This window comes from Oryza brachyantha, chromosome 12 (assembly GCF_000231095.2).
Source record: "Oryza brachyantha chromosome 12, ObraRS2, whole genome shotgun sequence".
Taxonomy (NCBI): domain Eukaryota; kingdom Viridiplantae; phylum Streptophyta; class Magnoliopsida; order Poales; family Poaceae; genus Oryza; species Oryza brachyantha.
In genome coordinates this window covers 11,843,039-11,964,085 of record NC_023174.2, presented here as the reverse complement: position 1 = coordinate 11,964,085, position 121,047 = coordinate 11,843,039, and the positions used below count along the sequence as shown (strand labels likewise).

General features: G+C 39.7%; 9 protein-coding genes across 13 annotated transcripts; 4 read left to right on the top strand and 5 right to left on the bottom strand.

Moving 5' to 3' along the window:
• Positions 1–25,075: 25,075 nt before the first annotated feature.
• On the bottom strand, positions 25,076–28,814 carry LOC102720659 (calcium-dependent protein kinase 27). Its single transcript, XM_006663963.3, has 7 exons — positions 27,720–28,814; positions 27,478–27,621; positions 27,204–27,356; positions 26,988–27,103; positions 26,739–26,906; positions 25,607–25,831; positions 25,076–25,352 (listed from the first exon to the last, which is right to left on the bottom strand). The coding sequence occupies exons 1-7, from the start codon at positions 28,621–28,623 to the stop codon at positions 25,227–25,229; spliced, it is 1,836 nt and encodes a 611-aa protein (XP_006664026.2). The 5' UTR covers positions 28,624–28,814; the 3' UTR covers positions 25,076–25,226.
• Positions 28,815–41,926: 13,112 nt separating this feature from the next.
• On the bottom strand, positions 41,927–45,759 carry LOC102720383 (probable prefoldin subunit 2). Its single transcript, XM_006663962.2, has 2 exons — positions 45,633–45,759; positions 41,927–42,704 (listed from the first exon to the last, which is right to left on the bottom strand). Exon 2 carries the CDS (start codon positions 42,659–42,661, stop codon positions 42,212–42,214), a length of 450 nt encoding a protein of 149 aa, XP_006664025.1. The 5' UTR covers positions 42,662–42,704; positions 45,633–45,759; the 3' UTR covers positions 41,927–42,211.
• A 5,244-nt stretch (positions 45,760–51,003) lies between these two features.
• On the top strand, positions 51,004–55,158 carry LOC102704474 (lysine histidine transporter-like 8). Its single transcript, XM_040529432.1, has 5 exons — positions 51,004–51,446; positions 53,050–53,183; positions 53,723–54,150; positions 54,251–54,382; positions 54,491–55,158. The coding sequence occupies exons 1-5, from the start codon at positions 51,106–51,108 to the stop codon at positions 54,977–54,979; spliced, it is 1,524 nt and encodes a 507-aa protein (XP_040385366.1). The 5' UTR covers positions 51,004–51,105; the 3' UTR covers positions 54,980–55,158.
• A 1,142-nt stretch (positions 55,159–56,300) lies between these two features.
• LOC102704199 (iron-sulfur assembly protein IscA-like 1, mitochondrial) lies at positions 56,301–57,980 on the top strand. 2 transcript variants are annotated; one of them, XM_006664499.3, is made up of 4 exons: positions 56,301–56,405; positions 56,698–56,924; positions 57,555–57,672; positions 57,764–57,980. In XM_006664499.3, exons 2-4 carry the CDS (start codon positions 56,732–56,734, stop codon positions 57,852–57,854), a joined length of 402 nt encoding a protein of 133 aa, XP_006664562.1. In that variant the 5' UTR covers positions 56,301–56,405; positions 56,698–56,731; the 3' UTR covers positions 57,855–57,980. The 2 variants fall into 2 exon arrangements, with proteins under 2 accessions (XP_006664562.1, XP_015698497.1); XM_015843011.2 differs by having other exon boundaries at positions 56,337–56,547.
• Positions 57,981–60,356: 2,376 nt separating this feature from the next.
• Positions 60,357–68,812, bottom strand: LOC102719913 (cyclin-T1-4). Of its 2 annotated transcripts, none has more exons than XM_006663960.3 (7): positions 68,626–68,812; positions 67,426–67,741; positions 66,772–66,853; positions 64,842–64,976; positions 63,927–64,102; positions 63,697–63,848; positions 60,357–61,474 (listed from the first exon to the last, which is right to left on the bottom strand). In XM_006663960.3, exons 2-7 carry the CDS (start codon positions 67,659–67,661, stop codon positions 60,696–60,698), a joined length of 1,560 nt encoding a protein of 519 aa, XP_006664023.1. In that variant the 5' UTR covers positions 67,662–67,741; positions 68,626–68,812; the 3' UTR covers positions 60,357–60,695. The 2 variants fall into 2 exon arrangements, with proteins under 2 accessions (XP_006664023.1, XP_006664024.1); XM_006663961.3 differs by having other exon boundaries at positions 67,426–67,716.
• Positions 68,813–81,890: 13,078 nt separating this feature from the next.
• On the top strand, positions 81,891–85,101 carry LOC107305415 (nucleolin-like). 2 transcript variants are annotated; one of them, XM_015843080.2, is made up of 3 exons: positions 81,891–82,416; positions 82,537–82,957; positions 84,797–85,101. In XM_015843080.2, the coding sequence occupies exons 1-3, from the start codon at positions 81,903–81,905 to the stop codon at positions 84,816–84,818; spliced, it is 957 nt and encodes a 318-aa protein (XP_015698566.2). In that variant the 5' UTR covers positions 81,891–81,902; the 3' UTR covers positions 84,819–85,101. The 2 variants fall into 2 exon arrangements, with proteins under 2 accessions (XP_015698566.2, XP_040385586.1); XM_040529652.1 differs by lacking the exon at positions 84,797–85,101 and having other exon boundaries at positions 82,537–83,295.
• A 12,539-nt stretch (positions 85,102–97,640) lies between these two features.
• Positions 97,641–101,506, bottom strand: LOC102719633 (growth-regulating factor 7-like). Its single transcript, XM_015843093.2, has 5 exons — positions 101,305–101,506; positions 100,458–100,688; positions 99,760–100,090; positions 97,784–98,787; positions 97,641–97,716 (listed from the first exon to the last, which is right to left on the bottom strand). The coding sequence occupies exons 1-4, from the start codon at positions 101,414–101,416 to the stop codon at positions 98,136–98,138; spliced, it is 1,326 nt and encodes a 441-aa protein (XP_015698579.1). The 5' UTR covers positions 101,417–101,506; the 3' UTR covers positions 97,641–97,716; positions 97,784–98,135.
• A 7,239-nt stretch (positions 101,507–108,745) lies between these two features.
• LOC102700847 (protein yippee-like At4g27745) lies at positions 108,746–110,537 on the top strand. 2 transcript variants are annotated; one of them, XM_040529196.1, is made up of 3 exons: positions 108,746–108,903; positions 109,137–109,347; positions 110,060–110,537. In XM_040529196.1, the coding sequence occupies exons 2-3, from the start codon at positions 109,255–109,257 to the stop codon at positions 110,285–110,287; spliced, it is 321 nt and encodes a 106-aa protein (XP_040385130.1). In that variant the 5' UTR covers positions 108,746–108,903; positions 109,137–109,254; the 3' UTR covers positions 110,288–110,537. The 2 variants fall into 2 exon arrangements, with proteins under 2 accessions (XP_040385130.1, XP_015697700.2); XM_015842214.2 differs by lacking the exon at positions 108,746–108,903 and having other exon boundaries at positions 109,048–109,347.
• Positions 110,538–111,351: 814 nt separating this feature from the next.
• Positions 111,352–113,346, bottom strand: LOC102703921. The gene has a single exon (XM_006664498.3). It carries the CDS (start codon positions 113,296–113,298, stop codon positions 111,508–111,510), a length of 1,791 nt encoding a protein of 596 aa, XP_006664561.2. The 5' UTR covers positions 113,299–113,346; the 3' UTR covers positions 111,352–111,507.
• Positions 113,347–121,047: the final 7,701 nt, after the last annotated feature.

Genomic DNA, 121,047 nt, shown 5'->3' with positions numbered 1-121,047 from the left:
TAAACATTTGCTAATCATAGATTAATTAGGCTTAAAAAATTTATCTAATGAAATAGCCTTTATTTGTGCAATTAGTTTGGTTATCCATCTATATTTAATACTCCTAATTAACGTTGAAACATTCGATGTGATAATAAACTTAAAAAATCTCTAGATCCAAACAGCCACTAAGATGTAGATATCTAGTACCAGGTCAGCAATGCCCTGCTCATGCCAGCTAGCGATTCTACCAAAAAAGCAGAGATCGCCGTTGCCGAGCTTGCAGGTTGTTGTCGCCGCCGCCGCCGAGCTTGCAGCTTGTTGTCGCCGCCGCCGCCGCCTCCGCCCACCGAAACCTCCCCATCTGTGTAATGTACTTATGTACCTCGGGTGGGTGAGACTTCTGGATAGGGTATTTTTGTGAAGGTACAAACTTTTTTTTTTGTTTTTTCTAAATGAAACCCTGGCGGTGTATACATAATAGGGGTCAAACGACAACTTTCATTTTGAAAAGCGGGGTCAAATAAGCAAACCTAAAAAACTAGTGTCAGACAAGTAGTAAGGCTTCAAACAAGGGTCAAATGAGCCATTGTCCATTTTTTTTAATAGTAATCCCAACTTGTTCTTAACAATTCATTACACCATGATCGGGTGGATGACGTCTATCTTACCTCTTTCGAGGAAATGGATGGTAAAAGAATTGAGATCATACTAAGTTACTAACCATCATTGGATAACAGTGGCGCAGATGAAAAAGCATTGTCCAACAGCTACTGTAGCAATGAGAGTACTGTAGTGTTTACTGTATCACATCCGGGTGAATAGTACTTTCAGTAAATCTCGATCGTTCAAATATGCATTCCGACGACAGGGATGACTTAGATCGCTAAACTTGCACTAGTCAAACTGCATGGGATCCCTATTCGTGGTAAGATGGGAAAGAAGTAAATTTATGAACCTTCGTAAGAGTCGTTGTTGCCTGTGAAATAATTAAGTACTTAATGCATCCCATTCAAATCGCGGTCATCAATCTCGCCACAAATTTTCTTGGTAAATTTAAATCTTTAGCATTATATGTATGTAGAACTTGAATAAGAGTTTTAAAGTCTATGCTCAAAACGGTATGATTTAAATTTGATACCAGAACATACATACAAGTATATGCGATTAAATACTTAAAAATCACATTTTGAAATACGAAATTTATTTTTATTTTATTTTTTATTACACATTTTAATATTTTCAAAGATGTTTTTTTCCATTCTACGCAATCTCAACTGACTCATTTTGTACATGCACGATCTCCAAAATTCTGATTTCAAGTTTTTTTTCTACTACTTTATCCATCCCAAAATAAGTGGTCCTTTTTGTCAAAAATTATGCTCCAAAATAAGTGACTACTTTGGGACTCACAAGAAAAGAAATCAAAGTAAATAGATGCATGGATAACTATTGCACCTGTTGAGAAGTAATAATAGCACATTTATTCCTCGTCAAAACGGTAAGTAAATAGGGAATGAAGTTCATTCTAGTTGAGCACTAAATTATCTGAAATTAGTAAAAATAGTTATTTAGTTTGGGATGGAAGAAGTAATACTTGATTAATCATGTGCTAATAAACTGCTCCATTTTTTGTGCTTGAAAAGGTTCCCCAACTCAAACAAAAGATTTCCAAAGCACCACTATATAAATTGTGTTGCACGTTCATTGGATGCACAAATAGCAATTACGGGTATTAATGCTTTCCTTATTTCTTTAATTTTTAATGTGTAGGAGAAATTATATTACTTAGGGTTTGTTTAGATGGGGCTAAATGTTACATCGGATGTTTGGACACTAATTAAAAAACTAATTTCATAAATGAGAGCTAATCCACGAGACGAATTTTTTGAGCCTAATTAATCCATAATTAACAAATGTTTACTGTAGCATCTCCTAGACTAATCATAGATTAATTAGACTCATTAAATTCGTCTCGCGAATTAATCCAAGATTATAGATGAGTTTTATTAATAGTCTATGTTTAGTATTTATAATAAGTGTCCAAACATCCGACGTGACTAGGGACTAAACTTTATCCCCTAGAAACAAAAACCCCTTAACCAACAAATTATTTTTTTAAAAAAATCAACAATTTATCGTTGTCGCTTATTTTCATATAGGTAAATGGAACACTCTAAAAGAACTCATTATGCATACATATCCCACCATGCATCCCATTATCTTAAAAAAAGTAAATATCCCACTTTGTGAGTACAATAGAGTTGTTCCTTGAGTAAATACACAACGAACGGATCAACAATTCGTACGATGGGATCTTCATTCATGTGCGCAGCGGAAGTCTCTCAGTTAGCCTCTGATCCCCACGCTGTCCATATAGGAGCCTATCACCAGCTCACTTCTTCCACAGTTCATACACACGCCTAATCAGTTGGGCATATATAGTTTCTAATGTTCTTGCTGTTCTACTTTGGATGAGAACAACAGGTCGATCGATCTCTTCTTGCCCAACCTGGTCGATCCATTTCTTCTCTAGTTGAAACGAGGTGCGAATCGAGTTGGAATAAGCGGCATTGGGAATACATCTATGGCGAGCCTCCATACTCCGTCCAATGGTCTAAATGGTCTAACATAATTGAAGATGCTGGTTAGTTGAGCGACCGTTTAGTGTAGCTCGCCATGAACTGGTAGAGTGATAACTGTAAGGTTATGTAGATGGTATACGTGCTACATATCAGGATACTATTTAGGTCGATGAGATAAGAAAAATAGGTTATATATTTGTAGTCAGCTATAACATAGACTCTGACGAGGTTTGTGAGAACGATAAGTGAGCTATGCTATCTATGTTGTAATATGTATGTATATCCAACTATTATATAAGTTAGCTATTACATTGACAGTAGATAATGTGTTCATGTTTAGAGCTAATAGTTGTCAATACTATTAATCTTGCTTTCACAACTCACGTAGCTTTAGACATTCTTTGGGCCCAATTCATAACTTCGATGTTGAAAGTTAGGGGACTCGGAGATGGGTCAAACTGTTCAAGCTACCAAGTTCATGATGACATTTACATCTAGGACGTTAGCCCTTAGCTCTCCAAAATATACAACACAAAATTGTCATAATATCTATCCAACCCGAGTCTCTATTATACATCCTCTGTATTTCAATGGATAACATCATTGTTTTTTATTACATATTTGACCACCTTCCGTGATTATCATTTACTATGTTATAATTAGATTTATTACTAAGTATATTTTCATTATAACTCATGTTGATGTTTTGGATCGACAATAATATACGAGGTGGCACATGAGACTGAAAGCACGATGGTGTACATAAGATAAGGGGTTATCCAAGTCCAGGCTCTCAAGATGAGATAATACACTACTCCTGCTTGGATGTAGACTAATGGTCTAAAACCCTAGAATATGCTTAGCAATGATCTGTTAGACAATGAAGACCATTCCCCTTAAGGGATCCTTGCCTAATCTTATATACTGGGGAAAGGGTTACAAGAAATAGAGATCTAATATGATAAGACTAAGCCTAAACCAACTCGTATCCAACTAGTTATGAAAACCAGGACATAGAATCCTAATCCTTGCCATATACCTAGTCGGCTACAACCTGGTATTTATCTTTACAACTTCTTTTACAATTCAGAACCCCCTTTCCTATACAAATACATACAGTACATGGGATACCACATATCAAAGTATTCCACAACTAACATTTTTATATATTTGTACAAAATTTTTAAATAAGACAAATGGTCAAAGGCGCGCCATAAAATCAACACATCATCTATTAAAATACATCTGTCAAATACTGAGAGAGTACTAACTTGACCTGACCACTTATGCAGGTAGCTCACCATGCAAGCTAGCAACTAATCTGCATGCACACACGCTAAAATAAACCCATGAATGTACTTTTTAGAACAATCTTAATGCAATATACTAGCCATGATTTCTATACCCTATATTTCAAAAAAGAAACTAGTACTAGCCACAACTCTTATAATGCAAGCACTACTAATTCACATGTGACTTTAGTGTTACTCAACTTTTATCATGTTTTGGGTATTGGGTAGAAACTATGTCTCATGGAAGACATGACTTTCTTCTCTTTCATTATTTAATCACTTGGCACACCATCTTTTATCCAATGTGGCAACTTGTTTAATTCTACGGATACCATTCTAGTCATTGTATTGTGAATGCCTTCATACGAAGATACAACTATAGGATGCAACTACAAACCTAGCTAGCTAATTACACCACTAAGACTTTCATTAGCAAACACTAAATCAATACTAATTTTCAACAACAAATTCCGAGTGAATTTTGTCCTTAGCATGCGGTCACATGGACCAGATGGATCTTGTCCCACCGGCTGTTGGAAATATGGTCATTATTCGATATATTTTAATCCAGAAAAAGAGTATACTAAATATGACATTTAAATATATTGTTGTGATTGTGCTAAACATGAGTATGCTAATTAGAATAGAAGCATAAACATATTTAGCACTGGGATTACAGAAAGACCATACCCTTAAAAAGGTCCCGTAGTGGATGAGGTAGTATTGATGCCTTCGCTGGTGAAGTCATTCTCGGCTCCAGCAATGACCATTCCTCCTCCACTGCCGTCGTTATTGCCGCTGCTGCCTCCATTGCCTCCACCACCACCATTGCCACCGATGGTGGACATGACAATGTGGAGAAGTTGACCACGAAGATCGAAGACTTGAACCAGTTGTGCCAAGACGGAGCAGTCACCCCGAGACGCAGTAGGAGCTATCGCACCGAGATGCTCCCCAAAAACTTGATCGCATGCCTACCCATGCAGGCACACTGGCGGATAGAGTTTCGATGGCGTGCTCATTCCGAACACCCATGCGTGCAGGTGAACAAAACTGAGGAAACAAGAATGGTGACAAGAATAGATTTTTGTGATGATCTCACCATGAATGCTCTGAAGTGTATTTGTACGAGGGAAATAGAGGAACTTCTGAGAGGAATGAATGAGCCATTGACTTGCCAACAGTTACTGCCGTAACAATCGGATACATGCATGATTTGCGTGTACATTAGTTATGCCTCCGAAATCACTAAGGATGGGTTCCGAGTGGTCTAGAACCACTCTAATGGCCTTCGATTGGTTTGGAATCACTTGGCTAGGCCAGCCCTCGTCCTCACTCACACCACACCTACACGCCCCCAGGGCCCCAGGACCTGCCCTGGCCCTGGGCTCGGGACACGCCCTAGCCTCGGAACCCTGGGCACGACCTGATCCCGATCAGCCCTAATCGTAGACAGTGGGATAATACGCCTGATCCCCTGCTCGCCATCATAACTGGGATAATCATCAATTGATGGCAGCCTAATTAATCCCCTGATCCTAGTAGTATTGAAAGAGAGGGCACTCCCAATGTGCCTAGTACTTGATATCTCCGTGGTATGACATTGACGCCCTCTATTCCCACTGCTTTTTTTGGTATTTTTGTATCAAGCCCGATGAAGGCAGTCCTAGCCTCCCATATCTCGATTGCCTCCTATCTTCTGACTCATTGGCTCTCCTAGCATGCACCATATTGATGGGAAACAGATGGGCATCAATCTTCATTGACTTCTTGCCATCGTCAAGTTTGACCCTTCCTTGTTCCACAGCCGATTGGATCTATTGGCGAAAGATTCTACTCATTTGTGTGGTGAGAACTAGAGTATGCCATTTGCAGTACTTTCTTTTGTTTAGTTCGTGGGCTGGTGGAATCACGTGGTTTTGAGGCAACTAGATCGACTTCTCTTGCAATAATAGATCAAAAATGTTATCGGCTTTATTGACATTTAAATTGTGCCTCTCTTCCATTACATTTCAGCAGTTTTTATCCAGGGACAAGGTACAATCTTTTTACTTTTACTCCATTCTGCCAAGCCGATTTTAGTGTCTAACTTACGATCTCAGTTTGATGAGTATTCTTACATGGACAATCCTCTTCTAAATATTTTCCTTACTAGCTTCAAGAAATAGACTTTCATGAGCCAATACCTTTTGTACCAGGTGGGCTAAACTTTCAAACTCCTGGGATGAAAACCTCTATTTGATAGGAGCCGACAACCCTTGAAAATCTAAATCTATCAGTTGCACATCGCTAATGTTCAGGCTAAAACATCAGCTTCGAACGTCCCTAAACCTTTGTATGTATTCAGGTATAGTCTCATCAGTCCTCTATCTAACCGATGTCAGATCGGTCAACCTCATCTCATGTATTCCAGTGAAGAAGTATTTATGGAATTACTTCTCTAAATCGGCCCATGTTCTAATCGAGATTGACGCTAGTGATGCAAGCCACGTGAAGGCTGATCCAGAGAGGGAAAGTGGAAAAAAAAACTAAGACTTAATGCCTCGTCAGCTGATGCCTCACCGCACTGAGACAAGAATCGGCTGACATGCTTGGCATAGATGTGTTGTCCTGCCCGAAAATAGAAAAATCACAGCCTGTGAAACCAGTCAGGGTACGGCCTCTTGTACATGAAAGTTTGCTCCTTCGTTTAAGCCGAATTGTTCTCTCATGATCTCAGTGATAAAGATCAGCACACACGTCTTCCCTTCTATCCTCCATAGGCTAGTTTTGGACATGTTGACGCTCTCTCCATGGTGCATTCCACTCAGGCGCTTCCTTGGCTGATTCCAATTAGGTGCCTCCATGTGATAATTCTGTTCAGGTTGCCCCTCGGGTGGATAATTCTCTGGCTGATGCCCTCCAGGTTGTCCTCTAGGGCGATTCCCTCTGAGCAGGTGTCCCCCGTAATACGCATTGTGATAGAACCCCTGAGGTATGGGAATATCCCTATCTATCCCATAAATAACGTGTAGCTCTTTATTTCTAGGGAAATAGACAGGCCCCACTCTAGTTCATTAGCAATGGTGCCGTCAATGATCTTTTCGATTAGGCTCTACAAGGTGTTGATCAAGACACCAGACTGATTGATTAGTGCATGGTGAACAACCTCATTGATATTCTCTTGTAGCATCCTCTCAGGCCGTAGTAGGCCTCATCTGACTGCCCTGACAGACCTCAATGAAGGACGTCTTTCGCAAATGTGCTTTCTTCGCAAGTCTTTGCCTTGTCATGCTGAACAATTTCATGCACAACTTCTAGTAGTCCTTGACACTCTGCTCGACCATCTACTTCTGTGCATCAGTGAGTTTGTTGAACTCCAATGGAATGATGCTGTCAGTGTCAATGTTCTTTTTCTGTCCCAGACATTGTGGGTTGAAGTTGAAAAAAGTCCTAGTGGGTTTGCCAATAAATGTGCTAATGAAAAATTTTCACTTCACACACTGTAGGCCTAGGAGACTTGCTTAACTCAAGTACGAGTCCTAAATTTTTGGGTTTAAGACGTGCCGGTCGATTTTGAACCTACAACCGACAAGGAGAATATTTAAACTCAACCAGTCGATCAGCCTCCGAGCTGATGGTTGATATGGTAACCAACCGATTTGATCTAAAAAACAGTAATAAATTGATTGGCTTCATGATGATGACGACGATAATAATAATAATAATAATAATAATAATAATAATAATAATAATAATAATAATAATAATAATAATAATAAGTATAAGTATAAACAAATTGGCCAGATATAACTAGTTAGTAATTACTTTTGTCTATTAAATATCCAATCTACTTTATTAGGAAAAATCTTGATATGTCGGACCAATCCGAGACAATATAAAATTATGATTGATAAAGATGAATTAGAACATTAATAAATTAGAATTAATTAATAAAGTCACACCGACAATGATCCATTGTCGCTCCTTATGAACAAATATGTGTCCACCTTAAGAATCAATCATCTTAATTTAGCATAACCTTGAGAGATCAGACTGAACCAAGAGAGTATAAGGTTATGCTTAACTGATATTGATGGAAAGCCTTAGCAAGACTATACTCAACTATCAATCTAACCAGCCGATAACTAAGAGTACGCGGTAACAAGATAGCTCATTGGCTGAAACTCCGATGAAACAGAGAGTAAGATAAATCAGTCCAATAAACATTGTTTGATCAAAATAACCTTATAGATCAGACCTAACCAAGATAGTATAAGTTTTATGATAACAAACAACAATTATCAAGCCAAATTAAGGTATTCAAAGTGATTGACTAGTACAATTCAATAGACAAATATAACTTAAAATCAAACTAGATACATTGATAGGGAAAAATAGGTTTTGATCAAAATATTAGACTCAACCATAACCTATAAGATTACGTACCAGGAAGATCGAGGATATAAGGATCATGTGAATCGAGACTGATCTGATAACCAGTAGTTGTATAGGATTGATCAAAATATTGGACTGAACCAAGAAAGTCTTGATCTCGCCGATACAGACTACCATATATCGAGAACTTACCCGTGTGCTGGAGGTCAAACTGAATCGATGCAACTGTCACGCCCAGAAATTCCTCACACGAATTTCTGAACTTAATTGTGTATTAAAATCCCTGTCCAGGACCAGCCAGGGTACACAAAAAGACAATGTTGATTACATAACCATTGTTCTTAGAAACAACTGAAAATAACACTTAATCTAACGAAAATGCAGCAGAAAGAAAAGTAGACTAGCTCCAGCGGGTACGGCTCCAGTTCACAGGCAAAGCTTCGACGGTAGACCAGCTCACTCCTGAGAGTCTTCTCCACCAGACTCAACTTGTAACTCTGAGGGGGGGGGGAAATTGAGCAAGGCTGAGTACAAACCACCGTACTCAACAAGTAGCACGGAAAAGAGGATAATAAATGATGCATAAGGACCATCAAGGACAGGCTTAGGGTTAGTTGCAATAAAGCAGCAGTTAAGTAAATAACAGAGATTAAAATGAATAAAGGTAATTGAATAAATTAAAGGATAAGTAAATAATTATAAAATACCACAACACTGTCCAACGTTACACCACGTTGCAACAGGCCCAACCACTACTCAACGTTACACCACGTTGCAGTAGTCCTGAGTGAAAACCAGTTTACCCAAGTCATTAAAGGTTCACTAATCACAGTGAAGCTGGGAGTTCGCCCTTAACCATGGGCACGACTATTCGAATAGGTTATACTCTGATCAGAGGTGTACTACTGTACCCACAAGACACGACTCCACTACACTTGAACATGCGCCGACATACCACCATGGCATACCGGAAAGGAGACCGTGATAGGACCCATCACATAACCCTCCCTATTTAATCGCACCGCACTTCAGGTTTCACCCCCTCCTTTACACCAAGTCGGGCAGTCCCCTCTTGTGCCTTGGTAGATCCGGAAGCAGCAGAGGCTTTCGTTACACCACGATTACCCGTTCATACTCCATCACGCCTACCCTTGCCTTGGTACGTCAAAAAGTTCGAAGGCATGCTTCAAATCCCACCTTACCCATTTCGGCATGTGGTTAGCACTAAATTACTTTCAGGGTTTCCAGTGAACCGGTCCTTAATTGCCATGGGTGCGACTCTCGAAACCATGCACCCACAGCCCACCATTAGCAATATTTTAGTTTAGATTAGCCCGAACCGGGTAATGAATCATTATTACAGCTATTCAGAACTAAGCATGATTAAATGTGATCCCATGAGCTACTTGTTCTAAGCACGGCTAAACATTAACCTAGGCCTAACTCTCATCAAGTTACCCTTGGTCTAGCATGAATAAAGTTGGATAATCAACGGCATAATAATAAGGATTACCCAAAAAATAAATACAGTAAATATTTTAATTAAAACAATGCATATTTGAATAAATAAAGCGGGGAATTTGCAATAATGGGTTCAATATGATCAAAGATGAGTGCCACTTGCCTTGTTCCGGCCCCTGGGGTACTTCGGCGACGATCTCGAAGTAAACCAGCTCTTCGGTGGGGTCCGAATCTAAGCGAAAAAGCATAAAAATAAATAAAACAGGCACAAACTCTACTGAAACAGTAAAAGAAAGTATTTTTAATGGATTCTTGACAATTTTATGAATTTAATGAAATTTGAATGGACCTAAACGGATACTAGATGAATTACTTATGAATTTTAGAAGTTTTCTGGGTTTTTAAACTAAACAGAAAAGTCCTAAATCAATTATTGCGCAATTAATGGGGCTGCTGACGTCAGCAAGGTGAGAGGAGGCGCTGACGGCTGACAGGTGGGGGCCACCTGTCGGTGGGAGAGAGGGAGAGAGAGAGGCTGACAAGCGGGCCTGGGGGAGGAGAGAGAGGAGAGAGGGGCGGGTGGCTGCCAAGTGGGCCATGGGGCGAGGGAGAGAGGGTGAGGCCGACGGGTGGGGCCCGTCGGTCAGGGAGAGAGAGGACGGGGTGGCGCCGACTGACGAGTGGGACCCGCTCGTCAGCGGCCCAGAGCAGAGGAGGACGCTCGGCCGACGGCGGCGACCGGCGGGCGGCGACAGCGGCGGCGCGCGGCAACGGTGCAACGACGCTGCGACGACTGGCGACCGACGACGGCGCATGGCTGGCGGCGACGGCCACGGCGGGAGGGAGATGACAGCGACGGCCGGCACAGGGCGACGGGCGGCGACGCATGGTGCCGGGGCGATGGCGACGGCGCACGGGAGGTGAAGGTGGGCGCCGGCAGCGGCAGCACGATGACCGTGCGGCGACGGCGAGGCGAAGGCGAAGGCGATGGCGCCGGGGCGGTGCGTCGGTGACAGCGAACGGCGCGCCTGTGCGCCGGCGACACGCGTGCCGGCGGCGGCGACCAAAGAGGAAAAGGGGAAGGAGAAAGGAAGGGGATGCTCATCGGCGGCGATGGAGATGGCGGCGAGTCGGCGAGGGGGAGGGACGGGTGACGGTGAACGGAGCGGAGGCGACGACGACCGAAGCGCGAACGGCGGCGCGCAGACGACGAGGTCGGGCGCGACGGTGGAGAGGGCGAGAAGGCGACGAGTGCGCTCGAGTGCCCCATCGGTGGCGGTGAAGATGGCAGAAAGTCGGTGAAGCCGAGGCGGAGGTGGTGACGCGGGTAGGCGGCGACGTCCGATGGTCGACGGCGAGATCGGTCGACGGCGAAGACGGCGGCGATGCACGGGTGAGGCATAAAGTGGCGGCGGGGCGGAGAGCTGGGGGTTTTATAGGGTGGCGGCGCCGGCTAGGGCGGGGCGGCGGTTGCGGAGGAGACCGAGTCGGCGACGAGCCGGATTCGGTGGCGGCGGTTGCGGCTGAGGAGTTGGAGTCGGCGGCGGCACGGCGCGGGCCCCGGTCCGGCCGGGCGAGGGAGGCGAGGCGGACTTCGGCGGCGCGCGGGCGCTGGGCCGAGGCGGGGGCGAGTGAGCTGGGCCGGTGGCTGGCGGCCCAGGCGGAGGGAGGAGGGTGCGCGCGGGGGGGGGGGGGGAAAGCCGGCTCGGCTGGGCTGGCCCGGGAAGGGAGAGGGGAGAAGAGAAAGGAAAAAGAAAAAGAGGGAGGAGGAAAATTAGACTTCGGCTCAATTTGAGAAGGAAGGGAAAAAGAAAGAAAAAGGAGGGAAAAAAAAGGGAAAACTCCACTTTTGCCGAATTTTAAATTAATTTGCTTGGCCAAATTTTATACTCTGTAATTTGAATTTAAATCCTGTTAATCGATTTGCGAACCTCGATTTAAATAAATTAAGTCCTTTTAGAGGGATTTTTCCTAAGTTAATTAAGCCAATTATTATTTACGAATTTCTTTACGAATTTAGGCTTGGGACAAAACTCCGGGTGTGACAGCAACCCAGCCAAGAGCTCACTCTGATGAAACTACAAATTAAGGTGGTGATGTGCCGAAATTTTACTAAGATTGACTCTGAATTTATAAGACCTAGGAGAGACATATTTATACCCTTGGGCAAAAACAAGTCCAATTCCGGTTATAGGAAACCGGTTGGAAATCTACGTTAATAAGGAAAAAGATTTAACAAGCCTTCAAAAACTATACAAGTCCGATTAGGAAACCATCAACCTTCCATATCAATATCATGTCACACATGTATTGGCTTCAAAACCTGTGTTTGAGCACTTAGGAAACTATCGGCGGCCATTTAGGGAAACCATGATCCGGAAACATGCAATTGTTCAACGGTCAAACTATCTTATGATTATCAAAATTTTGTTGTTCACTCTTCCTTTAGGCTAGTACTACTCAATGGTCAAAAGATGGGTGATGTATATACATATGGATAGGTGTAATTTTATTATCCTTAAGAAGGTACAACAAAGTACCATATTTTATAGTGTAAAACTCGATACCTCCCCGTACTTGGCATTTGGAAGTAAAATTTTACCCAAAAAAAGGGTATATCCAAGTACTTTTTAAGTACCCTAAAATTTCTTCAAGGATAGGAAATATATCTAATGTTTATTTACAAATTCTTCATAGCACTAATTCAGGATAGATGGAGTAAAATATTTTCAATAGATGAAGAAAAACATGCATATCAGCATACCAAACAAGATTTTAGACACCTCAGCTATATACAAAAACCAGTTGGAAAATATAGGTGTTGAATAGCTCCCTTCGCTTTGGATACCTCAACTACATGGTCTATCTCGTAGGATTATGCTATTAGCCTAAGCATCTGCATTGCTCACGATTGGACTATGTGCGATGCTAGACCATGTATTAGTTAGAGAGATTCTATGATATGATTGATTTTGCATAATATTCTTTTCTTATCTTATCTACCTTCTATTTTGTTACATCGCTCATCATATATACTAAATCTCCTCACTCTCGGATATGCATTCCTCACTAGGTCCAGTTGTTTTGTCGGCACACTCTCCAGTTGTTTTGTTGGCACACTCTCAGGTTGTTTTTCTTGTAAGCTGCACATCTCCAGCCATGGATGGTCTGCTAGCAATAGTATTGTTAGATTGCTCAGATTCATTGTTGCAATCACAGAAAGAAGGAGAATCTCACGTAGCACTTGTTGCGCGGTGAGCCGCTTCTTGGGGTCCCGGACGAGCACCTTTCCGGAGCAGGTCCTTGGCACATTCTGACACATTTGGCCAAGGGTCCGTTTCAAAGTCCAGTGTGGTGTTAAGCACTTTGTGAAATACACCCTGTTGTGTCTCTATGATAATGACAAGAATGATAGCGGTAATGATAAGATTGCGTCGTAGTTCAAGATTCATGCGGAGAACGGTGTAACAAGCATGTCAGTAGTGTATACATACCTGCCCAAAATGGGGGTACACCACAAAGTAGGATGTAGATGATGACACCAGTGCTCCACATGTCGGCCTCATGCCCGTGATTCTTCCTCAACACCTTAGGTGCAATGTAGTATGTGCTCCCAACCACGTCAGTGAACACCTTGTCTGCAACAACCAACATAGTTTGATGATGAAGGTGATGGCCGGGTAACTAATTGATTGGCTTACCTTTGCAAAAGAATGTGGAGAGACCAAAGTCGATAGCTTTAAGTGGCGGGTCCTCATCGTTGCTAACAAAGAGGAAGTTCTCAGGCTTGAGATCCCGATGCATTATGCCGAGGGAATGGCACCACTCAACAACATAGACGATGACACGGGCGAGCTCGGCGCCCTGCCTCTCCGTGTAGTGGCCCTTGCGGACAATGCGGTCAAATAGCTCACCGCCGGTGCAGAGCTCCATGATAATGTGCACCACCATGAGATGATGTTGGGGTGGGCGGCGAGGTGGTGCATGATCTGGATCTCACGGCGGATGAACTTCATGGCCTCGTCGGTGACGGGCTTCTGCTTCACGATCGACTTGCACGTATACTCCTTCCCCGTTGCCTTATCCACACACGACACAAGCATGTTGTCCCATACCTTCCCTGCCCAAGCTTGCAGCCGAGGCTGTACTTGTCCTTCAGGTTCTCCATCTTTGGCTGGCGCACCGGCTCCACCTGCAGCCCAGCACTTGTCTTCTTGGCCGGCGATCGCTGCCTCTGCTGTGGCTGGGTGCTGATTGGTGGCGATGGCTGCTGCTGTGATGAGGCCGAGGATGTGGTGGAGCAGGATTTCCAGATGTTGCAGAGAAGGGCATTTTTGGACAAACTGCAGACCTTGCCGAAGCAAGAGGTTTCCCTTCGGACTAGTTCTTGGGAAGTGTCGGTGGAGGTAATGGTGGCCCTCTTCGGATGTCCTCTTAATCATGGCTGAATCCATCCAGGTGGAGGGGGGCTCATTGCCTTCTTCCTCCTCGAACCTCCCCATACTATTCTCCCTCCCCCTCTTTTTCTGCCCAACCTCTCTCTTATTTTTCATGAGATCCAGTGGTTAGGGAGGACTCAAGCTACATATTGAATCTGCTCCTGCGCGTGCTGCTGTCCTCCAAATTATTTTTTTCTGGTAATGAAACTTTAGGTGGTCATGTGTGATTTCAGACAGCTTGAGAGATATGTTAGCACAGTCACCATTTTCCTAACGTGCCTTGTTTATATCACACTCTAGAGCCAACATAGCTCAGATATGATATTCTTGCATCCTTTATTAATCCCCATCGGAGGTCACTTCATACCTCGAGGAGTTGTTCCCTTGTCTTGTCGTGCCATCCAAATAATCACAAAAATACTTAAATATTTTGTCAAAATACCAGTATATGATATATCACGTAAGAAACATATAAGCTTAAATTTAACTGTAAGTGTTCTTTCAAATGCACATTTATAGACATATTAGTTCTTTGTAATCGACTTGTATAGATCAAATATATTCGTGCCTGTTTATGGAACTATATATCATATATTAATTAGTCTTATGAAATTCTACTATTTGGATGGTATGTAAAAATGGGGGAATATTCTGTCAACCCGGCCTCATTGTATTCCTTAAGTGTCAAGTGTGTTTTTTACACTCTCTACGTCATACTGCTTAAAAGTAATGACAGATGAACTAAAATATTTTTGAACACATGAAGTGTGCATTATTAAACAGCAGAACAAACAAAGATGTGTCACAAGGGAAGGAAAGAACAAGGAGATCTCATTGGAACCATTGTTTTCCACGACACATCAAAACAGAAACTAAATACGGAGTAAAAGTTAAAATTTGCACCAATCTATGCTAACCCCCAAGAAAAGATGATAGATATATACTAGGTAGTGCAAGAGACTTATCAATTATACTACATATTATTATTGTCTAATACATACTGCATGCCAAAGCGTGTAGTATATGTACCCATCTGCTGCATGAGCATGGATGATGAAGCACCAATTGGTCTGGATCGAGTGATCGATGGTCATATGCACACACGCTGGAAGGATGATCATTAATAGTTTGTGAGAGAGAGTTGTAAAGTGGTTGATGACACACAAATTGGGGTGTGCTGACCCTGACAGGACCCTCCCATTCACACAAGTTGCAGACTCTTGATTAGATTCGGATTTGTATTTCTTTTTGACTGACAATTTGAATTTAATACTTTTAACTTGAGTTAAGTTCGAAAAAACTTGCGCATAGAGATTATTTCTTTGTTTCTTGATGTATATATAGGTGTTGCTTGAGGCTAAAGGGGCATTAGTAATGACAGATTGTGATTAAACTTGGCAGAACATGAGGTCCATGTGGTGAAAGAGGCGATGTGGAACACGGGATAAAAAAATACTATTAATTTGCTACTTTCAAAAAAAGTTCTATTTGTAAGTCTGTTGCGTGCCACTAAAATTTTATAAAATTTAAAACATGGCATTGTCGTCCACGGACCTCTAGATGGCACCATGGCAATATGCCATAAAATTTTAGGGGGAGGGGGTCTTCGGGGGGGGGGGGGGGGTCTGGCCTCTAATAGCGGGAGCTCGAGAACCTGCTGCCTCTATATTAAATTTTTCTAATTCAATGGATCATATCTATTTATACTATCACATCAACCATAGAATATTTTTTATTAATAGCAGAATTTTAAATGAATAGTCGAGATTTTTTTAGCGACGATAATATTGGGAGTAGAATATACTACCCATAGATAGCGCTGTAGCCAAGCACCGCAACTATTTACCTTATGCCTCTTCCCTCTTATTCATGTATTGTACTCTTGACTGATAATAAAACTCCCTTGAATCCTCTTTTAGTTTATTATAATTCTCAGCTCTATCTATTTTTTTTCTTTTTGTGGTTTGCTTGAAGAGCAAGAGGGACATTCATTCTCTCGCTCTGTCACCAGCAATGTGCTACTGCTGAATGGCCAAATGATAAGGTAATGTATATGTGAGGATAAAGTATCCATAGTTTTTTTACATTCTCTGCATGGAAAAGAATATATATATATAGCACTAAACAACGTAACAAAAAAGATGTATTATACTACCAGTAGAAAAAGGATGTATTATATAACAATAAGGTGTATATATGCAATGAAAAACGATATGGTGCTCGTAGTATTATACTACCAGTAGAAAAATCTGGACCGTTGGTTTATAAGGATATATCACTACTTTGTAATTAGGGGTAATATTGGTATTTAAGATTTTACCTATTATTCATAAGAGATCTTTATATATTCATTGATCATATCGCTTTCTAGCACATACTTGACGACACATCCTTTCATAGCGAAAATTGTACGATTTTACCCCTTCATCCCATTGTTTTGGACCATTATGTCCCTCGGTGTTTCTATTACCGTGGAGTGAGGTGTTAGTATAAATAAATCTGAACTCTTCATAAAATTAGATCAATCATATCATTCATATTTATTTCTACTACCAATAGAAATCATCGTACTGGAGCTTATGCAATAGATGATCTGTTACTCCGAGAACTTTTGTTCCATGATAAAACACATATAGAGAATGAGCAATTTTACGTTCCTTGAGAAAGTAGTAGGAGATACCAAAATTTTAGTGTAAAATTTGGTACTTTATGGTACCTAAGGTACCAAGAGGTACCAAAATTTACGTAGAACAAAGTGGTACCTCTTGATACCTTCTTAAGGACCGTAAAATTGCTCATAGAGAATACCTCAAGAATATGTATTCCACCTGAACTAGTTTAGACATTGGTGCCAGCCATAGTATTCTAACATAGATGGAAACAGCTGCTGGAAAAGTGTAAAAAAAAATTATGATGAGAATGAAGGCGATTCTTTTCATGTAATATAAATGTTTATTGTTCAAACAAAATATGTTTGTGAAGTGCAACGCCGAAGGGGTCACCATGCCTGAATAAAGGCAACAAATCAGGACCCTCTAGAACTATAAAGTTTCTCTCTCAAAAAGGTGAAACTTATAGTTGCATCTTTCATTGCATCCAGACTTTCTTTCAATTACAAGTCGATTTACCTCCTACTCTATCTCGTGTATATTAGTTCATATGTGCTTCATATACACTCTAAAACTAGAAGACTAGCTTCCAGCTTTTCCAACTTGCTTCAAACATTGGAAAGAAGAGTAGCTAGCTTGCATTTCCGCAACCTCATTCCCTTGTTAGCTGTTACTGCTATAGCCTCCTCTGTCTGTCGAACATAACTAGTTTATCTAGCCATCTTGTACTCGTCAAGCACATCATTACGCTCGGACAAATCTTTGTCGAGACGCAAAAGTTTTTCTCACCGAAGAACAGCCATCGCCAAGCCATCGCCGTTGTAGAACACAACATATGGTAAGCTGCCATAGCCTATCTCACCAGAGAGCCGTCACCGCCATGCCATCAACACCACAGACCACAACCTACACACAGTTGACATGAAAATCGGAGAAATATAAGTTCCCTTTACAAAGCACTGTTGTTATGCATGAAGAAAGTTGAGGTGGATCTCGATATATAGCTTTCTGGGATGCAGGCCATACGACCTTGAATTTCTGCCAGCAAGCTCTTTTGCTTCTCGTCGTGGAAAACCTAAGGGTGCTTAGGCGTGATTTCATAAAATTTGACTATTGTGATAGTATGGCCACCATTTTCCTGATGCCTCTTATTCATATCATGTGTAATTGCTTGAGTCAGAACAAAACGCTATGGAATTCTTGCCTCCTCTATTGTGTGATCCCTGCCAATACTATCAATACTATCAGGTGAATTGTGATGGAAAGTAAGAGCGAAATTCACTCTCCTTTTTACCTCCTACTCTAGCTCATTGGTCAAAAGATGGGTGATGTATACATGCAGAGAAACACTAGTATTGTATATCAGTAAATAGATCTAGACCAGGTTTATATAGGCATATCAGAACTTTACTAACTCGGTGATTATGGGTAATGTTGGCATTTAGGACTTTATCAATTCTTCATAGGAGGTTTTTATCCATTCATTAGATCATATTACTTCCTAAAACATACTCCCTTCGTTCCATGTTATAAGACTTTCTAGATTTGCCTAGATTCATCCATGTAATAAAGTATATGTTTTGTACAACATTTAGATTCATTAGCATACAAATAAATTTAGACAATGCCAGAAAATCATATAATGTGAAATGGAGGGAATACTTGACAACACATTCTTTTGCATGGGAAAATGTATGTTTCGCCCATGTATCCTATATATTTTTTGGGGGCATTTAACTATTTGCCACTCTTAAGATTGGATGATAACAAATTTGCCACTCGCTATCTATGACATGTGAGACCTCGTGCATCTACGATATATGGGTCTAATGGCAAATCTGTTATCACCATCGTAAGAGTGGCAAAAAGTTAATTGTTCCATATTTTTTAGACCATTATGCCCTCTGTAATGCGGTCAATTGAGTTGTTAGTAGAAATAAATCTGAACTTTCTAATAAAATTAGATCGATCAATGGTTCAAATTTATTTCCACTACTACCAGTAGAGAGCATCATAGCACGGCTCATACATGTATGTATGGAAATATGGATTTGAGATTATTATCTTAAGAGGCACCGAAAGGTACCATATTTTCTAAAGTAAATCCTGATACCTCTCGGTAGTAGCCATATATAGAGGTATTATAATTTTTACAATAAAAGTTTGCTATCTCCAGATACTTTGTAAGGCCACAAAATTTCTCTAATGATGGAATATATATGATGTTTATTTACTAACTCTGCATGATATTGCATAGAATGCAGTTTGCAGTAATTCAGGAAGATGGACTAACATATTTTGACAGGTGAAAAATACATGTATATCAGCAGATCAGACAACACTTGTCACAATTAGGAGGAATGAACAAGGAACATCCATTTGGAATTTTGTATTCCACGAGTCACCACAACATAAAAAAAATAAAACTGCACACTATATATAAGAAACTCGATTAACCATGCTTTGCTAATATTTTTGTGATGTGGATGAATGCACCACATGAGCCGCCTACAAAGAGATGTGCGCCACCCACAAAAGCTTTTCTTTGCATGGAGCCCATGGGATGTGCCGCATCAAAAATACTCTTTGTAGACAGCTTTGTGGGGATCAACTCCCTGCGAAAATGTTCTATTTTCATAGGGGATCTATTGCATTCGGCTAAACCTGAACAAGTTTTGCACGTTCCGACACTAAAGCTATATACCAAGCAGTAGACTCTAGACCATTTTTAAGATAATAAAAACTTTATTGAACTCATCTATACTACATTAAAAGAAGATAATGAGGTGGCAGTGAATCTGCCACCCAACCACATATGTTTTTTTACCAATTACTTTATATCCTTTAGTGTTAAAAAATAGTCTTTATACATGTTATTAATATCTTAGTTCATCTCTAGAATATAAGTTTACCCCTCTCAAAAAATCTATGAAACATTTGATGTACCAATGCAAAGCATAGGTACTTTGTTAGTATGTTATGATGATACAACCGTCTTACTAGACTTCTTTTACTTATAAACTTACTCGGATGGAATTCCCCAACGAGTGGATATTTACATGTAAATGCAAACTTGGACTATACAGGCACGAGTCCACATTGTGAGCTTCCACAATTAAATCACTTTTCTGACCAAACACACCAACACCACATGTTAGGTTTTAAATGGTTTCACAAGCTCATTTTCTCCCACTTTTGGTAGCACAACAGTGTAATAAGGTACAGGGATGTCATGGGAGCATAAGGGTGAAATGTTGACAAAAAAGTTATATAATAATATTCAAGGAATATTAAATTCGACGATTATAGGAAGATATTTCAGCTGTGCATGCAAAACCAGGGACATGCCCATTAATGAAATTTTACGGATAAAGCAGTTTAAATCATTGGTGGGACAATGTAAAATAATGATTTTCTTGCTTTTGGTTCTATAATGTTTTTCATGAAATTTGCATCCAACAATTCTTTTAGTGCCATGAACCAAAGGAAAACAAGGAAATCCAAAACAAAACCCAAGAAAAATGCTCTATTAAAGAAAAATGAAAGGTCGAATAGCTATGTCCCGCTTTTATGTATTTTGGAAAGTTGAATATTGTCAAGAAAAGATATGGATATAGTGCTACGAACATTAGAATAGGAAATAAATTATTTAAATTTGGAAGAGAATATTTCTTACAAAGGCCGATAGGTGGGGCCTTACTGCGGTTAGAAGTGATAGCATATGAGCCTATGGCTGATGGTGAATAGAGCGACTGAGGCCGCATTCGTTTTGGATAGTTTTGGGGTAAATTATCCGGTGCGAAAAATGTAATGGTAGATTAGTACATGATTAATTAATTATTAATGATAAAAATTGAAAATAGATTAATATGATATTTTAAAGAACTTTCCTATAGAAAAATTTTCAAAAAACACACTGTTTAGTAGTTTGGGAAGCGTGCGCACAGAAAAAGAGGGAAATTTGGGTTAGTAATGGTAATGTTGAACACGGCCTGAGTAGTATTGAATTTGAGTAGTAAGGTCATCCCAAACCCTCCATGTCATCTAGTTTCCATAGCATTAAATACATTGTCACATAGCAAAAATCTTATGTGGCAATAGAGTTAATGAGGAGAGAGGAAAAAGATGAAGAAACCATTTCTCATGTAAGAAACCATCTCTACACAAAAACCAAGAACAAAACAAGGTGATAGGTGGATAAAAGGAGAGAGAAGAGAGATGATTGGATGAGAATTTAATTTGAAGACACCATCCATTGAATACATAGTTTCTATACATAGTGTCTATATGACATGGTAAGAACATTTTCAATAGAATGGCGAAATTTTGACTCTCCAAACCAAAATTTAGCTATCCGTTTTAGTTTTGGCAACTCGGATTCTAAGAGCATATCCAAGAGACTATTCATCCCCACTCTCTAAATCCTGGCAAGGAGAGGATGACAAGAAGGTCCCACCCACGTGGGACCCACGGATAGAAATTGTGCTAGTGGGAGAATGAGTTGCTATATTTGGCCATTGAGGACTTAAGTTTAGTCATTTAAATGGCATGGCAAGTCAAATAGCTATTCTCTTGGAGGATATTTATTGTGCAAAATTGCTAAATTTAAGTATGGCAAGTGAGATGATCATTCTCTTGGAATGCTCTAAGTATGGAAACTACTTGATATATAGTTTCTAAGTTGGAAATGGCCTAAGGGGGTTCGTACCTTGGAATCCCAAGTGTTTATTTGTAAGCCAAGTTAGGATTGTTTGACACAGCATCAAATTAGAAGTTCGAAGGAATATGCGGAGAAGTACAGTAGGAATTTAGGAGTTTATGAACGCGAATTTAACTTTTAAATTTTGAACTCCTAGATTGCATTCTTGCAAAAATATATGGAATGTGACTTTTCAGTTTTCATGGATGGACTAATTGAGATATTTGACACAACTCGTAGCCCAACACACATGAACAAGGTTTTGTGAATAGATCTTTATTTGTTAGGTTTTTAGAATCCACATCCTCTATAGAGGATCACCTTTAATTTACTGCATTGTTTAGAAAGTACTGTGTCGATTTAACGTAGCACTCAACGGTCCATTTTAGATCTAACAGATAAAAAGGCTAGCAAACATCCATAGGATATCAATCTAGGCTTCAGTGCTAAAACAATGTTGGGGTGTTGCACAATACCCTTCACTTTGGGTACCTCAATTGCATTGTCTATTGGCATTGAGTACACCCGCAGGATTCTGCTCTAGCCTAAGCATGTGCATTGCTCACGATTGGACTATGTATGATGCTAGACCATGTATTAGCTAGAGAGATTCTAGGATATGATTGATTATGAATCATATTCATTTCTTATCTTCTCTATCAATCTACTCTATATAAACCTCATATCATCACATAATACATCATTTATCATATATACTAAATATGTGTTCATCGTCAGGTCTAGTTGTTTTTCGGCACTACGCTGCACATCTCCGACCATGGATGGTGCAATAGAAATAGTAGTGTTAGATTGCTAAAATTCATTGTTGCAACCATATAAATAAGAAGAAGGGAAGAGTTAATCTCATTTAGCAGTTGGTGTGTGGTGAGCGTGGGGTCCCAAATGAGCACCTTTGTTAGCAACTTAGCTCGGCACCCTCTGTCACAATTGGTTGTGGGTCCCCTTCAAAGTCCACTATTCCATGAAGCAATATATTGACCATCCCTTGATTTTTCTCTACAACGACGATGATGACATGCACAATCTAGCTCTTTGATAATGATGTTATATGACAACGGCTAACCGATTAGTTTACCTAGGAGGAAGAACATGAAGAAGCCATAGTCGATGGCTTTGAGTGGTGCATCATCATCGTTGCTAAGTTGCTAACAAAGAGGAAGTTCTCAGGCTTGAGATTCCGGTGGATGATGCCATGGAGTGGCACCACTCGACAATGTTGACAATGACATGGGCAAGCTCAGCATGGCATCCTCATTGATTTCCCGGATGGAGATGATGTTGAGGTGGACGGGAGGTAGTGGATGATTTGGATCTCAGGGCGTATGAAGTTGATGAACTCGTCAGTGCTAGGCTTTTGCTTCGTGATAAACATGCATGCGTACTCCTTCCCCGTTGCCTTATCCATGAACAAGTATGTTGTCCTATAGTAGCCCTGCCTGAGCTTTTGGCCAAGGTTATACTTTGTCCTTGTGGTTCCCCGTCTTTCGCCGGACCACCGACTCCACCTGCAGCATAGCACATGGCTTCTTGGCATGCGATTGCTCACCGTGTTGTGGTTGGGTACTCGACAATGACTCTAGTTGTTGTTTTGATGAGGCCAATGAAGCGGTGCAGGATTGTGACATGCCTAATGTTGTAAACAAGGTCGTTCTTCGACAAGCTGCAAAATTTGCTAAAGCAGAGGTTTTCCATCAAGGTATTGCTCCAATGGTGTCAGCGGCGGTCATGAATCTCCTGTTTGTAGAACCAATGGCCCAAGGGTGGATCCAAGCGGGTGGGGGATGTGGGGCTCATTGTCTTCTTTCTCCTCCAGCGCCCTCTACTCTTCTTCCTCCCCCTCCATTTCTCCCTTACCTCTCTCTTATTTTCGATGAGGATTCAACGAGTAGGAGGGTCTTAAGCCACGTTGGATCTACCCCTGGGCTAGTCACCGTACTCCAAATTATTTGCTTATGGTCAGGAGACTTTAGGTGCCCCTACCTAATTTTAGACAGCTTGACATGTATGCTAGCATAGTTACCATTTTCCTAACGCATATTTTTTATATCACACTCTGCAGACAACGTAACTCTATAAGATTCTTTTTCTTCATTAATTAGTCCCCCTTGAGATCATTTCATCCCTCGAGGAGTTGTTCCTTTGTTTTTTTTTTTTTGCCATCTAAGTAATTATAAACAGACAAATATGTGATATATCAGTAAGCTTCAACTTTACTTCTTAAAAATAAATATAATTATGAATATTGCGTATAGTTTCAAATGCATATTTATAGACATATTTGCTCTTTTTGTTTCAACTTTTACGGATCAAATTTAAATTTTCATTTTTTAGAGTGATATATCATATATTAATCAATCTTATCAAAAATTTCACTATATTTGGATGACATGCAAAAGTGGGAATATCCCTTCGGGTGAAAAGCATCTCCACCCCCCTAGCTTCATTGCTTTTTTCCCCCTTGTCTGGCCTTCCTAGTTTCAATTGTGATAACGAGTAAGAGTGACATTCTGTGTCTTTTTTAACTGTAAAGTGTCCATAGTTTATTTAAACTCTCTGCATCACACTGCTTAAAAGTAAGGACAGATGAGCTAAAATATTTTTGACAGATGAAATGTGCATCATTAAACAGCCGGACAAACAACGATGTGTCACAATGAAGGAAATAACAAGGACATGTCATTGCAGCTTTGTTTTCCACGACACATGAAACAGAAACTTTTTTTTTGTTAACACATAAAACAGAAACTAAAGAAGTATAAAAACTTGTACCAGAAATTAACATTATCGATGGTAACCACAAAGATGAGATAAGATGAAAGATCCTAAGTAGTGCAAGAGACTCATTTATTATACTTCAGTACATATTGCTGTCTGAATACATACAGTGGATCGTGTAGTATATGTACCAATGTGCTGTATGAGCATGGACGATGACGTGCCAATTTATCTTAGAGAACACACACAGAGTTGTGCTCGATTCGGAATCTCAATTACAATATCTTCATGAATTAACGGCTCAATAATCTTAAATGCTACTCCCTCCGCTTCATAATATAAAATGTTTGACTTTTTTACTTATAATATTTGACCATTTATTTTATTTAGAAAATTATGAAAATGTTATTTATTTTGCTACTTACTTTATTATCAAAATAACTTTAAGTACGACTTATCATTTTTTATATTATGCTGTATTTTTAAATAAGACGAATGGTCAAACATTGCAACTAAAAAGATTAAGCATACGTTATGAAACGAAGATAGTACCTACCGAGTTGATGCTGATTGTTAAAATTATTTAATAATTGAACCAAAATCTGACCTCGTAAAGTGCAACATCATAGAGGGCAAAGTGACGAACTCTAAAGTGAATAAGGAAACGGTGCATCCAGTGCAGCAACTTATATAGTTTCTCTCTCAAAAACCGTAAACTTCAAACTTGTAGTTTAAACATTAATTGAAGATAGATTCCGTTTACCCTCTGACTTATTTGCTCATTCACCTCAACTCTGCTTTGCATTTGTTTTTTTTTGTTATGTTGTGTGCATATTTTTGTATTGCCTCTTGTTACCATTATAACAGTTGGGCAGAACATGAGTTTTAAACACGAATCAATAAGATAAGCTTGAAATCTGTTGTTAACAAAGCTCCTATAAATTAATCAGAACACAAAGTTTCCTTTACAGTCACAACACGTATGCACAACAACATTTCTCATAGTTAAGATGGGTATACCAGTGTACAATACAACACTAACAACATTGTCAGCTATGTGACTTCAAGGCATCCCTAAAACCACTGCTAAGATTATACTGATGGCCTTTCTTCCCAAACCCTGCTGTCGATTTCTGCATCATCGCCACAAACTCGTTGTAATCTATGCGCCCATCCTGCATGAAAAAAAAATATATTAGCAAAAGATGAATTAGATTTGGAATGCGATCAGCTTTTCGCTTATTGGAGCAAAAGCAAAATGACATATTTAAAAATAAAAAATAATTTGTGAAGAAAATTTTATATACATGTTCTTAACGATCTAAAAGTCAACTCCAAATTTAAAATTAAAAATTTAAATTTTGGTTTATAAGCATAAGCAGAAACGAAAAGATGAGGATGTAGAATCGATCCTTTCTGACGATCTTACGTTGTCCTGATCTACTTCGCCTATCATGTCTTCGAGTCGAACGTCCTCGATGCCAAACTCGTCGCAGGCTTGCTGGAGCTCATCAGATGTGATGTACCCACTGCCATCTTTGTCAAAGTATTGGAAAGCAGCATACAGATGATCTTCCCTCTCAACCTTGTTGAGGTGCAGAGTGGCAGCTATGAACTCCCCATAGTCTATGGTGCCACTGTTGTCAATATCAGCCTGCAGCATGAGCATGAGCATCACCAAACCTTTTTGTTATTCACTTGACAGTTGCCACAAATATTTGCACATATTCAGATAGATGATTCAATGTGGATATTTGCAAAAATCTTTACAGTTTACCATTATGTAAAATAAATAAATAAACAACAGGTGACTACACAATGTGGATATAGCACTTTATTTGACCCTTTGTTCTCTGATTATGTCATGCTACAAGAGACAATATGTTCTCTGCAACTTATTTTAGTATCCAAAACAATCTAGTCTATGGCTCACTGCATGCTTCATACCACATTATTTCTGAAGATCCATAAAAACAATCTGAAGATCTGAAGAATTCGATTCTGAAATATTTTACTTCTGTGGCATTCCAATCTAGTGTTTAAATGTAACTACTCTATGTGAAACATTATCTGAAGAAGTTTTTTATCATTCTTGAAAAAATATCTCAATATACCAAAATTTTCACTACAAAAGTTTAGTGCTTTGTACCACGAGTACCAGAATTTTACACTAAAATTCTTGATACCTCAGTGCACTTGTCAAGTATGATAAAAAAAACTCGTATCTGAAAGTTAAATTAAACCTATTAATCTGCAAACAAATACTCCATCCGTCCCTAAATGTTTGACACCCTTGACTTTTTTATATACGTTTGACCATTCGTCTTATTAAAAAAAATTTATAAAATATGCAAAGCTATATATATGCATAAAAGTATACTTAACAATAAATGAAATGATAAAAAAATTAATAATTATGTAAATTTTTTGAATAAGACAAATAGTCAAACGTGTATAAAAAAGTCAACGGCGTCAAACATTTAGGACGGAGATAGTATTTTTTACTGATCAAAATCTTGAAACGAATATGATCGGCAGATTGGTCAGGAAAAGCAACTTACAGCCTGCATGAGCTGATATATTTCAGACTCCTTCATGTTGGCGCCCACCCTCTCCAGCCCGGCCTTGAGCTCCTCGTAGTTGATCTGCCCGCTGTTGTCCGTGTCCATCATCTTGAACATCTCCTTCAGCCCGGCGATCTCCTCCTCCGACAAGTTCTCCGCGATCACCTGCACGATCTTGCGATGTCACGCGAAGCACAAATCTATCTGAACTCGGGAAATGGCGAGAGATGGAAGGAAAATGCTCACTCTCAGTGCCATCTTCTTGAGCTTGTTCATCGCCGAGAACTGCCGGAGACGCGACAGCACCGCCGAGTCCAGCGGCTTGTCCGGCGCCGACCCGCTCATCTGCAGCCATGGATGGCCTGGGGGAGAGAGAGAAAAGGAGTGATGGATGTTACAGCCTTGGAGAGGGTCGCTGGGAGTGGCCGGTGCAGTCGAGGAGGAAGAAGAAGAGGGGCTCACATTGGACTTCGTGCGCCGTGAGCCGCTTCTTGGGGTCCCGGACGAGCACCTTGCGGAGCAGGTCCTTGGCACCCTCCGACACGCTCGGCCATGGATCCGACTCGAAGTCCAGCGTACCGTGCAGCACCTGCTCGAATATCCCCTGCTCCGTCTCTGCGAGGAAGACGACGACGATGGCGGCGGCGGCAGGAACGAGAAATTTATTCAGCATTTCGCAGTGGAAATCTTGTGGGTGACAGGAGGTGCGCCCATGGCGCGCACTGCGGCTGCCTACCTGCCCAGAACGGCGGCACGCCGCAGAGGAGGATGTAGATGATGACGCCGGCGCTCCACACGTCGGCCTCCTGCCCGTAGTTCTTCCTCAGCACCTCCGGCGCCACGTAGTACGGGCTCCCCACCACGTCGGCGAACACCTCGCCTGAAAATTAACCAGCAGCACGCTGCAGTTCTTGGCGACGAGCGACCGACGGCGTCGACGGCGACGGAGGCGGTGGTCGATTGGCTGGTTTTATTTACCTGGGCGGAAGAACATGGAGAGGCCGAAGTCGATGGTCTTGAGCGGCGCGTCCTCCTCGTTGCCGACGAAGAGGAAGTTCTCGGGCTTGAGGTCGCGGTGCATGACGCCGAGGGAGTGGCACGACTCGACGACGCCGACGATGACGCGCGCCAGCTCGGCGGCCTGCCGCTCCGTGTAGTGCCCCTTCCGGACGATCCGGTCGAACAGCTCGCCGCCGGCGCAGAGCTCCATGACGACGTGCACCGCCACGGCGTCCTCGTACGCGCCCCGGATGGAGATGATGCTCGGGTGGCCGGCGAGGTGGTGCATGATCTGGATCTCGCGGCGGACGTCCTCGACGTCCTCGTCGGTGAGGAGCTTCCGCTTCGCGATCGACTTGCACGCGTACTCCCTCCCCGACGCCTTGTCGACGCAGAGGTACGTCGTCCCGAACTGGCCCTGCCCGAGCTTCCGGCCGAGGCTGTACTTGTCCTTGAGATTCTCCGTCTTTCGCCGGAGCACCGACTCCACCTGCAGGCCGGCGCTGGAGATGCGCTTGATGTGCGCCGGCTTCTTGGCGCGCGACTGCTGCCGCTGCTGCACCGGCGGCTGGGTGTTCGACGGCGGCGGGGTCGGTAGGCTGGTGGGCTCTTGCTGCGGGGGCTGCGGTTGAGGCGGCGGAGGCTGCCCCGCCGTCGCCGGCTCGGAGATAACGATCGGCACCGGAGGCGCGGTCTCGGTGGGCTGCTGCTGCGGCGGCGGCCTGGCCTCCGGCAGAGAAGGAGAGGAGGGGAGCACGACGGGGATAGAGCGCGAGGTGGTGGCGGGCTGCGACGGGGTGGACGCCGCGGCGGAGCGCGACCGCCAGATGCTCCCGAGGAGCCCGTTCTTGGAGAAGCTGCGGCCGACGCAGACGTTGCCCATCAGGGCGATGCCGCGACGGCGACGCCTCGTTCCGCTCGCCGGTCAGGATTGCCTACGCACCTTCACAGAACCGCTCGCCGTTCTCCTCCTCCTCTGCTCCTGCGGCGGCCAGGGCATGGCACTGCGGCGGAACGCGCACCGTTCCGCCGGCGGCGGTGGTGGCGGGCGGAGGAGGAAGGATGGGTGGTGCGGAGACGATCGGGGAAGAGAGGTGGAAGCTAAAAATGGAGAGGGGAGGGGAAGAGGAAGAGGAAGAGAGGGCAGCGGCCGGCGTGCCAAATTTGGCGGGAAACAGGGGAGGCTGCGGTTGGGAGCTCAACTGTGTGCGCGCGGGAAATTGGTTACTTTAGTCGCGTGGAAGTTGGAACAGCTGGGTTCGATTCAACAAAGTACTCACATTTTATTTCAGTTTAAAATGTTTGATTCCAAAAAAAAAAAAAGTAAAACGTCATAAAATTTTGACTGGAGGGAGAAATTTTGTTGGAAGTAAGCAATAGACCTATGTGTCAGTGTCCTGTTTGATCAAAAATAATTTTACAGTACTTATCAAAATTTTTAATATAAAATTTAGTATTTATTGGTCTAATAATTTGATATCTTTTTGTACCTATTAAAGACTGTAAAAATGCTCTTGATCAAAAAGGTGAGCATGCTCATTCTTCTAAATTCCACACGTTGTTTTTTATTTTTTTCTTTTTGCATGTCTACGTTCTCATATAAAATCGGACGGAGTGAGCGAGCATGACAAGTAAATATATTTGTCAGAACGCTTGGTAGAAGCCGAGCCTGCCGAGATGTACTGTTGGTGAAGGGTGAAAACTCAAACGGTTAAACCAAATCTACAAATAAAATATGTTAATAAGATAAATGGTTTCTAGCAAACTTGTGGCGTTTTTCAAACTAATCACCTAATTTGCTCCATGCCAAAAAGAAAAAACAAGATCTAGCACCAAGTAGTAGGCAAACAACAATATTATCGTGCTTTTCTCGTACCCATCAGTAGACTTGTTCACCAAATACAACATCTACAAGACAAATGTAAATGTAAACAGTGAGGACTCTTCTCGCTATGGAGCTCTCTAAAAATGTTTTAAGACCGGTCAGGTGCTCTTGCACACCCTCAGTTTCGTCCATCAACCAGCTGTCAAGAACTTGTATCTTGTTTCCTGAATACCTCCCATTCTCAAACACTTACCTCGCATTCTCACCGTGTTCTCGGTCGGTTTAGTACACATATGATTCTGGCCTCTTGAAACAAATATAGATGCATGTAGCAATTTAACTTGTGGATACTCTGATGCTAGCTCGATCAACTGCTTGATTGATCATGTTTTCATCCTGGTCGTGTGGTCGCTCTTGCTTCCATTTTATAGACCAGGGTGAATTGTTTTCAGCGTGAAGTTATTGTTCTGTATCTTGTTATGTACTTGGGTCCCATGCTGAATGGATCCCAGTGTATATATTTGCATTTGCACACATCAGGGAAACGGGTGCTCCAATGAGTAGTTTTTTTTTCCCTTTTTTTGGTTCCACAGATGACACTGATGAGCATACACAGGAGACGATTGGTTCAGGATTTGTGCATGCACATCATCTTAAAAGAAAAAAACCATCTGGCCTTCACTGGAAATTTTGGAAATGTGAATGCACTTCTCCATCTTCTGTCTTCACAGGTTCATTTCTTATCGAGTTTCACTTCCATCAATCATAATTGCAAATTCACAATGTATGTAGTGGATACTATCCTTGGTGTGGAACACGCCTATCCATATTCAAGTCGTAAACATAAGAAGGCATGCTCATATTTTGCTAGGGTTTAGGGCTGCGTTCTTTTGTTAGATGATGATGAAAGATTATCTGAATTTCGTGATAGTTATTTTATGATATCAATAATAAAATTAACTACTACAATATTAATTAAAAATCAATCTTAGAAATATAAGATGATTAACTTTTATATAGAAACTTTTTGCAAGAAAATATATCATTAAATAATTTGGAAAACTTCGGTGCAAAACAAAGGAATAATTTGGGTAAAAGAACAAAGCCTTTATCGTAGTAGGCCATACTTGCAAACATAGGACGCTTACTGGTAAAGTATGTTGGAGCTTGAAGACCTTTGGGGGTGATCGTTCTTATTCAGAAAAAAAAAAAAACCAAACATTATATTTGCAAATGGAAATAATTTATAAGTAATATTTTTATATAATGTTTTTAGTGATCTAAAAGCCAAAGCTAAAAAATAAGCTATGGTGAGAAAACCTCAAAATCTACTCTAAATTTAAAGTTAAAAATTTAAATTTTGATTTATAATCATAAACAACAAAAAGCGAAAAGATAAGGTTGCTGGTAGGAAAACAGCCTGCAGCTTCTGAAGATGGTCCTAGTTGCAGGACACTAAACAACAACTTATGCTTACCAAAATTTAAATTTTGAACCTTAAATTTAGAGTTATTTTGATGTTTTCATCAAAGTTTATTTTTAGTATTGTTTTTAGATCACTAAGAATTCAGGTATAAAAGTTTTATTTATAAATATACCGTTTAGCTTTTGTAAAAAAGCTCAAACAATCACCCATTAGGTACTGTGTCTTCAGAGAGGTTCATGCCCTCGCCAAGATGCATGACATGGACAACAGCTCTCCAAGATACAGATCTCATATGATCAGCTGTGTAATTAGTCGAGAATGAATCATCATCAGCTCTTGTGGATTGTATCTCTCTCTACGTGTTAATTATCTGATGGATGTGGTGCAAAACCTCAATGCAACTAACAGCAGCAGTACGTGGCTGATATAGCATACAACCTCAAAAGAAAAAGAAAAAAAGACTCTTACCTCTAAGCTAAAAGATATACAATTAATCAACAAATTAATTCGTTGGCCTGAATATTTGCGAGGATAAAAACTATCCTCCGTTTATAGCTACAACCAAAATTCAGCAAAATTGAAAATCAAAGTCACAGGATAAAGAAAAAGCTCAGATATATCATTTTGAACAAAGCTTAAGAGAAAAACGAATGAATTCAAGGAGATAAAACCTGATCAAAGATAAAACATTGTTTGTTACTTTTATTCAGCTTTAACTATCAGGAAAAACACATAAAAGTGAGCCCATGCCTTGATCTTTTCTAGACGTGCTGGACGACGGCGTAGTGTGTGCATGCGTGAGTCTTATTTCGGAATAATAAACGAAACAAAACAATTATATCGATACCATGTAATCACTTGCCACTGCAATCATTTACTCCATATTACTGTTTAAGTTGACTTGCTCCAAGCGCACGCTATCTTAATTTATTTCGTCAGTTAAGCCTTAATCCAAACACAGTTAGGTTCGCCATTTATTTTCTGTACATGAAAAGCCCACAGAACTGTCTATCAAAACTAATGTACAATTACAAAATCATATTTACTGTCTTATTCCCATCGGTCTCAGTTTGTACCAAAACCATCTTGTATAGCGTGTGCAGGTCCAAAAAACTCACTGTTGCCAAGTGTGACTACAGTGTGACTGTGGGAGGTAGGATGTGTTGTTTATTTTGCTTAATAGTACTTGGTAAATGCTCGTCACGAGACAACACATCTAGGGTCAAAGTCCTTTCACGGGTGACCCATCAAGTGCCTCTCACTTATTTCCTGAATGCATCTCATTCTCACCTGAACACCTCTCTGATGGCAATCTGAAGTTTGATTTTTGATGTGCACAACTCTTTGATTAATCCTATTCTCTCATGTTCAATCTTACTTGTTTCCATTTTATAGACAAGAATGGATTGTCTGGCGGTGGAGAATTTGACTGGTGTGTCTTTATAGTTGTATGAAGTTATTGTTCAGTTATGTTTGTAGTTCTTATGTTGAATGGACTAGATATTTGCATTTATGTACATCATGAAACCAGTGTTGAAGTTAGTAATGTGAAAATGTTGTTATTTTGGTAAAATGTGGCAAAACCTTCAGAAACATCAAAATGGAAAATTTAGGTCACTTTCATGAAATGGTTTGACTTTTTTGGGGGAGCTCAAATGTCTGTGCATGACCACACGAACAGAATTGGTTAATTAGTACTCCCTCCGTCCAACAACATAAGGACGTTTGGGGGTTTCTTTGAAAGGTTAAGGTTGAGATACTAGAGGGTTGTAATTGATGTAGAAATGGAAATGGTGAGAAATTTTAATGACACATGAATGGTTGTGATTGGGTGAAATGAGTAGGTAGATGGAGATGTCTTTATATTGTTGGACAAAATTTAAACTCTATGGTCATCATATTTTTGGATGGAAGGAGTAGCTTGGAAGTTTACAACACCACATATAGCTCAGTGAGTGAGTATCACAAGGGGATCCATCTTCTCAAAATGCTTGAATAGCAACTAAGTCATGCTCTTATGAAAGTTCCATATAGTTAATTCAGTTACACACAAAAAGTCGTTGCAAAAATGACGTGCTTCTTACGAAGTTTGTCATGTTGAAACTTCTGAGACTAAAATGTGCGACAAAAGGACATAAGGGGAAGTCATACGACCACAACTCATGTACCCTGTCCCCATTAGTCTCATACATCTACAACGTTCGCAGTTGAAAGCAACCAATACTACAACTTTCTCTCCAACTGAACTGTTAGCTATGCCTTCTTCAACTTGGAATCATAATTGATCAGTGATGGATTTGGTGCTTCTCAGTTGTTTCCTGAATGACACTCATTCTCATGGCACTCTGATTAATTTTTCCAAAGATAATTACAACACTCTGGTGCTTGCACAACACCATGATGAATCTTGCTCCATCCTCATGGTCTGACCTTTCTTGCTTCCCTTTTATTGACCATGAATAATTATCGGGATGTGGAAAGTTTGATAGGTGTGTGTTTTCAGTGTGAATTTATGGTTTAGTTAATTCTCTGTCTTGTTAGGTCCCAGTTGCATGGACTTATGAATCTTACCATTTATGCACATCAGGAAAAAAGTGCTCAAAACTATTCCTACGTCCGGCGATGCTTGTGAAAATTCCGTTATTTTGAGAAAAAAATGGCATAATCTTACGAAATATCAAAACGGAAAAAATAGGTAACTGACACCAAATGGTTTGACTATTTTTGGGAGGTCAATTTTGTGCTTGACCATGCGCCAGAAATTAGTTAATTAGTTGCATGTGTGTCGCCGTGATTGTAGAGTGCATGTGTGGATGTGTCTGACCTCTACTTGAAAAAAATTAAAGAAATATGTATAACGGCTTTCTCCGATTCATATTGTAAGATGATTTGATCTTATCTAGTTTTATTCATGGATTAATAGATACATTTCATATGAGAAATATTACAATGCTTGGAAGGTATACATGTATCTCTCAACCTTATACACATCCATCATTTATTCTTTGAGGTGTAACATAGTAGAAAAGAATAGCGTAAACATGGGTAGTTTAGTAATTGTTTTAGCCAAACCACCTCTAACTACTCAACTTGATTGAGTTTTGCCACTACCCTCGATCTAAATCCTCTCTGCTCCTCGTAATTCTCATGACTTCTCGTTGCTTTGTCAGTAGCAGAAAAATGCATGGGCTGTTTCTATATGTTCATTCACATGGCTCTTCAATTCTCACAAACTATTCACATTGAACATTTCCGCTCTATTGCTCAGGGCATCAACAAATTCCTATGGATTGCTCTCTGAATGCCTCTCATTCTCACTTGAATACCTCTCACACTCGTGGCACTCTTATGCTTGCACAACTCCTCGATTTACAGCCATGTCCTCATCCAATCATTCTTGTTACCATTTTATACACTTAGGATGAATTATTTGGCAGTGGGAGAGTTTGATGGGGGTGTGTTTAAAGTACTATAAAAGGTACTGGTCAGCTATCTTGTTAGGTCAGATCTCGAATGGACTGAACATGAATCTCTGCATTTAAGTAAATTAGAAAAGGGGTTGTTCAAATGAGCAATGTAACATTTGGCAATGGGTCAAAGCCTATAGGAGAAATAATTACTAAGAAAATATGAAATACACATCTCATGGGAGCCATCCATATAAGCCTTAATCACATTTTATTCTAGGAGAGTAGAACCTACAAGAGATGATGCAATCATAGCTACATCAGCCTTGGTGTGTGACAGAACTAGAGAAACATGTGCGCTTCCTTGTCTGGTCTAGCCCCGGCCCTAGCCTTGGCTTGGCCTAAGGCCAAAGGATACACACACAAGACAAGCATGTAAATGGTCTGCCAAAATTCCTCATACTTGCACACATCTAGCTTTCTTGTGTATTTTTGTTTTGCTGCAAATAACCAAAGTTATCTAGAGGTCGTTTGAACTCTTGGGAATATTTTGTTCGCTGGAGTTTGAATAGGCTACACATGACTTATCCGGTTCAGTTGTGAGTTATAGAGATAATATAAACATGCTAATTATCCATCCTGATGTTTCTATAAATAGTTATCACTTGCATTCAATATACATGAAAAATAACCTATGGTTTGCCAGTGGCGAAGCCAAGGGGGCACAAGGGTGGGCGAGACTTACGAATGCAACGGAACTAAACGAAACTAATTCAGTGACCAACATGCATCCTAGAGCGAATTAAGGACCTTAACCTTTTGAAAGGACATCCTTCGACTCGTAGCCAGCTTACTCAACAAGGTTGAGTACCCTCATCGTACTCAACAAGTCACACCAACAAATGCAATATAAATGTATAGGGAGTACAATGAAATGACTTAGGAATATTTTGCATGAAACAACATTTTCAAAATATTTTATTTAGCAAAGGCAAAACATTTGTAATTATTAATTAAAATTAAACCAATCACTAGTCAACGTTACATCATACTGCACCAGACCCAACCATCCACCAATGACGTGCTAAACCACACAGTACTAACTTCACCCATCTATACTATTAAATTTTGAACCTTATTTATTTATTATAAAAGAGAGATTAATCCAAGGAAGCTTAGTTGGTCGTCCATAATTGTGGGCATGACTATTTAAATAATTTTACTCTAACCAGAGGTGTACAACCTAACCTATATATCCACATGCTAGTATGTCACCACGACATCTTGATGAGAGGCTATGACAAAATCATCTGCCTAACCCACTCCTAACCATTCACACTACGCTGAGATTGTACTTGCTACATAGGCTAATCCTGGTTAGGCAAGCTACCCCTCTTACGTCTCGGTAGATCTGGCAGCGGATCAACCCTTCCTCAGGCCAACTCAACTTCATCCTGCCTACCCTCACTTCAGTGTCTAGTCGTTGCCACGCTAGCTTGCGGTAAGTGCAGTTATTCTCACAAGAATTTCCTATGATCCGATCCTTAATTACCATGGCACAACTTGCAAAATCATACATCAACGGTCCACCATTATGCCATATTTTAGTTGATTTACTAAAACACCATTAAGCCATCAACTATTTTCATTAGGAGTTCACGGCTCAACAGGTTGAATAAGTAGAATAGTGTTCCTACCAAATTAAATGATTAAGCATGGCCTAAGCGCAATATTATTCAGCATATATTTGACCCAAAGTGACAAGGTAAATGGAATACAACAATAGGGCTTAATAGCATAAGAATATGATTAACCCATCATGCATGTAATTGCAATTAATGTGAAAATAATTTTAAAATATGGTACAATATGATCAAAGAAGATAGTACGACTTGCCTTGAGGCTCTGAACTAGCCTGGGGTACGACCTCGTAATAAACAAGAGCATAAGAAACACCAAAATCTAGAACATACAAGTGAAAACACTAAACAGTACTCCCTCCGTTTCATACCGTAAGATGTTTGATTTTTTTTATTTGCAATGTTTGACCATTTGTTTTATTCAAAAAATTGTGAAAATATCATTTATTTTGCTTGTGACTTACTTTATTATCAAAAGAACTTTAACCATAACTTGTCATTTTTTATATTTGTACTAAATTTTTGAATAAGACGAATGATCAAACGTTACAACCAAAAAAGTTAAATATCTTACATATGAAACGGATGTAGCACATTGTAAGGCACAAACAGAAAAAAGAAACCATCCGCCTAATTGTAATGGTATATTTGCGAATAGTGGAATTGATGTGGCATTTTTCTAAACCGATAAATTTGTAATGGAAAATATTCAATTAACCTATTAAAAAACCGTATATCTCCTCAATTGTCCCTTGCTTTTTGTTACTACCTCCGGTCATTTATATATGACATTTAGACATGTAAATTAGCTATGTTTTGACTACAACTCTTTGTCTTAACGATAAATACGACAAATAGTAATGACTCGAGGAAGTATCATTCAGTCCCCTTCGATGTCTGTCTGGATTTTTTTTATTGCTTATGAGTAGGCCTTATGGCTAGTTTTCATTTCCATAAACCGAAACTGGAATCGGAAACCTCAGATACGAAAACAAAATCGGACACTATCGAAAATAAAAACGGAGCGAAGAGCGGAACAAATATGGTATCAAAAATTAACGCATCCAAATGGGTATCAGGATTTTTTAAAAAAAATATGGAATGGGCGGTAGAAGGTGACGACCGGCGAGGAACGAGCTGGAAGGGGCAGCGATTCCGGAGATGGACTGGACGGCGGCGCCGCATCGGTAGACTCGGCGCGGTCGTACGCTGCTGCACGCACGTGGGACACTCAGCCTGCACTGCTGCACGCACAGGGAACACTCAGTGCTAGCTTGGGCCTGCCTGACTGGTTGGGCCATCGGGCCTCCGTGACAGTTCTATATATAATCATACTGTGACAATGCTGAATCTTTAGTCATTAAACGACACTCCCTAATATGTTGTAGTTCTCGCAACTACAGATTCATGATAAAAAAAACAATAATCGTCATGTATGGCAACCAATTTGTGATGTTTTTTAAATACGTCACCCAAAATATGTCATTGATCACCAGGTTTCTTGTAGTGTGTTCAGAATTCTGAAAAAAATTCCAGAAAATTTCTGACCGATTCCACGTTCCTGCGGAAAGTACTCTTATCGTATCCGTTTTCGTTTCCGAAAAAATACTTCGATACCGACACCGTTTCCGAATAATTCTGAAAAAATTCCGACCGATTAATTTTGTTTCTGAAACAGGTCCGGATTTCAGAAAAATTCCAATCCGTTTTCAACCCTACTTATGGCTAGGAGTAACTTTAAGCTTATGAATGATCACTTGTAGTGTAGTGAAACAATGTATAAGCAGGGGTGGAACCAAGCGTGGGGTGGCTTGGGCTTAAGCCCCACACCTGGCTAAAAATTGTATTAGAAATATATTAAATTTTAGCTAAAATTTATCTAAATAATTTATTCTCTATCATTCAAGGCCTAGGTTTAGGGGACTTCTGTTTCTGCCCGCGTGTATAAGCAGATTTTATTAGGTTTAAGACCCCCTTCTATCTTGCCAGCCTGCGTAGCTGTCTCATTAATGGAAAGACGGTAAATATAAATGCAGCAGTAAATAAACATGACGTGATAACGTGAATGGTGACAAAAACTGCAAAGCTCGGCCAGTTAACTTGCCGCTTGCATGTTGGAACAGTAACAGCCATGCATATGCTCAATTTAAATTTTTTTAAACGAGATTTTGAAAAATCATAAAAAATTGAGTTAGCCCAACTTCAAGAACTAAATTTTATAAAATTGAGTAGCCATTATCACGTCTCACCTAGGGCAACCACCTTGATGCTCATTGATGTGCCATGATCTGTGAAATTGGTCTCAGTTTAGATCTTAATAACCATGGCTTAAACCTTAGTAACCATGTCTACATTGTATACGTAGTCAAAATTGACAGATCAACGAGCATGAAAGTGGACCCATCAGCTAGCAAACGAGTTGACTTTGACAAAAACGGTTGAATATATAAGCACATAGCGATTTAATTTATTCAATAAATAAATTATAATGTTAAACCATGTAAATTATGATACTTAGATCGTACGTTTAGATCGTACGTTTGTACTAGGTATATATGCGGTGGCTCGGTATACACGGGCGTAGGTAGGGGTAGTCCGGGTGGGCCCATGACTACCCCTGAATTTGGCCTACAGAGCAACTACCCCTCCCCCCGGTAAGCCCAAGGCCGAAGTCAAGGTAGGGCAAAGCGTGTGTGACACCGTAGTGGGCCGCCGTCCTCATCGCGTGCCACCAATCTCCCCGCTGGTCGTCAACCCTTGCATCGCCCTGCCGGCCATCGACCCTCCCACCGTCCCGTCAACCGTCGCCTGCCCGTCTGCATGAGCTTCCCTTAGTTGGCTTAGGGATGGCCGTGGGTGGACCCAGGATATTAATTTTAGGTCAATTTTAGTTTAACTAAATAAATTAAATTTTATTTTCTGATGAAATTGGTTCATTTTGTTGAATTAGAGTTAGTCCTAAGTTACCCGCGGGTCTACCATGTCCATCCCTAGTTTATCTTTGATCTAAGATACTTAAAAAAAAGGTGGATAGTAATAATTGATGGGATAAGTTGGCAAATCTTGTTCTTGGCATGTCTAGTATGCGTCGGCGTCATTCTTTTTCCCCTCTCTGAAATCCATGTGTCGGCAGCAACTTGGCCTCTATACTTACCACTCGATCCTTGTGATATTTACTTGTGTCGGTGTTGAGACAACATTTTTAAGTTTTTAACACCTACACTCCACTACTTGAGATGTTCAGATAACAGAACGAACGTCGGCTGGACCTCAGCGCCTCGCCGGGTTGCTCGGATGCCCGCCTCCTCGCCTGCGCTTCAGCTGCGGCTGCGCCACTGCCCGGCCGCCTGACCACCTCGGGTCGTTGCAGCCGCATCCTCCTGGTCGCCGCTCTCTAGGCCCCTCTCGGCCTCCTTTCCTGCCGACCTGCCCTCCTGGTCCCCTCTGAATTTGTGAGTAGATCCGTAGAGCACTAATGAAACTACTCATGTTGATGTTAATTACAGCCATCTGCAACAGAAATATAGAATAATCCCTAGTTTTTGTCACTCATTTTAGCATGGTGTCCACACATATTATTCTCTATTTTAATTTTTAGTGCATCTCTATCAAGAATGAAAGTGAATAAATCATTATTATTATAGGACACTACGATTCAAGGATTGGATTATTACTTATTTATGAAGAGGAGTGGGGATATTACATCTCTTCACTTTATGTATCAAATCTTTCGTCTTTGTACTATTTTATGAATCAATGCTGTAAACTTGTAATATTTACACATTTTAAGTTTAGTAGCTAAATTAGTCAAACATTTATCTTACCATTCTATTATTTATTATTTTTATATAATTGCCTCGGTTTTTAACTAAATTTATACCTATATATGGGAATTGTGGTATTAGAAATTCTTTTTATATGTTGTCAAATTATGTCGCAGGACTACTGCCCATCGAAAAATTCCTGGCTACGCCATTGTCAGTATATATAGAGGTATGCACGTCTGGCCAGGCGAGACAAGTATGCGTGTGTTTCTTTTGTTCTCTCCACCACACATATCTTAAGTAGTTAGGACATCATCCTCTTCCTCTTATAAAGATGTTCCCCTCTCCTCTCACATGTCAACCTCATAAGATGCGTTTTTATGGTTTTCCAAAGAATTGATCTTCATATGGGCTAAGGTCCATATATTAATTTAGCAAAAACCACACATATTTAATTCAATTGCATACATAAAGTTGTTGCAAGAGCAAAGTGTTTCTTGCAATGATGTTCAAAATTATGAATACAAGTTGAGCGATAAAAGAACAAGATATTGCCTCTATAACCAAAAAAACCTTATCTGGAGTTCTCTATTCCCAATTCCCCATCTTCCTCATTTTTCACCAAATACAACGTATTCAGATCAAAGAACGGCACTGCTGCTAAAATGGGAGACAGACCATCTCCTCCACACGGATTTATTCGTTGTCGCTCGCCATATTTTTCAAGAATGCGTGACCGGTTGATCTAGGGCATCACACTTGTTTCTTGAATGCCTCTCATTCTGACCAATGTACCTCTAACTCTCACGGATTTTTTATATAACTCTAGTATCTTACGGTCATTTGATATAATTAGTAGTATCTTACACCAACGGTAGATGCACCTAATAATGTGTGGGTATTCTGATATTTGTTTTTGAAGATAATGGATATCAATCCGATCTGTATATCCCATGACCATGAGGATGTACACGGGCACACGGCCAAGGCATTCTAATGCTTGCAAAAGTCCTCGATTGATTTTTTTTTTCCAACCTCATCTTCAAATCTTGCTTCCTTTTATAGAATTTGGACCATATATAAAACTACTCCTATTTACTTTCTAACTATCTTCCACAATAAAAATAATAATTCATGAGGACCACCGAGAAACAAATTATTATATCACTAATACACCACTGGACCACCGTAGTACAATACAACGCTTGTGTTCTTTTAGGTAGACTTTTTCTTGGCTTTTACGCATACGCTTTTCAAATAGTTAAATGGTGTGTTTTGTGTAAAAAGTTTATATGTAAAAGTTGATCATATTATATTTTTCTAAAATAGATTTTTTAACTTTACAATAGTTAATTCAATGATTTATACCATAAAATAGCTATCATAAAAATAAGACGATATTTTATCTCCATCTAACGACAGAATGCAGCTGTTATCCTCACATGGCTAGCCTAAGAGCATTTTTTTGTATTAAGAGTCCGAATATCCTTTGCCCATACTAACCAGTTTAACATGTGAATAGGTTTTTAATTTTTTTATTTTTTAAACATTTTAATAAATAATTTTATTATTAAACCTTCAGAGAAAATATTTGCACCCTATGAATTTTTTGGCCACGCCACTAACATTGGCGTGACGAAACGGCTTCCCACGTCATTACCGGTGGCCGCCATGCCATGCCGACCAGGCTGCGTAGCAGCGTTGTCTTGCCACGCCATCAAGCGTGGCCAAAAGGTTCAATTTTGGAAAAATTTTGCCTAGTGGTTTGGTAATAAAATTACTTGCTAAAAAGGTTTATTTAATAAAAAAATTCAATAATTCTCTGAATCTTTTCCTGGCCATGAGCGTGTCGGACAAGTGCTTCCGTTTTATTTTCTTCCTCTTTCTTTCGTTTTGCTTGCTTCTGTTCTGTCCCCTTCTTTTTATACTTCTCTCTTCTTCCATTTCCCTTTCAGCTTCCCTTCTTCCATTTCCGTTAATAGAGGTTCTTGTTTTCTTCAGCATGGTTAAGAGGTCGCTGCAGCGTCCTTGATAGTTGATACAGCATAAGCACACTGAATTAGCATATTAGGATATGATTTTCAATACCATCTCAGTCGTAAAAGAAAATGTGATCAATCCATAAGCCATAACTGAGTCCGAGATTGCATATTAGGCATAGAACAATTGTATCCACAAACAAGTTGGCATACATCCATCGACAGAACAAACCTGAAAAACTGCAAAGCTAAAAAAAGGGGGTAAACTGGTCAGATGAACAGTACCATTGGATATCAGGCAGTCACATGGAAATTCAACCAGATGTACCAAAGGTAAGAGCAGAACGTGGATTAATCACGTGCCTTACCAACCCGGAATTGAAATGGGAGAAACTTCAGTTTGTAAAAAAGCTGTCTATTTTTATCGCCTCTACTGCCCAGAGGCAGGGCCTACAAGAACACCTTGCGCTTGCGCAGATCCTTCCTTCATGCCGCTTTCTTCCCGGGTGTCACTATCTGCTTTCCGAATTCTGATCTTGTATTTCAACTCGAACTCGGTGATTTCTTTCTTCTTCTTCTCCAGTGCCTCGTTCATGCGAGCAACGACTTCCTCGAGGCCCTCTTTGTTGCGTTGCACTGCAGGCAAGACCTCCTTTATAGTCCTTTCAACCAGCACTCCCCCAATCATTCTGTAGCAGCGCCTTGAGGGATCGAGTGGCTCGATTGCGCCGATCACAAGGGAGTGCTCACTGACTTCCATTTCCAGCTCTGTGATCTTGGAGTAGAGTTGATTCATTTCAGAGCGCATGTTGGCATACATATTTGCAATCATTTGCTCATTGATGACTTCTTTGTCAGTGCCACTTGGTTGACCAGCCATTTCCTTGGAACCCACTAATACGGCAATAGATTACAAAAGAAGCCTGCACAGAAAGAGCAGTTAGCTTGTTTAGGTATCATAAAGTTCTGTGTAAACAAATTACTGAGAATATTTTACATGATGGCTACAAAAGCACGAAGGAAATGAGACATATTTGATAAGAACATAAGAACCCTCAATATTCATGGTTTTCTGGCATCAGCGTCTGCCTGGGTACAACTCATTAACTCAACCCTCCCATAGTCCCATTCTTTCAGTACCATCCATCCCATCTGGCCATCACTATCCTAAAACTCAACTATTTGCCCAAATCCCTTACCTAGAAATAACCTTATTTTAGTATATCACAGCGTCCCTCTTATACATCTTGTGTTCCCCACAAGGCCCATTTAAAAGTTAGTTTGCCTTTTAGGACAGCTTGCCCCTATTCTGGTAGCACAGTGTCCTTGTCCCATTATTCTGGCAGATCAGATAGATCAAAGCCTACAAAGGAAGGTGCCCACATATTGCATAACTGCAGTTATGATGCCAATGTCTCCAAAAGGTAAAAAATGCTCCGTCCATTATAGTTTGCTAGCTGTTTAAGGAAAATTTATATTTGTGAAAATTTGGTCTTAGGGATTCAATATGGATGGTCAAATAATACACATGTAACGCATCTACCAGACTACCACGCAAGGTGGGTTAGTGGAATAACTATATTTTGAACCAGCAAATATGTGTAAAATGGTTGTGTCGAAATTCATTATAAAAAAAATTATGCTAGTCCAGACTCTGGGATCACCTGGAAATGAGAACAAGGAACAAGGGTCAGGCACGAAGAGCTACTGATAGCAAAATTATCTATCTAAACTTCATCTTTTTCAAGAATTTGTCAGAGTATGGTATTTTCCCTTTGATAAGCAATGAGCATGCTCTCGGAAGAAAATTACTCAGATGTGCAAGTGCAATAGCAATAACCAATCAAAATCAGTATAGCATCCTGTATCCCCATTTGAGCTTGTGCTGTGATCTGTCCAAACTTAGCACAAGGTAATTTTGACTTCACTACAGAGATAAACTGTTGGCAACTGTTTGCTATGATTATAAAGACAACGCAAGTTTGGACCAGGCACCAGCTAGAAGGGAAACAAGGTGGACCACACTAAGTTATCTAACAAATCCACCTTAAGAATTCATTCGGTATGCATGAACTTTAAAAGGAAAATTCCATGTGTATGTTATGTGCACTAGCGTCAGCAATCACCAGCAGGTGAAGGGGATCAAAAGAGTATACAGATCGCAGAACTGGACCTTTCTTCCTTAAGACACCTCACTGCATCTCCCCAGACTCCTATTTCTCTCATGCATGCCCACCGCCCTTGCCCATTTGCACCATCTTCCTCTATAATAATCCCAATAATCCTTATAATTTCTCTGTTTAAGTCATATTTATATATTTGAAAACATGGTGTTAGGATGCAACATGGATGGTCAGATAATACACATGAAATACATCTATCACACAAGGTTGGTGATTGAAATAAATTTCAAACTAGCATAGGCCTGTAAAATGATTGTGTGGAAATTCGTTTGCTCATCCTAAGTATTATACTGCATACACTATGCAACAAAAAGAATAACCACTCATGTTTTAAATTTATAAAAGGGAATGCAATCTTTAGACACGAATACAAAACCAAACAGATGTGCAATGCTTAAATAATATCAACGTAGAATCCCAGTTTGAGGTTGTGTCTCTGAACTTAGCACAAGGTATATTTGACTTCACTGCTGAGATAAACTGCAAGCAACCATTTGCAATGATTACAAGACAGGCAACCAGGTATCAGCTAGACAGGAAACAAGCAGACCACAATAAGTTACCTAGCAAATCCACTTAAGACCTAGTTTGGGATGGATGAATTTTAAAAGGAAAAATGCCATGGAGTATATGTTATGCTCGCTAGCAGTGGCAATCACCAGCAGATGAAATGGATCAAAAGAATATAAAAATCGCAAAACTAGACCTTTCTTCCTCAAGATATCTCACTGCATATCATTTCATTCCTGTTTGCTCTCACACCTGCCCACTGTATTATAATCCCTAAAATTCCTTTTAGTTTCTCAGTAACTATTCCCGATTCATCACTCCCTACTGTATCCTCATTCCTCAACGGATCAAGAAAACGTTCAATTCCCATAGAATGGGAAAAATAAACCCATGTTCCCAACAGGATATATGGTTGATCATATACATAATCACCCCCATCTTGTTGCTTATGCTTATGCTTATAAGCCAAAATTTGAATTTTCAACCTTGAATTTGGATTGACTTTGGGGTTTTTTCACCGACGTTTATTTTACAGCCCTAGCTTTTAGATCGCTAAGAATATGTATATTTGCAAATATGTTGTTTGATTTTTCCATAAAACACCCGAACAATTACCCCAAACAATCAACCAGATTTACACCTGCTTCCCCACAGCCACAAGTTGCTTAGAATTAGATTGATCTCAATATACAAAGAAAAATTATAAACAGAGTGAACCAAGCTGAATAAAACGAATGTTGCCTTCTCTGGCGACAGCGAGTGCACAGCAGAGCTAGGGCTAGGGTACGGTGCGTGGGCGGCGGCGAGGTGGCCGAGCGGCAGCCACGGGGCGGGGCAGGGCGGTGGGTGGACAGCAGGGAGGGTGGACGCGGCTGTCAGGGGAGGAGGGCCGCGCGGTGGTGCCGGCGCGGGAGGTGGCGCCGGTGGAGGACCGCGCAGAAAGACGGAGAGGAAGAGGAAAAATAATACACGGCGGCGCGATCTCACCGGATCAAAGGCCGCCGGAAAGGGATCTCCTACGGGGGTGGAGGGGCTCGCCGGAGGGATCCCCTATCTCCGGCTCCTGCGGCGTGCCCCCCTCCCCCTCCGGCGGTGGCTGGAGCTACCGCTGCCACGGCGGCGGATCAAACAAAGGCGGGGAGAGAGAGAGAGAGTTACCGGGGGAGAGAAGACGTGCGGGAAACGGCAGCGGAGAGACTTCTTCCGGCCGCCTCCGGCGAACTCCGGCGGTCAGCAGCTGCCACTCGTCCCCTCGGGCATGGCGGTGGGTGCGGTGAGCGAGCCACGGTCTTGTCGGCGAGAGGAAGAAGACCATGGGCCTATTGGGCCGTTTTTGGATGATTGGGTGATTAGGCCCAGATAACCAGCTGGGACAGTCCTTCCCGATGGGCCCATGGACACCATCATCCACCTGACCTCATCCATAAAGGGCATGCTTGATTGTTGTACTGGACCGCGTTCGTTAGAGCATGTAAAATACCAGGCTATTGGTCAGCTATAAGTATATTTTTAAGAGATAAGAGAAAAGAGAGAAAAGAGGTGTGCTAATAATTTATAGCCAGCTACACACGGACTCCAAGACACAGCGTGTGTATAACATGTAGGACCATATGCTAATGATTTATAGGTAACTATTGTTGAATTAGCTATTAGATTGACTATAAGTGAATTGGAGCTAATAGTTGGCTATATTATTGAACTTGCTCTTAGAGGGATTAAGTCTTAACCTCTCGTTTTTCGCGTGCATGTTTCCCGAACTGTTAAACGGTGTTTTTTAAAAAAAATTCTATATGAAAGTTGTTTTAAAAATTATATTAATCTATTTTATATTTTTTAATAATTAATAATTAATTAATTATGTACTAATCTATTATTGTGTTTTCCGTGCTAGGGATAAGTTAACTTATACCCCATACCAAACACGGCCCTAGGGGTGTTAAATGGGATCAACTTCTTTGTCTACAAAATTTAAAATCTAAGAGCTGGGATTTAAAAATAGGGTGAACTGAAATTGTATAGATTTTTAAACTAAAAGTTTTTTAAGGATTAAGTAGGGTTGGAAAAGAACCTAAGGTCGCTCTGGTGAGCTTATCTAAAATAAATGATTGTTGCCTTGAGCTCACTCTATTTTAAATCTGGAATGAGATCACCACTGTAATTTTCCTGAGCTCTGTTAGGTTGGTTTTATTGTGAGGATTTAATTGTGCCTGAACAATGTCGAAGCTATTGCACTTACATATGTCAAATGGTGCCAAATTAGACATACTCCCTCTGTTCTATATTAGTGCATTTTTAAAATTCAATTTTTTTCTTAAAAAGAGTATTTGTGAACTATTAGTTGTCCCCTCACCTCGTATCTAAATCTCTATATATTTTATCCCTAAATACTTTTCACTTCATACCATATCCTTTTTAAGGAGATAGATTTAAATTATTTTTTCTTGTAACTAATTTGACTTTAGGGTACTAGAAATACACTTGTATTAGATGGAAGGCCGAAAGTATGATTGGTTCATGTCATCCTTATGTGTAAGTATGATCCCCTCTCTCACACACAAGAAAAAAATGTAGACTACTCCAGTAGCACTAGACTAATCTCCGCGGCATGACCAACCAAGAAATTACTGGTCAGATCGACTGAGGCCATTCAAAATGCATGGTACACCTCCGGGTACCATATAGATAAAACCACTCTACATATCACTAGTATCACAGTCTAAGCCAATTAAAATAGGACCCACATCAAGTTTAAATGGGACTCATAACATTTACTTTTTCCCACGCTCCTTTTCCGACGTACGCTATCTCTCCCCTCTTCTCCCCCTCACCGTCGGCCACAGGCGGCAGCGCTCCCTTCCTCGCCGGTCTCCGCCGCTCCTTCCTCTCTCTCCTAGCCGGCCAGGGTGGCAGCGCTCCCTCCCGTCACTTCCTCCTCTCCCTTCTCGCCAGCCAGGGGCGACGGCGCTCCCTCCCATCGCCAGTCTCTCTCTTCCTCCCCGCCGCTCCCTCCTCCCTCCCCACGGTGGGCCCTAGCGACAACGGCGGCGTCGGAGCATGGGCGTCGGAGCTCGGATGCGGTGGTATTGTAGGCGGAGCATGGGGACGGCAACGGAGGTGGCGTGGGCGCCGAGACCATACGCCGGGGCGATGACGCTGCATAGCGCATGCCCCTGACTGCGTCTCCGTCGTTCTCGAGACGAAGTCGCGCGCGCCCTTGCGAGGGCACGACTCCTTCTACAGGGTGAGAAAAGGTAGTCTCAGCATGCTCTCTCCCTCCGACGTGGAGGCTCCGGGCTACTCGCCAGCTGTATGCATTGTGAATGGCCTGGTAAGCCATAGTCAGGCAGGACAGGGACATACAACAAAGCCGAGCTAAGAAAATACTGCTGCCTAGGTTTTAATATATAAATAAATAATTTAGTATAGATTAAAAATATATCAAAAGATTGGTTTTAAGTTCTTTCGTTGTTGATTTTTAAATTTTGTATTAATTAGGTTTTTTCAAAAATATTTGATTGGTTTTGGATAAATGAATCTATGTCTATCACAACCTATGTCCTTATACATCAAAACTAAGGGCTAAGGGCTTGTTTGTTTACCTCTAATTTTTTAGTCCATATCACATCAAATATTTAGACTGTTAGACACTAATTAGAAATATTAAATATTGACAATTAATAAAACTCACCTCATACTCGGGACTATTTCGCGAGACGAATCTATGGGCCTAATTAATCCATGATTAGCGAACGTGATGCTACAATAAACATTTGCTAATCGTGGCTTAATTAGACTTAAAAAATTGTCTAATGAAATATCATTTATTTATACAATTATTTTTGTTACCTGTCTCTATTTTATATTCCTAATTAACGTCCAAACATCTGATGTGATAAATGACTTTAAAAAAAATCTTTGGATTCAAACGGCGACTGCCTACTTCACCACTAACTACTCTGCGGCCACAAAAGACTAAGCGTGTAATGAAAAAGCAATACGAGTGATAAGAATAGAGAAATATCATCGAGATGCATCGGAGGATCTAAAATATGGCACGCAAGGTTTTATTTTAAAGTTCGATTTGGAAAACTCTCCTTGGACTCGATGAACCTGTCCGTGCCCATGTCATGTCCCCAAGACGCCAACCGCTCTTCCCAAGTCTCCACCCAGCAGAGACCAGTGGCACAAAAACAACAGTACGGGAATTTCTCGTACCGAGGCTGCATGTCCACCACTTGTCAACTGTTTAAATTTTACAGTCATTCATCGACAAAACACTGTTGGCTAAATAAATTATTCTCACACTAATAGTAAACTGCTTCTTCCGATTCTTTTATTTAACGCGGTTAATTTTTAAAATTATGTTTAATGGTCTATCTTATAAATTATGTATAATTATAGTTATTTTGGTATAGTTTAATTTATTACTCAATGTACTTTAACCATGACTTGTATTTTTTAATATTTGTATAAAGTTTTTAAACAAGATGATCGGTGAAGCATAGATTAAAAAATTAGTTGAACTAGCAGCATCAAATAAAAGCTGCAGAAAGTACTTACTACTAGTCTATCCAATTTTAAAATATACTTATCAGTAAGTCAGTATGTGTATGCTGTAGAGCGGAGGACGGGTGTTTAGCATTTTAGTTTGCCTTTTGTCTTCTCTAATTTAGGTGGTTGATATTATTGTTTGTAATAAGTAGCTATTTGTTTTGAAATTAAGGCAAAATGTTTTTTTTTCATTGGCTATATTCTTTTAACCTACTTTATTTCTCGGTATTTACATGTACGCTTTTCAAAAATTTAAACAGTATATTTATATAAAAAGTTTGTATATAAAAAATTATTATCTCATATATATATATATATGTAGATTTTTAATTTAAAGTTATCAATTTTATCATTTATATTATTAAAATAAATATAAAAATATATAATATTTTAACTCTCATCCAGTAAAAGATAAGTCATTATCTATAATCCTATAAAGAAGTGGTGACGGCGAATCTGCCACCTACCCAACACAACTTTCTCCTTTTTAAAAAAATAATTAAGACCTATATATCAAACCATTTTTATTAACTCTACTTTAATAACATCCTAACGATATTCTTTAATAAACTTCATTGCAATGCATGGACCACATGCTATCTTTCTCAATGTAGAGCTAATAAACTGGGCACTCCACATAGACGGAACTCATATTGGTGGTATTTTATTGTTTTAATTTATAATATAAAAAATGAACATAAGATAGGACTCACACCTTAACAACTCCAAATCACATCCAATAGTTCTAGCTCTCACTATAGAGAAGAGATAATATATTTTAATTTATATGGGTAGTCCGGTTCATATATCTAAAAGCGGCTTATTCTATTTTGTTTAATAATACCCTTCCATACTAATGAGGTATAATATAAGAGTTATAAAGCCTACTTCTGATTGACGTTCTGAATATCCTAATCCAATTTTAATAATAAAGAAGTATCTTCAATAAAGTTATATGGATTATTTTTTACTCGATGCAAAGGTCGAGAAGACGAAGGGAGTAAACATTTGGGTATATTTGGTTGGGTGAACATTCCTGGATGGAAGATGACCTTTTGGAAGGAAATATTTTCTAAAAATGTTAGATGAGTGTATTCGGTTAAATTGGCTGATGAGCTCGTCCACCTTTACTAACATGTGTTCATTAGTGATGTTTTAGTGATAATTAGCATATTTTATTAATAATTACTAATTATTAAGTTTAAATTAGTGTTAATTAGTGATGATAGATATGTTTCGGTGTTAATTTATACTAATTAAGATATTATATATGTTAATTTATTATTATTATTATTTATTAATAATTAAATATATTCATCTCGTTTATGCCCACGGTATCTAACCAAATAAAATACTAGATCACCTCTCTCTATAGCGTATCCTACAAATATAATATAGATGACCGTATCCCGTATCCGAGAGCAGCAACCAAACGCTCCCAAAGTCTACGGCGCCAACACTCATCAGCCGACACACGTGCGTCGCTCTGACACAAACCCCAATCCCTTCTTTCCCGCTTTCACACGTCGCATCCCGTCGCGTCGCCGCACCGCACATTCACCCCTCGCCTCGCCGCGCCGCGCCGCCCGGCTGCCGTGCCGTCCGGCGAGCCTACTCTGCTCCCTACCTCTAGCTCTAGCTGAAGCCAGCAAGCAAGTGCGAACAGTGACCGAGTCCCGCCCTCTCGCTTTCCTCTCCGGCGGCACGGACGACCAGCCCCACGCAGGAGGGAGTGACCACACGCCACCGCCGCTACAGTCTGTCGAGTCGACGACGACGACGACGCCATCGTCTCGTCCTAGCTAGTACGCGCCATTGCTGTCAGTCCCCTCCCCTCCCTCCACTGTGCTCGATCGATCTCACTCGCTCTCGCCTTCGCCTTCACCTTCTCTCTCCTCCCTCTCCAACACGAAAGCGACTGGGCCCCCTCCTCCTCCTCCGTCGCCCCACGCCTCCTGTCTCTCCCGCCACCTTTTTCTACTTCCCGCCTCCTCCTCCTCCAAGAACGACTCACTCCTGCGCGCGCGAGCTCCAAGAAAGTCCAGACTCCAGAGCAGAGAGTGTGTGTGGGCGCGCGGCGATGGCGGCAATGGCGGTGGAGGGGGCGGCGAGCGAGCCGGAGCTGGTGTCGATCCCGGCGACGCCGAGGGGGCTGTCGACGCCGGAGGGGACGGCGACGCCGCCGGCGGGCGGCGGCGGCAGGAGGGGCGGCGGCGCGACGCCGGCGAGGCGGGTGGTGGAGGGGCTCCGCGGCTACCTCGAGGAGGTCGGCCACCTGACCCGGCTCAACCCGCAGGACGCGTGGCTGCCCATCACCGAGAGCCGCAGCGGCAACGCCCGCTACGCCGCCTTCCACACCCTCAACGCCGGCCTCGGCTTCCAGGCCCTCCTCCTCCCGCTCGCCTTCCCCGCCCTCGGATGGTCAGCCACCTCCATTGCTTCTTCCTCCCTCCTCCTCTGCTCCTTTCCTTGCCTTGCAGATGTGAATTTACTGCAGTTTTATCTCAAACTGTAGTTTTTTTTGTTCTTGTGGTTTTTACTGCTTTGATCTGATGAGCTTATGGTGTTCTTGTTGATTTGATAATTTTAGGCTGTGGTGTGCATTCTATATTCTTGATTTGGACAGGGTAATTGGATTGGATGTGGAATTCACTCAACATTTCATATATTGTTCATCATTGCAGTGCATATTCTCCATGTCCATTCAAAAGATCTACCTCAAACCCCATATCCAAGAGCAGGACATTCTTGCTTTTAATCATGATCTGGATGTGGACTACCTTTTTTGCCACCCTTTTCAACTTTGATGTGCAGGATTTTTCTTTTTTCTTTATTCAGATTCTTTAGATGAAAGCTTAATGTTCAGTTCAAAAAGTTTCAAAGTGGTGATGAATTTCTATTATTTACTAGTACTACTTGTTTTTCGGATTGTGGAAGCTTGGGCGTTCTTACATGGCTGGGAACAAAATGTTTGATGATAAAATATATTTAAGAAAAAGAACACTTTTTAACAAATGCAGAGATATAATTGGAACTGAGAAAAAAAATGCAGATTTTAAAGGAGAAACATCTTGGGTTTTTCAATTTCAAGGATTTATACCTGAATCTTCGGTTTATATGAGTTGCTTTACAAGCACGTGCAACCGCCTCCTCTGAAAAAGCATATATTCAGCACTGAAAGCTAAGGGGACGTTTAGATTGAGAAAAATTTTGGGAGAACCGGATGCCGGAAGGAGTTTTCGGATACGAATGAAAAAACGAATTTCATGGCTAGCCTAGAAACCACGAGACGAATCTTTTGAGCCTAATTAATCCGTCATTAGCATATATTGGTTACTATAGCACTTATGGCTAATTATGGACTAATTAGGCTCAAAAGATTTATCTCAAGATTTCTTCTATAACTGTGCAATTAGTTTTTTGGTTCATCTATATTTAATGTTTTATTTAGGTGTCCAAAAATTTGATGTGTTTTTTGGAAAAAAATTTTGGAAACTAAACTAGGCCTAAACTGTACAATGATTCAAACTGAGGTGGTGTTTAGATTAAGAAAATTTTTTAGAAGAAGTGTCACGTCAAATGTTTGACCAGATGCCGGAAGGGGTTTTTGGACACTAATGAAAAAACGAATTTCACGGCTAGCCTGAAACCGCGAGACGAATCTTTTGAGCCTAATTAATCCGACATTAGCGCATGTTGGTTACTGTAGCACTTATGGCTAATCATGGTCTAATTAGGCTCAAAAGATTCGTCTCAAGATTTCTTTCATAACTGTGCAATTAGTTTTTTGGTTTATCTATGTTTAATGCTTTATTTAGGTGTCCAAAAATTCGATGTGATTTTTTGGAAAAAAAATATGGGAACTAAAAATTCTTTTGTGGGGGGAGGGGGGGGGGGGCATTTTGTGCCTTGCAAGTTGCAAGTGGACACAGTATCAACAAATAGTTTCTCTGGAGTGCATTGTTCCATCTGAACTATTCTACAGTTTTAGTCATATACTAATATATGGTTCTTTACACTGTAGGAGCTGGGGAATAATATCATTGACTATTGCTTATTTCTGGCAACTGTACACACTCTGGATTCTTGTCAAGCTTCATGAAGCTGTACCAGGAAGGAGGTACAATAGATATGTGGAGCTTGCACAAGCTGCCTTTGGTGAGACATGCTCTTTTAGCTACTATTTTGCAAGTCCATTACAATAAATATTTGATTGCTGTGACATGATTTATGCTAATAATAGTACCGAGTATATGAGTAATTGAGTATGCAATGTATATCATGTAATCCTAAAAAGATTTGAGTCAGATAGATAGAGGGAATCTCCAAACAGTATCTTGTGCTCTTCCAATAGGAGACTTTGTTGTTTTTTTGTGGGACAGTGCCAGTTAATTGTACCAGCACTCTCTCATGATTGGGTCACATCTGGATGGCTTGAACTGTCTCCTTTGATGGATCATATATCACCCTCATGTTACAGTAATGTAAAATGTGGAGCCTTTTGCTACCTCCATTACTCTTATCATCATTTTAATCAAACTATTGCAATTGGCAGTTCAGTAATTATTGCCTCTGGTTACACCAAACTGAGAACATGCAATGTTGCTAAGATTCTCTGCCGATCTGATCCATTGACTGCTGAAATCCAAAATCTGCAAGAATGACTTATTGCTAATTATGTTTTTTTTTCAATTCAGGAGAAAAACTGGGAGTGTGGCTATCTCTTTTCCCAACTATTTATCTGTCGGCTGGCAGTGCAACTGCATTGATACTTGTTGGAGGAGAGACCATGAAGCTCTTCTACCAAATAGTTTGCGGCCCTGTCTGTTCACCGAGTCCAATTACAACAGTTGAATGGTACTTGGTGTTCACATCCTTGGCCATAGTCCTTTCCCAGCTTCCAAATCTCAACTCGATCGCCGGTGTTTCGCTCATCGGTGGTGCCACCGCGATAACATACTGTACAATGTCCTGGATTCTCTCTGTCAGCCAACAGCGGCCAACAACAATCTCTTATGAACCAGTAGCATACACTTCTCTTGGTTCATCATTGTTCTCAACCTTGAATGCCCTTGGAATAATAGCATTTGCATTCAGGGGGCACAATCTTGCACTAGAAATACAGGTTTGTCCTCGAGAACCAATTCACAACAGACTTTTAGTACTCTCTAGTTATCATTTGGTGCATCACTGTTTGAATGTGCTGGAATTTGTTAAATTTTTAGGCAACAATGCCATCAACGTTCAAACATCCAGCACATGTGCCAATGTGGCGCGGGGCCAAAGTTGCATATGCCCTGATTGCAATGTGCCTCTTCCCTGTTGCAGTTGGAGGTTACTGGGCCTATGGAAACATGGCAAGTACTTGATCATCAGACTCCTCATTCATCACCCTCATTGTTGCTGCACCTAACACTCTTTAACAATCCTTGGAACATTCTTCCTGTTGTTTTCCATGCCTGCAGATGCCATCAGGAGGGATTCTGACCGCGCTTTACGCCTTCCACAGCCACGACATCCCCCGGGGCCTCCTTGCATCGACATTCCTCCTCGTCGTGTTCAATTGCCTGAGCAGCTTCCAGATATACTCCATGCCGGTTTTCGACAGCTTTGAGGCCTTCTACACAGGCCGAACCAACCGACCTTGCTCGGTCTGGGTCAGATCAGGGTTCAGGGTGTTCTACGGCTTCATCTCGCTGTTCATCAGCGTAGCGCTGCCATTCCTCTCCAGCCTCGCCGGCTTGCTGGGTGGGCTGACATTGCCGGTCACCTTCGCCTACCCGTGCTTCATGTGGATCTGCATCAAGAAGCCTGAGAGGTTCAGCTCAGGATGGTACCTGAACTGGGGCCTTGGGCTGCTTGGCACTGCATTCAGCCTGGCCTTCTGTGTGGGTGGTGTCTGGAGCATCATCAGCAGTGGGATGAAGCTCAAGTTCTTCAAGCCCCCAAGCTAGATTGATCAGCAATTTACCAGTTTCAAACATGCAAAACTAGTACATGTCCGGTGTGTGTTTGTGATATTTTCAGACAATGGAAAAGCATATCCCAGCTGGCCTCTGCATTGTAGGTGTGTTTTAGTGTTTATGAATTATGATATGAATGATATATGATGATGACATATATGGTTTACCTTCAATGTCTTGGCAAGAACAATAGCATTGGTGTTTTCCAGAGGAATCATCTTCCTTCAGTACTGAATTGTATGTACATAATGCTGAACGATGAAATTTTAGCCGACAAACTGTGAATTGTAATATTACTATCATGTAACGATATATCTTATGGTACATGTCTATGGTAAAACATAATCAGTTTTTCATATATTTCGTTCAATAGTACATTTCACAAAACCATGGGTATTTTGGTTTAAGTTGCATAAAATTATAGGTATATAGCACATACCCTTGGTTAATAAATGTTTCAGTTCCAATGTATTGTGCTACGGACAGAATTTGTGTTAACGATCTAAAATTTCAGTAATATTAATAAATTGCTGATAAATGACATTATATCATATAATAAGGTATAAGTAGTTTATTTCCTGCAGTTGTGACTCCCAGCCTCAATTTTTTATACTTTCTATTCTCCCCCTTCCAAAATATGGATTCAAAAATATAGATTTTTTACATGACACCGTTGAATTTTGAATATAAATTTGACCATTTGTTTTATCCAAAAATTTTGTATAATTAATAATTATTTTGTCATTTATTTTATCAGTAAAATATATTAAGGATGACTTATAAGTTTACATATTTAAGAAAAAACAAAAAAAAATCGAACGTAAATCTATAAATCAACAGTGTCAAATAAAAAGATCAAAGATGCACTCGAAATACTAAGCAACATGAACCAAAACTATTATTAGTTTTATCTACAACTTCATTAGATCATACCATTCTTTCAGAGAGCTTCATCTTTTCGCTTATATTTATGCTTGGAAGTCAACATTTAATTTTTTTTATCTCAAATCTGCAATATATTTTTAAAAAATATCAAAATTTATTCTCCTGCCTTGACTATTAGATCCTTAAGTAAACATATATAACATTTTTATTCACAAATTATTTTTTATTTACAAATATACGGTGCAATCATTCATGAAATCAAATCAAATGAAATCATCATCATAGAGGGAAAGCAATGAAAATTCCCAGCGGAAAGCACACTGAAAACAACGATAAATAAATAAATAAAAATAAGCCCCAAAACGGAGAGAACTTTCCCGGAGGCGAGGAGGACAAATTAAGACTCGCTCCCTCCTCCGCTGCCTCTCCTCTCCCTCCCCTCATCCTCCCGCGAGTTCGCCCGCCGCCCCGCGCCGATCCCTCCCTCGCCCTGCCCTGCCGTCTCCGCTCCGCCGCATCCTCGCCGCCACCGGTGAGCATCCATCCAGCCCCGCGTTACGCGGCCACGCCCTCTTTCTCCATCCACGCACCTTTCTTTCTTTTCTTTCTTTCTGGATTCTCTCTTCTGGAATCTGCGTCATGAACCCTAGATAGGTTCTCCTCCGGATCTGCAGGTTTCCCCTCTCGATTTTGATCCTAACCTTGATACTAGTAGCAGTATTCCATGGCTGAAAGTTGTGGCGATGCTTGCAGATTTGCTTATCTGCAGCAATTTCTTGGTAGCTACACGAAAATGGGAGCTCATTTCCGATTATGGTATGCAGATTAGGAGGCGGTGTCGTAGACAAGACAAGCGCCATGGCTTCGTCTTCCGTGTTCAAGGCGATGGCGGAGAGGGCGGGGCCCTCTGTCCGTAAGCAGGCCCTGACGCTGACCGACGCGGCGGCGTCGAGGGTGCGCCAGCTGCTCGGCCTCCGGCAGCGCTCCTATCTTCGTCTTGGTGTCAAGGCCCGTGGTTGCAACGGGTTGTCCTACACGATGAATTATGCCGGTGTGCTGTTCTCCCCCTGCGCGATAACTTGTCGCCTCCGATATATGAATATGCTCTTGGATCACATTTAGTTTTTTTTTTAAAAGACAAGTTTAGATAGGTTGTTCCTGATATTTTTAAGCTTGATGCTAGTTTTTGTCATGGCTTGATCGTGTCCATTACCATTATACAATTTTGCTTTAGCATGTGACAAGATAGGTTAAATGAAGTTTTTGTCACTATCCAGTATCCATATATGAGTTATTAGATTGAGTTCAGTGAGGGAACAAACCTTATGCAATAGTATCTGATCAGGTAGAACTTAAGCATCCAGAAAATGAAATTAGTTGTCAGCTAGATTTCGCTTTCTTTTTTCACATCCTTATTGTCTTTGACTAGATCCAGCTCTCTAGCATCAGCACATATATATTTTTTTTCAATATATTGGCTAAATCCATTGGTCTAACTGCACGTATTTAAGGTCTCAATACTCACTATTTTGTGACTGGACACTGAATACATATGCATGTTTACTTAGAATAACACATTCTTCTTCACCGATTCTGGAAATTGTATTGATCAAGTTAATTTGACTAGTTTATAGACTATCACTAATGATGTAATTTATGGCCCACGATTTATCATTACCAGATGAAAAGGGTAAGTTCGATGAACTTGTGGAAGATAAAGGAGTAAAGATACTAATTGACCCAAAAGCTCTTATGCATGTGATTGGAACCAAAATGGATTTTATTGATGATCCACTTAGGTATGCCTATTTCTAACATGATCTATTACTTGTTTGTACATATTGTCTTCCCCCCTTTTTTAAAAAGGGCATAAGTGATTCTGTTTTGCAGGTCTGAGTTTGTGTTTACGAACCCTAATTCCAAGGGAGAATGTGGTTGTGGTGAGTCCTTTATGACATCAACCAACAAAGGCTCAGCATAGCTCTGCGAGTCTAGTAACAATTTGTTGATTACTTGATGTCTTGATGTATAGCACTATTTTACTATACACCTCAATAGGCAATTTCATTTCAGCTCCATTGAGCTGATTGTTGTTCGGTGCGCAGAATTGATGGTGCTTCTTACCTTTCCAGCTTAGCATAGGCCTTTCCCTAACCATCTTCAATATGATGGCACCCAAGGAGAAGTGCAATTTTCCTCTCTGTTGCAAAACGTGTTTTTACTACACTTTCGGTGCTATGTAGGTACTTCTTGGCACCTTCTGAGTGTAGAGAAGGCTGAGATGCCACAAATTAATACCAGGTATATATCATTTTTAAGGCCTTCTAGGGTGTTAACTTCTTGCAATGTAAAGGTACTGGGACTAAATTACTAAAGTGCCCCCAGTACCTCCTAAAAAGTTGCTCTTTGAAAAAAAAAATGGTACTGTGGTATAATTTGGAGGGGCTTGATTTTCACACCCCCCCCCCATTTTTTTGCTTGAGCCTACACTTGTATGACAAAATTTTAATTTTCAATCTTAAATCTGGAGTTGATTTTGGATTTTTCTTATTGAAGTTTATTTTTCAACATTGACTTTTAAATCGTTAAGAATATGTATATAAAAATTTTATTCACAAATAATTTTTCGTTGTTTGCAAATATGTTGTATCACCCATGTGCACTTCTTAGACCAATTTTGCCCAAACCAATGTACTGTTGTATATTTTGGAGGGGCTTGATATTCAATGGACCCCATTGCCTGGTTTTTGAGTCTTTCAATCTTATTTATACAGGACATAGTTCCTTTAAGCAGTTCGAATAATAGTACTCATTCCAGTCATGCTAATTTAGTTGTAAACACCATCTAAACTTCTATGAACCTAACATAGAATCACAACAGTTTTGATGTCATTCACAACTAAATTAGCAGTATTCTAGTTCTTTTTAGGAGAATCAATTCAGGGACATAGGTGGATGTACTAAGAGCATCCTCAACAGCTCATCCATCCCATCTTCCATCCTAGAAATAGAGTATAAGTAAAAGTTGAGCTCCAGTAGAACATCTATCTTATTATCTATTTTTGGATGACATCCATATTAGGAGAAAGAACCTCTATATTTAGATGTTCTCTCTTCAATCCTCCTAATAGATATAGAGTATGTCATATATAGATGATCTGTTGGAGTACAAAGGGATACGAAGGATGAAAGTATTTTAGATGATCATCCAAATGAAAGATATGGATGACCAAATTTAGATGCCCTAATGAGGAGAATATGGTGGCGCGCGGTAGAACACTACCGTGGGATGGGGAATTGGGGACTCCGTGCATATACATGCAAAATAAGACAAAAAATAATTTATACTTCTTTCTTTTTTTTTCGTGGCCATATTGGCACGAGAGCGGTTATTATTGTCAACAACATTAATATCACTCTCAAATTGTGTGTGTATTGTTAATTAGTTAATCTATTATGAAAAGTCCGTTTTCCGGCTTAGAAGCGTGCTTGTAATTTTTAGTCTCAAATGTGACAACGAAGACAACACAGCTGCAGGATGGTGTCTCCTGAAAAACGAAAAAATAAAAACAAACAATGAAGGATGGTCAAGAATAGTGATAAAGCAGATCAGTTTTCCAGCCTCTTGCTCGAGGATAGGATTAGTTAAAATAGTTCATATTGTTCCATGTTGATAAGGAGGGAGAAATCGGAGTATATATGACACAATTTTGTAGAGTCGTGCTCCCAAATGCACAACATCCGACTAAACATGAAACTATATCCAAGACATTTGCTGATATAAAGGGATTCAAAATGCAACATCTTCTTCATCAAGCCAATTCACTGTAGACAAGTTAAAAAAATCATTAGTTAAATTTTTTGGACAATTTTGTCTAAATTTCACAAACTGCTGAGGTGCGATGGTCGGCAATCGCATTTTTAAAACCACGGATCTAACATCGACCCATGCCAGAATTGACGAAAAGAAATGGCAGCATTCCTATTGCCTACCTGTTGCTAAAGTAATTATGTTTTCTTGTAGTTTCAGTAAACTGGTCTGGTTATATTAACGTAATGTAAGAATATAACATGAACAAATGTACCCAACTTCACCGCCGTCCTGAATACCCTTACCTGATTACTTCCCTTTATTCCACAGGACCCTACAAAGGCTTTTTTTTTCACATATGTAATGATCAGTGTTGGCAACTTGGCACATTTTGGTACAAAATGAGATATAAATCCCATTTCATTTCCTGCCCCTCAAGCACATAAGGCTTGGGCATTAAACGCTATTTTTCATTGCAGATGCCAGATTCAGTGTTGGGGAGAAACTGCTACCTTAACAAGCTAATACTTATGAAGCTAAGAGCAAGTGCCAACTTCTCAAACTAGTCTGAGGACCAGCAGCCCGCGAAAGCATATTTCAGTTCATCTAGTGAACAATGCTGAGCCCTAGCAAATTCACAGCAGCGTCGCTGAAAATTTGCTTAAAAAATAATTCAACGCAAATGGAGCTAGAAGCTTTCTCCAGCGTATTTACTCAATATTTGTTGAAACACTGATTTTATCATCATGGGTTTCCTCCCAAACTGTCCCCAGTACAAATCCAGAACACCCATCGTAATCAGTTGAGGGACAAATACATCTGGTAAAACACATGAGCATCCTTATCTCTGTCTCCACAGCGCATCTTTGATGTCACATCGCAGCAATCTCAGGCAGGAAATGCACGTTCCAGTAACATATGCTGATCTCAATAAGTCCCAGGCCAAGTGCAAATAGTTCACTTTCCAGCAAATTGATAGAAATCACACACGGTCTCCCGGTATCATCAAAACTAGCCTTCAGGACGAGGCCTCTTATAGTCTCTTTCACCTCGCTCATGAGCAGTATCATGAGACTCGTGGTGCTTTGATCCATAGGAATTATACTGTTCTTTCTTAATGTTCATTGGGGCCTCTTGAGAAGTTTCTGGCAAATTCTGCTTGCTGAGGTGTCCGTTGCCTGTTACTTGATCAGCAATTCGGTGATCCTCCTGCTTAATGGTAGTAACATGAGATGAATTCTGCTTCCTCTCCTGCTTTATTTTATCATCCTCAACAGCCAATTCAACACCATGTTCTAGTTGCCTCTCAAGATCATCATCATCATCATCTATTACATCTACCTTCCTAGCAACATCGCCTTTCAGTTTCCTTTGCTTTTCCATTTGTGCTTTCACCTTATCCTTGTCAATTCTATTTACCATCAAGGATGTTACGCTGGAACCATCATTGCCACTGCGATTACCATCTCTTATTTCACTGGAGTTTCCATGCGATGGAAGATTCTGATTTTCTGTCAAGGACTGCTTGTCATGCTGCAAACCATCATTTGCACCGACATCAACTCTACTTCCACTCTGGTTGCTTCTTGTTTTGTTGCTCCTGTGGTCACCATTGTCATTTTGAAGCATTTTCTGGCTCCCAAGTGTTTCCTCAGAGCTGCCTTCAGCCTTTACAGAGACTCGCTGATTATGCACACTGGCAGAGCTCCCTTCAGCTTCATTTCCATGAGATGGTTGTGCCTGTGCTGCACGATTTTGTTCATATAGCTCCAACATTTGGTTGCTAACTTCTGTGAACAAGGAGAAATGCATTATTATCTGATGTAACATGAACCCAGAAAGGAAATGTGTCAAATGATCATGTTATATTATCAAAAGGTTAAATAAACATAACAGCGGTACAAAGAATAAAAGGAATTAGAATATATACATCACGTAGTCAATGCAAATTTGGATTATCCATAGCAACTTAGTGAGCAAAAAATTGGGTTACATAAGAACAAAAGAAACTGGTTTATGCCTTTTCGGACCCTGTCAAATCTCTAATAACTGGCCACAATTTAGGCTTTTTCAGAATTTCTATATGTATCCTAGTCAGCTTTCAACATAATGGTTATCCTTAATATCTTGTTTGGCAGATCCTCACTAAGAAATTTAAGAGTATTCAGCCAAGTTCTGTAAACCATTGCAAATCAGAGGGCCAAAGTATGAAGATAAACCATTGCAGCACACTCAATTAATATATCAACCTTCAGATCCTGAACCCCAACCACATGCTTTGATTAGACACCTTATAATCGAAAGTTTATGGAACGACATGAATTATTTCATGAGACAAGACATGTCCATGGAGATATTCATAGTAGCCTTTGGAAGCAGTGGCGGAGACAGGAGTAGGGCGGCCAGGGCTGCAGCCCTACTCCTATCCTAAATATGCATTGAGATTCCATTTTAAAACTTCAAAAAGTAGAAGATAAAGGCAAAATTATATAAATTCAACTAATTGAAACTAATTGAACCCTATGTTTGAACAAATTCTGGCTCCGCCACTGTTTAGAAGGTACTAGTATAACCACAAGATCCAGGCTCTAGAGTATGCTAGTAATTCATTAAAAAATACTCAATACATAAGCCCCAGACTATGACCCATTTACCGTTGATACATCAGAAAACGGGAGCATGCTGATAAAAGCCACAATTCCATTCCAACAACACCCAGTACGGATTAATCCAGTAGGTAAATCAAAAATTTCATGAGCAACCAATTATCTGTTCAAAGCAGGGCATAGCAGATCAGCAGAAGAGGGGAGGATCTGGACATAGCATCACACAGAGAGCAACCACGAAATGGCCATGCCAGAGGTTGGATGGGGACCAGCACCTCAGTGCCACAGGCCACACTGGAAACCGCTGCATCAGCCTCAACAGGCCTCATGCTTCATCAAGGTAAATCATTCCCGTAGCCATTGAGAAGAGATCAAGAGGACAAGGAAGAAATAAGGGCAAAAGTAATGAAATGGCATACAGTTGGTGGTATTAATTGGTACGTTGGTACCCAAAAAGTCCTGGTACTTTTTGGTAATAGAGAAAATTCCTGTGGAATTATGGAATTTGCTACAATATTTAACACTCCCAATTCTTATTGTCCTTAGCTTTGTTTTACACAGTGTATGACTGTATGTTAGTCTTGGCTCTTCCCCAGGAATGTTGCACAAAGTCCATGTAGAAAACAACGGGTGCAACTTTTAGAAATAAAATAACTGGAAGACTGAAATTCAAATTTGATGTAGGTATGGAAATAGGAAAAATATGCACAAGCTGAATATAAATGTGCACTTTGTCTCTACTACTTAAAAGTGGAGTCATCCATCCTCCCCATCCCACATCACGCAAACATGATCGCTTCAAAAAATCAGATAGAAATCAAGTAGTTTCTTTAAGAAAACCGTTTATTCTCCATGGGCCTGTGCAGTCCATTATGGGTCGTTTTTTTATGGCCTGTGCAGTCCATCATTAGTTATGTAGACTTGTTGCAATTCACAGGTATATTACTAGTTTTATGAACAATGCTAACAATCACCAAACATGGTATCCTATGATCTCAAAATGATTTTTGAATATTTAAGAGTTATATTCCCCTGCACTTCTAATGATTAATTTCTAGTACCTACTGCCTTGTACTACTATGGAGCATACACTACTCTCTTGTAGATGTATATATATTTTGCAGAAAAAATCCAGTAATAGCATCTGTTGATGAATGGTGAAGTTATAAGCTAATGCACTGGAATATATTCTCCCTTGCTTTAACTCATAAAAAAATTAACTAAGCTGCAGTGCGACATTTATTGCTTCAGCAAAGCAAACCTAATCAGCATTTTCAGGAGAAAAGCATGTATTTTATTTTGTTAGAACTCAGGAGACAGTTCCATGATAACAGGAATCAAGTTGAGCCCTTATTTGTATTTAAACAAATGAAATTTTGTTAATGATTTTGCATCGAGGGACCAACCTTCCAGCTGTCTTGGAGTTACGTCAAACTCCTGCCACCAAACCCTCTCGCCATCAGATGGAAGCTTCACTTTGAGAAATTTAGCAGCCAAAAAGATAGCACCTGCTGCAATATGATGAGGCTTGAATTGCAAGCAAAGCGAAGTACGCAGCCTGTACAATATACACTTTTTTTAACGTGTCATGATTTGAGTGATATCACTAAAGATAACAAGGGTATCAATAGCATACCCATCATTCACAAAATTCCATGCAACCTGAGCAAGCGCATTTTGAGCTACTTTAAATTTTCTTATTGCTTCAACCAAAGGCTTGTACGGATGGTGCACATTCAAATCAAACCCAAGTGTTGCAAGTACAACTCGTTCCCCAAGTAAAATAAGCTCTTTTTGTTGATCATATACTTCCTGCAGAGAGAAAGTTATATACCAATTAAAGTATCACAGTAGAAATCACCCTCCGATGCTCGAAGAAAAATAATTCCACACCCCAGACATTCTCCAAAAGCAGGAGATATCATGCAGAGAGAAATGATTTCATTATGCTATGCTATAGTGAGACTGAAAACAATACAGGGCCATTCAATTGCACATAAAATGAACAAAATTGGTGTATTTCAGGACTCAAACCATACAGCCCTATATGGCAGCCAAAGATGGTTTTGAAGAGGAATTAGCTAAGAATGAAAGCATGCAATGGCAGCTATATATCGTCATTTTTTCAGCACCTGAGAGCATCACAAACACATCACGCAGTAAAATCAGGACAGAAGTAAATATGACAGGCATATGCTTTGATGGTACATTTAATCACAACCAACATAATATAATACATGAATAACAACTGCCAGATGTTGAAACATGTTTACATGTAATTTAACATCGCATTCTTCCATCAGCTAAATTCTAGGATTAAAAAATGGCCCAAAATAATCAAAAGAACAATGGGTGATAGTTCTGAGTATAGCAAGTAAACTTTACCAGGAAATGAAAAGCTTAAAATACATAAGTATAAAAAAACTAAATATCAGGCAAAACAGAAAATTCTGCTACCAAATGCAGATCACAGGGAAAACTATTGTAGAGGAAAAAATAATTCATAAAAATACAGTATATAGCAAAAGAAACATCTCGCTTAATATGTTACCCTCTGCTTGATTTTCTGACCAGCAGTTGGATCCTTTTTATGAATAACCTCGTAAGAAACCAGAATGACGTCTTTCAAAGGCCTAGGTGTCTCTTCAACTTTTCCAGCCAAGAACATGCAAACTGTGGCAATTGTCTGTAAGGATAGTCAGTATAAATCATGAGTTATCTCTTTGAAACAGGTAACTGTATATAGGATAACAATTGAACTTCAGAGATTTAAGATAATGCAATAGAAACACGCAAGAACTAGAACCAGGCATAACATGTTTGTGGCCATTTCATGTTTCATAACAATATATAAAAATATAAATCATCATAATAAAAAGGCTAAAAGCTGGAAGGGAAATAGCCATATATAAAAAAACACGCAAGGAGGAACTAGAACCAAGCATAACACGTTTATAGCCATTTCATGTTAAACATGTTTCATATTTGCAAATCTGAGGGTGCGTGTTCGATCTCCAGTGGAGCATGGTTTTGCATCTTTTTTCCCATGTCGTGCATAGCTGCGGACTGAGCATCTTTTTTGCAACTAAATAATTATTAAAATTATCAGATATATCAAGACAATATATTGTAAATTTTAACACCAAAATTTTGTCACTTAACTAAATTCTCAAAATAAATCATTATTATTGTAATTTTTGGGTAGATTATTTCGATTATTGTACAAAGTTGATGAGCAAAAATATTTCCACATAAATATTTTATTTGTCTAAAGTTTACAAACAGAAATATTGAGGTCCAATTAATGACTATTGATTCGCACTAAAATTTCACAGTTTGGTGATCAGTAAATTATTTATAAAGCTGACCTAGATCACACAACATTCAAATAGAGGTGGATTTGTTTGTTAATCAGATACGAGTACATCGTAATTAATATATTATGGTAGACATAATTATGTTAAGAATTCATATTTCTTCTCCACTATTATAAAAATGAGCAACAATTCTGCTAGAAAATTTCTGTCCGTCCTCTAAGAGCGTCGTCCATCATCCACGAGCGCAAGATCAGAGAGTGGGCCATACGCACAGCCCGTGCCGTCCGCATCACCCGTGTGGGCTGTATGCCATCATTTGCCTCGCCTGAGTGGGCCACACGCAAGCTCAGGTCTAGCCTCGCCTGAGTGGACCTACACGCCGTCGTCCGTGAGCGCATGATCAGGTTGATTTTAGAGCTGATTTTGTCTCGCTACACGTTGCCCAAAAACTCAAGGTGATGTATAGCTCACTGAAGTGAGTCGATCTAAGCTCCTACCAAGTTATTAATTCACTCAGTGATATATCTCTCAACTGTGATACTAATACCACATTAATCAATCTATCTTAACATGTACGCATACATGCACGCACGCTTCCCAAAATGCTAAACGGTGTATTTTTTGCAAAAAATTTCTATAGAAAAGTTGTTTTAAAAAATCATATTAATCTATTTTATATTTTTTAATTATTAATAATTAATTAATTATGTAGTAATCTACTACTATGTTTTCCGTGCCAAAGCATAAGTTAACTTATACCCCAGCAACGAACGCGGTCTTAATCATTTGTCTTATTCACAAAATTATGTAATCATTAACTAACTTTTTATGATTTAATTTATAACTGTATAAACTTTAAGTATGACTTATAGTTTTTCATATTTGGATAAAACAAGCGGTAAAACGTAAATCCAAAATTCAACGGCTTCAAATAAAAAACGGAGAGAGTATATTTGGTTGTGATCACTTCCGTAATTCTTTCGACCGATGTTGAAATATGAAATAATTTTAGCTTTCTCCCATTGCAACACACGGGCACTTTTCTAGTTTATATAGAAAAATGCAAATACATCATCATAATATAAAGGCTAAAAGCTGAGAGAGAAATAGTCATATATAGAAAATACATAAGGAGGACTAGAACCAAGCACTGAAAACACTTACTCGTCTATCATTTTTTGCATGGGACTGACGAAGGTAAAAACGGTGACAGAACACAATAGCTGTAGCAATTGTGACCTGAGGCCTGTGACAGAACAAAAGACATAATTATTAATTGAATGATAAAGCCAGCAAACAGAATGATATTATAATTCAAGAATATGAAAAAACTTTTAAAAAAGGATTATTCACATGAGCAGAACAATTTCCATGGCATGCAAAGGGTTAAAATCAATGAGATAAGACACATATTATACCTGCCATATTTTAATAACATACACATTCAATAAGTCATAACAACACAATTACTAGGTCATTATAACAGCCAACCATATAGTTTCAAAGAGATCAAAGAGCATCTTCTGCTTCGATATTGATTATATTCACATAAATGGACCTCACATGAATGCCCACATAAAGGAATAAATAGATTGAAAATAATTATCTGAACAAACAAGACCAAAAAGCAAGCTAAAAGCTTACAAATTATAGCCACAACAAATATACCTCAGTTAAGATTAGCATCCTTTGCAAATAGTGAAGTAGAAAACTAGAAATACATACTTCATGCTAATTTAAGACTACCATGATTAGAAGGGACTGCAAGTTAATATCATCAACAATGAACAAGAAAGTTAAATCAACTACGGATCTTACACTTTAAGCCTCATGCCCAAATCTTGTAGAAAAGTACAGTATGATTTTCGGAGGTAAGACTCTTTCTTTAAATCAATGCCATCCCTCCTGGATGGAGAATTCTCTTCTATTTCCTTTCTGCTGAAATACCATGAAGCACCAAGTTCACCAGTATCTTCATTTCTACCCTGGGTAGTTCTGTAAGGGCTATTTTCTACAATTCCATGATGTGATGAATCACTTGGCATCATAGCCATGTAGACCCGCTCTCAACGATATTCAGAAAGAACTGATGAAGATATTACTTCTGATCTGTTGATAGTGGCCCAAGCAGTCACTGAATGGAGAAGATAAGTAAGTGCTAACAAATTTACTGGGGAGCAAGTCAGACAAATAACATACAAGTAATGATTAATTGTAAAGCACCAATATAATCATTCCATTTGTAAGCTAGAATTAGAACCACCATTTTTTCACTTTCATCTTTAAGATGCAGGCTTCACTCGAGAGCATAAATCACTTTGGATCAATTCCAATGTCTATCACGTATTCCTCCTGATATACAAATCAAGGGTGGCCACCTGATTGGGAACGTGAATCGATCATTGATTTATATTATGTTTGCAAGCTGGTGAGGCCTAGCCCCAGGGATACTCATCAGTCATTACACAAACCCTACTTACACAAAAATGGGATTCAAAGATCTTGCAAACATTCGAGATTGGCAAACAATGTTTGAGCCTGCAGGTAACCCTCCACCCTGTTAGGGATTTAGGGTGCACCCCCATAGCGTGGCTGACGTCCTCCACACGTGTAGCAACCCCCCCCACCCCCCCCCCCCCCTGGATGACGTTCTTTCCCCCCATCCACACAGATCCGCGCTTCGCACCCCTACTCTTCTCCTAAAAAGATGATCTTGAGCCCAATACATCCCGCAAGATCACAGCTTGAACCTCACGTCCCGCATGAAGCCTATGTAGCAATCCAAAATGGCACAGCCGCAACACCTAGGGTTCCGAAATCCGTGGAACCTTACAGCTAGCCCTAAAAAAATGGCAAGACCGCCGCATCTAGGGTTTCAAAATCCCGCATCCTGACCCCGATTCCCCATCAATTTTCCCCCCTCCCGGCTCCCGCTTCGGCAAATGAGCTCATCACGAGAATATCCCACCCCCGGGCGATCGAAAGAAGAGAGGCATCGGCGCGAGGGGGCAGGCCTACCTGGTCTCCCGGCTAGGGTTTCGCGGGACGACGGGGGCGGGCGGATGGCGCCGAGGCGCCGGGGCGCCGCCCGGGCCTCCGGGCGCAACGCAGCTCCCCCCACCCCGCGGACACACCAAGGCTGCCCACCCTCTCGCCGGCGTGCGGCCGCCGCCTTCTCCTCCTCGCGAGGGCTGGAGGGGGGGGGGGGAGACGGAAGGGGGAGCAGAGGAGGAGGAGGCGGCGATGGCGGCGGCGGCTCGGGTTGCTGCTATCGGGATAAAGCCCAGTGTTGTGGCAAAACCCTAGTCTTCCTGTGATTTTTTTTCCCTTTGTTTTAGAATTTTTTTTTTCCATTTCTGGGGTTCATTGAGAATATCATTTTTTAAAGTTTATCGACATGTGTTGCATTGCATTGATAATGTCTAGTTGTGAATGTTTATTATGATATGTCCGATGATCTATTTATCTGTATGACTGTATGTGGATCGTATGGTCCATCTAGTATTCTATCATGTAATATATTTATCGTTAGAGTTACACATTTGACAATTTTGTACTCTCTCCGTTTTTTTACGCTGTTGACTTTTTTATTTACGTTTGACCTTAATCTTATTTAAAATTTTTGTCCAAATATACAAATTATAAATCATACTTAAAGTTACTTTAGTAATAAATCAAATCATAATAAAATAGTCAATAATTATATAAATTTTTTGAAAAGATGAAGAGTCAAACGTGGATAAAAAATTCAACAGCGTCAAAAAAATCAGAGGAAGTATTACACTTATGATGTATTTCTGAACTTAGAAATTTGATTTCTCTAGTACTAAACCAATGAAGCAATGGAAGACCTTGTTTGTTATACGTATTTTATCTCTAGTCAGTCTCCTATATAATCTACTTTATTAAAAAAAATTATTAAAAAAATATAAGAGTACATATTTTCTTTCTGGCAATGTTTTTATTTGATTGCGTAAAGGAAGTCGATAGACATATCATTGTTTTGTTTTGTTTTGCTTTGCTTTCTTTTTTCTCCTTTCTTATATGCACATATCTATCGTAAATACTTTCTTCTTAAAATAAAAATTTACAGTACGAGACTCTTATACTGCTTCCAGTAAAAAAATATGTTTTTATTTGTCTTGTAGAAGTGATTATTTTGTGCAACTAAGTATTTTCATTTGTTACACAATTCCTAAAATTTGTGTTGCACCACATAATCCCATCTGTTGCAATAAGTGTGTTCATTTGCTGCACAGGAAAAGTTACTCTCGCTCATGCTTTAAATAGATAACGTTGTTGACTTTTTATTATACGTTTACCATTCGCCTAATTCAAAAAATTATGCAAATATACGAAAATACAAGTTATAGTTTAAATACATTTATTAATAACTCTAATCACAACAAAATACATAATAACTACATAAGCTTATTGAATAAGACGAATAGTCAAACGTGTGACGGAAAGTTAAAGGCGGTATCTACTAAAATATGAAGGGGTACTTGTTGTTACCATGGATTCAATTTTTAATATGCAAAAGGATTTTAATTTCTTATAGAAGAGGAGTGGTAATACTGTGGTATAGGTATTTCCATGCTGTTGCTTTGTTCCGTTGTGTGGTACGAAGCACGCCGATGGAATTTTTAAAAAGGAAGACGGCTGTGCTCGGCTCCCCCATAATTTTCCTGAACTGCTAAACGGTGTTTTTTTTTTGTAAAATTTCTATAGGAAAGTTGTTTTAAGAAATCATATTAATCTATTTATATTTTTTAATAATTAATACTTAAATAATCATGTACTAATCTATTACTATGTTTTAGCCTCTCAAACGAACACGGCCGACGTCTGATAATGTATCATTCCACGAACGATTTAGTTGATGATTTTACCTCCTCTATGCCCATATTTTCTGGACAATTACATGCCTCCATATTTTTAGTACCATCAAGTGATGTGGTAGTAGAAATAGATATGAACCACTCTATAAAATTATATAAATGTTTTAGATTTATTTATACTACCATTCGTGCGAGTTGAAAACCATCTTTTTTGACCTCCAGACGAAGCCTCATCCCCTCTTCCTATATAACCGTGGAAAAAAAATAGTGTGGGCTCAAGGGGCTCCATAGACCTAGAGCCAACAGTGGAGCTCGAGATTCCCTCATCCCATGCTAGATCCATCACTGACTATTGGTAAACATTCGTAGATCTAGCCCCCGAAATTAGGGGGTATGAACAAGTTAGATAAAATATTAGTTCGCGTTTATATTGATCTATGCTATAATAGCTTTAATAGAGAAAGCGTGGGATCAAGCCTCCGCCGCCTCCACGTTAAATCTGCACCTGTTGGTAAAGAACATCATATTGGGACTGCACCCTACACTGGCACACATATGAAAATGATTGCGCAAAACCCATAACATATTAGGGTTCATATCCACGGCTTACGTATGATAAAGTGAAAATTTTGTAAGGCACATGTATTTGTCTCTCTTCCATGAAAAGAATACACACAGTGGGTTGTTTTTTATGTGTCTGGTCTCTCTCCCATATAAATAAGCAAAAGAATTCCATGTAAATAAGCAAAAGAAATTATAGTGTCCACTGTCATAAAGCTAGTCCAGGGTTTCAAAAACCGATTTGTGTGTCGAAACCACATGCCAAATGGCATGGCGAGAACCTGATAAATCACGGAGAAACTTAACAAATTTGAATTAAAAAATTTGAATTAAAATTTGAATTGGCACCGATAGAGTCACCGGGTCTGGCGCCGGGCTCGCCGAGGCAGGGGAAAAAGAAATGCTTTGGACGGGAGCCATGGACCAGTTCACCGCACCAGCTGTCACGGAGGATATTTTCCTCCCCGTTGGGCCTCATTGGGCTGAAGTGGGCCTTGATGAACAGTTCGCCTGCTCATATTTTTTTCCATTTAAGCGAATACAATTTACTACCCGACCTCAATTCAATGCTACATGCGTTATTTTTGAAAAAAAAAACTTCACCACTAGGTTCAAGAAACTGAGAACTAAACCAAGAATTTTTTTTCGGAATATTTTCCTTTTTTTTTCAATACGCATGCAGCTGCCGTATTTGGATGCAGACAGTGCTCAAGCAAGCAAGACATAGATGGCCATGGCAGCAGCAGCAGCATGCATTTGTTGATCCACGAGGATACTGTTGGCACCCTACTTCAACACAGGCAAGCAGCAACAAGGGGAAACAAGCAACGTTCTTGCAGCCAGTATATCTGAACTGAAGATGCGCTGCCACCTGCATATACGTATGTTGCAGGCAGTTCCCTGAATGGTACCAAGGCCTGTGCCCTCTAGTACTGTATTATCTTCCCGCGAAGAAGTGAGGCTGCAAACCCACACACTGCCGGTTCTGGGGCAAAACGGAGATTTTGCATGTAACTAGGGTAGGTTTCTAAAATTTTGGTGGCCCATGACAAAACTAGAAACGAGGCTTCTAAAATTTTGGTGGCCCATGACAAAACTAGAAACGAGGCTTCTAAAATTTTGGTGGCCCATGACAAAACTAGAAACGAGGCTCTAAATATAACCTATACTCCCTCCATTGCACAATGTAAGATTTTCTAGCGTTGTCTAGATTTATATGAATGATAAAGAATCTAGACAGATATAAATTATATACATTTATCAATTAATGAATCTAGACAAGACTAGAAAGTCTTACAATATGAAACGGATGTAGTAAGCAATAATCTATATATATACATTAATGTTATCGATGAATATTTAAAGTGCATCAAAAATCAATATTTATATAAGAAATCTAGCAATATCAATCTTGTTGTGGCAGAGCCTCTGAAAATTTCTTCTAATATTTCTAAATAAATGCAAAGACATTGATGACGACCAATATCAATCATATCTCAATTTTCTTCCCAGTTACAAAGAATTGTCTATTTTTTGATGACATGATATGAAGAATGAGCTCATAATTTAAAAAGATAATACGGTGTCAAACTCATACATATATATTACAAAACTAAAAAAATGTAAACTAATAAAATAAACAAGGGAATAGGGAATAACAATCGTCATGCACCCATCATTGCTAATCCTAGATGGAGGCTCCAAAATTTTGGGGGCCAAATACAGCCGCCCCTGTGCCCCACCCTCGAGACCGACCCATGTAACATATACTCGTTCCTCCATATTAGGCTGCATAAAGAATTTGTGATGATTATGTTTTTGGATCAACCGATATCCCTTTGGTATTCTTGGGTTATTCAAAATTAGTTAAACAATATAACCTAAATCTCTCATGCCCTCCCTAGTTATTCCACCATTACAACCTTCTCTCCCATATGCGCCGCCTCTTGCCACCGGGTAGCACCACTATCTATATTTGATCTTCTTGCCGATCATCTCATTGACCTCGTTTTTCTCCTTATCTCTTGGTGTGATTCATCTAGACCGACAACCACATTCTCTTCAATTCGCTTGTTAGTTAGCACCCGGGGGCGGATGTAGCAGGGGGCTGGCGGGGCTCCAACCCCCCTACACGCTAGATCTCCTATGGAAAAGAGGGGAAAAAGAAGAGGAGGGGGTGAAGGAGGGAGAAGGTAACCAGCCCCTAACCTTCGGATCCTGGATCTGTCACTGAATAGCACCCATTCTTCTCCATATGTAAGTATTAGTTGGTAAACCAACCCGCTTTACTCCTTTAACTAAGTATAGGGCTCTTAATTTAAAGATGCACTAGTGTAACAATCTCCCTTCCTCCCCAAATTTACTCAAAAGACCTAGCTAACTCGGTCACCTCACCGGAGAAGCAATCGCCACCAACACTCCACACCACCTCCGGCCTCCTTCCATACCCGAACACCAACTTGGACGGAAGAAAAAAAAAGAAAGGTAAATATATTGACACTTCTAAATTCTATTATGCGGCATGGAGAAAATGCAAAGGAAAAAAACTTGGAAACTGTGGAAGAGCATGAATAATTTGGAGCAATTAGTAGTTATACCTAACTTCTCGTGGTATACTAACCAATATGCTTCAAATATAAATACATGTGCTAATCTATTATACTTATAATTAGGACATTATTTTCTTTTTTTTCCTAGGGCTTTATTGATGTTGAAGATGTCCTATTATCTCACAATTCATTCAAAGGGTTCGATGATATGCAGTCCTGTAAAAAATAGAATGTAAGTAAAGCTCATATACTGTTGTAGTTCATCCCCACTTCATCTAAAAGAACTCACTATTGCTCTTCTTTACATGTTGTCAATAGAACTTAGAAGTCATCGTACTGATTTTGGAAGCTCTTGCTAATCAAATTTTGGACCATCAAAACTTTTGTATTTGGGTTACTCTGACAGTAACTTAGCTAGGTGATATTAAAAGTTTTTTCCCCTCGTTGGATGCATTACACCCAGAGAAAAGTTAAACAATCTAGCTCATTCTATCAATTCTATGTGCAAAATATTATGAAGTGAAGTATAATTTTGTTTTGTTTTTAACTATATTTGGTATATCTTAGAATTTATAAAAATAAGATAAACAAGAGAAAAACAATGTACTGGCACTAAACTTTGAACTGAAGCAATTCAGTTCATGGTCAGTCAAATAGCTAAAGGGCGAATAACATAGCTGAATCTGAAGCATCCATTGTTTGTTGAATGGTTGGATGACTGGTTGCTAATAAAGTTGCAGTCGTTATCCAAATCCCAATACAAAACAAGAGAGATTAGAGCAGGTACAATAGCAGGCTAAGTCGGCTATAAGCATATTTTAAGGAGGTAAGAGAGAAGAGAGAAGAGCAGTGGACTATAAATTTATATCCAGCTGCAACATGGACTCTAAGACACAATGTGTATATGACATGTGGGACATATAGTTCTATAGCTAGCTATTATATAAAATGACTATTGTTGTAGCTAGTAATTGACTATACTATTAAACTTGCTCATCCTTCACTATTTCAAATCCTAGTAATTAGCTATAATTGGCTATACTATTATAGCTAGCTATTACGCCTTTTCAAAGTCCAATGCATATGTCCTCACTTTACCAAACTCCAATACATTAATTGTTCAAGAAATGAAGCCTTTGTTAGACAAGCAAATAAGGGAAGCTAGAATATTTTTATGGGACTGGGGTAGTATTTTTGTTAGAATATAACAATAATATCTAACAAATTAAAATATTGTAAAAATACATACAATAAAAAAATACTTATATAATTTTTATCTTTGTTTAAACTAAATATTTTGAGAGGCATCGATCGTCAAAGTTTTACTGACAAATTAAAGAGAATCCAATATATGCCATTGATAAACACAATTTCCAAAAATCTTCGACGGATACAACTTCTAAGAAATGATATCATACGAACTAACTTGTCCAAGAAATGCTATTACCGTCAGTACTCCGTTAAAGTGACACTGTTAAACCATGTGTAAAGACCATTTTACCCTTGGATGTATAATATGCAAACTGATAAATTATCTGAGTTTTCACAGGAAAAGTGCATACGAAAAAACGTCTCAAAAATTCACCAAATGAAGTTCATGACAACATATACTTCCACTCTTCCAGTATTTTTTTTCTCAATTTTTTAGGAGTGTAGCATCCAAAAAAATTCCGCAAACCAGCAGGCTTTTTCTCCAAAATTAAGAAAATTCACCTCTCATCATCCCTTCTTCTTCCGTCTCTAAACAGTGGCCCCAAGAGACCTAGGGCCCAACCTAGACACACCTATAGGCCCAACATGCACAAACCAAACCATTGGTTAGTCATTTTTGGTAATTGCTAAAATGAATTTTGTTTTATTAAAATTAAATACCGAGCTCGGAAAATTCTAGAGAGTATTTTAGGGCACAGAGAGCATAAGAAAATTATTCCAGTCCATGATGTATTAAAGTAAAATTTATTTTCTTTCTTTACGCCACTTGCTATTTTATTTATACATTTAACAAAAATATAGAAATGGTTTATTTAATAATTTTTAAATCCCTAAGAAACAACAGAGTGTGACAAAGACATGGGTTGGTGTTCCTGTGTTGAAGAGGGTAATTTAGTCATTTTGACAAAATTAAGTGTGTCTAACGGAGTTTAAGTGACGGCGATGGCATTTTCGAGATAAATTGACTTGTACGATGACGTTTCTTAGAAGTTGTGTTTGTCGATGGCATTTCTTGGAGTATAACACTTAATGTCATTTCGTGAATTTTCTGTATATTTAAATACAGAAGGGATATTAATTTCTAGCTAGGATGTTGACAGGCTACTTTGCTATTATAAGGGGTGATTGGTTGATTGCTTCACTTTGCCACGCCACACTTCGTCATACAACAGTTTTTTTTAGGCATGTGTTTGTCGATGCCCCAATTATGTTATGTCACACTTTCATACTCTTAGGTCCCACATGTAATACTCCAGATAACTAGAGCTAAAATTATCACATTTATGGCTAACTATTTCTTGGTCATACTTTTGTCACATGGCACAACTTGCCTAAGTTTAGTTATGGCAAGTTTAGACATCAACTGATCAACCAAGAAACCCTAAATCAACAAGTTGCTTGAACAGAAATACAGCAGTACAGTACTCCATATATACGGGTGGCTACAGGCTACTTTACTTAACAACTCTCTTTTACTTTTTGGGACATTGTACTTTTTGATCTGGCACTTAACACAAGGACTCATACAGTGATGCTGAATAAGCCTGATGAAAGACTGAAACTGTAGTTGCAACAGCAAGGACGCATAGTGACGCTGAATATATATGGCTGCCACCACAGCCACTAACTAATTAATCCATCAAAAGCTCGAAGGTTCCGTCCAGTGATAAAATATTTGAAAATTTTAACTCCATCAATTAAATTTAGTCACTGCGTTGGATGATAATTTGAAGGCATACATGTAAGTTAAAAATCACATACACGTCCTCTCCCAGCCCTATACATGGTGCGCGTATTTGACAGAAAAACAAAAAATCCAACGGTTGATCGATAACAAAAGTAAATTTTTTTTAAGAGGAAAAGTGAAGTTTTGAAACCATGAAGGAGCGGAAGCAAGTAACCGGCCGGACGGAAACCATGGCCAGGTTTCATGTTTTCACGGAGACCTCTAAAACCGCCACCAGCGGAGCACAATCATGATGATCTTTTCATAATTTCTAACGAGTTTTCACAACAATAGTCACGATTATCACGATGATCGCTGTTTTTTTTTTGACGTACCAGAGGCGGTTTTGCAGAGCCAATGACCATGGCGCTATGCCTGCCTTTTTCACCCTGGCGAGCGATCGACCGGACGACGACCGACGACGCAACACGACGGGCGGCGTGCAAGTACTGATGCCGGCGTCAATTGCCTCGTCCCATCCATCCATCACCCGGCAGTCTCAAGCAAGAACAGGAAGGCATGTCGACTACAGAGAACACGGAAACAATACGCCTGCAAACCAAACCAAACCTGAGATGGTGTTCGGATTTATAAAATTTTTAGCAAAAGTGTCACGTTAAATGTTTGACCGATGTTGGAAAGGTTTTCGAACATGAATGAAAAAACAAATTTCATGGCTAGCGGACGAATTTTTTGAGCTTAATTAATCCCTCATTAGCACATGTTGGTTACTGTAGCACTTATGGCTAATCATGGACTAATTAGGCTCAAAAGATTCGTCTCAATATTTTTTTTCGTAACTGTGCAATTAGTTTTTTGGTTTATCTATGTTTAATGTTTTATTTAGGTGTCCAAAAATTTGATGTGATGTTTTTGAAAAAAAATTTTAGGAACTAAACAAAGAACTATCTATCTGCCTAACGTTTCATCGTCTCTGCGTGCGTACGTGCATCGACTGGACTCGATCGATGCCGTTTGCATGCAGGCAGCTATCTATCTGGCTCCGGCTTGTAGCAGATGTCTGTGTTCGGCGACAAGCGGGTACAGGGAGGGAGGGGGACGCGCGCTAGCTCTAGCTTCAGAGTGCAGAGAAAAATTTTAGTTACGCTGCTTCAGTGATACCTGCTCTCAAGCCTAAGTAAAATTTAAAATTTTATGAATCTAGATATGTATTTTATTCTCCATATAATAGCTCAAGTTATGTAAAATCATAAGGATTTTGGCATGTTCGATAGTATAACCATATTAATACTATCCGTAACTGTGCTTATGACATCAATTATTTTACATTATAATTTTATCACATCTTACCTTAATCACCCTCCAATCCCCTTATTTAATGAATGGCACCAAAATAATTTCTTTTCGACCTTAATCTTACTAAATAATCACGAAATAATTATATTTTAAAATCTCATGTAAAAAAATGTGCCTTTGATGCTGCTGGTCCAATTAATGTTTTTGTTGTGCCTCTCCATGGCATTGAGAATTCCGGGCTTCTGGTACTATATATATGTTCATCTGCCTAGCCCAATAAATTATGCATAATGACCGAGTCACCTCTAAAATAAAAATGGGTCAATAAAAATAACTGAACATAACACATACCATATTTTATATGATACTAGTTACGTGCCCGTGTTTAGCAATCGAACGATATTTGACAATAAAATAGTGAACTGAAATGTAGAGAATAATACTTATTTTGCTAGTATTAGCCTAAATTAGAACCTTGGTTGACTCACCGATGTTAGCTACTGATTTGCTTCAGCTTTCGGACTTTGATTAGGTAATAATGCAGGGAACGTGCCAGAATTACCTACATATATAAGAAAAATATAATAATAATAAAACCGATCTGAAAATGCATTTTTATTAATTAGCAGGTTCACTATTCAAAACACTACCTTAGTAGTTATAGATAGATTCTTGCTGGGACAAAATATATGCAGAGAACGAGTACTCTATGAAATTATACAGTACGTATTAGCGTGAATTAGAGAGGCTTTACTGAGCTTAATTTGTTGGGTGGTTTTTCAGAGAAGGAGAGCACGGGCTTGCTCATCTTTATACTTGCAGACTGTCGTGGTGACGATGAACGTGTGATCGATGATTTGAGCACATCGTACGTGCAGCCACATGACTGCGTCAACCAGGAAATTGTCCTAAACAACCGCTACCGAGAGAAGAGAACCCCAAGAAAGCAGGGTTCAAGCACAAGAATCCCTAAAAAAGAAGGTCACAACTTTACCCCCCCCCCTCCCAAAAAAGAAAACCACTCTCAAAATTCCAAAATCCAGACACAATAATCGAGTAAACCAAAAAAATTCATTAAGGCATTTGTTACTATGAGAGAAAATGGCTAAATAAGGTAAAGTATGGGGCTGCTTGGCCGGCCGGTGAGTGCGAACGCCAGCGGCTACGGCGTGGATTGAGCGTCAGGGGAAACGTGGTCCCATCATGCCGAGGCACGCGTGCGTCGATGAGGAAGCGGCGACCAGTGGCGGCAGCGGTGGCTAAGAGCAAGTATAATAGTAAGCTGTAAATTGGCTAAAAACTTATATGGAGTAGAGAGGGGAGAAGAGAGTAGAGAAGTGGATTGTAATCTTGTAATCTTGTAGCCAGCTTGCACACGAGAACTAAAAAAACTATATGAGAGAGTGAGGGAGACATGTGGTTCTTACATTAATAATAAAGAGTTGACTATTATATAAGTGAACTAAAAGAAGACTAAAAAAGCCTTATAGCCAGCTTGTTGGCTCTATTATTAGTCTTGCTCTAAGGAACACTAGCTGGCGGCGTGCGTGCGAGTGTGAGATGGAGATAGAGGGTTAAGGTTGCGTGCATGCGACTGATGTTTGACTATTTCATCTTTTCCGTTTATTTTTTTTGGTAAGGATGTGCAATGTGTGACTATTTCTTTTTCGTTAATTTTTTTGTTTACGATGATTTGTGGAACATAAACAGAAGCAAAATAAAATAGAGGTGTTAATCGCTGATGGTGGGTTGGTGCCTAGTGCTAGCTAGGCCATGGCCTAAGGGGTCTGGGGTGTGGGGGCACTGTGGTCCATAGCTAGACCATTGGGCTCACCCTGTTCAATACATGGTGCTCTCGATTTCTCATTATAAAAAAAGAGTATTTTATCATTTTATTTATATCGGTAGAATTGTAATTTTTGATTGAGTAAGCTCAAAAGTATAAGACATAGCTTTTGTCTTCTCTATTAAAGCCTTTCTTTCGGCATAGCCAATTTTGACTTTTATTTAAAGCTTCTTATTTCTGTTTTTGCCGCTAAGAATATATAAAAAAAATCTATCGTACATAACATTTTTATTTCATTATCACAAAGGGTGGTTGTTCCTTAGTCCGATCACGTCCAATCCCAAAGCATATAGAGAGAGAGAAAGCCTGATCTGATCTCTCTCTTTCCAGGGTGAGAGAATCAGAATCGAACTCAAGTCTTTCCAAGCCTCTAGCCAGATGCAACAGCAACCAGAAAGCAAAACCACCTTCTTCTCTCCTTTGTTCTGATGCCATTGGAAAGGATGGATGGCATTGTGTGTGACCGGCAACTAAAAGAGTGCATTTTTCACTGGTTACTGGTTTTATGGAACGTTTGACTGTCTGTTTTATTTCAAAAAATTATAATTAATATTTTTATTGTTATTAAATGATAAAATATGAATATTAATTTATGTGTCACTATTTTTAAAAAAATATAAGATTTTCAAATACAGTTAATTTGGATACAGAAATCCACGAAGCAGTTAATTTGGGATGAAGGTAGTACTTGTGAAAATTTGGTGTACTAAAATAAGCTAGGCTTTATTCACCTGTAAAGAGAATTTGATGTACCAAATTTGGGACTATTTATTTCCTCATGAACTTTTTTAGTCCCTGTCACATCGGATGTTTGGATACTAATTAGATGTATCAAATATAGACTATTAATAAAACCCCCATACTCTGGATTATTTCGCGAGACGAATCTATTGAGCCTAATTAGTCTATGATTAACGAATATGATGCTACAATAAACATTTGCTAATCGTGGCTTAATTAAGCTTAAAAAATTATCTAATGAAATAGCCTTTATTTATACAATTAGTTTTGTTATCAATATATATTTAATACTCCTAATTAACGTCAAACATCCGATATGACAAGGAAAAAAAAGTCCCTGAATTCAAACAGCCAATCAAATGGAGTATAATTTTATGCAGGAGTGATGTGAAATTCCATCTGCAGACAGTCTAAAAGATTTGCAATCAGTACCTTGTACCAATCCAAAGGTGTTATGCCATCTTTCTCTAACCCCACTCTCAGTCACCTATATCTTTGGAAGTATGGCCATATACGTGAAACCGAAGGAAGGGTTGTTCTTTTTTTTTTTTTATCAGAGGAAGGGTGCATCCTTTTCCCGGTACAAAAACACTTTGTTTTGGATATATACTGTAATTAAACTTTTTTGAACATTAATTAACTTCTTTTCGAATACGCACACTTCGTCTGTTCTTAATTTATTGTTTAGAATATCAATATATGGTCTCCAATTAACACATCATTATAATTAGTTTCACTCTGGACTAGAGCTTTCCCATGGTTTTCATTCTGGACGAGGATTTTCTTACATTTGGTTGCGTAACGGTTCATCCCCACTGTCATGTGCCAGCCGTACTGGTGCTCAATAGCTCCAGATTGTAAGGAAGGGAAATATTTATCGGTTCAAAATGAAACATAACTTAAGATGGCTTCAAAATTAAACTTTGGTACCAACCCTTTTGTGCAACTTCCTCTTGGCTTTTTTCTAATAGTATATTTATTAAAATTATTGATTAGTAATCATTCCTTTATTTATTTGATGTCATTAGCTTTTAGATCTAGGTTTAACCATTCATCTTATTTAAAACTTTTGTGCAAATATACAAAACTATAAGTCATGCTTAAAGTGTATTTAGTAATAAATCAAACCATAAAAAACTAATAATTACAAATTTTTCAAATAAGACGACTAGTCGAATGTAAATATAAAAATCAACGATACCAAATATATAAAAAAAATGAGAGAGTATGACAGTAGGAAGCATCTTATATTATTAAATGTCGAACCTTGGCATTTTATTTTCTTTTAAGTTTTGTAGATTTAATTGTGTGTTTTCTAAAACAACATCTATTTACTTATGAACAAAGAAGTAATCTAATTTTTTTTCTCATATTACTAAACTTTATAGTTTATATATAAATAATGTTTGGAAGCCAAAAAAAATACATTTCAAAACTCTACATTTTCATGACAAAAAGGGAGAGTTTGGTAACCAAAATGGACATTTCAGAGCTCTCTCCCACCCACCTTTATAAGCCACTTCCACACCTATCTTTCATCCATCCGGCGCCGTCCACCCACCATGGCGACCTTCCTCTCGCCGTCGCCGTCGCCGTCGTCGGGAGGAAGCAGCAGCAGCAGCGGTGGCCGCCGCCTGTCGGAGATTCTGGAGGAGCAGCAGGAGCCCTTCTCCCTCGACCTCTTCCTCCTCGACAAGGGCTGCTCCCCCGCGCTCCTCGACGCCGCCGGCGCCGCCTGCTGGCCGAGGAGCAGAGCGGCCGCCGCCGTCGCCAGCGCGCTGCGGCCGCGCCGCTCGGCGCCGGGCGGGCTGCTCCGGGTCATCGTCTCCAGGATACTGCGCGCCAAGAAGGTCGGCGGGAAGCGGCCGCGGGCGGCGGCCATCGATTGGAGCGGTCCCAAGAACGCTGCAAGGCCGCCGTCTCCTTCCTCTCGCCGAGTCGGCGGCGCCGTCGAGGCCGACATGGAGGAGGAGGAGGAGGAGGAGGAAGACGACGACGAGTCGTCGAAGCAGCTGAGCCCCGTCTCCGTGCTGGAGCAGAGCCCGTTCGAGCCGGCGTCCCCTGCATACTCCAAGAGTAAGTATTCCAACGCACTGATCAGCTCCCGTCTCTTCCGTCTCCGGCGTGGCGGCCGGCGCCATTGACAACCTCGTCGATCGCTCAGAGCTCACACTTCTCCAATCCAAACCATCGCAGAGGCCATAGTCATCTTCAGGGAGCTCCTGGCTGCGGCCTACACGCCGGCATTGCCCGACCACCCCACCAGCCACAGCAGCAGCACCAGCACCAGCAGCACGCCACCGAACTCTCCGGCGCCGGCGCCGTCGACGAGGACCAGCCCTACCGCGAGCTCCGCCGCCGCTTCGCACTGGGAGGAGACACTCGAAGCAGAGCTCGCCAGGGTGCACGGCCTCATCGCCACCGAGATGGCTGCCGGCGGCTGGAGCGTCCTCTCCTTCAGCGACGCGCGGCGGCACGTCGGCGCCGAGGTCGCCGCCGCTGTGCTGGAGGCGCTGACGGAGGAGGCGGCGGCGGAGCTACTGGCGGCGACGATGCTGACGTGGAACGGACGGCCGCGATGCGATGGTGACGTCGACGCCATTGGCGATGCTGCGAGGTGTGTGGTTGGTGCGAGCTGAACTGCTGATGATGTTGATATGTGTTTACTTTAATTTAACTTAATTAATTTTCTTTTGTTTTTGTGGATGATGATTATGTAGTTGATGTGTATTAATTAGTATATGGTTAATCATGAGATTTTTTTTGTTTGGATTGTAGCAGTAGTTGCTGCTATTAGGACTGCCTAGCTACCACTGTTTCTTGGCATAGTGAGCTATCTCTTTTGCCAAAATTATTAGATTGGGAGAGTTGTATATATCATATATTTAACACAGTTATGAATTAAGAAAGAATGCAAAAAAAAATTGTTGCAATGTTCCTTATGAAAAAACTATGGCATGCATGATTTTGTTGGTGTGAGCGTATGGTGTACGATTTGAAATCAGTCAAATATCTTTCAATTTGAGAGATGTTTCCATAAGCAAGTTATTGGGTTTTTTTTGGTAACTTTTCACTCAACACACATGCAAAAGAAAAATCTAGGTGAGTGAGAACATGTATTATTTCCTCTAAAAATGCATTATTTTCTCTCAAAAAATGCATTATTTCCCCCAACCTGCTAAATAATTTTGGAAAGTGGACCATCTCTCAATTTCATCATTTATTTGAAGGACAAGTTTCAACTATTTGGTCGATCCTCTTTATCATATTAATTATTACTCCTATTGCTTTTTGGTATTATATGATCTGGGCAAAATCTCTGTGCCATGGATATATGCAATTTTCTCAAAAATAATACCACCACAACATTTATCTGCTGTGTCAGTTCCGAAAGAAAAAACAAAATAGAGCCCAAGCAAATCACACTATCACACATGGAGTCTCCCATCGGTCTTATGCTGCCCCGGACGTTACTATTTGACGTTTTAGACCATGCAGACGACTTGCACCCGCTCTTTTCTCAGTTCAAAACGCCTTCTGTTAATATTGAATGGAGGAAATATATTACTCTCTCGTCCTAAGGCCATGTTTAGTTTCAAAAACTTTTGTCAAGAATCTTTAGACATTTAAATGAAACATTAAACATAGATAAAAATAAAAACTGATTACACAGTTATGAGGGAAATCGTGAGACGAATCTTTTAAGCCTAATTAGTGTATGATTAGCTATAAGTGCTACAGTAATCAACATGTGCTAATGCCAGATTTAATTAGGCTCAAAAGATTTGTCTCGCGACTTCCAGTTGAGCTATGAAATTCGTTTTTTTATTCACGTCCAAAAACCCCTTCCGACATTTGGTTAAACGTTCTACGTTACACTTATGTCAAAAAATTTTGGCAACTAAACAAAGCCTAAAACAAACCAATCTTTTACTTTTTTACCTATAATGTTTAACTCTGCGTTTTATTCAAAACTTTTTTACGATTAATAATTTTGTTTTTATTAGATGATAAATCATGAATAGTACTTTATGTGTGACTAGCTTTTTTTATTTTCTTTAAAAATTTAAATAAGACGGATAATTAAACGTCGGACAGAAAACCAAAAAATTGGTTTGTTCTCGGATGGAGGGAGGATATTTGTTCCTTTTCGGATATTCATGTGTAATTAAATTTCAAAAACCATCTCAGCAGGACAACCTACCTTTTTGGTGGTACCAGTACGTGAACCAACGATGCACACGTGTGGCAGGGCAGCGCAGCAAGTACGGATGGGGATGAACTGACGACCCACATTTTTCCTCAAATGCTTACGTTTATAACTTAAAATTTAATTTTTTAACCTAAAAGTTAAAGTGAATTTTAAGTTTTTTATGACAGTTTTTTAATCTTGATTTTTAGATCGTTGAAACTACATAGGTAAAAGCTTTATTTACGAATTATTTTTTATTTACAGCTATACCGACGATCAGCCCTGAGCGAGCGAGTTAGTGAGTACTGTTACTATACTTTGGGCTGAAGCAAAGAGAACACATGTATCTGGCTCATTTGGCCAATCGATCCTCACGGACGCACAGCTAGCCCATCGACAGGGACGTCCGAGCTACTTCGTCTTCTACTTTGCAATTATACTGTATATATAACACACACTGCTGCAAAACGCTTCTGTATGGGTGGTGTCGAAATAGCCATATTTTTACAGATATGTACTCTACAACTAATAAGTAGTCCATTCGTTTATAACGTAAATTTTTCTAGCTTTTATTGTATTTATATTATATAGATACTCATAGAGCCACCTCCCGGATAGATGGAGCGACCGTCCAAGCTCCGTCGCTGGTATTTTAACTGTATTTATGTTATAATACATGTAAAGCTAACACATCTAAATATATACAATAAGCATAGAATTGATTGATGAATCATGAATGAATTTAGAAAAAACTGAAAAACACGACGATATGAAACAATGAAAATATACGCTACTATTGTTACGAAATGCAATGATGTATTTCCGTTTTCAGTTTTTCGCTTTTGCCTTTAACAAAAGAGGCGCCTATATGGGATGCATCATGTCAGTATTTGCTGAGAGATGACGCCATTTTAGTGATCCAACGAGAGAAATGGATAAAGATAACAATGTATATATAGATGGGTATGGGTGTTGGAATTTTTAGGTGGAAAATTAATTTAGGACATTACTTCCAACAGTGGTGGTACCATGAAATGGTTTAATGTTGTTCCCTCGCTAAAGATGAAACGCTGGAAACATGATTTTCATTTGAACAAGTAATACCATTTAAAGATTTTTTAGATTCTGCGTCTGAAGTTGCCTAAAATCGCATATTATGTTTTTTCTAAATTTTCCTGAGTTATAAGTTTACTTCGTTAAATTTTGTACGCTAGAACAATTTATTGTTCAACAATCAGGGAGTGACAAGTTATAGGGAACTGGTGAGAACTATTGGACTGTGAGCATCATAAGCGACTAGCAGCCCCCGCTTTTGCTTATGTGTATAAACCAAAATTTAAATGTTTGATCTTAAATTTGGAATAAATTTAGGGTTTTTTATCGAACTTTATTTTCAGTCTTGGCTTTTAAATTGCTATGAACATATATATAAGTTTTATTTATAAATTATTTTTTATTTATAAATATATCGTTTGACTCTTTCTAAAAAGACAAACAATCACCCCTAGGAGTTTGAAATCTACACCACTCAACTTTTTTTTAATTAGCTCCACTTTCCCTCTTTCTCAATCTTCAATTTATTTTGAAATTTTCTTGCCATCAAAGTAAAGGGTGATCCCGATGCCTTGAATTCAACTACTTTTTAGGACAATTGTATTATCATTGAAGAATTCCTTACCACAAAGCAACACAGAAGCCTTTTTTTTTAATTAAAAAAACTCTCTCGATGTTCTTTTCAAATCAAAATAGGATATTGGGACAGAGTGCCAAGAAGCCAAACAAATGTCAGTGGCTGTTTGGATCCCGTGATTTTTTTAGTCCTTTGTCACATCGGATGTTTAAATGTTAATTAGGAGTATTAAATATAAACTGATAACAAAACTAATTGCATAAATAAAGGCTATTTCACTAGATAAATTTTTTAAGCCTAATTAATCCACGATTAGCAAATGTTTACTGTAGCATCACATTCATTAATCATGGACTAATTAGGCTCAGTAGATTTGTCTCGCGAAATAGTCCAGTGTATGGGGTAAGTTTTATTAATAGTCTATATTTAATACTTCTAATTAGTATCTAAACATTTGATGTAATATGGATTAAAAAAAGTTGAGAGGATCCAAATAGTCGGTGAGAAGCGGAGAACAAACCAACCGGGTAAAAGGCCTATATATGCAGGTGTGATTGTTGGCTTTTTCGCCAAACTGACATATTTGAAAGCGAAAATTAGATTTTAAATAAAACTTTTATATGTGTATTGTTAATGATCTAAAGATAAGACTAAAAAATAAATCACAATAAAAAACCTAAATTTAACTGTGAACTTAAGCTTGAAAATTTAGATTTTAGCCTATAAGACTAAACATAAACGGAAAAAATGAGGGCGAAAAAGATATTTGGCAGCGTATACCCCTTCCGTCCACAGTGTTTGATATTCATGTAATGTTTTTGCTGCACCGAGATATATGTAAGATAATTTAAACGGCTTCAATCAAGACGCAGGCATAACATGCACACGCTCTAGCTTCACGATGCATGCATATGCCACTACTGCAAAACTGATTTATGACAAGCAGCTACGTTAAGCCAACCGACTGGGAAAATAATTTACCAGAGAAAAGATAAAATCCACTACTGCTGATCTAGTGCGGTTGTTTTTTTTTAAAAAAAATATTGATGAATCAGTGAGCTAATTAAAAACTTCACTACATCTTTCACACAAATGGAGTACAGAAGATGTTGAATTTATAGCAAGGTAGACCACAAACAATCCAAATATCATTTTTTAAAAGAAAAGAATCTGAACAATTATCTCCGTTTCACATTATAAGATTCCTCGACCCCCATAAATTTATATGGATGCTAATTAATCTATGCACACATATAAAACATTACTGATTCATGCATGAATCTGGCCAGAGACATTACTGATTCATGCATGAATCTAGCTAGAGACAGTTATAATGTACTGTATTTGTATTTTAATAGATAATGCGGTTGACCTTTTGGTATACGTTTGATCATTCATTTTATTAAAAAATATAATTATTATTTATTTTGTTGTGATTAGATTTATTTCCAAATATATCTTAGCTACAACTTGAATTTTTTGCATATTTGCACAAAAAATTTAAATAAAACAAATAATAAAATATGTGATAAAAAGTTAACAGTGTCACGGAAGTAGATTGCAAAAGAAAAACGGACTTTTCACGGTGGCATCACCAACAGAGAAAGGACAAATTAAGGAGCGGCAGCTGGTTGGGTCTGAAAAGGCAAAATGAACCGTGAAAGGAAGAAAAAGAAGGCTGCTGCCGCATATATGCTCCATGTCTCGTTTGTCTCTAGCCCAATGGTCGACATTAATTTCTTGTTGGATCGTTTCTTGATTCCTAGTCCCTTTTTTGTCTGACTTGATCGATCATTGGTTTCGCCGTTCTGTTTGTTATATTTATGATGCACCACGGCATCATGGTTTCGTGTTTTCCAGGAGAACGTATATACGATCGAAGAGACCAGGCCTCCATCGTTTCACAGTTATAACTGCTTATATGCCAAAATTTAAATTTTAGAACTTAATTTTGAACTTGATTTTGTGGTTTTTTTATTATGGTTTCTTTTACACATTTCGTTTTTAAATCGCTATGGATACGTATATAAAAGTTTTATCTGTAAATTATTTTTCGTTTGCAAAAACGCGTTTTCGCTTATTCCTCCGAAAAACGAAACGATGGGAGCGACATCGAGGTACTACTACGTATTTCGTTTTCTTAGCTAGTCAAAATGAGGACCGTATTTATTGGATGAGAATTTGGCAAGGTTAATTTGCAGTTTAAATGTACATGCACTCGTCTCTAGTATGCTGTCCAAACTCTTATTTGTAAAACTGCCGGTCGAGCTGTTACAGAGAATCGGGTCACTGATGTAGACAATCATCTATAAAAGATCCTCATCCATTACAAATGTGGGACATCTATACCGGTTTAAAAACACGAGTTGTCACTGACAGCAAAACAAAATCAAAAAGAAAAAGGAAAATATATGACACACATATACAACCCATCGCACTCATGATCTGCCAAAAATTTGAGGATCTGTGCTAGTGTAGTTATAATGTTTCATGCCATAATCCACCGACAAGAGATGAGGTGAATTGTGTGCAGCTTAACTAGTTAACTTCCTTTTGGTTGAACCTATTGACCTAGCTAGGTTCAAACCCTATATAGGATGTGCTTGTATTTATGACTAATTATTTATTCATTGGCGAATTCTACCGAAAACATCGTTAGGGTACGTTGCATTAAACGATCTACTCATACTTAATATGATCGATATTTTATTAAGAAATCACAGAATTTTATGATTCAGTGGTAGACGACATAAATATTTGTGTCCATAGAGCCTAATTTTTAGAGGTGTTTATAGGGGTAGAGCATGAGTGAGTTTATAAAGGTGAGGTGACTAGCTATGAATACAACTACAGTAATGCCAGGAAGAACAAGCAAGAATGTATATACAAAATAATTCTACATTTGCAACTAAAACTAGTCCATACTCTAGAAGCAACTAATGGGCACGTTCGAAACCGATAAGGAGGAACGCTTTTTCCTCTTTTTCCGTGTGCACGCTTCTCAAGCGATTAAACGGTGTATTTTTTTAAAAAAATTTATATGAAAGTTGTTCAAAAAATCAGATTAATTCATTTTTCAAGTTTGCAAAGGCTAAAACTCAATTAATCATGTGCTAATGATTTTCTTCGTTTTATTTGCGCTGATTAGACATGTTGGACACGTCAACTTCGAACTCGCCCAATGTCTTTTTGGTGAGGTGACTAGCTATGAACACAACTACAGTAATGCCAGGAAGAACAAGCAATAATGTATATACAAAATAATTCTACATTTGCAACTAAAACTAGTCCATACTCTAGAAACAACTAATGTCTTTTTTGTAGAAACTAGCTAAATACTCGTGCTTTGTAACGAATAAATATGAATTGTATGCATATTAGTAGTGTTTGACACAAATCACTTGTGACATTTCCAAAACAATTTGACACCGTAGATTTGTAATGTGTTTGTATAATAAACTTGTATTTTGTTAATGAAATAGAGACAATATATAAGACTATTTTGTAATATTAAAGTACATCAAGTAGTTGGTAAAAAAAATATAACATAGCTGGTGGGGCCATTGTCAATTTTTAGAAAAAGAGTATGGATAATGGAAGTACCATTGATTAGAAGAGTATAGATAATGGAAGTACCATTGATTTGGACCACTGGTTAAACTCTAAGTTAACTCTACAAGGTACTCCAGTATCATTCAAGCAGCTCTGGGCCCACACCTCTTTGTACATGTACGTACGATGTCGTGTCTACGACGTAATTAAGTGGGCCACTATTTTTGGGCGAATTAAGAGCGTCCCCAACAGCTCATCTAAATTTGGTCATCTATATCTTCATTTGGATGATCATCTAAAACACTTTTATCCTTCATATCCCTTTGTACTCTAACAGATCATCTATATATGACATCCTCTATATCTATTTGGAGGATTGGAGAGAACATCTAAATATAGAGGTTCTCTCCGAATATGGATAACATCCAAAAATAGATGATGAGATAGATGTTCTGCTGAAGCTCAAATTTTACTCTTCATCCTCTATTTCTAGAATGGAGGATAGGATGGATGAGCTATTGGGATGCTCAACCCGGCCCCAAGCGTTACACGTACTAAATTATCATTACAAACATTGTTGTCGCACTTGAATCTTAGTTTTATGTAAGTACCAACTGATTGAATAACTTTGTTAGTGAGAAATTTGTGAGACTTTTAAATACGTGCAGCAGAACTTTTCAAATTTTACATACATTAAAATTTTGAAGTGAACGCAGCTCAAACTAATTAGGTTGATGATGGAACCTGACCATCCAGACTCAATTACCTTACTTGATATGGATACTCGTATTTACCGCTAATTATAACTCTATCTAATTATCAATGGCTCTTAGGCATATGTTTAATTATATCTTATTTCAATTTTTCTGTTAAGATATAAAAAATATAAGTGAGGCTTAAAATATACTCAATGATAAATCAAATCATAAGAAAATAAATAATAATTATATATTTTTAAATAAGATGAGTGGTTAACGTAGATGCGAATGATTTAAAATATAAAAATAACTATTGGCAAAGCGACGGCATATGGAGGGCAGGTCTACTACACGAGCCATCACGGCATATGTGACAGCCACGCGAACACGATTCCTGCTCATGTACGTAGAGGCTATTTTTTTCTTATTATTTTTTACATTTTGATCCATTCCTTTATGTTTTATGGTTTTTTTTTAAAGTTAGAGGCCACGAGAGTATAGATTTTTGAGTTAATTTTTTTAAAGAATTAAATAGGGTTGTGAAAGAACTCATGGGCCTTACCCATTCCCATCCTTAGGTATGGATATGAAGAAGACTCCTTAGGTCCTAGGGATGTTAACGGATTGGATAATATCCGATCTAATCTGATCCGAATCCACTTGAATTGAGGATGTGGTAGGGGTTTACAACTATCTGGCGGATATAGAGTCGGATTCGGACAGTGAGTTGCGGATTTGGTGATGTGGTATTGTGAATATCCGGTGGATATGGATTATCCGATTTTCTTACCGGATTATCTGATAGACAATTTAGCAGATAATCCGAGTTTTTAGCCCACAAAGCACTCAATCAAAAGGCCATCAATAACCCAATATTTTTAATTCAATATTGAATGACAATGTATTTATTACATGTACATATCACGTCCAGTCGTAATAATCCGTTTTCGAGCCGACTCTGCACCATTTCTGACATCCGCAACAATACGCATCCGTATCTGCATACGAAAACATCCGCACCCGCTTAAAAAATATGGTTTAGTATATGGTATGACAACTATCCATTTGAATTAGCTCCGTTAACACCTGTCTCCCTAGGTATGGATATAACGAAGACGATAAGAAACTAAACGACATTGTGTGTGAGAGTATAGTTGCATGCGCACGCGCACGTACATACGTACGGCATCTCTAAATGACTTTGCATGGTGTTGTTTTATGTATGAACATTGCACGCAGCACGCCGCTTGCATGCGGAGGCCCGCAAGGCGATCAGGCTAGCTCGTCGATCTTTTATAAATTAACATTTAATATTTTATTTAGAGTTAATTTGATGATTTTTATCATAATTTATTTTTGACACGTTGATATTTAGATCACAATGTAAAAGTTTTATTTATAAATTATTTTTATTTACAAGTATATATCGTTCGTTACCACTGTCAAGAGGTTGGTTCGTAGGGTCGTTACTGTTGTCCTGTCTCGATCGCCTGGCCGACCGAGGCCCATGCATGCAGGACCATCGATCTTTTTATCATTGCATTCGTGCACGAAGGTGAATGTGTGGTCCTAGTTGGCAAACTACTTCTTTGTTTTCGTGTTAGACTCTCAATTAATTAAGTGTTTTTCCTACAAATGAGAACAGGCTAGGTAGCCATGGCAAAAAAAAGGAAGGTACTAGTGTGTGTGTGCCGGTTTGGGGTTTTTTTCGTTAGGTGATTGTAGAGGTTCGCGTTCCTACTGTTATCGAATTATACAATTATGCTTTCAAAAAAAATAATTATATAATTACCAAATTACGTAATTTATCTTATAAGAAATAATTTTGTTTGATCGGATAGAACCGAGACAATATAACATTATAACCAATAAGGATAAACCAAGCAATATATAGTGGATTGATGCAAACTTATCGGTATGGCAAGTCGACGCTAATATTTAGAAATGATAAAAGCATAACTTATCGGCTAGAATTATTATTAAACATTAAACAAACTTATTAACTTAACAAAAGAAATTATTTAATTAATCATAATCTAATATATTGGACTTAACCAAGATAATGTGAGATTGATAACAACAAGCATAAATTATTAAGTTGATAAATCTTGTGCAAAGTGGTACATAAATCAGATCAATAAGAAACTGATGTAACTTAATAATAACTAATAAGAAAGCTATCAATTACACAAGTTTGATTAAAATATTGCACTAAAAAAAAAATGATTACTAGCTGATAAGATTTGCTCTTTTATCATAGATCGAACTGATGTAGCCCTACTCAAGTAAAAGTGCATGTCGAAACTAGTTCTAAGGATGTCGATGCACTGAAATTGTGTGTACTGGACTGCTGTTTTTATAAGGCCGGCCTCTGGCTGCACATATTTATATTATACTCTTTGGATTCTTTCAATCCGACACAGCTACAGATAACTGATCAAGATTTGTTTCCTAAACAAAAAGGAGAAATATTCTTACTTATTTTCTTAAAAAAAACATCTATAAGTTGTGAATCGATCCGCCACGATCTCAAAACTTGTCATTTTATCTTTTATGGCGACCTTATCGGAGTTAGTTTCATCGGCTTCATTGGATAGGCTTTCTATATTGAATTGTTTGGACCAAATTCATTTTGACTAACGGCAAAGTCCAAACCTACCCATTAGCACCTAACAAAAAATTATAATGTGTTTATGCTTATAAGACAAAATTTAAATTATTAACCTTAAATTTGTAGTTGGTTTTAAGGGTTTTTCATCGTAGTTTATTTTTAGCCTTTGCTTTTAGATCGTTAAAACACACGTATAGAATTTCTATTCACAAATTATTTTTCATTTGTAAATATACATTTAATCTTTTTTTCCTTGGAAATGGCAGAAGACGAGGCTAACAGCGTGCATAGACATAAGAGATGGATAACAGATAGTGGCAGGCCTAATCTTTGATACTGTTTGTTGCATTATGTTAAAGCCAGAGATTCAGAGAGATGATGCATTAAGCGCATTCACACACTCATGATTTGGACATCCTAACCGATCTTTGGAGCATCGTTATTAATAGCCCAGATAGGTCGTTACACCTCATTGTTTGCTACTATGCTTCCTGTAGGCCGTGACGGCTGGAACATATAATACAGTGCCGGCCGAGTCACTTACACGTAAGTTTTACTATAGATGAGTACGTATCATTTACTATATATTATAACATTGTTATTATGATCGGTCACTTACACATAAGTCTTACTATAGATGAGTACGTCTCATTTACTATATATTATAACATTATTATTATGATCGGTCACTTACACATACGTCTTATTTTTTAGGGTTCACATATCTATAATATTACTATCATTACGATATCCATATGGGTGGGTCCAAAGAAAGGTGGAGCCGGCCACCCATAGGAAAGATATGAATATGAAGTTCTGCTGCCTAACTAATCTCTCTTCACTGCCACCACTTTACGATTGGTCTACATTAATTTAAAAGGTTTGGGACAAAATGCAGTGACATATATTTGTTGTATATTACTACAGAGTAATTCTAAAATAGTTGCACATGTACCCTTAATGGTATTGCATCTATGTCATCTATACGTAAAATCCCAACTTCATATTTGTTGTACTTTGGTTATATTCTTTTGGTTGAAACTTTTACCGTTCAAACTATTTTAGAATTGCACTTGATGAAAGATGAATAAAGAGTACCTTACCGTTCAAACTTCTACCTACCTAAGACAGAGGCGACTTTGAATAACCATTGGATTGCCATATAAGAGAGGAGTAAAGTGACAACCCCTGTTTATTTAAAAAAAAATTACTATCTACTCCCTCTATCCCATATGACCCTTTTTAGCCATTGGTCATGAATATTGTCATTAATAAAAAATACAAAGGTAAACGGTAGGTAAGAGCAAGATTAATAGCGGAGGTAACTACTGGCTCTAAAATAAAATTGACACACTATCTATAGCCAACCTTATAGTTCACCTATATCATAGTTGGCTATGACTATATACCGTGTAATTAATATCTGTCCCCCCTCCATCTGATAGAATCTGTTAGAGTCTGTGCTGCAATTAGGTTAAAAATTATAGTCTATTTTTACTCTCTCTTATACAACTAAATACAAATCTAATGTGTGGTAAATCTTATATTCTACTTACATCATACTATTGTACCCACTATAAGGGGTATTGGATGAATAACCTTTTTTTAATTTGTGGACCCAGGGTAGTTACAAAAGACAATTTCGCCCTTACTTTGACGTCCAAATTGATTTTGTCCCTATATTTTTATGGTTTTGATTTTTGCACCTGCTTTTCTAAAGCCAGCCAGACATTTGCCAGCTGGCACTACTTTCAACATACAAGTTGACAATGTTAAATCTTTGATGAAAAGACATTTATACCCTTAATTGATATTTTACGTTTGAGCCTATTTTTTATCAATTATGTTTTTAGCCCTTTTTGTACACGGGGCTCCTAATTTTGACAGACATATGTGCTTGACACAATATCAACAAATTTTGAAACACAATTTGAGTAAGTTTTGCTGCAAAATTGATAAAATTTGGCCACATTTTGACATTGTTGACATAATTTTGGTATAATTTTAAATACATTCTTTTACACAACCAGCAGAAACGATGTAGCGATGGGTCAAATGTGTTAAATTTGTACCAAAATTTTGTCAACATTCTATCAAAATGTGGCCAGATTCAAAATTTGTGGAAAAACTTAGTCAAATTTTATTTCAAAATTTGTTGATATTCTGTCAGGCGCATATGCCTATCAAAATTACAAGCTCCGTGTACAAAATATAGGGTAAACATAATTGAAAAATAAATTTAGGTGCAAATGTGAAACATCAAGATTAGTATAAATGTCTTTTCTTTAAAAAATTAACACCATCAACTTATCCATCCATAGTAGGGCAAATGTCTATTTCATTTCCAAAAAAAAGGGGCAAAAAAATAAAACCCTTAAAAACAGTGACAAATCAATATTGGATATTAAAATAGGGGCAAGAATGCGAGGCTAGGATACTGCATTTCATGCTGCAACAAGCTATCATCCCATGCATGCCTGCTTCTGATTTCTCATGAATCCAACTGTGGTGCTTGCACGCTGACAAGGCCCAGCCCAGCCCGGTCCAAGGCCCGCCACATTTAGGCCCAAAACATGCTAGCTTCTGGGCCCTTCTTGGTCAGCTTGGATGGCCCACCTTTATTGAATCATAGTACTGGAGTATTTGCAGTTTCAATTGGGTCCTTCTCTGTTTGGAACTTGGGCTCATCAAACTTTGGTTTTGACAGGTGACAAGACTGATTGATGACACTAATACCTCTGCCAGCCTGAAAGACTCAACCGCTAATCGGCTAATGCATGCCATCAACGGATTTTGATTGCGTTTTTCTCACATTCTCATCGGTATTGTTACTAACCCTAGTTGTTTTTACGAATAGAAAACTTTTACCTGAGCCTCGGAATGGGAGGGATACACCTTTATCTTTTCGTTTCCATCAAAATTTAAATTTTAACCTTAAATTTAAAATTGAATTGGTTTTTTCACTAAAAATTATTTTTCAATCTTACCTTTTATACCGCTGAGAATTTGCATATAAAAATTTTATTTATAAATTATTTTTTATTTATAAATATGTTGCTTGGTTTTTTTCTTAAAAAACCAAACAGTCACCCTACGGTTATATTGTAGCGTTGCTTTGTATAATATCACTCTTTCCTCTGTGTATTTGGAATTCTTTCTAAAACAACTATGTGTTTGAGGAAACATCGAAGGACAATGTTTTAAAACGGTTTTATCAAATTTTATTTTAAATGATATTTATGACTAAAGAGAATCTAAATTAGAGTTTAGTGAGGTCGATGATTTACCGTTGATCTTTGTCTATTTGGCCGTCTGTTAAGGGCGTACCTGTATGGTGTGTGCGCATGTTTTTCTTATGTGTAATAAAAAGAATAAATAAATAACGGCTGCGGTGATTATGGTTAAAATCAATGTGTATGATATTCTCCATGACTAAGTTGCTCCACCATGTAGACCAGAGTTCATACTTTATATACTACATCTTGCATAATGAGAATGTAGTATACATGAAGATGGCTTTTCATCCTTAGATTTGATATCCATTGTTTTTCCATATCATTTAAATAACCATCAAAAATTTTAAATTAACAAGATAGATTAATATAAGATATATCGCTATATAAACATATAAGATTAAATTCAACTTTTATAAGTTATAAAAAAATAAATTAAACTAAAACTAGTATGAGCACGTTAACAATTAAAATCGTTACAACTTGTATAAGTCGAATTTAAAATTGCATGTTTACGTAGTTACAGATTTCACAATAACCTATCTTATCAAATTGTTTTAAATTTTTTAATAACTATTTATATCACATGTAAAAAATAAGTGGATAAAATATTTTAAGGCTATACATCTTTTTTTTTCTTCTAGCCTGTGAACTGAAATAAATCATGGCCACAGCTGTCCAAAGTCTCCTCTCTGCCTGCAACAAGCAGCAGCAGATTGCAGCAACTGCAACAGTGAAGTCCACTAGCTCATGTCCTCTTGGCGACGCACCAACCAATCATCCATTCCTCCCAAGCTTGTGTGAGCATGCCATGGTATCATACCAAAAGTAGATGATTAGCAAGAGGAAGGAAAACCACTGCTTTGATAACAGTGCTATCTACAGAGAGAATGAGACTAATACTCGCTCAGGAAAGTTCTTTTCATCGTTATAGATTATAGTTGTGTTTTTTTACAAAAACTTGCATACATATATAAATTTCTTAGAATACTTGTCTATGTTTAATTAGGCTTAAAAAATTCATCTCGTTGATTAGCTCTCATTTATAAAATTAGTTTTTTTATTAGTCTATATTTAATACTTCAAATTAGTATCCAAACATTCACATCTGACATGGTCTAATAAATTTTAGCCCTATCTAAACACCCGTCAGCGGTCACTTGTAGCTTTCTCTGAATCTCTGGAGAGTCAAGTGTTGCATGGAGCATCTCAATGAGCACACAGCTGGAAAATGCTTGGAAAGAACACATTAACTGGTGCCTGCAGATAACTGGAAAGATGCTTTTAGTTCCTATTCCCTTGCTCAGAGCTTCAGGAAGGGACTCATCAACTCCATTCATTCATTCATTCAACAGAAAATGCAGGAGGGCCACCACCGGAGGTGCATGATTTCAGTGCCAGTTCTGACGACAAGACGATGAGCTGAGGCGTAAGCTTTCGTTCTCATCAGCTGCAGTGAACTAAAGCTGAGTAGTCAGGCCCAAATGGGAAGAGAAAAAAAAAACAAGAAATGTGAGTAAAAGTTACCATGTTGCTGTAATAAATCCAATAGGCTAGTTTGCTTCAAGCAACAGGATGAGAGCAGGCTAAGCAGCCATGACAAAATTATGGGAATTCAGTCAGCAACACAGAACAAATTCCTCATGGGGGCAACATGAACACAAGAAGCTGGAAAATAGTACAATACCGCTCGCTTAAAAACACGGAGGGAACACTGAACTCTCGAAGCATAAGGTTACAGAGAAAATAATACATATGAGCTAGGAAAATCATACATGATCAATGCTCTGGGACAGAGAAAACGACAGTAGATAGCTCATAGCTGTTCCCTGATGATCAGGCCGGTGATGGTCACAGTGTTTGGACAGTCTGGGCATTTTTACCAGGCTTGCAGGGAGCAAGCCATTGCAGAGAGGCTGCCAGGACTACTAACAGTGCTGCTGGGCACTGAGCTGAAGTTGGTCATTTGCAGGACGCCGGTGGGCGATTGCAGCTGCGGACTTGTAGTATGTCCATCAGCTAGGATGTTCAGAGAAGGCGGGTGCTGGCGACTTTTGCTTTTGTTGTCTGGCGCGTTGCTGGTGTTGGTGAAGAACTCGCCCAGAGGTCCACCTATGGATGTTTCCCACGAGTCCGGTACCCAACTTGCTCGCGCGACGTTTCCTTCGCTTGATGAACTGCCTACCACATGGGTAACTTGAGCTTTGTTGTGATTAGTGGATAAATTGGAGTTATCCACGGGAATTGATATTGACAACTGAATGTCATCATGTTGTATCCCTCTGCCAAAAAGATGATGAATTAAGTTTGGCTGTGACTTCTTACAGCGTTGCTGCTGGGGAGTTAGATTGACGTTCTCTGATTGTGGTGTGTTCATGAGAGCACCAGCCGGGATTACTGCATAGTCTTCTTGTGAGGACATTTCTTCAGACAAATTGTCACCTTTTGTGTTCTCTAGGATGCTTGGTTTACGTTGCTGGTTAGCACAGTCCTGGAAATCTTCAGTACGATTTGCCTTGTCCAGCAACATTCTGCAAAACAAAAACATCAGGTTTAGAAGACAGAAAACATGGATAAATCAAGACTATCAACAAAAGCTAGAGCAACTACCAGCATATAAATCAATTTAACTCATATTTTATAAAATAATGTAATCAGTCAAATTATGCGAAAACTTACAAAAATATTTTATAATGTCAGATGCATTTTAAGACTATTACGATATAGCAGAAACAGAGTCTACCTTCTTCCAGTCAAATAATAAGGTAATTTTCCAATAAAGGTAAAAGTAATGTCAAGTTAAATCATACTTATGAGACTTCTCTTGAAAAAAACACTCGTGTCAGTACAATATTGCACTTCCTATTAGCTTTCCATGTTGACTGAGAATACTAAAATGTAACTGAAAATACAAGGAACATTGTTTAATAAGGGGCTAAAAGGATGAATAGATGATAATAAATTACCAAAGGATGCCCCCCGCCCCCCCTCGACACACACACACACACAAAAGAAACACAATGGGGTATGGTATGTTATGGCCTTAACTGAAGATGGTCAAACAAGAAAAAGTAAGTGCGTCGAAGTAAAACCTTAAAATGTTTGATGCTTTCTTCTGTAAAGAGCATGTCACCCCTAAAATTAATCCCAAAAATGAAATTCTTTAATTCAAAAACGCCTTCAGATTAATATAATGTGCAGGAGAAATAAGCAGGCATTACAAATGCTTGTCTCAAATATGTAGTCCCTATAATGAGAAAATTTGTTAAGTATTTAAATCCCCATCTCTCTCTCTCTCTCTCACACACACACACACCATGCTGGTTGGAGTTAAATAGCCGTCCTGTAATGCAATGACAAACTAGGTAGTTGTCTATTGGGCAACAGTCAAAATACTGCGACAGCAAAAGCACTAGCTAGTATTGGGTATCAAGACACAAGCCATTATCAAATTGCCTAAGTCGGGTGTAATGATTAAACCATGTAAGATCAGATAACATCACCTGTTAAACTGCTTTGGACTAGTGTCGGTTAAATTAGTACCCAAGGACTTTGTGAGTTCATGTGACACACCATGGCTGCCTGACGATTTGCCATTAGATGCACCCATGAGGGGTTGTGCTATGGCAACCGTTGCTTTCATGGCATGGCTAGTTTGGCCTTCCACATGCTTTCTTGAACGGTGGCGACCCCGGTTTATGTGTCGCTCACAGTACTTTTGGTCGACAACTGCATCTCTCGAGCACCGCCATTTCTTGCCATCGGTTCGACGGCACCTCCCTGGCTCAGAGTCCGCGCTCCCAGAATAGCCCAGCTGAAATGACCCCCATCCCACTGTAAAATAAAAGAAACATGATATAATATTTGGATGTTTAGGTCTCCAAAGATATATCTCAAACACTGCTTAGCAAAGTATGCTCAAGTATCACATGTTCTGTATTAAATATTAAAATCTCTAGTGTTAGCCTGGTTTTTCAGATCCAAACTCCAAAGCCTTTATAGCATACAAAAAGGATCCCTGAATAAACTAATGGCAATCCCCAACAAGCTAATCATAGTTAACAAACCCACCTTTCCCTCAAAAGACAAAACTAAAATACTAACCAAGTAACCATAACAGAATCCCAATGTGTCATTGATTTATCCAGGATATAAAACAGGCATCACAATGGCACCAAAATAAATCAAAGAAATGGCTTACAAGAGCTAGAGCCAAGAATGCCACCAGAAGAGAAGTGTGGCAACACTGGTGGATGGAGGCTTCTCCTTATGGGGAGGAGCAAGCCAGCCGGCACCGGAGCATTCACCACAATGTGCTTGTAGATCAGTGCCTGATGCTCCAGCTCCATCCATTGAGTTGGTGTGAATGGCCCCCTAACCCTTGCTAAAACCTCCTGCATGCTTGTCACATCTGAGCTGCCACAGTTCAATCCTGCAAAATGGATCAATGACAACAAATGCAATCTCAAGATCAGAAAGCAAACGAGATGAGTGAAAAAGTGCACAACAGCATTGCCTGCAAGGCTGTAACATGCAAGATTTTAGGAAACACCAGCATCTAGGTGCCTGAGTTGAGGGACACTACTCTAGTGATAGCTTCAATCATGGTTACTACCGAGCTAGCTCTCTTCTTTCCTGTATCTCTTTCACTTGAAGATGGAAGTGTGAAAAGAGAGTGAGCCGTCTCCAAAGGTTTAAAGACTGCATCTTTGGTGACAAGAAGCACATCTCTCCAGTGCCAATGCAAAAAAGCGAAAGTGGGGGAAGCAAACAGCTCCTCCTTTTTCACTTGACAAGACCCTAAAACCAGTTATCTTTTTTGCAAGATACCCAATGGAGAGAGGTCAAGCAACCAATCAACTAACTGAATCAAGGTGACCACCAAAACACCCCCCCACACACCAATGCAACACCACCCACCGGCCACCCCCACAGATGCAACAGTGCCTCCACCACAACATCAAGAACTTTTTTTTGAAAAAACAAACATGAACAAGACTAGTTGAAAACTTGGATTGATTTTTTTTTTATCAAGAACACATTCTGACCTGCATTGCCGCTGTGACCTGAGGAGGAGGAGGAGAAGCTCAGCATCTGGGCACCAGGATACCCTCCTGATCCAAGAAGGAAGCTGCCATTGGTAGAGGTCGCCATTGCCATCCTCTCAGGAATCAAGAACCGGGGTGGGTTGGGAGGCCACAGCAACCCAGCAGCTTCAGCAGCATCTGGCTGTACTGCCCTGGAGCAAAATGGCTAGCAGCTTTCCCGAATAATCCTGGGGTGGAGCTGGAGGAGGGGGCATTAAATGGGACGGTGGTTGAGGCAGAGGAGGAGGAGGAGCATCACTGCTTCAGTGTGGATGGACGCAGCTCAACTCAGAGAGGAGACAAGGCAGGTTGCTGTTTGGGGGAGGGGAGGAGGGGAGGCAGCCAACTAAATGCACTCCCAATCTTAGACAATGGAGCCAAAAGTCTTTCGGAGAGCATGAAAAATACCACTGCACACCACTTATACGAGGGCATTCTGACATGGCGACGACCCTCAGCCCGCCACCTTGGCCACAGTGCGTATGGGACCCACTTTGCGTCGCCCCGCTGAGGATCACGTATCCTAACGAAGACGCAAGGCGCTTCACCTCGAGGTCCGTGGAGGCACGCCTGGGGGACCCACTGTGAGCCGTCGTCGCCCGAACAACACCGCCATCGTCGGCCGACCACCGGCGCCACCGCTAGCGTCGTCGCCCGAGATGTGAGCTTCACCGCCCGACTGGAGCCGTTGTTGGCCGACCACCGGCGCCCTCGCCCGAGTTCCGCCGTCACAGACGTCGCCCGATATGCGCCATAGTCCCCCGATCTCCGCCGCCGTCACCCGATCTGTGCCGCCGCGTCATTGTCGTCGTCGGCGCCACCGCCGGCGACGATGTCGCTGTCGTGGAGGAAGTGTGGGGAGGGGAGAGAAATGTCGATTGAAACTATGGATCCGTGGAGAGTGGGCAAAGCGTGGGGAGAGGAGATAATATGAAAAAGGGTGGAAAAAGCTGTTACCGTGGGTCCCACTTGAGGATGCATGCAGTGTGAATATCGTGGTTTCAAAATACTCTTTTATGGCTGGACGCATGAGACTCCTGGTTGAGAGGATACGCACTGTGAGTGACCTGAATAGTTTCACTCGCCATATAGGCTAAGACTACTCTAATACTACTTAAAATAACTTGTTTTATACAACATTTTTATAAAAAACACATAGTTCAGTAGTTCGGGATACATGCATGCAAAAAACGAGACAATCTTGTTTAGTAAGAGGGGGAATGATTGGAGCGTACTTATATATTTATATTTCAGTCTTATAATATTATAATTAATCGAATGACTTAAACATTTTGTATACTAGACCCTACAAAAAAAAAACTACGTATCCACCCTTCGGTCCATACGAATGATGGATATATATGTTAGTCCTCTCAAATTTTTTTCTCCTCTCCGGCCCCCTCTCTCTCCACCTTTTCTTCGTCTTGTGGATATCAGAGCTAAACCCAAACTCAATTGTTGCTTTCTGAAAATGAATCGGTTCAAAATTATTTGCAAAAATGAACTTGAAGGTGTGCGCCTACCATGAAGGCGCAGAGGTCAGTCATATCCGCGCCAGGATGTCTAGAGCATGGGAATCACTGCCACCTGGAAATGGTGGGCGGAGTCAGTAGAGGTCTGCGCCAAGACCTAAGGTGTTGACCCATGTAGCTTAGCATTGTTAGCCTATTAGAGACCTAGGGGACTTCATCCACACTCAACTCCAACCGTTGCCGCACCCATTCCCTAGCCTAGGGGTCATCGCTGCCGCCACACAAGCCTGAGGCAAGGGACTCCATCGCTGCACCCCATTCATTCCCCCGTTAACGTAGACACCTTCCTAGCCTCGAGTCCCCTTGTTGTCATCCCCTAACCCACCCTAACCTCAGCCCGACCTCTACTGCCACCGTACCCTCACTGTTCGCGTCAAAATTTGGTATGTTGATATTAGCTTCTGCAATAGCTGATGTGCCAAAGCAATGTGGAGACCTACTGTGATAGCTCGACCCCATCATCCGACACCTATTGCATAGCTCAATGATCAATGCTCGACGCCCGACACCTACAAGAGTTGTAACATTATGCCTCCAAAATCTGCATTAGTCTATTCTACACGTTAAATGAACCCACATTTACGTAGTATCTTACTTACACTTTCGTCTTTACTTCATGTAAAAGAGTTAACCTAGAGGTACCATGGTTAAAGCATAAGCAGGTCACCCACCTAAACTTCAAGGGTGGTACTAAACCACCACTGCACATCCACTTTTGGATTATATGGGCCTAAACCACACTACTACTAGGCTTCAGATGAGCTAGGGTGTTATAAGAGCGGCCCGACACCCTACTACACAATCGATTGGAACGAGTTTGGTACTCTCATGTTATGTTTAATATTGGGGGAGAGCATGATTCGGGCATGTCATCATGGAAGAAAAGCTGATGAAGATGATAAGGACTATCTAAAGCAGCAAACACTTTCCAAATAAGACCTAGTCAAGTACTATTTGGCTCGTGATTGGATCTAATATGGCTTCTTTATGTCTATTAGTTTTTCCTTTTTCCTATTAGGAATAAATGTCAACCGGTTGCATGTAACCAAGTTGGACTTCTTAGGCCTGAGGGTATAAATATGTGCACCCGAAGGCCTTTGTAACTCATCCTGACAAATCAATAAATTTCGGCACATCACCACCCTGAGAAATAGTTTTTGGATGGAGTGGGCTCTCGACCAGGCTACTAACCTCTGACATGTGAGTTCATTCTCAACACTACGTAGTCGTATAAGCTAGGTTAGGACTTTCTCCCTTCAGTACGATATTCTGATTTGGTTAGTACGACTGCTAGTGTTCATGATCTAGGCCCCATACTTATTGGTTTGAAATCGAATGTCGTTGAACTTGGAAAGTTTGTCTAGGGACAAACCTGGTTTTCATTATCTTCGAATTTGGGTCCATTGAACTTGGAGAAATTCTCGCTGCACCCTTACCTGGCGCACCGATTATCGATGATCTAGATCGATAGTAAATACACGGTGAGAAATAAAGATCTACGGTATGCAAGAGATAGAGGTTACCCAAGTTCAAACTCTCAATATGAGATAATATCCTACTACTGTCGTATGTGGATTATTTGTAGAAAAGGTTGAGCAATGAATATGTTACACAATATGTTATGTCGTGATCCCTCAAGGACCCCTGTCTCCCCTTATATACCGAGGGGCATGGTTACAAGATATAGAGATCATATCAGATATGACTAAGCCTAACCAACTTGTACCCGACTAGTTATAGAAACCTAGAATACTAATTCTTGCCATACCCCTAATCGGTCATGACTTAGTATCTATCTTTACATCTTTCATCACAATCCAGAGCCCCCTTCCCTATACAAATACATACAATACATGGGTATAGCCCTTATCCAAGTATCCCATAGCTAGTTGTTATTTCAGTTTCATATAGACTATATTAGGATTTTCTTGGTTAGGTCCGATATTCTGATCAAATTTGTGGCTTTGCTAGTGATTCTATTGGTTTGGTTCTAAGTTACTCTTGTATCTTGGGTTGATCTGGTCAACCACTTTGAGTAATTTACGTGGACTTAATATTTGATGTTTTCAATCTCGTACTATCTCGCTTAGGTCTGACGTTAGATTGCTTTTATCAAATAGTTTATATCAACTTGATTTATCTTTCCCACTATTTTATCGGAGTTCCTAGTGATAACTAATCAATCATCGGCTCATCAGATCGATAGTATGCCTAGGTTTGCTAGCCCGTCAATCTATCTCTTATTAAGTGTGATCTTATGCTTCATCAGTTCGGTCTGACCACTATAACAAAAATGAGTCATAGAGACATTTTCTAGATACTGTAGAGGCATTTTTCAAATGTCTTTACAACAGAGTAGAGACACTTTTAAAAATGCCTTATAAGTGTCTTGTGGTGATTTGTCTTTACAAAGAAAGAGATAATTTATAAAGTGTCTCTATGCCTTACGGCATTTTTTAGAGACATTAAATTATATGGCCACCATAGCAAACCATTATAGAAAAATAGAAAGAAAAACATACCTTTGAACCTGCCAATCCTTGAACTCAAGACCTATTGACACGAGTGTTCTTTACATATCATTCATCTAACCATGTTGACCTCAAGTGATTACTTGTTTATTAATATCTTGTCTTACATATATTTTGGTATTTAGTATGTATTAACCTCCAATAAAGTGTCTTTAAGAATGTTAAAATGTCTCAACACAATACCGATACATATGAGACAAATTATAAAGTGCCACAAAGATGCCTCTATCAGATTAATTTAGAAAATTAGGTTAGAAAGCTGTCTCTAAAGTGTCTCTAGAATAAAAACATTATAGAGAATTTACAAAATGCCCCTAAACAATGTCTCTATGCTATAGGAGTCTTAATTTTAGAGGCGTTTTTTAATTTGTCTCTTCAAAAATGCCATTATGTAAGGTTTTTGTTGTAGTGGACCTATGAACATTATCATTAATAGGCTAGATTACATAGATCGTGTCAGTATATCTATGCTTGCTATATCTTAGTGGCAGTCGTCAGCTAATCGACTTTGTACTAGTAATCATTTATGGTATGTTTAGTATCTAATTATTCTTGCCAATCCACACTCATTGTGTTTATATTAATAATATAGTTGATTACCTTGCTACAATGCTCATAGATCAATCGACTGGTCCTATCGGCCCATTATCCAATCGACTATTTGATTCAGTTCTTTCTCTATTTATCATCAATTGCAGAGGTCAAATTAACTAGCACGCCCCAAACCTAATTCTTTAGGACCTGCATTAGAGTAAAGCAGATCTCCCATACTTTTGTGTGCTAGCGTGATTTTGGTATTGCACTGGTGCAAATTTTGTTTCAACACTCGTCGCCTCTTTTTCCTCCATTCTTCGAGATATACTACTCATCCTCCCACTTTTTTTCTTGTTGATAAATGTGCATGTGTTGTTTAGAGGGGTGAACGCCAACTTAGGTCAAAAAAACAAAGATTTTGAATGTTTTTGTATATCCATTCTTGGAAAATTGATGTGACGCTTACCATTATATATAATATTATTATTACATTAATTAGGGAAGAGAATTTAGGAACTATTAGTTGTTATAACATATAATTTCTAATTGGGTTGTTATCAGTAGGGACCGTACTATTAATTGTTATATTATTGGAGAAAGATTCTACATGGTTATTTATACCTACTTAAATTACAATACACTCATGTGTTGGAGTTTTACTAGTATTTGGTGCTATGTAGATGGATAGAGCGGTCTGTTTGCAACATGGAGGCACTATCCTTGGGAAGTACTTCCGTGTCTATCCACTGCACGAAGTCACACAAAGATGGAGGAGGCTTCAGCGCCTACACATTTGAAAGTTTGTTAGAACAACAAGTGTATTGTACATGTCACAATCTATATGTTATTACGTCAATCGATTTCTTCGACTTGCTATTCTTTCCCTCAGGTTTCGGCTTCATTGGTGTGTAGACGTAGTTTGCACATCAAATACCTTTGATGGTAGATGTCGTCATCTTTTCTTGTTGCAAACTTGCATTCATCCCCACACCAACACATCGGCCCAAGCGCGCCAATGGGTAGGCTACGACGACCAACGTACTCACCGAGATCCATGCAAACCTGCATAATAGTGACAACAAAGAACTTTGTTTGTAAATATTACTCTAGTCCAACCAAAAGTGCATTTGGGATTCTAACTACTTAAGTCCTACTTAGACAAAATAACAGGTACTACCCAACGTATAAGCTATAGCTCAGAAATGCCTACACAGCAAACACATTGACAATTATCGTGCGTACGAATGTCTAATGCGCGGTTCAATCAGTATTTATGCTCCAATATGATTTCCACCACACTTACCGCCTAGGGCTGCTAAGAAAAATCTAACATTCCACAAATACCCCATGAAAAACATGAAGGGGAAAGATAGATCGATATACCTTATTAAGGAGTTTTTCCCACTGATTTGGAGGAGAGAGATCGATTTTCTTTCAAGGAGAAAATGCCGAAGGGGAGAAGAAGGGAGAGAAGTTTTGGGAGTGAAAGAACTGGTTGGGAGCGGTAGCTAGGGTGGTTAAATACCCTAGGTACGCGCCAGGGCCGATGACGTTGGGCTAGGGGTTGCCCTAGGGCTTGGCACAGACCTTGTTGAGTTAACACACCACATTAGCTACGAGTGGTCTCCTAGGCTAGTTGGAAGGGGCCTCCGCACTTGAGGTCTTGACACAGAGATGCCATACCTCAACACCATCGTTCCTGGCTTTGAGCAAACAACGTGGTAGTGACATAGAGATGCCAGACCTCAGCACCATAATAATACTAAGCGGCTGTGGCAGTGATGTTATTGATACCAAAACGATACAACAACATTATCAACGACGTGGTGGATGGAGGCGCAATTTGTGCAGATGGGAGGACAACGGTGGCAACGGTGACAAGAGGATAGAGCTAGTGGTTGCTATTGTCGCCAATGGTGGTGGATGTGAGGCAGGAGGCGATACGGAGTGGTACATGCAGTCGTGGAAGCTCTTCACTGTCTGACATGGCACCCCTTCCTCCTCCTCTTCAAAAATATCTTCTATTATATTCTTTTCCTTCAACTCCTATTTAATTCGCCTTGCGCATGCTCTCCACCGCTACCGATGACTACTGCTTTCGACTCTTGGCGCGTGTGTGAGAGGTGGTTCGTCGTGGGATGGATTGTAGGATTCCGCTTGATTTTTTGACTCTACCATATGTTGAGAAGAGTCACGCACATGCTTGATTTTTTTCGACGTAGGCTAAGAAGAGTCGCGCATAGAGAGATTGCTGGCACGGTGGCTGGTATACAGGGCCCACGATGTACCAGGGCAAAAATATCCGTATTTTGTAAGTAGTAAAGATATTCGACAAATGTAAATAACCCTCCATCCACTATTTATTCTTTTGCATTTTCAAAATGATTGTATTATATTCTATAATATTTAGAATACCAATGAACTTTTCACATACAAAATACCCAAATGTCACGTTGAGTGGTCGATACATAACTCCTCCTTCAAAGATTTATTTTTTTGCGCACATAAATATTACACACAAATAAATCTTTCGACATAAATAAATTTAATAAAATCAGGGATATGCAAGTGGTTTTTGTCCTTTTGAGCATATGATAGAGTATCTGTACTCAAAATCCAAGAAGGTGATGGTAGTGGTTAATCCTGGCCATGCCTACTATGTTTGTTTATTTGTTAACTACTTCATGCCCTTTAACGTTAAAAAAACTCATATCACATGCATGGTTTATTTTTACCCGTAACAAAAATACAGATACGTACCCCATACATTCACGAATGTGTAAGTGTCGTGTTGCGTCTTGGAAACAAAAAAAATCCACACAAACCTCGCCGAGCCTCAACCCCTCGCAAAAACCGCTTTCCTTCGCTATCCCCACGTATTCCCTCCCCCGCCAACTCCGGCGGCTAATCCCCTCCCCTCCGCCGCCGCCGCCGCCTCCTCCCCGGCCGCGGGCGCCCGATTGGTGAGTACCTACTCGGATTCCCCCCACCCCCCGTGTTCAATTTGGGCCTGCACTCTCCCCATCAGAGAGAACCGAAAACCCCAATTCGGCAGGGGGGGGGGGGGGTTCTTGGGACCTAACCCTCCCTTGTTTCTCGAGCGATTACCGACGCAATCCTGGGTTCTTGGGTTCCCTCCCCCAGCAAATTGCTGCCCCCGGATGATGAGGTGTGATTCGCGTTTGATTCTTGGCAGGATTGGGTGGGTTTTGGTGGGGGGTGAGGCAGGCAGGCAGGCAGGCAGGCAGGCAGTGCAAGGGCCTCGAGGGGTTTCGCTCTCGAGGTTGGTGGTGGTGGTGGTGGTGGTGGTGGTGATGGCGGAGCTGGTGGGGCCGCGCGTGTACAGCTGCTGCAACTGCCGGAACCACGTCTGCCTCCACGACGACATCATCTCCAAGGCCTTTCAGGTCGGCCGCCAGGGAGCTTACCCCCTTCCCCGTGAGTTGTTTGTTCTTAATTTATCAGGACCTGATTGCTTTGTCTACCTTAGGGGCTCCTGTTTGATCCAAGTAACTTGATCCGATTGTACGACAAGATGTGTGTTAGTTATTAGGCTTTAGTGTAAAATGGTTGGATGTGGTGATGATCAAGTAGTTTAATGCGTCGCGATGCCGGTAACAGCGTGGGAGAAAAACTTGGATGTAGCAGTCAATTTCTGATTGCTACTGCAAATGTGCAATGTGCAAAAGAGAAGTGATTGGAGGAGTTGAGAACTCGATGTGAACAACCGCATGGTTTGTCACCTTGTTGTGCACATGTACATACTGCATATAAGGATTATTACTTACAGATGATACCACTTAAAATGGCATGTTTTCGGTAGATATGTACTGTTGATTGGCAGGGCTGTGTTTCTGAACTGTACCTTTAGGTGCATCAGCATCCTACTGCTGTTCTCTTCATCTAATATCCAAGTCTTATTCAAACTTAAATGATACAAATAATAGTTAGAACAGAAATGTGGTCCTATGTTTCTTGGAATTTATACCTTCACAACCCAAAATTACTGACCCCCTTGCAGAATGGCTGAAATGGTGAAGAAATACTGTAGCGTTTGGGCCATCTACTAGTACTTGAAGGCTGATGCCTTTTTCGTCCCCATTGTTTTGGCTAATTTAGGGGAGGAATGGCCGTGCCTTTCTGTTCTCTCATGCCATGAATGTAGTTGTGGGCGCGAAGGAGGACAGACAACTTATGACGGGGCTGCATACAGTTGCTGATATCTACTGCAATGATTGCCGCGAGGTGTTGGGCTGGAAGTACGAGAGAGCCTACGAGGAATCGCAGAAGTACAAGGAAGGGAAGTTCATATTTGAGAAGTCAAAGATTGTCAAAGAGAACTGGTAGAATCCAAGATTAGACACTCCAAATTTCCTCAAGAGGATGAAACATTCATTGTTATGTGGTTATCAGTGTCTTTTGGTTCTTTATGTCTTTTTGTAAATATTAGTCATCCATGGGCTCCAATCTTAAGCCTGCTAGTTCTTGCCTTTCTGTGATATGTAAATTGCACTTGCTCCAGTGAACAAGATATGGCCTGTGGGTATCTGTTTTTGAACCATCCTCACTACTGTGCATAATTTTATAGGTACTAAAAGAATGTTTGTATCATTCTCCTGCACGAGAATACTGTGTGCAGGTTTACGGTCCAAATATAACCAGACATGATTTAATCTAAATTTGTTTGTAAGTTGCAGAATAAGACAGTAGGCCCCTTTGTATTTGCCTATGGTTCAGATGGAACTCAACTTGGGTTTGTAAATCAATTGACATCTGAATGTCTTATATCTTGATTTGTTTGTCTCGTACTGCTGCATGTTTTTCTCCTGTCAGTGTTTTCTGTTGTCATGTCAGTGAAGACTTGGCTATTTAATGCGAGAGCTGTATTTGTCTGTTTGATACACTCAGCGGAGGAATTGGTTCTGGATATGCCAATTAAGCAGGGGAACTTCTTCATCATCATTACTCATCTTTGCTATTGATTTTCCTGTGCTGTTGGGAAGTTGAGAATGACCCTTTGTGGTGAGGGATCCATGAAGTTCTACTCTTTCTGTCTAGGTACAAAACCCTTTTGATCAAGTTACACATTGGAAAAGTTTGCATTTAGTTGTCAGTTTTGCTATTCATTAACTTCAGTTTGCATCCTACTCGCACTTAATTAGATAGCTTTGAGTCTCATTGTCCTTTCAGGGTACTGATTGTAGTCCAAATCTTCTGCTACAGGCTGTATTATGATCGATTATACTACAGGGATCATGCTTCAAATTCGAATGTGAATTTTGAACCTGCAAGCTTACAAATTTGTTTCAGGATTTGATGATATCACTCTTAGTTCGTTTGGTCTTCAGTACACAGGTAACAGGAGCAGTGTGAAACTGTGAATGAAGTCCATGAACTTGCAAGCTTACAAATTGACCAGACTGAAAACTCATCTTTAACTTGTCACATTTAACACAGAAATTACACTGGTTCACCAGTAAATCATACACAAACTTTTTCATCTTCCCACTAATTGCCTCTAAATTGTGTTCAAATTAACTGAAAAGTATAGGTTAATTAGTCATCCATCAGTTAGACTCATGAGCTCCATCTTTCTTGGTCTTCTCCTCCGCCTCCGGTGTGGCCGTGGCGGCGGCCGGCGCCACCTTGAACTTGGCGTAGATGTCCCCCTTGTAGAAGCTTCTGGTTCTCCAGACGAGCAGGAGCGAGACGAGCGCGCCGGCGAAGGTGACGCCGGTGATGATGAGGAAGGAGTGCTTGAAGCACTGCACCCCCTTGCAGATCTTGTCGCCGGCGACGGCGACGCCGCCGTGCTGCCTGGCCGCCTCGGCGTCGTACATGCGGCCGGCGACGCGGACGTTGAGCACGTAGGCGCCGATGGGGCTCGCCGCGGAGCCGAAGTTGAAGAGCGTGGAGTAGTACTTGAGGCCGAACACCTCGGAGATGATGGCGAAGAGGAGCGGCCACTGCGCGCCGAAGCAGAAGCCGATGATGACGGAGGCGGCGTAGAGCGACTGCGGGACGCCGAAGGCGATGAGGAGGTGGCCGACGCAGGAGACGAGGAGCACGGCGGTGAGCGCCAGCGGCCGCGGGAACCGGTACCGGGAGAGGAGCATCTCCGACAGGTAGCCGGCGCCGACGCGGCCGGCGTAGTTCCAGATGCTGATGAGGGAGACGAAGGTGTTGATGCTCTTCGCCGGGTAGCCCAGCGACTGCCCGATCTGCGCCATGTTGTCGATCGCCGTCAGCGTGCCGCCGATCCCGAACACGGACACCACGAACAGCACCAGCATCTCCACGCTCACCAGCGCCTGCATGATGCTGTAGTCCTCCCCCAGCTCCGGCGGCCGGAACATGTTCCTGATCCATCCACAGCCGCCGCACGCCGCCGCCGGCTTGGACGAGGAGGAGACGACGGCCATGCCGGCGCCGTCGTCGTCGGCGGCGGCTTTCGTGGGCTGTTCGACGGCGATGGAGGGCGGGTGCTGGAGCGATTGCTCGAGCTGGGAGGCGGCCTTGTGCTCCTCCCTGATGACGACGGCGAGCGGGAGGAAGAGGATGATGAGGAGCGCGGTGGCGCCGACGACGTAGGCTGGGTGGGAGAAGCGGACCTGCTTCTGCACGACGATCATGACGAGCAGGTAGGCGGCGAGCGCGATGGAGATGTAGAGGAAGCAGAAGAATGGCCCGCTGTCGAGCTCCTCGCCGTCGCGGCGGCGGCGGTAGGGCAGCACCCGGATGGTGTGGACGAAGAAGATGTAGACGGCGGCGGGGAGCCACGCGATGAGCAGCACCAGCGACCTGGCGTCGTCGCCGTAGATGGCGAGGTAGAGCTGCGTGTAGATGGCGCCGCTGAGCCCCACGAAGCCCTTGAGCAGGCCGATGACGATGCCCCGGCTCTCCGGCGAGTTCTTGACGCACGACACGAGCGCGCCGGTGTTGGAGAAGGTGAGCGCGTTGGCGCCCACGCAGATGTACGCGCACATGAGCCACACCGGCGGCGCCGCCGTGCGCCGCTCCAGCGCGAGGTAGATCATGAGGTACCCGGCGAGGTTCATGGCGGCGCCGATGAGCAGCACCGCCCACGTCGGCGCCACCTGCTGGACGAGGCCGGAGACCACGCCGACGTTGGTGCCCAGGTCCTTGAAGAAGCTCAGCGTGTTGAGCGTCTGCTGGTTGTACCCCAGCGCCGACCGGAGCTCCTTGGAGTAGAGCGCGAAGATGTACGTCGACCCGGACGCCGCCATCACCACCATCGACGCGAACACCACGAACCACCGGCTCCGCGCCACCCGCGCCGCGAACGCCGGCGTGCACATCGCCACCGCCGCCGCCGAGCCCTCGCCGCCGCCGGCCATGGCTCCACGACCAATGGAGAGCTAGGCACTAGACATGAAGTGTTTGAGCTGAGCTCGGTGGCTACTTATAGGAGTATGTTTTTCACTGTACAGTGTGTAAACCGTGCAGCGTATATTGGCGCCGGCCGACGGTGTAAAACTTTTTTTTTTTCCATCTTTCTGAAAAACTTGTGATAACGTATCTGCTCTACTAGCACGACTAGTTGACTAGTTGTGTATACATGCAATAAATATATGGCATGTTCTTTTTTCGCGGTCAAACGGTACATTTGAAAATAAAAAATAATTTGTGGATAAAAATGTTATATACATATTTTTACCGATCTAAAAGCAAATACTGAAAATAGACTTCGATAAAAAAACTTGAAAATTAGCTCTAAATTTAAGACTGAAAATTTAAATTTTGTTATCAGCATAAGCGAAAAGATAAGGCCGGTAGATTTTGGATTTTTCACGAGCAGATTTCTCATGCATCTAAATGGTGCATTAGTATTGTGAAAAAAACATATAAAGTTCCTTATGCGGGTTTTTATAGCAAAATTTTTATAGAGGTTTTAAACCATTGTTTGTACCTTCAAATTAATACCTATTATAAAAATTAAATAATCCAGAAGTCCAAAACTTTCTGAGGTTTCAGACAGTCCATCATGCACTGCCCGCATGATCAGAGCATACAGAATTTATAATAGATTAGGAGATCCGGACACAGCTACAAGCTTGGAAAAAATCTTGCAACTGTCCAAGTTGATCTTTAGACGGTAGTAGACTTTTTGGGCCATGCTAGTGTCATTCCTGGACTTATGCATTGACCCAATGATAAACAACTCAGCTAGAATACATTGCCATCTCGAGGGAGGGACATGTGCAGCTAATTAGGCATGAACTCAAGGTAGAAAGCATATCCAAAGTGCATAATTACAATCTTAATTACGTCGTAAGCATGAGTAATTAATGGCAGTTCAAGTAGTTAACCCAAGCGGCAGCTGCACGCTCCAACGATTCAGGAAATAGATTATGCATCATGGAGGATAATATTATATGAAGGTTTCGAGATTCGCTGGGGCTATAGTTGATTCTATGGTTTTTTTTTGTCTATTGGAATAATTATCGTAGTGGATCATATGTCTTGATTCTAGTTGACTTTGGGAGACGTCACATGGGGCTTTACGTGACAGTGTATCGATGAACGACACGTATACAGATCATGGACAGAACTGCAGAAGGTTTAATGGTGCCAGCAATCCAACACATATATATCATGGGATCTGGTACATGTGAAGTTGCTATTATAATTACAACTTAGAGAATCCTAGCAGATCAGCAATTTTATCGTTTGTTCTGAAAATTCTGAAAATAGCTAAAAATAGAGGATAGAGAGTAAAATTTGAGCTCCAGTAGATCATCTATCACATCTTCTATTTTTAGATAACATCTCTATTAGGAGTGAGAAAATCTATATTTAGATGTTCTACATCTATTCTCCAAAAAGATACGAAAGATGTCATATATGGATGATCTATTGGAGTAAAAGAAATACAAATGATGAAACTGTTTAAGATAATCATCCAAATGAATAATATGGATAGTCAAATTTAGATGAAGATGCTTTTAAGCAGTTAAATGGATGTCTTATATACGATTTGACATGAAGAGTGAAGATGTCGATCAATAGGGACTGTAGCAGCGAGATTGCGTGCAGTTGCTATTATACATTAGAATAAAAACTAGACTGAATCTCAATCCTATATCATGCATGTCATGCATGCAATTTTCTTTGTATGTTTGGAAGATATGACGATCCAGCTAATAACTATGGATGTTCTGGCAGGATATCTGTGAGAAGACCAACTGATATATGTCGGTTGGATCGATCTGGCATGCAGCAGGGATTTATGCATGATCGATCTTGGAAAATAAAATTTGTTGCTCATAATCTCTGGGATGCTGGTGTTTTAATTTTGAATTTTGAATGATGAATTTCACCTTGTTTGAATGAACTGAAACCAAAATTAAGCATTGATATATGCTCACTCTAAGCAAAACTAAGCTGATATAGAGTTTATTATAGTTCCTCTTCACTTATGGATTAGTAGAGAAATGTCTGTGCTTTACAACACGTTATTGAACTATGTCATGCTATTGGATGTTTAATGGGTTAACTAGGAATGAGCTAGGTGTCAATGTCATGAGAAAATAGGGTCCCCATAACAGCAGTTGGGGAGCGAGCGTGCGTCTCTCTAAGGTCCTGAGATATCCAAACCGGTTATGGAGCTCATGGAAAGTCACCCCAACAGTCCCGGTCTAGTCAACCTCCGCCTGACGCACCTGAGGTGGTTGCTAGCCCAGGAGACATAAGCTTGGTATTGTCTAGGCTCGAATGCCAGCAGAGGCGAGCGTTGCATGTGGGTCAGACCCTAACTACCCCACCTACCACATTGAATGTGGTAAGCAGGTGGCAAATAGGCGAGGCACGCTCATGGCGTGCTTTGTAGTGAGTATATGCTCGATAGGAGCCTAAATGGATGGAGAATGTCATGAAAAGATGTTTAATGCTCCTCCTATGTGTATAGGCGATCACGTCACAACCACCTTAGCATTGTCCACCGACACCATAGGGACACGCCATAGGAAATCGACTCCCCACGAGACTACTTTGCGGTACCAGTCATAGGACACAGCGCTGGCACCCACGGTCAGTTTGAGATGTATCGTAGAAACTAGTAAAGACAATACCTTTAGTTGGTCCCACCTTGTTGACCGACAAGTAGAGAATTAGCAGCGGAACTTAGCGCAACTAAATCCAATCCACAAGTTTGGAATTAGGCACACAACTGGAAGCTTCAGCTTCACTTGCTTTAACAACTGGGCTTCTCTTTTGATTGCTAATATATAGCATCAAAGGTGAGTACAAAAGTTGATTGTCTTAGTTTGTTGTTAGAAAAAAGTTGTGTATGAATTTATTCTTACCAAGATGTTCCAATTAATTAGAATGAGTTCATCATTTTTTTACCGCTGGTTTTATCTTTCAAATGCATGTTCAGGTTTGTATCTTACTATTTTAGATTCAAGTAGTAAGTTGGGAAAGTTTGCTTCTTGACCTCAAAAGGCAAGAAGTTGGGTACTATGGTGGTAGGAAGAGAATTTTTAGTTGACGTGGGAATGTGAGAAATTAGAACGCACGGATGTGATGTTACTTAAATTGGAATTTATATAAACTGCTTGCGATTATGTTTTTCTAGAGGGTGTGGCTAGCATTCCTTGCGCTGACCTATATTTACAAACCCTTTTTTGCTCGGCGTATGTCATCACTGACGGGTCGTAATGCAAAAGCCGTCATATATATCAACACATGTGACAGGCTTACATGCTAAATCTATCAGAGGCGAGTCATCTTTGACGGATTGCAACTATCACCATGTTAGCGGAGACACTCACCTCTTACGGGCTTTGAAGAACTTGCCCGTTAGATATGAGTGTCACGCCTAATGGTCGGTCGATAGCCAAAGGTGAATAGGATCAACAGTGATTACTTTTTTGTGAGCTGGCCTGAACCCGTCAAAGGTGACGGTTTTGGACCGCTAGAGGTGACATGATCTGGTGCAGTGGAGGCGACCCTAATGTAATTGATGTATCTGATTTCTTTACTTAGCTATCTTTGATAAGGAGTTGAGTTTGCCATGAAACCATCCACATTTCAGCCCCGATCGAGACGAGTGTTAATACTTAGTGCTATACACTATACACCTTATTATTATTAATAATTATATCTTAGGTCGTTTGACGTTAATTAGCTTGGACAGTCTTGATGCATGCTCAGCTCCTTCAAATTGGACTAAGAATTGTCAAGGATCATAAGTAATTTATCAAATCATGAGCTATAGATCAAATACATAATAGCAAATTATGGAGATATTATTAGCAACATTGTTAATCTTCAGTCAGTGCATAAAATACTTGATTCTGTATTGCAATAATTGTTGTAAGATATTGGAGGCTCTGATTCTGCCGTGAAACCTTCCCTAAGAATTGTCCCAATATATATGAGGCGACCGTAATGTGTAATTGATCTATCTGAGCATGCTCAGCTCCTTCAAACTTGGACTAAGAATTGTCAAGGATCATAAGTAATTTATCAAATCATGAGCTATAGATCAAATGACACCTTATTGGAAATTTACAATCGTGGCATTATAATTTTGGAAAGTCAGAAATTGGCACCGGTATCTCAATGACATGTAGGGCCTACATGAGTTAATGACACGTGGGCCAGGATGATATATTTATGATTTTATAAAATTATAATAGCATATTTGCAATTTTCAATATTATTTATTTAGGAATCTAGCTGGTTTGACGTTAATTAGCTTGGACAGTCTTGATGCATGCTCAGCTCTTTCAAACTTGGACTAAGAATTGTCAAGGATCATACATAATTTTATCATATGCATCTCGATCTCTCGCTTTCAGGGACTTGCCGGATGAAATCATGCATTGACCTTGAACCAATTAACCAAACGATTACATCCTCCGTCTAAAAATAAGTTTACTTTTTTAGTTTTTGGATATAACCTTTGACTCTTCGTTTTATTTGAAATTGTTTGGACGATTAATTATTTTATTGTAATTAAATGATAAAACATAAATACTATTTTATGGATGACTAAATTTTTTGAGTTTTTATGTAAAATTTTCAAATAAAACCGATAGTTAACGTTGGACACAGAGATCGAAATGATTTTTTTTCTCCGGCCGAGACGGTATATATGACCATCTATATATAATTATTGTTATGCTCTAGATCAATCGGGAAGTGCGGTTTTCACTTGCAAAGACAAGTAACTAAACGTAGATTTGATCGAAATTATTTAATCTACAGTAATATTGTAGGGCCCATACATACATATATATTTATACTTAGCCATGGGTTGATTTGTCGCCCTAGCTAGGCGGATACTGACGCAAGCAACACACCATTTTCTGACTCTCTCTGTTAAAAAGCAAATTGTTTATCCATTTGTAGGATGACGAGGCGGCGTTCTTGGCCGCTTCTTCACCCCACTGTTTTCTCTGCTATGTGTGTGTGTGTCTCCAACCACTCACATCGCACTACTCCCCTCATGTCCGATTTTTGTGTTTTTAAATATTTTTTAGTTTTACTACTAAACTTCAGCAAACTTATTTTGGAATATAATTTTTTTATAGCACCCTCCTGATGTAGTCACTATACTATCAGCAATTGGCATGAAAGTGTTGTTTATTCATACTAAGACGAGTTGACGTGACAACTTTATTTGGTCGTGCTACTTAAAATGGCATGCTAAATTGTTATAATGAATTCAGGTGAATTTTGGTTTTAAAATTAAGGTTAATTAGATCCATGCCATTATAAATTTGCTAGTTCTGAAATATGCATTACTATTGGACTAATTTTAAGGATGCTATTATAATTTCAGAAGTATTTAAAATATACCACTCCATACTACACACTTTTGTTTATTAGACAAAAATGTTGAACAATGAATAATTCTGAGATAAATATAAATTAAAAATAAAATTGATAAAACTCTATAACATTGAGATACAAAATATTCAAATTAAGATAAAAGAATAATTAAAATCAGTTCGATCCACAAAGAGTAGTAATAAAATTTCTGGTTCCTCCACGATTTAAAAAACAGTCCCCGAGAATATATTGAGTATAAATTAACTTTCTAAAGAATGAGACTAATTTTCATGACGTAAGACTTTTTAGGATTCACTATGTTCGAGAATAGACGCTAATGAATATATATATATATATATATATATGTATGTATATATATATGTATATGTATATGTATATGTATGTATATATATATATGTATATGGGTATAACCAAAACATTTTACTCTATTAAGTGTTGGGAGCAGAAAAAAACAGCTGATTGTGTATTTATCCACGACGGTAACTTTTACAGGCTGACCTGAGACAAACTCTCTTTCTGTCTATATGTGGGTTCAGATAATTGATAGTACACGTGTCGGCCGGTCAGCTGGTCCGTGCACAGCAATATACTACAAGGAATAATATCATGTGGTGCTGGTTACTGCGTTCTTCTTTGGCGCATAGAGATCAAGAAGAAAGATTTTTCTGATTTTTATATATCTACGCTTTGTTCTTTTTTATGAAAGAGAAAAAAATATTTGATTTTTAGGAATTTAATAGTATAAATGATGAAATTAATTAATATAAAATTTTTAAAAATTCTACTTTACAAAGATGAAACAATGAACTTAAACATATAAACATTTTTAGAAGAATACATTGTTTAGCAGTTCGGAAAACATGTGTGTAAAAACCGAGAAACAATCTGGCTACGAGAACACAGTCTAATGGTATAAATGATAAAATTAAGTATTATAAATTAAAAAGACTAGTTTAGTTTAAAAATATAAATAAACTTATATACATAAACTTTAAAAAATATACGGTCTAACTACTCACTACCTTTGTCATGAAATAAATCCATTTTTCAGTTTTTAAATACAATATTTTAACTCTTGGTCTTATTTAAATTTTTTTGTCATTAATATTTTTATTGTTACTAGATGATAAAACATGAATAGTACTTTACGTGTGGCTATTTTTTTTAAATTTAAATATAAAATTTTTAAATAAAACGAATGGTCAAAGCGTTAGAAATAGAAATTGAAAAATATAGTGATTATGTGACGGAGACAGCAGAAAGTATGCGTAAGACAATATGCGCAAAGAGCTAACGAAACAACTCACAATGGAGTGCACGTACGTAGGTGTGGGGTGCAGTAAATTATAGAATTATAAGTTAAAATTTGAAATTTTAATTTTAAATTTAATATTGAATTTAAAGCTTTTTATTATAGTTTATTTTCTAGTTTTATCCTTTCGATCACTGTGAACGTGTATATGAAAGTGTTACTATTAAATTATTTTTCGTTTACAAATGGTCAAAAATATGCCCTGGGTAGCGTGGTACAGGTCAGCATGGCGGCAGTGTGATGCACACGTACGTACGTACAACCGCGCCGACGACGGTCAAAGCTGGCTGCCTGGATAGCGTTCATATCGATATGTGTACTTTGCGCGACGTGCACACACCGTCCGTATTACTACGAAATATTATCTTCCTCCTAAACCGATGACAAAGACTATGATATTTTCTTAATAAATAAGTGATAAACGGGAGTAACATGATATCTAAGAATAAAATATAAGAAATTAAGAATCAGAAATGATTAATGAGATAACTAGCATCGTTAATATCATTAATAGTACCGAAAATACTGCCATTACTATTATAGTATGACATTACAGTATAAGATTTAAATTCTAGAAATAACTATATTACGGAACATAGAGAGTATAAGCATTTTTCCTCTCTCACGGTATCAATACAAATTAGTTAAATGTAATTATCCTTTACTTTGCCGAACTTCACTATATCAATAGTTAGAGCAAGACCAATGTATAAGTTTAATTGCACAATTAATAGTGTGCCCATGTGCAGGCAGGGATAATTAAGACAGTCCATATAATGGTATGCCTATTCGATGGAAACAAGATGTGTCCTGCTTGGTCCCACGGAAAAAATACACATCTCTAGGAGAAGCTGACATACATATTTTATTAGTGTGAATAAGAAAGTTGTAAAGCATTATATTTCATAGCTTTGTTATCACACCTTAAACTTAAACTTAAGGTCTACTTTTATTGCATAAAACTTCTGGTATG

Bases quoted from the DNA above. Each gene is read 5' to 3' on its own strand.
- LOC102719913 (XM_006663960.3), bottom strand. From the start codon at position 67,661: ATGGCTATGATGCCAAGTGATTCATCACATCATGGAATTGTAGAAAAT. The intron at 64,977-66,771 runs GTAAGTGTTTTC...CTATCCTTACAG, and splicing joins ATGCAAAAAATGATAGACGA to ACAATTGCCACAGTTTGCAT. The intron at 64,103-64,841 runs GTAACATATTAA...TTCTCTCTGCAG, and splicing joins GTCAGAAAATCAAGCAGAGG to GAAGTATATGATCAACAAAA.
- LOC102700847 (XM_015842214.2), top strand. From the start codon at position 109,102: ATGATGAGGTGTGATTCGCGTTTGATTCTTGGCAGGATTGGGTGGGTT. The intron at 109,348-110,059 runs GTCGGCCGCCAG...TGGCTAATTTAG, and splicing joins TCATCTCCAAGGCCTTTCAG to GGGAGGAATGGCCGTGCCTT.
- LOC102704474 (XM_040529432.1), top strand. From the start codon at position 51,106: ATGGCGGCAATGGCGGTGGAGGGGGCGGCGAGCGAGCCGGAGCTGGTG. The intron at 51,447-53,049 runs GTCAGCCACCTC...TTTACACTGTAG, and splicing joins GCCTTCCCCGCCCTCGGATG to GAGCTGGGGAATAATATCAT. The intron at 54,151-54,250 runs GTTTGTCCTCGA...TTAAATTTTTAG, and splicing joins ATCTTGCACTAGAAATACAG to GCAACAATGCCATCAACGTT.
- LOC102703921 (XM_006664498.3), bottom strand. From the start codon at position 113,298: ATGGCCGGCGGCGGCGAGGGCTCGGCGGCGGCGGTGGCGATGTGCACG.
- LOC102719633 (XM_015843093.2), bottom strand. From the start codon at position 101,416: ATGGCAATGGCGACCTCTACCAATGGCAGCTTCCTTCTTGGATCAGGA. The intron at 100,091-100,457 runs GTAAGCCATTTC...TTTATTTTACAG, and splicing joins CATTCTTGGCTCTAGCTCTT to TGGGATGGGGGTCATTTCAG. The intron at 98,788-99,759 runs GTGATGTTATCT...TTTGTTTTGCAG, and splicing joins AGTCCAAAGCAGTTTAACAG to AATGTTGCTGGACAAGGCAA.
- LOC102720659 (XM_006663963.3), bottom strand. From the start codon at position 28,623: ATGGGCAACGTCTGCGTCGGCCGCAGCTTCTCCAAGAACGGGCTCCTC. The intron at 26,907-26,987 runs GTGAGCATTTTC...AAGATCGTGCAG, and splicing joins TCAAGAAGATGGCACTGAGA to GTGATCGCGGAGAACTTGTC. The intron at 25,353-25,606 runs GTAAGATCGTCA...TTTTTCATGCAG, and splicing joins GCGAAGTAGATCAGGACAAC to GATGGGCGCATAGATTACAA.
- LOC102704199 (XM_006664499.3), top strand. From the start codon at position 56,732: ATGGCTTCGTCTTCCGTGTTCAAGGCGATGGCGGAGAGGGCGGGGCCC. The intron at 56,925-57,554 runs GTGTGCTGTTCT...TATCATTACCAG, and splicing joins CTACACGATGAATTATGCCG to ATGAAAAGGGTAAGTTCGAT. The intron at 57,673-57,763 runs GTATGCCTATTT...TCTGTTTTGCAG, and splicing joins TTTATTGATGATCCACTTAG to GTCTGAGTTTGTGTTTACGA.
- LOC102720383 (XM_006663962.2), bottom strand. From the start codon at position 42,661: ATGGCTGGTCAACCAAGTGGCACTGACAAAGAAGTCATCAATGAGCAA.
- LOC107305415 (XM_015843080.2), top strand. From the start codon at position 81,903: ATGGCGACCTTCCTCTCGCCGTCGCCGTCGCCGTCGTCGGGAGGAAGC. The intron at 82,417-82,536 runs GTAAGTATTCCA...AAACCATCGCAG, and splicing joins GTCCCCTGCATACTCCAAGA to AGGCCATAGTCATCTTCAGG. The intron at 82,958-84,796 runs GTGTGTGGTTGG...TTTTATTTACAG, and splicing joins GCCATTGGCGATGCTGCGAG to CTATACCGACGATCAGCCCT.